General features: G+C 41.3%; 2 protein-coding genes across 3 annotated transcripts in view; one reads left to right on the forward strand and one right to left on the reverse strand.

Moving 5' to 3' along the window:
- Nucleotides 1-8,507: 8,507 nt before the first annotated feature.
- On the forward strand, nt 8,508-87,868 carry LOC139381699 (SH3 and PX domain-containing protein 2A-like). 2 transcript variants are annotated; one of them, XM_071125410.1, is made up of 14 exons: nt 8,508-8,999; nt 14,385-14,465; nt 26,991-27,066; nt 27,915-27,991; nt 29,350-29,441; nt 38,759-38,790; nt 56,759-56,887; nt 70,575-70,688; nt 73,563-73,646; nt 75,593-75,710; nt 75,842-76,203; nt 76,301-76,350; nt 82,204-82,323; nt 82,477-87,868. In XM_071125410.1, the coding sequence occupies exons 1-14, from the start codon at nt 8,928-8,930 to the stop codon at nt 84,376-84,378; spliced, it is 3,309 nt and encodes a 1,102-aa protein (XP_070981511.1). In that variant the 5' UTR covers nt 8,508-8,927; the 3' UTR covers nt 84,379-87,868. The 2 variants fall into 2 exon arrangements, with proteins under 2 accessions (XP_070981511.1, XP_070981512.1); XM_071125411.1 differs by lacking the exons at nt 8,508-8,999; nt 14,385-14,465; nt 26,991-27,066; ... (2 more) ...; nt 38,759-38,790; nt 73,563-73,646 and having other exon boundaries at nt 56,473-56,887.
- Nucleotides 87,869-94,885: 7,017 nt separating this feature from the next.
- LOC139381470 (E3 ubiquitin-protein ligase NEURL1-like) overlaps nt 94,886-144,179 on the reverse strand; it is a 64,735-nt gene continuing 15,441 nt past the window's right edge. The window contains exons 4-6 of the mRNA XM_071125037.1: nt 111,131-111,832; nt 99,080-99,259; nt 94,886-97,640 (exon numbers count right to left, since the gene is read on the reverse strand). Coding sequence (XP_070981138.1) covers nt 97,396-97,640; nt 99,080-99,259; nt 111,131-111,832 — 1,127 coding nt within the window. The 3' untranslated portion in view covers nt 94,886-97,395. The remainder of the gene's footprint in view (nt 97,641-99,079; nt 99,260-111,130; nt 111,833-144,179) is intronic.

Raw genomic sequence — 144,179 nt, forward strand, 5'->3', positions numbered from 1 at the left:
GCTGCCTAGGTACTGTGTCACTTGCTTCCTACCTTCTCCCAAATTAATCTTTCCCATCTCCCACTTATTTAATGTTCATTCTAACAGGTAATTCTAACAGCTAATTAACCATTACTAACACAATCAAGGCCTTACTGTCACGGTCATCCTCCTCTTCATCTGAAGAGGAAAGGCGAAAAGGATCAGAGGACCAATATGCGGCGTGGTAAGTGTCCATGGTAGTGTCCATGGTAGTCCACAGGCTGGAGACTCCGGCAGCAGCGCCGGACAGACAGGACCACCTGCAGGGAGGAGACAGAGAGACAGCCTGGTGCGTGGGGCTGCCACAGGAACCACCAGGCTGGGGAGACCTTCAGGAGGCTTGGTGTTAGGAGGAGGCACCTGAAGGACCGGGCTGTGGGGGAGCACTGGAGCTCTGGTGCGCAACCTTGGCACCACTTCCCTCTCCGTTCAGTATCTCCTCCTATGTCCAGGAGTCCTGTGATACCAGCCGCTGTTGTTGCTGCTGCTGCTGCTGTCGTCGCTGTCTTTTTCCACGCCGCTTGGTCCTTGGTAGGTGGGTGATTCTGTCACGGTCGTCCTCCTCTTCATCTGAAGAGGAGAGGCGAAAAGGATCAGAGGACCAATATGCGGCGTGGTAAGTGTCCATGGTAAATAGAAAGTACTGAACACTGCATACAAAACAATAAACAAATAACGACCGTGAAGCTACAAATTAGACCTGTGCTGACACAAGCCACTAACATAGACAATCACCCACAAACAAACAGTGCAACCCAGGCTACCTAAGTATGATTCTCAATCAGAGACAACTAATGACACCTGCCTCTGATTGAGAACCATACTAGGCAGAAACATAGAAATGCCCCAAAACATAGAAAAACAAACATAGACTGCCCACCCAACTCACGCCCTGACCATACTAAATAAATACAAAACAAAGGAAATAAAGGTCAGAACGTGGCACTTACTCACTCACTGATAAATTGTGAAAACTGTGTGCTGTTTTCTCAATACAAATCCAGTGTGAATTGATGTTGATATTAATTTTCTTGTGCACCCATTGAAACTGACATTCTGGTTACTATATTTCTTCCTTAGTGACAATATCAGAGAGAGAGCTCCGGATGAAATGGTGGGTGGAGTGGTCAACATGAAATATTAATGAATTTGAAATATGGATATGAATATCAATTGAATACCCAATATTAATTAACATTCAATAAATGTACAGTTAAAATGATAAACATGTATTAGACTGGATTGTCCTGGAGGAAAAAGTCATTTGAAGTAAACATATTGTAGAGATGTATTTGAATGTGTTTTCTGTTCCAGACTCTAGAAGCTGAAATAAAGAAGCTACAGACTTCCATATCATAGACGCTATTTGGGGGTTTTATGGAAGAAGGTACTCTGGTTAGATGAGACGAAAATTGAGCTTTTTGGACAACAAGAAAAACGCTATGTCTGGTCAAACCCGAACACCTTTCATCACCCTGAGAACACCATCCCCACAGTGAAGCGTGGTGGTGGCAGCATCGTGCTGTGTGGATGTTTTTCATCGGCAGGGACTAGGAAACGGGTCAGAATTGAAGGAATGATGGATGGCGCTAAATACAGGGAAATTCTTGAGGGAAACCTGTTTCAGTCTTCAGGAGATTTGAGACTGGGACAGAGGTTCACCTTCCAGCAGGACAATAGCCCTAAGCATACTGCTAAAGCAACACTTGAGTGGTTTAAGGGGAAACATTTAAATGTCTTGGAATGGCCTAGTCTTGGAATGGCCTAGGGTTCCGCTGTACACCAGCGGAACCCATCCAACTTGAAGGAGCTGGAGCAGTTTTGCCTTGAAGAATTGGAAAAAGTCCCAGTGGCTAGATGTGCCAAGCTTATAAATAGAGACATACCCCAAGAGACTTGCAGCTGTAATTGCTGCAAAAGGTGGCACTACAAAGTATTGACTTTGTGGGGGTGAATAGTTATGCAAGCTCAAGTTTTCTGTTTTTTTTTGTCTTATTTCTTGTTTGTTTCACACACATTTTTTTTAGCATCTTCAAAGTGGTAGACATGTTGTGTAAATCAAATAATACAATCTATTTTAATTTCAGGTTGTAAGGCAATAAAATAGGAAAAATTCCAAGGGGGGTGAATTATTTCGCAAGCCACTGTATACCTACGTGGGTGATTGAAAGATGTACTGAGGTCCACACTCCAGTCCAGTTGGTAGTGGTAATGCACCTTAAAGTTGGTTGCCAACTGGCATATAAAGTCCAAAGAATAGTAAGAAGCCTGCAGGAAGAGAGATTACTAGAATTTTTTTTTTTTTACCCTTTTATCTTTGGATTAATTGAGTAGATTACATTTATTTTAAAATAACATCCCAATGTTTATATCCCAGGACAAATTAGCTAGCAACAGCAAGCTAGCTAGCAAAATTGCCATGAATGTTTAATGCTTTTCAACCTGTCCCCAAATGAATATAGTTGGTTCAGAGTTTGTTTTGATCTTTCAACCTGCATGTCCTGATCGCGTCTGGTGTGGGTGGACAAAATCAACATGCGTGCAATGGCGCATGCGGACGTACGTGTGCGAGCCATCTGGTCAGCATGTAAGAGCTTTCCACACTTGGATAGTTCAACATTTGCCCATTATTCTTTTTAAAATTCTTCAAGCTCTGTCAGATTGGCTGTTGATCTCTAGCTAGCTAGCTTTACATACTGTATTGCTAGCTAAGTGAATTCAATTATCACCAGCTAGCTAACTTCATATTAGCTAGTTATCTTTATGTATTTATTGTTGTAACTCTAAATGTGTTTGAAGCTAGCTAGCTAACAGCCATGGAAGAGGGTGAAAGGAATAGCTAGCAGTTCTAGCAGAGAAGGGACAGTAGGTTACTCTGAATTGGGCAGGGACCTTTGTGGGTGGACATTATGAAAATATTATCCAGTTCCAGTCCCTAGTGAGATACTGAGGACAGTAAGATATAGTAACATAATATTCAGTGCTGTCTAATTTGAGTATAATGCAGCCTATTTCATTGTGATGCTTTCTGTACTCAGATACAGAGTTGTGAAACCCTGTCTGCAGATGAAGAGTTCCCAATTAATGTCCTAAGAGAATAAGGGTACATCCTTGTATACCCTGGGTTATATGTGTACCTAGGTTTGCAAATTCTGTAAACAAAAATACAGTTAAAAAATATTGGGTATATAGGCTTCTATTCCAACCCAGCACTAACACACCTGACTCAATTGATCAAACCTAATTAGTTGATAATTAAGTGTGCTATTGCTTGGCTGGAATAGAAGTCTGCTCACCTAGTAGATGAAGCAAGGTTGGCCACATCTGGTAGAGTGGAGCAAGGTTGGCCACATCTGGTATGGAATTTTGACTTTTGTTCACCTTAAATTATGCTTTAGTAATAACAGCCTACTTGTCTAACCTTTAAATATGAGTTAGCTTACTTGTACAATTTTAAATTATATGAAATAGTGTTGATTCTTTGAACTTAAATGTTTAAACTTGTTTTCATTGTTAACTATTATTCTAGATTAACTAGTGTTGATTAATCACATAACCCAATCCTGCAATAAAGATGGCAATTTTTCTGTGTTGTATTCTTTAATGAACAATACATATTTGTTCAGTTGTAAGCTTGCCAACTAGTTTTATTTGATTGTCACTCTTTTGTTCTAGATAACAGCCACATGAACCCATTTTGCAGCTGATAATGGCATGCAATGCCATTGCAGCCATAGGCCTACAGCAGTGGTCCCCAACTCCAGTTCTTGAGTACCCCCCAAAGCACAATGTTTTGTTGTAGCCCTGGACAAACATACCTGATTCAACTAATTGAGGGCCTGATGATTAGTTGACAACTTGAATCATGTGTGCTTGTCCGGGGCTACAATAAAAATGTGTTCTGTTGGGGGTACTTGAGGACTGGAGTTGGGAACCACTGGCATACAGTATGATGGCATTTGCCTTATGGATATTTGCAATGCACCCCCTAACATTGTACATCTGAAGCAGATAATAACTTAACTGACACATTGTTTACATATTGTTGAGCTATATGTTCTCTATTTAAAAACGATACCAGCAGACAATGTATATGAGGCTAATCATTCTAGTAGATTTTGCACATGCATTGTGCTGACATTAAATTGTTTAAAGCAAATCCAACCCTTGTAATCTAGGTGATAAATGTATGGAAACTGGAGATGGGATCCTTCGTTGAAAACATACACACAACTACTTCTACCAAGTTCAATGCCAGATACTTTTCTTCCAGAATGTCTGAGTAGCACTTGGAAGTGCCACAGTAACCAGGTTTCTATCCAACCCTTAATGCAAGTAAAGTACATGTCGGATACAATTGGCAGAGTTGCATTGAAAAAGCCATTTCTCAGACTGGTCAATAAAAATAAAAGATTAAGATGGGCAAAAGAACACAGACACTGAACAGAGGAACTCTGCCTAGAAGCCAGCATCTCGGAGTCACCTCTTCACTGTTGACGTTGAGACTGGTGTTCTGCGGGTACTATTTAATGAAGCTGCCAGTTTGAGAACTTGTGAGGTGTCTGTTTCTCAAACTAGACACTATAAAATACTTGTCCTCTTGCTCAGTTGTGCACCGGGGCCTCCCATTCCTCTTTCTATTCTGGTTAGAGCCAGTTTGTGATGTTCTGTGAATGGAGTAGTACACAGCGTTGTACGAGATTTTCAGTTTCTTGGTAATTTCTCACATGGAATAGCCTTCACTTCTCAAAACAAGAATAGACTGACGATTTTCAGAAGAAAGTCCTTTATTTCTGGCCATTTTGAGCCTGTAATCGAACCCACAAATGCTGATTCTCCAGATACTCAATGAGTCTAAAGATGGACTGTTTTATTGCTTCTTTAATCTACAGTTTTCAGAAACTTGGGTCAAACGTTTTGGGTAGCCTTCCACAAGCTTCCCACGAAGAGTTGGGTGAATTTTGGCCCATTCCTCCTGACAGAGCTGGCGTAACTGAGTCAGGTTTGTAGGTCTCCTTGCTCACACACGCTTTTTAAGTTCTGCCAACTAATTTTCTATGGGATTGAGGTCAGGGCTTTGATGGCAACTCCAATACCTTGATTTTGTTGTCCTTAAGCCATTTTGCCACAACTTTGGAAGTATGATTAGGGACGTTGTTCATTTGGAAGACCCATTTGCGACCAAGCTTTAACTTTAACTTGAGATTATGCTTCAATATATCCACATCATTTTCTTACCTCATGATGCCATCTATTTTGTGAAGTGCACCAGTCCCTACTGCAGCAAAGCACCACCACAACATGATGCTGCCACCCCCGTGCTTCACGGTTGGGATGGTGTTCTTCGGCTTGCAAGCCTCCCGCTTTTTCCTCCAAACATAACGATGGTCACTATGGCCAAACAGTTCTATTTTTCTTTCATCAGACCAGAGGACATTTCTCCAAAAAGCACGATCTTTGTCACCATGTGCAGTTGTAAACTGTAGTCTGACTTTTTTATGGCGGTTTTGGAACAGTGGCTTCTTCCTTGCTGAGCGGCCTTTCAGTTTATGTCGTTATAGGGCTCGTTTTACTGTGGATATAGATACTTTTGTATCTGTTTCCTCCAGCATCTTCACAAGGTCCTTTGCTGTTGTTCTGGGATTGATTTGCACTTCACACACCAAAGTACGTTCATCTCTAGGAGACAGAATGCGTCTCCTTCCTGAGCGGTATGACGGCTGCGTGGTCCCATGGTGTTTGTACTATTGTTTGTACAGATGAACATGGTACCTTCAGGCATTTGGAAATTGCTCCCAAGGATGAACCAGACTTGTGGAGGTCTACAATTTATTTTCTGAGGACTTGGCTGATTTCTTTTGATTTTCCCATGATGTCAAGCAGAGGCACAGAGTTTGAAGGTATGCCTTGAAATACATCCACAGGTACACCTCCAATTGACTCAAATTAAGTCAATTAGCCTATCAGAAGCTTCTAAAGCCATGACATAATTTTCTGGAATTTTCCAAGCTGTTTAAAGGCACAGTCAACTTAGTGTACAGTATGTAAACTTCTGACCAACTGGAATTGTGATACAGTAAATTATAAGTGAAACAATCTGTCTGTAAACAATTGTTGGAAAAATTACTTGTGTCATGCACAAAGTAGATGTACTAACCGACTTGCCAAAACTATAGTTTGTTATCAAGAAATTTGTTGAGTGGTTAAAAAAAAAAAGTTTTATTCATATCAAATCAAATCAAATTTATTTATAAAGCCCTTCTTACATCAGCTGATATCTCAAAGTGCTGAACAGGAACCCAGCCTAAAACCCCAAACAGCAAGCAATGCAGGTGTAGAAGCACGGTGGCTAGGAAAAACTCCATAGAATGGCCAGAACCTAGGAAGAAACGTAGAGAGGAACCGGGCTTTGAGTGGTGGCCAGTCCTCTTCTGGCTGTGCCGGGTGGAGATTATAACAGAACACAGTGTTAAGGGATTTTTTATCAATAATGACTAATTATGTATACATTTCAATCAGGACTGACTAATCAGAATACTATTATGTTACTGTATAGATGTATGAATTAACCCTAGTACTGAATATAATGTGTGTAAATATAATCAAGAAGTAGAACAATGACTGTCTGTTCCTTGGTAGAAATGAATGAACTTATAGCCAGACTGGCTAGAATGCTTATCTACACAGGTAGACCTTGGCTTGCGTCGTAAATTATCTTAATAGGGAGAGACGAGGGAAGGCTTGAGAACTATACAGCCTTTGTAATGCTGGTTGATGAGACTGGGTAGTACGAAAACCAATGACGTCATTTTCAGTTTATAATCTGTGGTAAACTGTATCATGTTCAGTACTCTCGAGAATAAACGCTGCTGATAGATTTTGAGACTGGTCTCTGTCCATTTCATGCAAATAAGAGTCTTACAAATTCTTAGGAATTGACAGAGTGTTTAATTTTAATTGGGTATTAAAACATAGAGGAATATAATTCCTGTAACACATAGCCAAGATGTTCAAATGTTCATAGATGACCAGCAGGGTCAAATAATAATAATCACAGAGGTTGTCGAGGGTGCAACAGGTCAGCACCTCAGCAGTAAATGTCAGTTAACTTTTCATAGCCAATCATTCAGAGTATTTCTACCGCTCCTGCTGTCTCTAGAGAGTTGAAAACAGCAGGTCTGGGACAGGTAGCACGTCCGGTGAACAGGTCAGGGTTCCATAGCCTCAGGCAGAACAGTTGAAACTGGAGCAGCAGCACATCCAGGTGGACTGGGGAGAGCAAGGAGTCATCATGCCAGGTAGTCCTGAGGCATGGTCCTAGGGCTCAGGTCCTCCTCCGAGAGAAAGAAAGAATTAGAGAGAGCATACTAAAATTCACACAGGACACCAGATAAGACAGGAGAAATACTCCAGATATAACAGACTGACCCTAGGCCCCCGACACATGAACTACTGCATCATAAATACTGAAGGCCGAGACAGGATGGGTCGGGAGACACAGTGGCCCCGTCCGACGATACCCCCGGACAGGGCCGAACAGGCAGGATATAACCCCACTTTGCCAAAGTACAGCCCCCACACCACTACAGGGATACCTTCAACCACCAATTTACCATCCTATGACAAGCCGGAGTATAGCCCACAAAGATCTCCGCCACGGCACAACCCAAGCAGAACAGTTGAAACTGGAGCAGCAGCACATCCAGGTGGACTGGGGAGAGCAAGTAGTCATCAGGCCAGGTAGTCCTGAGGCATGGTCCTAGGGCTCAGGTCCTCCTCCGGGAGAAAGAAAGAATTAGAGTCAGTGACTCAACCCACTCAAGTAGGGAAGGCATGGAAGAGCACCAGTAAGCCAGTGACTCAGCCCCTGTAATAGGGTTAGAGGCAGAGAATCCCAGTAGAGAGAGGGGAATCGGCCAGGCAGAGACAGCAGAGGCAGTTTGTTGCTCCAGTGCCTTTCCGTTCACCTTCACACTCTTGGGCCAGACTACACTCAATCATAGGACCTACTGAAGAGATGAGTCTTCAATAAAGACTTAAAGGTTGAGACCTAGTCTGCTTCTCTCACATGGGTGGGCAGACCATTCCATAAAAATGGAGCTCTATAGGAGAAAGCCCTGCCTCCAGCTGTTTGCTTCAAAATTCTAGGGACAATTAGGGGTCCCGAGTCATGTGACCATAGCGTAAGTGTAAGTATGTACGGCAGGACATACATAATGACTCCAACTTAAGTGTATGTAAACTTCCCGACTGTAGGTGTATGAGTAGTTGGTTGTGCACCTATTATTATTATTACAATTTTGCATCATCATTTACATTTTTTGTATCACAAAATGTAAGGGGACTGAACACATATTACCGCGTCTTGCACGAACAAAATGCGCTAACACCATGATACCGAAGAAGAACAGAAGGTCCAACCTACTTTTCTTCCAAGGAGGGCTGAAGCTGAGCAGTGCTCTGCATTATGCGCTCGCGAATCCGCCATCCTCCCTCTGTTCAGTGTGTTGTTCACAGTTTTTCTTGCTCAGCAAAAATAACCAGCGACTGGAAGCTGGCAACTTGCATTGATTGTGTGTATGTAGTGGATCTGAGCGGCGACTGGAAGCTGGCAACTTGCATTGATTGTGTGTATGTAGTGGATCTGAGCGGCGACTAGAAGCTGGCAACTTGCATTGATTGTATCTATGTAGTGGATCTGAGCGCTCCAATGCGTGCATTGCTACGTCACATTTTACTTGACAAACATGGAAGTTTATTTTGGCCTACATTGTCTTTATAGGGAGATTTGCGCTTTGATAGATTGACCTGCTGAAACTTTATTTTTGACAATAAGAGGAGCCCCCACATTAGTCATTTTCTGCCAGCTGGATTACAGGATTGTATGATAATTTTTGAAGTTCAAGATGCAGGTCCGAACGGTCCTTGAAGTGAAAGTTATGGATGTGCAGAAGAAGCGGAATCCCTCTAAACATTACGTGAGTACTCTATTTGTCTCTGCCAGTGCCAGACACTTGGCTTGTGCTTCATGATCATAAACAATGCATTGAAGTTTTGTCTGGGCTATTGCTTTCAATACGTGCACAGGTTTATTATTTTATTATACTTTTGTGGTCATTCTTCTGTCAATAAGTAAGAACCTCAGTTATCCATATTGTAGACTTAATGCACTGGGACAAGTGGGAACAATGCTAGTCTCTATGGAGGAAAATAAATTAGTCCACCAGGTCCAATAGGATTAATTAGCTTTAATGGCAGGCGTTTTTGCTTAATATCCTGCATCATGGAGATATTTTGTTGAATTTGATCTTTGACAAAGTCTTGAGAATTTGGTAGTCATGCAGATATTATGCTGACTTGCATGCAGAGTGATGTGGATATGGTCAGATACCATGTTGGATTTTATTGCAAGTTTGCAACCCATTATTATTTTAAAGGAATGTGATTTTTTTTAAAATTATTATTATTATTTTTTTTACAAATGTAGGATCTTAATTTGACCACCCTGTTCCAGGAGAATGTTCCTGAAATGCAGGGAATGTAAAACATGTAGTGTATTTCAGGTTTAAAAAGGCATCTGAAGTTTGGAATTTCCACTTTTAAATTTTGGACTTGATTTTCCCTTATGAAAAATGTAGCTATTATTCACATTTTCTGTTGCTGCAGTATTATTTTCCTACTGTATCAAACTGGCTCAAATTAAAATCCTACATCTGTATTGTACATTTAGCAGTACTATGTTGGGCCCAAAACACTGCCATAATAAATATACAAAATGTATGTCATACGAACAAATGAGGTGTCTGAACTAGAGGTCAACCGATTATGATTTTTCAATACCGATATCGATTATTGGAGGACCAAAAAAAAGCAGATAGCGATTCATCGGCCGATTAAAAAAAATGTATTTGTAATAATGACAATTACAACAATACTGAATGAACACTTATTTTAACTTAATATAATACATCAATAAAATAAATTTAGCCTCAAATAAAATGAAACATGTTCAATTTGGTTTAAATAATGCAAAAACAAAGTGTTGGAGAAGAAAGTAAAAGTGCAATATGTGCCATGTAAAAAAGCTAACGTTTAAGTTCCTTGCTCAGAACATGAGAACGTATGAAAGCTGGTGGTTCATTTCAACAGGAGTCTTCAATATTCCCAGGTAAGAAGTTTTAGGTTGTAGTTATTATAGGAATTATAGGACAATTTCTCTCTATACAATTTGTATTTCATATACCTTTGACTATTGGATGTTCTTATAGGCACTTTAGTATTGCCAGTGTAACAGTATAGCTTCCGTCACTCTCCTCGCCCCTATCTGGGCTCGACCCAGGAACACATCAACAACAGCCACCCTCGAAGCAGCGTTACCCATCGCTCCACAAAAGCCACGGCCCTTGCAGAGCAAGGGGAACAACCACTCCAAGTCTCAGAGCGAGTGACGTTTGAAACGCTATTAGCGCGCACCCCGCTAACTAGCTCGCCATTTCATATCGGTTACATCAGCCTAATCTTGGGAGTTGATAGGCTTGAAGTCATAAACAGCTCAATGCTTGAAGCACAGCGACGAGCTGCTGGCAAAACGCATGAAAGTGCTGTTTGAATGAATGCTTACGAGCCTGCTGTTGCCTACCATTTCTCAATCAGACTGCTCTATGAAATCATAGACTTAATTTTAAAATAATAACACCCAGAAATACGAGCCTTAGGTCATTAATATGGTCGAATCCGGAAACTATCATCTCAAAAACAAGACGTTTATTCTTTCAGTGAAATACGGAACCGTTCCGTATTTTATCTAACGGGTGTCATATCCATAAGTCTAAATATTCCTGTTACATTGCACAACCTTCAATGTTATGTCATAATTAAGTAAAATTCTGGCAAATTAGGCGGCCCAAACTGTTGCATATACACTGCAATGAATGCAAGAGAAGTGACACAATTTCACCTGGTTAATATTGCCTGCTAACCTGGATTTCTTTTAGCTAAATATGCAGGTTTAAAAATATATACTTCTGTGTATTGATTTTAAGAAAGGCATTGATGTTTATGGTTAGGTACAGTCGTGCAACGATTGTGCTTTTTTTCACAAATGCGCTTTTGTTAAATCATCCCCCGTTTGGCGAAGTTGGCTGTCTTTGTTAGGAAGAAATAGTCTTCACAGAGTTCGCAACGAGCCAGGTTAGCAGGCAATATTAACTAAATATGCAGGTTTAAAAATATATACTTGTGTATTGATTTTAAGAAAGGCATTGATGTTTATGGTTAGTTACACATTGGAGCAAGACAGTCCTTTTTTGCGATTACGCACCGCATCGATTATATGCAACGCAGGACACGCTAGATAAACTAGTAATATCATCAACCATGTGTAGTTAACTAGTGATTATGATTGATTGATTGTTTTTTATAAGATAAGTTTAATGATAGCTAGCAACTTACCTTGGCTTCTTACTGTATTCGCGTAACAGGCAGTCTCCTTGTGGAGTGCAATGTAATCAGGTGGTTAGAGAGTTGGACTAGTTAACTTTAACACGGAACCCAAACCGGCTGCGCTCGTGCGCCATCGTGCGCTATCGTGCATACATTTATTATGCCCCCCACACCAAACACGATCACGACACACAGGTTAAAATATCAAAACAAACTCTGAACCAATGACATTAAATTGGGGACAGGTCGAAAATTATTAAACATGTATGGCAATTTAGCTAGTTAGCTTGCACTTGCTAGCTAACGTTAATTTGTCCTATTTAGCTAGCTTGCTGTTGCTAGCTAATTTGTCATGGGATATAAACATTGAGTTGTTATTTTACCTGAAATGCACAAGGACCTCTACTCTGACAATTAATCCACACATAAAATGGCCAACCGAATCGTTTCTAGTCATCTCTCCTCCTTCCAGGCCTTTTCATCGTTTAACTTATATGGTGATCACATCTAATTGTATTACCACAACTACTGGCAAAACAGTTCGTCTTTCAGTCACCCTCGTGGGTATAACCAATGAGGAGATGGCACGTGGGTACCTGCTTCTATAAACCAATGAGGAGATGGGAGAGGCAGGACTTTTAGCACGATCTGCGTCAGAAATAGGAATGAGTTCTATTTTAGCCCTTGGTGTCGCAGACGCTCGTTGGCGCGCATTAGCAGTGTGGGTGCAACAATTGAATAACATGGATTTCTAAATTTAACCTCTCTGATCTACCCATCCCGGATCCGGTATCGTGAATACAGACTCAAGCTCATTACCATTACGCAACGTTAACTATTCATGAAAATCGCAAATGAAATTAAATAAATATGCTAGCTCTCAAGCTTAGCCTTTTGTTAACAACACTGTCATCTCAGATTTTCAAAATATGCTTCTCAACCATAGGAACACAATCATTTGTGTAACAGTAGCTAGCTAGCGTAGCATTTAGCGTTAGCATTATCGTTAGCATTTAGCAGGCAACACTTTCACAAAAACCAGAAAAGCATTCAAATAATCATTTACCTTTGAAGAACTTCAGATGTTTTCAATGAGGAGACTCTGTTAGATAGCAAATGTTCAGTTTTTCCTGAAAGATTATTTGTTTAGGAGAAATTGCTCCATTTGGTGCGTCACGTTTGGCTACCAAAAAAAACCGAAAATCCAGTCATCAATTACACCGAACTTTTTTCCAAATTAACTCCATAATATCGACTGAAACATGGCAAACGTTGTTTAGAACCAATCCTCAAGGTGTTTTTCACATATCTCTTCTATGATATATCTTTCGTGGAAGTGTGCGTTTCGTTCTGAATCCCAGGACAAAATGACCGCAACTGGAGATTACGCACAAATTTAGATAAAGGCCACCGGGCGGACCCCTGGAAAATGTAGTCTCTTATGGCCAATCTTCCAATGATATGCCTACAAATACGTCACAATGCTGCAGACATCTTGAAGAAACCACAGAAAGAACATGGTCGTTCCTGCTGCATTCACAGCCATATAAGGAGATATTTGAAAACAGAGCTTCAGAGATTCTGCTCATTTCCTGTTAGACGTTTCATCTTGGTTTCGCCTGTAGAATGAGTTCTGTGGCACTCACAGATAAAATCTTTGCAGTTTTGGAAACGTTAGACTGTGTTCTTTCCAAAGCTGTCAATTCTATGCATAGTCGAGCATCTTTTCATGACAAAATATTGCGCTTAAAACGGGCACGTTTTTTTTATCCAATAATGAAATAGCGCCCCTATAGGCTTAACAGGTTAATTTGCAACGCTCGCGCACGCGACGTGCCCGGTCTGGTCAGCATGTAAGGTTGCAAGATTGAATCCCCAAGCTGACAAGGTAAAAATCTGTCATTCTGTCCCTGAACAAGGCAGTTAACCCACCGTTCCTAGGACGTCATTGAAAATAAGAATGTGTTCTTAACTGACTTGCCTAGTTAAATAAAGGATAATAAAGGTGTAAAAAAATTTGTCCAAGTCGGTGTCCAAAAATAACGATTTCCGATTGCTATTAAAACTTGAAATCGTCCCTAATTAATCGGCCATTCTGATTAATCGGTCGACCTCTAGTCTGAACTGACATTACATGAACTGCACAGCTCAAAATGTACTCTCTATGCATTCTCGTAGACATGCTGTATTTACCACACTTTAAGACACTGTTTTCTAAACCCATTATCCAAGGCATTTGGTCATGCCGTCAGCACTCAATTAACTGCACAGGAACTTGCTCCACCCTGCAACACATTATTTCTGTAGTGAACTATGATGTAAAATCAAGACTTGATTTCACGTAGGACACTTACATTTTTACAGATTGTAGCCATGTGTAACAACACTCAAAACTCACATGCAAATGCAGAACAATAGCATATGTTTCTGCAGTAGAAGAAAGGGTGTGCCCAAGTGTTTGTGGCACATAGTGAGTGCCAGCTCCCACTCTAGCCATATAGTTATAGCCAACAGCCCCCTGTGGAATCTATGCCATGGCTGTAGACTAGAGTCTGACAAAACAAGATTGTAAAATACTCGGAAATGTAACCTAACTAGCTGGAGTTACTATCAAAGTAAGAGCTAATGAAGTGTAAATATTGGATTATTTCCTTGAGTTGTTTGAATTTCAAACCCAGAATAAAGTGGCAAATGGTTAAAACCTGTTGACCCCCTCTATGACCCCACACAGGATTCAAATGAGGTGTGTGCCGACAGACAGGCCTAATGAGTTAACTTGACCTCTACTGACCTCTTGAAGTTTAGTCTGAAGGGAATGCTCTATGTAAGTTTGGGGACAGTCAAAACTAAGTGATATTATGTGTCTTTGATGAATGGGACTTTGTTGTTAATAAGTCTTCCTTGTGTGTTTTCTTCCGTAGGTGTACCTCATCAATGTCACATACTCTGACTCCACCTCTCATGTCATCTACAGGAGATACAGCACTTTTTTTGATCTCCAGGTAAGTTTCACCATAGAGCAATGATGTAGAACCATTCCCCAGTATCTGTTTGATCATGCACTCAATCATCTTAAACTTATAGTAGGGTGAACTTGCATTAAAAACAGTGAATCTGTATGCTATAGCATCTCACAGAGCTATTTTCCTTACCATGCATACATTTCCTCACTCACCTTTTCTCGACCCTGTCCTGTCCATGGAGGTTCAATGGATTTCCTATCAAACTGACTTGCTGCCCTCTAAATGGATGATAATACTTATGATATATTGCAATATGTTGCAAAAAACATTGCTATGAGATTCTCTATGAGATGAGACCAACATAAATGTTTTTGTGATGGCCATCTGCTGCTCAATGGGGAGTCAAACCTCAATGCCCTCAGTGTATTTCCCACAACATTATGTTTCAATCAGGGGAAGCCCCAACTGAATGGTCCCATTGAAGACCACTGGTTCCTGACTGAAGTAGGGAAAATCCCATTGCACACGTGTCATACGTCCTGCAGACTAGTCGTGAGAGAGGAAAAAATTACCTCAGGCTGAGAGATTGGCTGTGGGGTGAAGTAGCCTCTTAATCGGTTGGAGGGACATAAAGTTGCCCTCGAGGGAAACTTCTTGGGCTTCTGATCCCAAACATTCCAATTGAAACCCATAAAGAGCCCACCACAGCTCTGAACAGGGTGGGCTCTCCGGTCTCTGTAATAGTAGAAAGAAAATGTGGATGTATGTGCATAAATCGGCATCAAGTCTCTGTGAAACCCTGTCTGATACTCTCTCATTACACTTTAATTACATTGCATTTCACAGTTGGAAGAGGCTCTTATCCTTTTTATATTTTACTGGGCAAGTCAGTTAAGAACAAATTCTTATTTACAATGACAGCCTAGGAACAGTGGGTTAACTGCCTTCAGGGGCAGAACAACAGATTTTTTACCTTGTCAGCTCAGGGATTTGAGTCCAACGCGCTAACCACTAGGCTACCTGCCACCACTAGGCTACCTGCCACCACTAGGCTACCTGCTGCTGCCTCAAAAGTGAGGTAGATAGGTCAGACAACCACGTTATGGCCAGTAAAACCTTGTTATGTCCAGCCAGACTGTATTTCAGGTCTCATGACTGTGATGAAGGCCGCAGAGGAAACCCTTTGTTCCAGGGGCACTTGGTAATAGCCAGGAAAATTATGCTGTCCTACTCTGTTTGATGGAAACATAGCTTCTCCCCTGTCTCTGTGTCTGTAAATATTAGTATTGTCCAGAGATCACTGCTGCTGGCTCTGGCTCACTGTCTGTGCTAATCAGTGAGGAGAAACGGTCAACAGCTGTCCACACAAGGAATGGGTGAAGATACTGCCTTTTACAAGTCCCTTATAGGTCTTTGAACATAGTCATACTGTATGGTCCATTAATCAGTTACGGTGTTGTTTAGTCCTCATATTGAATGCACTGACTGAAAGTATATGATAGAGATGTATATGTTATCATTGTGGGACCAGGTACAGCAAGAAGGGCAGAGACAATCCACGAAATGGATTCTCCACTTGTCACTCACAACCATGATTATAACATTACAGCTAACAGGGTTAGTTATCTTCACCAACATCTCCAAATCCTCATCTGAACAATGTTTTGTGTTTTTCTGGAACCAGTTAAGTTTAAAGCTTGATTCTATTGTAGCCCAATTTGAGAATGATACGTTCACACAGGCTTGGTGTTTCGTATTTTATTAGGATCCCCATTAGCTGACGCAATAGCAGCTGCTACTCTTGCTGGTGTGCTTTATAGATCTGTAGATGAAAACACTGAACACTGATGGAGTGATTGAGTCTCCTCTGGAAGTCATTCTTCCAGGCCAGTGACATTTGCAACCTCCATGGGGGTCCAGCTGAGGAGACGGCATGCCCAATCCCAAGTCATGATCAGGAATGAGGGAAGGCCACTGGGGAGTGAAATGAACACCAAATATGATGAAAGAGAGAGATAAGGGCAGCCAAACCCTCCCCTAAACCCAGGCGACGCTGGGCCAATTGTGCTATGGGATTATGGGATTCCTGGTCATGGCCGGTTGTAACATTATGAGATTTTATTGTACTTATTTAGGGCTACTAATGTTGTAGAAATCTAGCAATAGTTAGTGTACATGATCCACTCCTCAAAGCTGGGGCCGAGAGACTGAAAAACAGCTTCTATCTCAAGGCCATCAGACTGTTAAACAGCCACCACTAACATTGAGTGGCTGCTGCCAACACACTGACTCAACTCCAGCCACTTTAATAATGGGAATTGATGGGAAATTATGTAAAATATATCACTAGCCACTTTAAACAATGCTACCTAATATAATGTTTACATACCCTACATTATTCATCTCATATGTATACGTATATACTGTACTCTATATCATCTACTGCATCTTTATGTAATACATGTATCACTAGCCACTTTAACTATGCCACTTTGTTTACATACTCATCTCATATGTATATACTGCACTCAATACCATCTACTGTATCTTGCCTATGCCGTTCTGTACCCTCACTCATTCCTATATCTTTATGTACATATTCTTTATCCCCTTACACTTGTGTCTATAAGGTAGTAGTTTTGGAATTGTTAGCTAGATTACTTGTTGGTTATTACTGCATTGTCGGAACTAGAAGCACAAGCATTTCGCTACACTCGCATTAACATCTGCTAACCATGTGTATGTGACAAATAAAATTGTCCAGTGTCCAGATTTGATTTGATTTGAATTCCTCTCTATTCTATGAAATCTTCTAGTGGCTCATCTGATCACTCTACAATTCTTGTGTTCTGCTAAGTAGAAGCTCATCTCTGTTCTTTGCCCTTTAAGCTCAATCACACTGTTCAGTTAGACGCTTGCAGGGAACAGGAACATGCTTTGCACTCTCTGGCTCGCCAAGGAATCATAATATACTTTATTAAGAAATAATTACATCTCAGCTCAATACTTTGTGGATGGTGTGTAGACAGTTGTAACGTGAAGCCGCACTTTTTCATGTGTTTATGAAATTGCCTGTCATAGTTTGTTGTCTGTTTTCAAGATGCAGTAGCTCCTCACAGCTAGCTGTGTAGTATTGTTAGCCAGTGTTTACTAGTTTAGCTAGTAATTTCTATTTAAGATGAAGTATGGTGATGGTTTACGTACACTTACTCCTAATGTTGCCAAACTCTCTAGCACACTCATCAGAGCTCTTTACTGCTCCTCAGGGATGCAATCATAAATCACTAGAAACCATTTTTCAAATCAGGTTGACTCTTCCCTCATCTTTTGCTGAGTGTAAAACACATAATAATTCAACACATTTCTCACCAGTTCCTGAAATTTAGCTCAATAAAGGCTTTAATATTGTTGGGTGTAAAATGATGCTGAGCATTCCTACAACATAATTTCAGGTGTGTGGCTGAGGGAAATGGTTTGACCCACAAATGTTGAGCTACGCAGAAATGATCGTGAGTCAAACAGAGATTCTACCCTAAATAAACTTTCCCGCTCCACACCCTTGGATCACAGAAGACATAACACAGAGATCATGACATTCCACTGGGGGATTGTTGCATATGCAAGTTGGCCGCTTTCCCTTCACTCTCCACTTGGGTGGAAACTCCTCTACAGGTCCCATAGTTGCCTTATTTTTGGGTTGAGGCATTGGAGCAGAATCAGATCATCTCCTCTGTCTGCACTGTAATTTGTCTGCTGCCATAGTTTCCTCCTGACATACTGTAAGCTGGCTCCATAACAAGTTTCTTCACTTTTTAAAACTTCTATCCAGAATCCCAAGAGCTTTGAGGTCATTTCGAGTGTGAAAGTAGCCTATTAATCATGAAACCCTGATAAAAGTTCAGTACAGGCTCACACCTGAGTTAATTTCTTTATTAACATTTTTTATTTCACCTTTATTTAACCAGGTTGGCTAGTTGAGAACAAGTTCTCATTTGCAACTGAGACCTAGCCAAGATAAAGCGTAGCAATTCGACACATACAACAACACAGAGTTACACATGGAATAAACAAAGCATATAATAAATAGGCCATGGTGGCCGATTTGACACACTGAATTCTATCTGAGAAGTAGTTGGTAAACCAGGCGAGGCAATAATTTGAGAAACCAAGGCTGTCGAGTCTGCCAATAAGAATGTTGTGATTGACAGAGTCGAAAGCCTTGGCCAGGTCGATGAATATGGCTGCACAGTAATGTCTCTTATCGATGGCGGTTATGATGTCGTTTAAAACCTTGAGTGTGGCTGAGGTGCACCCATGACTAGCTCTGAAACCAGATTGCATAGCGGAGAAGGTATGGTGGCATTCGAAGTGTAATCTTCTCAAGTTTGTTAACTTGGCTTTCGAAGACCTTAGAAAGACAGGGTAGGATAGATATAGGTCTGTAGAAGTTTGGGTCTAGAGTGTTACCCCCTTTGAAGAGCTTTAACAATCTTTGGGAATCTCAGACGATACGAAAGAGAGGTTGAACAGGCTAGTAATAGGGGTTGCAACAATTTCGGCAGGTAATTTTAGAAAGAGAGGGTCCAGATTGTCTAGCCCGGCTGATTTGTAGGGGTCCAGATTTTGCAGCTCTTTCAGAACATCAGCTATCTGGATTTGGGTAAAGGAGAAATGGTGGGGGCTTTGGCGGGTTGCTGTGGAGGGTGTCGGGCAGTTGACCTGGGTAGGGGTAGCCATGTGGAAAGCATGGCCAGCCGTAGAGGAATGCTTCTTGAAATTCTCAATTATAGTGGATTTATCGGTGGTGACAGTGTTTCCTAGCCTCAGAGCAGTGGGCAGCTGAGAGGAGGTGCTCTTATTCTCCATGGACTTTACAGTGTCCCAGAACTTTTTAAGCAACGGAAGGCAGGATTAGGGCTGTTGTGGTGACTGTATTACCACCACACCGGCGGTCACGAGTCTTGAAGGCAGTCAAATTCCACGTGACCATTTAGTAACGATAATTAGGCTTCTCCAAGTTCTGATGCTGCTGATGGTCATTAGTAGCCTATCAAACTTGCTAACTGCCTGGTACTCAGCACTCTATTGTCCCTCAAACACTTCATGAGAGCCCATGAGCTCATGTCTCGCAACATTTCAATTGGCATTGCAAATGCACAAGACAACAGAGTGATGGCCTCTACTAAAAAGAGGATAATCAGCTTTCTATAGGCTAGGCCTACTATATTTATTTTTCAACTTTCCTAATATTAAGCACATTGCTTATATTTACAACAGGAGTATAGCCTACCTAGATGGCATGAAAATAAACCATAGGGAAAAGCATCCTCCATTGACTATTTAAGTGCATAGATTACATGTATTTTTCCCGCGGCCCCTGTTTCGATACAGGTGCATGATAATGGTCCATTCTAAATCAAAACAAATTTCACACAGTACCAGTATATACCAATTGCCATCTTACAAACTGAGGCAGCAGAATTTGTGAAAATTAATATTTGTGTCATTCTCAAAACTTTTGGCCACGACTGTACAATAAAGTATTTTTACTTAATAACTTTTGACCACTGCCCAAATGCCTTCCCACCAGTACATTAGCATACTTTATACACTGTTACACACGCACTTATCACACAGTATTCCATACATAAGTTAAGGCCACGCATGAACAAAGGAACCTATATTCGGAGAGCCTGTTTTTGTCCTGCTCTTCACTTTAGTGCAGGGCATGTGATGTCCATAGTCTCTTTGTCGCAAAACCTGATCTTCTTAAAAATATACGTTTGTCTAGCTGTGTCCATTCCAGGTGGTGCTGGTACAGGCAGACCATCTATGGGAGGAAGGATGTCAGCGTTGTGCAGCAGCTGAAACATGGTCTCGACAGTCCAAACACTCCTTGGCAACAACACCAGGCTCCAGAGCATCGAAACTGTAAAACAGGGAATAACAACATTACAACCCTGCACAACATCAATTCGCCTCCCGAGTTTTGATAAGAAGATTGTGGTGGAGCTTGTGCATAGTCCGCCTGGCACAATACTAGAGCACAAACTTGTCCATGTTTTGGCCACTGGTACACCTACTTGAGAGCTCTTTGTCTACACCCAAATTTAGCATTGTTCACACCCTCTTAAGCCAGCCCCACCCATCTCTTTAAGGATTCACATGAGGTCATGTGCTAAACAGTGAGTAGTGTAGTAAGGATTAAGACTAGTGATCTTAAGTGGTAGTAGCCTACAGTAAGGAGAAATTCTGGGTCTTTCACCCATCTCTTTAAGGATTCACGAGGGCATGTGGTAAAAGCATGCTATGTCAAATAAAATCTTTGTTTATTTGTCACATGCACAGGATAAAGTAAGTGTAAATGGTAGTGATAGTACTTGTAAAACAGAAAGTGTCCAGATAAAAATATTTTATACATGTTTTATTGTTATTAGATGACGCTTACCCAACAAACTTGCCTAAATTGATGGGTCCTGTGAAGGAAATACTATAACCACCCCTCACCCACATCTAAGTGGATGGGGCACTATTGTCTAGACATGTGCACATGTTCATGAAATACAATCGATGGCCGTAATCACCCGTAGACACACCTGCTAATTTGATGGGTCATGTAATAATGAGGCCGAAGTGGAGTCTTTTGTTTAGACATGCAGCTAGCTATGTAGATAGCTTGCTAAACGATAAACCGGCATAACCCCAACTCATACTTCTAACAATACAAACATTTTCATAGCTGTAGTCTGAATATGCAGGTAGCTAAAGCTAACAAACTAGCTTCAAATGTTAGCTTGCTAACATTGCCGATGTGACTGCCCGATGTGGTCTCAACAGGCTATTCTGTTACGATGTCGTCGAAGAACCATCTACTATCTCCGGCCCACTAGCTTTTCTGAACGCTGTGTACCCTGCTTGCCTAGCGTAGTATGACTTCCGAACGGCACCCTGACTCACCTATTGCTGCTCTTTTGACCCTATGATCACTCGGCTACAAAGCTGATGCCCCCTGGACTCAGGTCCTGTATGTACCTAACTGACCCGCTCTGCCGATTCATCACCATTTACCTGTTGTTTTCTTAGCTCTCCTTGCTTTTTGCCTCTCTAATGTCAATATGCCTTGTCTACAGCTGTCTTGGCTAGTTCTTATTGTTTTATTTCACTGTAGAGCCCTCAGTCCCGCTCAACATGCCTTAGATAGCTCTTTTGTCCACCCCACACACATGCGGAGACCTCACCTGGCTTAACTGGTGCCTCCAGAGACGAAACCTCTCTCATCATCACTCAACGCCTAGGTTTACCTCCACTGTACTCACATCCTACCATACCATTGCCTCTACATTATGCCCTGAATCTATTCTACCACACCCAGAAATCGGCTCCTTTTGTTCTCTGTTCTCAAAGCACTAGACGACCAGTTCTCATAGCCTTTAGCCGTACCCTTATCCTACTCCTCCTCTGTTCCTCTGATGATGTAGAGGTTAACCCAGGCCCTGTAGCCCCCAGTTAAACTCTTATTCCCCAGGCGCTATTGTTTGTTGACTTCTGTAACCGTAGAAGCCTTAGTTTCATGCATGTTAACATCAGAAACCTCCTCCCTAAGTTTGTTTTATTCACTGCTTTAGCACACTCCGCCAACCCTTTAGTCCTAGCCGTGTTTGAATCCTAGCTTAAGACTCAATGGAAATCTGAAATTTCCATCCCCAACTACAACATTTTCCGCCAAGATAGAACTGCCAAAGGGGGTGGAGTTGCAATCTACTGCAGAGATAGTCGTCAGAGTTCTGTCATGCTATCTAAGTCTGTGCCCAAACAGTTCGAGCTCCTACTTTTAAAAATCCACCTTTCCAGAAATAAGTCTCACCTTTGCCGCTTGTTATAGACCCCCCTCAGCCCCCAGCTGTGCCCTGGACACCATATGTGAATTGATTGCCCCCCATTTATCATCAGAGTTCATACTGTTAGGTGACCTAAACTGGGATATGCTTAACACCCCGACTGTCCTACAATTTGATAGATGCCCCCAATCTCACACAAATGAACCACCAGGCACCCTCATAAATATCATCCCGACCAACCTGCCGTCTAAATACACCTCTGCTGTCTTCAACCAGGATCTCAGTGATCACTGTCCCATTGCCTGCGTTCGTAATGGGTCCGCGGTCAAACAACCACACCTCATCACTGTGAAACGCTCCCTAAAACACTTCTGCGAGCAGGCCTTTGTAATCGACTTGGCCCAGGTATCCTGGAAGGATATTGACCTCATCCCGTCAGTAGAGGATGCCTGGTTGTTCTTTAAAAGTGCTTTCCTCACCATAGTAAATGAGCATGCCCCATTCAAAAAATGTAGAACTAAGAACAGATATAGCCCTTGGTTCACTCCAAACTTGACTGCCCTTGACCAGCACAAAAACATCCTGTGGTGTACTGCATTAGCATCGAATAGCCCCCGCGATAGGCAACTTTTCTGGGAAGTTAGGGACCAATATACACAGGCAGTTAGTAAAGAAAACGCTAGCTTTTTCAAACAGAACTTTGCATCCTGTAGCACAAACTCCAAAAAGTTCTGGGACACTGCAAAGTCCATGGAGAACAAGAGCACCTCCTCCCAGCTGCCCACTTCTCTGAGGCTAGGAAACATTGTCACCACCGATAAATCTACGATAATCGAGAATTTCAATAAGCATTTTTCTATGGCTGGCCATGCTTTCCACCTGACTACCCCAACCCCGGTCAACAGCACTGCGCCCCCCACAGCAACTTACCAAAGCCTCCCCCACTTCTTCTTCACCCATATCCAGATAGCTGATGTTCTGAAAGAGCTACAACATCTGGACCCCTACAAATCAGCCGGGCTAGACAATCTCAAATCAAATCAAATTTTATTTGTCACATACACATGGTTAGCAGATGTTAATGCAAGTATAGCGAAATGCTTGTGCAATCTGGACCCTCTCTTTCTAAAATTATCCGCCACAATTGTTGCAAACCCTATTACTAGCCTGTTCAACCTCTCTTTCATATCGTCTGAGATCCCTAAAGATTGGAAAGCTGCCTCGATTATCCCCCTCTTCAGGGGGAGACACTCTAGATCCAAACTGTTACAGACCTATATCTATCCTACTCTGCCTTTCTAAAGTCTTCGAAAGCCAAGTTAACAAACAGATCACCAACCATTTTGAATCCCACCGTACCTTCTCCACTATGCAATCTTGTTTCCGAGCTGGTCATGGGTGCACCCCAGCCACGCTCAAAGTCCTAAACAATATAATAACCGCCATCGATAAGAGACAATACTGTGCAGCCGTCTTCACTGACTTGGCTAAGGCCTTCAAATCTTACAATCAACGCATTCTTATCGGCAGACTCAACAGGCTTGGTTTCTCAAATGACTGCCTCGCCTGCTTCACCAACTACTTCTCAGACAGAGTTCAGCGTGTCAAATCGGAGGGCCTGTTGTCCGGACCACTGGCAGTCTCTATGGGGGTGCCACAGGGTTCAATTCTCGGGCCGACTCTTTTCTCTGTATACATCAATGACGTCGCTCTGGAACGAATTGCAAAAATCACTGAAGCTGGAGTCTTATATCTCCCTCACAACTAGTAATTTAACAATTGTATTTGTATTTATGGATAACAAGTTTTTTATTAAGGCACATGGAAGTTCACATTTTCCAGATATATTTTCTTCCAAAAAAAACACATTTTGATAAAAATGAAGTTTATGTTCAAATGCTTCTCCTGTGAAGTAGTGATGTGCGGCATACGCCTAGTCACTTATGTTGGACCCTGATATGGCTATGCATAAGGACAACTCAGTGAATGCAATTTTTTCTTCTGAAATAGACTACATTTTCTTCATATATATCTTTAGACGAGTCTAAAATAAATAATGGATTTATTGTGATGGTTTAGACTATATTAAATTGATTTAGACTTTTTTATTTTATTTATTGTTGATGTTCCAAAGGTCTGCATCAGTGGCTTGTATGCTATGAGTGGAAGCCAGGAGATGCTAAATGTATTTATGTTAATTACCAGTCAATTACCATGAGACCGGCAGTTATTTGCTTGACAAATCACTGGCTCACAAAATGTCATGACCGCCTCAGCCCTCAGCTGCCCGAAATCAGAAATATCTTCCTCCATTAGTAAATCCATTAGCTTCTCTCTGTCTGTCACTCGCTCCCTGCACGCTGCTCGCTCTGCATGCGCTCTGCATGCGCTCTGCATGCGCTCTGCTCATGGCGGCTCTGGGTCTTCGAGTATCCATAGTATCAGCTCCATTTGAGCTGCTTAATGACGAGACATGAGAGAGCAGTTAGCTGTTAGCTCCTTTTCATCACTCTAAACTCAGATTTTCTGTTAAATAATCTCTCTCCCCGCCCTAACTCGATGTATAATGTCGGTCTCTGGTCAGGTAGCAGAGCTCTACCTCAAAGGATAAGATTGAGCGCATTCCATTTTCCAAGGAGAGGGAAATACCAAGGTCCAAAAGAAAGTTTCAGCAACAGCAGTAGAGAAAGAGAATTTAAAAAAAAAACTTTAGCTGGAAACTCTCTTATGACCTGATTTTTTGTGCATCTGATTAAATCACCAGTTGCGGACATTTTTCTTTCTTTAGCCCTCTCAAACAACCAAACCAGATATAATGTCTCTGCCCATATTAGCCTGGGACTGTTTATGCACCTGGTTCCTTTGACCACTTTGGCCTTGGCCCAGTCCCCTGGCCTAGATACGCATGTGATTTTGGGCTTACTTTTCACAGCATCAGTCCCTCTCCAGAGCATATCTGGAACAAGGCAGGGCAGGGCAGGACCACATCTGGAGCTGAGCAGGCTTGTTACTGTAGGACTCCAATGTGGATTGGTTTACTTTAGCACACTGCAATGATTTATTAGACCAGGAAACTCGAAAGTCGGTGAGCGGGACGCAAGCAGATACACACTTGACACTTAGGCATGCCCATGTTCGCACACTTACCAATTAATGCGCTCATCTATTCATGCACACGACATGCCAGATGTGGTTATGAACACAGACACAAACAGTACCAGTCAAAAGTTTGGACACACCTGCTCATTCAAGGCGTTTGCTTTATTTTTACTATTTTCTACATTGTATAATGATAGTGAAGACATCAAAACTATTAAATAACACTTATGGAATCATGTAGGAATCAAAAAAGTGTTAAACAAATCAAAATATATTTTATATTTGAGATTATTCAAAGTAGCCACCCTTTGCCTTGATGACAGCTTTGCACACTCTTGGCATTCTCTCAACCAGCTTCACCTGGAATGCTTTTCCAACTGTCTTGAAGGAGTTCCCACATATGCTTAGCATTAGTTGGCTGCTTTTCCTTCACTCTGTGGTCCAACTCATCCCAAACCATCTCAATTGGGTTGAAGTTGGGTGATTGTGGAGGCCAGGTCATCTGATGGAGCACTCCATCAGTCTCCTTCTTGGTAAAATAGCCCTTACACAACCTGGAGGTTTGTTGGGTCATTGTTCTGTTGAAAAATAAATGATAGTCCCACTAAGCGCAGACCAGATGGGATGGCGTATCGCTGCAGAATTCTGTTGTAGCCATGCTGGTTAATTGTGCCTTGAATTCTAAATAGATCACAGACAGTGTCACCAGCAAAGCACCATCACACCTCCTCCTCCATGCTTCATTGCTTTATCCTCTTCAGCAGACTATTCTACTGTGTAGAAAATAGTAAAATTAAGAAAAACCCTTGAATGAGTAGGTATGTCCAAACTTTTGACTCGTACTGTACGTACACACACACACCCAAATACACGTAAGCAAACTTGCAGGCATCCACGCATGTAAAGCAGAATGATTGTTTTTGTGATCTTGTCATAAAATATCACTTGATACAGAATGCCCACTGGGCACAGTCAATTCAACGTCTATTCAATTTCATTGAAATGACGTGGAAACAATGTTGATTCAACCCGTGTGAACCATTGGGTGGACTCTCCTAAATGCACACCTGTTGCCCTAACTCAATTATAATATTGGGTTACTCCATTTTACTCAGTGAAACGACTCAATGATCATGGTTCGAGGACTGTCTCTGAGACTAGGTTTAACATGTCTAGAACTCTTCATGCGATTAGGCTACCTACACTAATAGACACAGATTCAGATGACTGTTGTGAGTGACATAAGAGATCAAAGTGGGCCTGTGTCTGGTGACTGGTACGTAGTAGCTCTTCAGAGTCTGTATATACAGCCCACATTTGTAGTAATTTAATTGGGAGGTTGTCTGTAAGAGGTCAGGACCACCAAGTGCTTCTCTTTCCAATGATCTCATCTTCATTCCTCCACTTTGCGCTCCCTTGGCTTTGTCTGTCACATAACTATCAAATATACTTTATTACCACCAGTAATCGATTTAAGTTTGAAATAACATTGACCATACAAAAAAACAAACATAGCACGTAGGACTGTATTCATTCCAACTGTTATCTTGATGGTTGCCACAAGTGTCCATCCTTTAGTTTTAGAAGACAAAAGTTAAGATATCCATTGCGTTCTTTTTATTTTCAGATGCAGATCCTGGACAAGTTCCCAGTGGAGGGAGGGCAGAAGGACCCCAAAAAGAGAATAATTCCCTTCTTACCAGGTGAGCATGCTGACAAAAACTGGTTTAATCAACGTTGTTTCCACGTCATTTCAACCCAAAAAATGTTTGTGATGACATTTAATCAATGTGAAAAACGGATTTGATTTGCAAAAAGTCATCAACGTCCTGGTCTTTTTTTCTTGAAACTTTTAACCTAAATCCAATGATGTGGTGTTTTTGTTGTTGATTTCACATTCAATCCACGTTAGTAGAAAACTGAAACAAATGTCAATCAAAACTAGATGTTGAACAGCAGCATTTTAGAGGTGGGGGTTTGACACCACATTGAAACAAAATGCAATGAAACGCAAGAACACACAGAAAGGACCTGCTTCTCTATTATTTGGTCTGTTCTAACATAGCACATTTCTAGTTTTTCCATGGTTCCAGCTGGCTGAATAAGGCTGTGGTGTGCTTGTAGCATGGCAGTAAGAGGCTAATTTGATAACCTCAGCATGCCCCAGAGGAGTGAAGAGTGCCATTGTCAGAGAGCTGCACAGCACTCAAACGTCTGGATAGTATTGTTTACACCACCCTGTAAAACCTTGCCAGGGAGTGGGCTCTATGCACTTCCTCACTCTAAAATAAACAGTCGTCTTACTGTTATCATGACAGACAGAGAGACAGAAAGACAGACACACTCACATATTTTACATTTGTATTTTTCATGAAATCTTGTCTCGAGTACCACATACTATTTAGAATAGGCCTACTACATAATATGTCAGACCGTTTCTTAAAAAGTCCACTGCCGAATGCCTGGGTCTGGGCTAGTGTTATGCCACCTGGTGGTACTTTTAGAAACAGCACATTCAATGACAACTTAAAGTTCTATATCTCTTTTACAGGTAAACTCTTATTTCGGCGAAGTCAAGTCAGAGACGTGGCTGTGAAAAGGTTGAAGCATCTTAATGACTACTGCAGAGTAAGAACCAAGTATCTTGTTTTTGTCTTTGCTGTAAATGATGTACTGCTTGCTGCTTTAAAGGCCAACTGCTCTTTAACTCTTCCCACCTGTGAACACACACACGAGACACCCACGTCAAATCACACCCTGAAACCAACCCACGTTTGAATTCAGTCATGGCCGCTAGCATTTCTCAATGAACCAAATCTTGAATTGAGGCCAAATCAGGAAGTGCAGTCACCCTTCAATGAATGGCAAGAAGTCTTTTTAATACTTATAGCCTACTAAGTAGCCACATCTCACACGGTCCAGTCATTTCTTTAATAAATTGTCTAGTTTGAATGTCTTTGGAGCATGTTTTCTACACCAGCAGCATTCACTGGAAAGTCTAGCTCTATTTTTTTTATTGTGGAAAAACCGAAACCTGCCGTGTGAGCTGTGAATGCAGAGCCTTGTGACAGAAAATGCTGAGTCTGAAAGAGTAAAGTTCTAACATGTAATTATCAGATTTACACCAAATATAAAGACTGTATGTCCCTAATTCAGTATCATATGCATCATATTCATTGTGTATGCAAATGGTTTATTTCGAAAGTACTTTTCAAAGCAGACACAGTTGTAGTCCTGTCAGAGAGGGTTCTGGTAGCTATTGTCCTCCATCTGCTTTCCTCTGTCTTATCCCTGCTCCGGGCTCTGATACCTCTTCCTTCCCCTTCTCGTCTTCCTTACCTCCCCTTCATCCTCTGAGCTGCTGAGTAACAGGGCCTTACTGTAAACCAGGGTCCCCCAACTGGTGGTTCGCGGGCCGAATTTGGCCTGTGGGTGATTTTTATTTTCCTCCAGGTTTTCTTAGCAAAATAAATAACTAAATATGTATGTTTTTTAAGAAATGTATTTGTTGGACATAAAAGACTAAACCACCAGAAAAAGTATTCCTAAAGTATTCCCATGCATCATAGAGAGATATACACGCATGTGATCATATTCAAATGTAAGCAAGGTTTGAAATTATTATATTTTAGTCAAATATTATATCTGTTTGGGCTTCTTGCGGTGAATTTGCAGACTACAAATAATTTGTAATTATGTTTCGGTCCCCTGACCATCCTCTCAAGAAATAATCGTCCCTTGGTTGATGATCCTAGTTGATGATCTGGTGATCTCACACACACACACAGTCCTTTTGTGATATAGTGGCTTCCACATATGGAGTCAGTCAGTTGATGAAATTCAGGGTACATGTGACCACATTAGCTGATAGTTATCTTGATGATGTGTTAAGAAGTCTTGTCATTGTGAATAATCATTATACTATTTCACAATTATAATATTTTCCATCACTCTCCTTCTCGCCCTCCTTCCCTCTCTCCTTCTAGGCTGTGATGAGGCTCCCTAACCAGATCTCCCAGAGTGAGGAGGTGCTGAGTTTCTTTGAAACCAAGGCTGAGGACATCAACCCTCCTAAAGAGTGAGTTTCATTTACCTGGCGATCTCTCCCTACAGTATATTGTATATTGTCAGGTTTTAAAGGGCATCTATTTCTCAATTTCTTGCTTTTTACCAGGTTCTTCATGTTGTACTTTTCAGTTGTACTTTAAGGTATCAAACACTGCCCCCAAGTACAACAATAAACATGTTTATTTTAGGTTAATATGATAATACAAAGGATATGTTTTATTTGCTCGTGTGTGTGTGTGCATGTGTCAGAGCACTGGCAGCTGGTGCAGACGTCTCTCACCCACACTGACATGTATTGATCTCCAAGTGACCTCATGTCACATAGATGATGGATGGTCAACCAGGCTCTGAGCTTTTATTAGGCTCTGGTATCGCCGGAGAGGCGGGAGACTCCGGCAGCGCTGGAGAGGAGGGAGCGCCTGTAAGGATGGACCGGAGAGACAGCCTGGTGCGGGGAGCTGCCACCGGAGGGCTGGTGCGTGGAGGTGGTGATGATGCGGCAGCCCTCACTGGGGAGGTGACATACGCGGCGCTGGAATGTACCGCACCGGGCTGTGATGGGGACACCGTGCGCTCCACAGCATAACAGTAACCACGCAGTGCTTATTGTTGAACGAGAGGCGGACCAGCGCATGGAAATGTATTATAGTGGTTAAGTTCAGGTCAGACAAGGCATTACTAGAATTAATTTGATCATCCTCAGATTTATACCAGTAGGGTTTGGTATTTGATGTCAATGGACATTTGATAAGTGGAAACTTACATCTGCATTTAGTAATTTTTTTCTCTGAAGATTTGGCCATGTGTTGTAGGTTATTGTCCTGCTGAAAAGTGAATTCCTCTCCCAGTGTCAAGTGTAAAGCATACTGAAGCAGGTCTAGGATTTTCCATCCCATTCCTTTTTATCATTAAAACATCCTACTCTTTGCCTATGTCAAGCATACCATGATGCAGTCACCACCATGCTTGAAAATAAGGAGACACCCACTGGGCACAGATGTCAATTCAATGTCTATTCCACATTGGTTCAACATAATTTCATTGATTCAACCAGTGTGTGCCCAGTGGGCAAGTGGGCAGTTAAACATTGATGTGTTGTGTTGGATTTTCCCCAAAAGTATATTCCTTTGGTGTGCTTTTAAGCAGTATTACGTTAGTGCCTTGTTGCGTACAGGATTCATGTTTTGGAATATTTGATTCTGTATATTTGTATTCTTCTTTTCACTATGTCATTTAGGTAGGTCATTATTGTGGAGTCACTTCAATGTTGATCCATCCTCAGTTTTATCCCTTTACAGCCATTCAATTCCGTAGCTGTTTTAAAATCACCTTCCTTCCTGTCCTGCAGCTCAGTTCAGAAGGACGACTGTATCTTTGTTGTGTCTGGGTGTTTTACTATAACATCCACAGCATGATTATTAACTTGACCATGCTTAAAGAAATATTACATGTCTGATTTGCGAGAGGTACCAGGATTCTTGACTAAATGTAGTTGCTAAATTGTCCGATATAATTGTCCCAATACAATTTCCATTTGAATCCTTTAGCCTCAATGGAGAGTGGTGAAATGTTCGTCTTGAAGCATAGAAATCCAATGTCCAGTGTTTGATTCAATTAGAAAAATAGTAATACCTTTATTTGTCGTTCTTCTGTATACAAAAATGAATTTTGATCATTAAACTAAAGAAACAAACAGCATGGTTAACATGGTCTGGTATGGTCAAAAGACTTAATTGGAATTGAAAAACTGGATTGTTTGGAAAGATGCATAACCAAGGAACAAAGGACTCACGCGGCCTCAAGACTACAGCGTAGAAAAGACACACTTTGGTATGTAAAAGTAGTCTAACAAGTGCACACACTTTTTGATGGATAAATGGTTACATTTAAGTGTATGCCGACATTCATCATGCATACGTACAAAGTAATGGAAAGTTTTCTATTGGAGTGACTTATTTGGACAATGGATTGAATGCATAGAATCCGATTTCCAATCTCCGCTGCCTAATTCTTTGAATTGTGAATATGAATTATATAGTGGCACTGTTAAAAGGAAAGCAGCGCACCAGCGCGCTTATTGATCCATGTTCATGGTTGCACATTGAAATATAGGTATTATTCTGATAGCCTATTGAGGGAAGATGGTGGAAGAGAATTATACCAGTGCACATGGTGCTAGTGGTGGTGCCTTTATCAGAAAAGGACTTGGAAGGAGAAAGTTTCCCAAATGCGCAAATCCAGAAGGGGTAAACTGGGAAAGCTGACTCACAAAATGGACATATGGTGTTACTGATCTGATGACTGACAATAAGAATATTCAAGTTGTAATAAAGAAATGTTGAATGGATTCAAATAATTTATTGATTCCTATCATCACATGATACCTGAGGATGAAATAAAAAAATGATATGTTGAATTGGTATGAACCCAAATGGCAGCATATTAAGACATTTCTTGTTACTGTGTCCCAATGGATCTCAGGTTCAGCCCCAGTACCAGAGAAACCTGATGAATGCACTGATGAGAAAGATGATATTAAACCTACTGACAGTGTGTCCCAATCCTCCAGCCGCAGGTCTAACAGGAGTTCACGCTCAGGTGTATCCTCCACATCCTCAGCCTGCATCCGACCAGAGGCTGAAAGAGCAGCATTAATAATAATGGCTGCTGCTCTCAAGTTCAAACACAATTTAGAGGATAAGGAGGAAGAATTAAACCAACAAAAGATGGAACTGAGGAAAATAAGGGAGACTCTAGAGCTGCAAACTGAAATAGCAAGAAAGAAAGGCCAACTCGACAACAACAGATAGCATGAATGACTGCTTTAAGCAAATTGTAGAGAGATACAGGATCTTAGACCTTGCATTTCACATAGGGCAGAGGGGCACATCTGCCAGACATGTATTAAGTGTGCGTCCCAAAGAAGGACCCCAATTCATTGAGCACATTGACATTCAAACAGCCCAGGCTCACAGTGTTTCAGCTCAATCAGAACAGTCAGGACACAGTGTGATTCAGACAGCAGCTCATAGAGAGCACACTGCTGCACAAGACTCTAACCCAAGTCTGCAGGCCTATACAGGACAAGGCACCTCTGTGCTGACCAACTCAGGGCCACGGGGAGAACAGGCAAGACTTTCCAATTCACAGGACGGTGCTCAGGACATTTCACAGGAAAAAATAGAAAAAATATAGGAAAAATTGGAAAACCCTCTCATCACCGTTCTCCAAACCTCCAGATGAGCTTCAATGCCATACAACTCTGCTTTTGTGGCCTCCAGCTGCTCTTAAATGCAAGTAAAACTAAATGCATGCTCTTCAACCGATCGCTGCCTGCACCTGCCCGCCCGTCCAGCATCACTACTCTGGACGGTTCTGACTTAGAATATGTGGACAACTACAAATACATAGGTGTCTGGTTAGACTGTAAACTCTCCTTCCAGACTCACATTAAGCATCTCTAATCCAAAATTAAATCTAGAATCGGCTTCCTATTTCGCAAAACAAAGCATCCTTCACTCATGCTGCCAAACATACACTCGTAAAACGGACTATTCTACCGATCCTTGACTTCGGCAATGTCATTTATAAAATAACCTTCAACTCTCTACTCAGCAGATTGGATGCAGTCTATCACAGTGCCATCCTTTTTGTCACCATAGCCCCATATACTACCCACCACTGTGACCTGTATGCTCTCGTTGGCTGGACCTCTCTTCATATTCGTCGCCAAACCCACTGGCTCCAGTTCATCTATAAGTCTTTGCTAGGTAAAGCCCCGCCTTATCTCAGCTCACTGGTCACCATAGCAGCACCCACCCATAGCACACGCTCTAGCAGGTATATTTCACTGGTCACCCCCAAAGCCTATTCCTCCTTTGGCTGCCAATGACCTTTTCTTCCAGTTCTCTGCTGCCAATGACTGGAACAAATGGCAAAAATCACTGAAGCTGGAGACTCATATCTCCCTCACTAACTTTAAGCATCATCTGTCAGAGCAGCTCACAGATCACTGCACCTGTACATAGCCCATCTGTAAATAGCCTTTCCAACTACCTCATCCCCATATTTTTTATTTTTTATTTTTTTAAATGCTCCTCTGCACCCCAGTATCTCTACTTGCACATTCATTTTCTGCACATCTATCACTGCAGTGTTTAATTGCTAAATTGTAATTACTTCACCACTACGGCCTATTTATTGCCTTACCTCCCTAATCTTACCTCATTTGCACACGCTGTATATAGATTTTTTTCCTATTTTTTTATTGACTATAAGTTTGTTTATTCCATGTGTAACTCTGTGTTGTTGTTTGTGTCGCACTGCTTTGCTTTATCTTGGCCAGGTCGCAGTTGTAAATGAGAACTTGTTCTCAACTGGCCTACCTGGTTAAATAAAGGGGAAATAAAAAATATATAATCATTTAAAAAAACGACAGCATCAAGTTACTGCTATGTTAGTCAAACAGCAACATCATTCCTTTCTGCCACCCAGAGACATAGAATGTATTTTAGTCATACTTTGTAACGCAACAAAATGTGAACAAATCCAAAGGGTGCCCACTGTATTTGTTGTAGTCATATCAGTTACTGCTATGTTAGTCAAACAGCAACATCATTCCTTTCTGCCACCCAGAGACATAGAATGTATTTTAATCATACTTTGTAACGCAACAAAATGTGAACAAATCCAAAGGGTGCCCACTGTATTTGTTGTAGTCATATGCTAATTTCTAAGACTGAAAGCAACTGGACTGTTGCAATTGCCTTCCCCCCACTGCCCTCTATTGGTTTAGTAACCTTAATGCACCACTCAAGCAGTATACAGAAACCAGAAATACAGGAGCTTTACTACCACAAGAGGGAGCCACCTAATATGTTTCTGAACAAGGGTTTTACAGTAACACAATACATTGAGTGACGCACAGAACATACAATAAGTTAGAGTTTGAGTAAATGTAGGCCAAAAAGCAGATATGCTGACTTCTGACATTGAGCTAACAAACTCATCTAACCATAGTACTATACTGAAGAAAAGTATAAACGCAACATGTAAAGTGTTCGTCCCATGTTTCATGAGCTGAAATAAAAGATCTTCCATACACACAAAAAGCTTATTTCTCTCATATTTTGCGCACACATTTGTTTACATCCTTTGCCAAGATAATCCATCCACCTGGCAGGTGTGGCATATCAAGAAGCCGATTAAACAGCATGATCATTACACAGGTACACCTTGTGCTGGGGACAATAAAAGGCCACTAAAATGTGCGGTTTTGTCACACAACACAATGCCACAGATGTCTCAAGTTGATGGAGTGTGCCACTGGCATGCTGACTATAGGAATATCCACCAGAGCTATTACCAGAGAATTGAGTCTTAATTTCTCTACCATAAGCCGCCTCAAATGTTGTTTTAGCGAATTTGGCAGTACATCCAACCAGCCTGACAATCGCAGACCACGTGTAACCACGCCAGCACAGGACCTTCACATCTGGCTTCTTCACCTGCGGGATCATCTGAGACCAGCCACCCGGACAGCTGATGAACCTGAGGAGTATTTCTGTCTGCAATAAAGCCCTTTTGTGGGGACAAACTCATTCTGATTGGCTGGGCCTGGCTCCCCAGTGAGTAGTCCTGTCTCCCAAGTGGGTGGTTCTATGCCCTCCCAGGCCCACCATGGCTGCGCCCCTGCCCAGTCATGGGAAATTGATAGACTAGGGCCTAATTAATTTATTCCAATTGACTGATTTCAGTAAAATAGTTGAAATTATTGCATGTTGAGTGTTTATTTTTGTTCAGTGTATTTACCTTCACTGACATGGATTCAGTAACTCCATTGTCTAGGGCAGGGTTCCCCAATAGGTGGCCCGCGGGTGATTTATTTGACACCCACAAGATTTCTGAGCAAAAATAAATAAATACAATTAATTGTTGGACATAAAATATTGTAAAATCACCAGGAAATCAGCTCAAATTGATTTCAATGTAGGAAATCTGTTCCCAAATATTCCCATGGATAATTAAATATGCTTTTCTGATCGTACCCCAATGTAATCAAAGTTTGAAATGATTCCGTTTGTGTCAAATACTATATATTTTTGCGATTCTTGCGGTCAATTTGAGGAGTACAAATGATTTATAACTACCTTCCGACCATTCGCTCATGGAAAAATAGGCCCACAGCTGAATGTAACTGGGGACCCCTTGTCTAGGGGCTTTTGCTTAATTGGAAATGAAGGTGTCATTGACTCTATACCTCATTGACTCTGTAATGCATGCTTGTCTTCACTTATCAACCCCCTCGTCCCTCAACCGCACACACTGCATGATTCTGTGGGTAGGTCAACTCTCCATTGATTATAATGACTTCCTGTCCAATTACTTTTGACCTCGAACCAGGGGTTACTCATGCAGGGGGCAGACTATGGTTACGGACAGCAGTATTTGTTTACCATATACCTCGAGTGGACTCAGTCTCTTGGCTGAAACCCAACTGGCTGAAAACTGTGTGCAAAATACTAATATCTCACACATTCCATGTCTAATGGGCCCACCAACAAAGACTGAGCTGCAGTCAGATACAAACAGCTGGTTATTCTCAGCTCAGGATGGGCCCATACAGATTCAGATTTAATTATACGTTTAAAACCTCCACCCATACATTGAATGTTTGTGTGTGTGAGGGTGTGCATGAGGGAGAGAGTGATGAGAGACGATTGTTTCGAGCTTGTATATGTGTGTGTGTGTGTGTGTGTGTGTACTATATGTCTATGCCCTTTCCAGTCAGCAAAAGGTTCACTTCACTGCAGAAAGCACTAGCACACTGTCTTAACATGTTAATAGTGTTTGGACATATTTCTCCCCTCAACTTCCCCACATCTATTCGATTTTACTGTTGGTAGGAGTGTGTTGAGCCAGAGAGTGTGCACACATTCCTCTCCTGGGAAGTGTATTATTCCAGCTCTGAGGTACGGGTTACTCGCAAGCCTGGCCGATCCAGCATCCCCCGGTCCCCCCACCCCAACTTTCTACCCCCAAAGCTCCCCAGCCCCTCTACCCCACCCTCAGACCTCCATGGTAATGCGTTTCATATGCCACTACGGCCCAGAACCATAAACAGCTAGCTCCAGAGGCCAGCAGCCCAACCGTCCAACAGAACAGCTCTATTCTCCTGAGTGGCCCTCAGGAAAGAATTGGCTGAAGTGGTGTAGTGATTCTTGATGTGTACAGTATGTTAGGGAGAGGGGTTGCGTTTAAAATAGGTGTACAACTGGAACTTATACTGTAGCTGCATACTGTAACCTTAACTACATCAACTACCTCAACATACAAATTATGAATCAACTATAAATTAGCTACTTATTAGTACTTAGCTTGTTCCATATCAGTAAAATGTGTCCTCTTTAGGTCACTATGTCAGGATAAACTTTAATAAAGTGTTTCCAAAAAGCTATTGTTTGCTATTTGTGATAGGGTACAAGTCGTCTTGCTTAGAATGTTTGTGGGTTGTTTTTTTTTTGCAACACAAACATACTATGTCGGCTGGGAATCAAAACAAGCTGGATATACGATTATTTCATCTCTCACCCTTGATAATCTAAAATTATAAAATGTTTACAGTAGGAGTGTTATAGTTGTTATTCAGTAGTGTACAGGCATCTCATCTGGATCTAATGTTTAGAATATGCTTGCATGTATGTAGATTCCATGTAACAGTTAGTGGCAATTTGTAACTTTTTGGGCAACCTGACCAAATTCACATAGAAATGTGAGTTATAGATTTAGGTAGATCTGTTGTTCTATGTGTGCTATTTCTATGATTCCCGTTCTTAAGTCTTTTACTTTCGGTTTTGTACAGCTGAAACAACACATTTTTGGGGTTATGGAAAATACACTATATTTCACAGAGGTTTAGATGGTACAATGATTATCTACACTATAATAGCTTATTTTGTAACAGACTGAAATTAGGCGAACTATTCGAGTTTTAGCAACCAGGAAATGGCAGAGCAATTTCTGCATAGTGCAACTTTAAATGGAAGTGTCTTTTCAACTGATTGTGTTGTTATTTCAAAATTACGTAAGATTTAATGAGTGCCAAGGTAACTATTTACATGTCTCTTAAGGCACCATATAAAATATGACTGCCTAGTTGTGTGTTTCAGAAAATTACTCTGAATATTCAGGACTCCTGAGTGGCGCAGCGGTCTAATGCTAGAGGTGCCACTACAGACCCTGGTTCGATTCCAGGCAGTATCATAACCAGCCGTGTTTGGGAGTCTCCGGGAGGTGCACAATTGGTCCAGCGTTGTTAGGGTTTGGACGGGGTATGCTGTCATTGTAAATAATAATGTATTATTAATTGACTTGCCTAGTTAAATTATAAATACAAAATATTGCGAGGTACCCCAGCAGGTACATTTGGTTGTGGGAATGTACGTTTTTGGTTTCCCATTGGTTCTGAGAACGAGGCCATAAGTTTCCTGACTGGTAAAACTGAAGGTTTTTTTAAACGTTCTGAGAACGGTAGTGAACATTTTGCCTGTTCTGGGAACGTACATTTTTAGATTGCAGGCAGGTTCTGAGAATGTCTTACTATGGACCCTGAAAGCTTTCATGGGAGGCTAAATTAACATTCTGAGATCAGACATCATAGGTTATTTGAGAACGGACATAGGTTATTTGAGAAAATGTTTCAATAACTCATAGCTTAGTTTAACTGTTTTGAAATCCAAGCACAGATATAACACATGGAAATTAATTAGCTTAGGCATTAATCATGCATACACATTTCTTTTTTCTAGTGGCACCGCGTCAGTGAAATTTGAGCCTATTATTTTCTGTTCTTTATCTATGAAATTAGTCCACTGCGCTACCAGGATGGAGCTAGCATACCATGTTTTTTTAACTGTCCGTTTTAGTCTATTCAAACACCCTATTTCAAAGGAAACGAGCACTCATTAAGATCAGGCGTGTCCATTTCATTGCAGTGTTCTCTCTCACTGACACACGCACATTGCACACACAAACACATACCCAACATTCACCAATAAACATACTCAAATCAAAAAACACTCACTTTCTCTCACTCTTTCTTACACATACTGTACACACAGCAATCTCCCTCTATCTATTTCCCTCATTCTCCCTCTCTCTCTCTGGCTTGCTCTGTGTGGGGTGCCTGTCTGTGTGTGTGCATTCTTAATCAGGGTTAGGCTGGTAGCTGGTAGGGTACAGAGTCCTGTGTGGGACAACATGCTCCTGCTTTGCCCTGGCTCCCTGTCACACACTTACCATGACTCTCTGGTGTTGCTTCTTTTTCAGGGACTATGGGGGATCCACCAAACACAAATCAGGTAAGACAAATCACCTCCCAGCTAGCACATAACGTTCTGAGAACCATCCCATCTAGCACATACTGTTCTGAGAACCATATGTTTCTTAGAGCTTGGTGAGAGCATGTTTGTGCTATGGCTATTTTGCATGCAACGTTCCCACGAAGTTCTGTGAATGGTTCAGGACAGCCAGCACATAACGTTCTGATAACCGTATGTTTCTTAGGTGGGAATTTCAGTACTTCAGTATAGCATTTTCTGCAGGTTTAAAGTCATGTTCTCAGAACACAATGAAACATTTCCATAAAACCACAAGAAACCATTAGTAACGTTCAAAGATCATTCTAAGCATGTTATTTAAAAACAGCATCAACAAAACTCTCTCTATCTTCTATCTCAGGGGTTCCTAAACTTTTTTTGGCCCACCACCCCATTTTGATATTAAATACAAATTAAGACTCCAACATGTAAAAACAATTATGGAATCAACGGCGGATGTTTTCTTTTTTAAAATTGGGGCTATGAACGTCTATTACAAATCATTCTGACAGGACTTTGAAAGTATATCAATCTGAAGGAAGTATGGTTTGAAATGAAATGCATCAAACTTATTGGTAAATTCAGAAAATCATCAGGCAATAATTTTGTATGATCTTCTGTGTAGAAAATAACTATTTCTTGTCCACTCTGTTCTAATGAGTCCTGCGTGGCTTGTGGGCATTTTAGAGTAAAACATATTATACGTGTTCCTGAGAGTCTTATCTGTCATTGATGGAGTCGTAATATTTTGCAGCTCAAATGGTTCCAAGGATAGAGCCACACCAAAACTCACGTACCAGGCAAGGAGGGCCCTAATTAGAGAGGCAACAAAGAGACCAAAGATAACCCTGAAGGAGCTGCAAAAGCTCCACAGTGAAGATTGGACTATCTGTCCAGAGGACCACTTTAAACCGTACACTCCACAGAGTTGGGCTTAACGGAAGAGTGTCCAGAAAAAAAGCCATTGTTAAATAAAAAATAAGCAAAAGGCATGTGGAAGACTCCCCAAACATATGGCAGAAGGTACTCTGGTCAGATGAGACTAAAATTGAGCTTTTTGGCCATCAAGGAAATTATATTTCTGGCGCAAACCCAACACCTCATTGGCAGGGACTGGGAAACTGGTCAGGATTAAAGGAATGATGGATGGCGCTAAATACAGGGAAATTATTGAGGGGAAACCTGTTTCAGTCTTCAAGAGATTTGAGACTGGGACGGAGATTCACCTTCCAGCAGGACAATGACCCTAAGCATACTGCTAAAACAACACTGAAATGGTTTAAGGGGAAACATTTAAATGTCTTGGAATGGCCTAGTCAAAGCCCAGACCTCAATGCAATTGAGAATCTTGGTATGACTTAAAGATTGCTGTTCACCAGCAGAACCCATCCAACGTGGAGCTGGAGCAGTTTTGCCTTAAAGAATGCGCAAAAATCCCAGTGGCTAGATGTGCAAAGCTTATAGAGACATACCCTAAGAAACTTGCAGCTGTAATTTCTGCAAAAGTTGTATCTACAAAGTATTGACTTTGGGGGTGGTGAATAGTTATGCACCATCAAGTTCATTTTTTTGTCTTATTTCTTGTTTGTTTCACAATAAAACCTATTTTGCATCTTCAAAGTGGTAGGCATGTTGTGTAAATCAAATGATACAAACCCCCCCAAAAATCTATTTCAATTCCAGGTTGTAAGGCAACAAAAAGGAAAAATGCCAAGGGGGGTAAATACTTTCACAAGCCACTGTATGAGTTTAAAAACAACATGATATGCCAGCTCCACCCTGTGGCGCAGTGGACTACTTCCATGGATTGAGAACAGAAGATCATATGTTTGAATGTCACTGATGCTGTGCCACAATTACAAATAAATCTGTTTACATGACTTATGCCTATCTGTGCTTGGAGTTAAAAACAGTTAACCTAGATTAGCAGTGTTATTAAAAGTGTTACTGAAACATGTTCTCAGAACATTATTTAATTAGCTTCAAATAACCTAGCATTTCCATTTTCAGAACATAAAACCTCCCAGGCAGGGCCAGACTAGCGCTTTTGGGGCCCCGTGGCACCGACTTAATTGTGTGGGGGGGGGGATTCAGATGACTTACTGCATTTTAACACGTTTTGCCATGGTGCAGAGAGAAAAAGTTGCAGTTTTGTAATGCTATGACACAACATTTGTCAAGTTTTTGTTGTTGCAGTTTTAAAGATAATTTCCTGGAATTCTACACATTTTGCTGTCATCTGCTATCTGAGGGCCCCCTGACCAAATCAGGAAACTTGTGGCTTCGTTTACCAGAGCCAATGGGACACCAAAAATGTACGTTCCCACAATTTCCAAGGAACCAAATGTGCTAGCTGGGCTAATTTCTCTCTATATTGAACAGCATTAAAAATAGAGGTGCATTATTCTGCTCCGGTCTGTTACATTGCAAGGTGTCCTGTTTGTAATATTTGTTTTCAGTGGTAGTATGTTCTATTTCGATTAAGTTATTACAGTATTGTATTACTTTGGCTAGTTATCGAGTTAGCTGCAACAGGTCTTGTAGCCTATGTGATGATGTATGTAAGTCCATTATTGAAATTAGTCTGGTAGGTGCGTGTGTCTGTGTCTCGTATCCCTGTTGGCGTGTATGTGTGTAGGCATATACTGTATGTCTTTGTACCAAATAGGCAGACAGTAGTAAAGCATTTCTTGGGAGTCCATAGCCTTTGCACATGCTGCAGAAATCACAGGCTATCTTATACTCTGACGTAGACAATCAGTCATTCATAGCATCGTCCTCACCCACCCGTCAGCTATCTTGAATGTCTTTCTTCAATATCAGTTTATCCAGGGTTCGATAGTTTCAAGTTCTGTTATTTAATTATGAACTGGTTAATTTTCTCAGAGGTAAACCACTGGGTACCTGATTAGGACCCAAAAAATGTACTCCGTTGATTATGATGTTAAGATAAAGAATAGATGTCCCTGAAAACCACTGTTTAGTTACGAATATATTACTTGCCCAATGATTTGCTCCTTCATGTGGTTTCAGTAAGGTTTTGGCTTGTACCTCAGTAATTGTTCTCCAACTGTGACCTCCCCTACAATAAAATAAAATGCAAATGTATTTGTCACATGCGCCGAATACAACAGGTGTCGACCTTGACGTGAAATGGTCACTTACAAACCCTTAACCAACAATGCAGAGTTTTTTTTTATTTTTAAGTATGAACAATTTGCTCAACTAAAGAAAAAATAGTAACAGACAGCTGAACAAAGCTGTATAATGTCATAAGTGTATAACAAGACCAACTCAGCTCACGATAACATATCAAGTCTCTGTTTAAGACACACAGCCATGTTTACATTACAAATGTATGTCTCGCATTGTCTAACCCTAGAAAATGCTATTATAAGATGGTAGTTACACTCAAGTAAGACTGACATACATTTGCACCATTCTTACATTTTATTTTTAATAAAGATATTGTATGGATATTTGGCTAAACTAACTCTAAAATACACACAGCAGTAGCAGAACTGCATTATAAACTGACAAGTCTCTTCAACCACAAAGTCAGTGTGTGCACTGATAGCTTCAGTTACCTTCTGCAGAAGTAGATGACTCCATCGGGAGTTCTACTCAGGGGTCAGCGTAAAGCCAAGCCTCCCAGTTTCTGACAGTGACAATTTGTCACATTGGCCTCCGACATGGAACCAACCCCTCCTAACCCCGCAGCAGGCAGCTAGCTGGAACACACAAAAAAAAGCAATGGAGTCTTCGTCTCATAATAACCAGTGTGTGCCAGAAAATATGATAGGAAACCAACAGACACTAAATAAGGAAAAGGGACTGGCTGATGAGTTTCAATGCTCACAACAGCTGTTGAGTGTCAACTCAGCTAACAATTCTAGGGAGAGAACATTTTTGCACTGTTACATGTAATGTTCCCCTAATGTTTGAGTGTCCAATTTTTTGAATGTTCTCTTAACTATCTAAGTTAGCAAATTCCTTCTGAGAACCTTTTTAGCATGTTTTGGTGTTTAAAGTTAATGTCAAGCAGAACATTCACTATATATACAAAATTATGTGGACACCTCTTCAAAGTATTGGATTCGGCCACACCGTTGCTGACTGGTGTATAAAATCGAGCTCACAGCCATGGAATCTTCATAGACAAACATTGGCAGTAGAATGGCCTTACAGAAGAGCTGAGTGACTTTCAACATGGTACCATCATAGGATCCAACAAGTCATTTCATAAAATATCTGCCCTGCTACAGCTGCCCCGGTCAACTGTAAGTGCTGTTATTGTGAAGTGGAAACGTCTAGGAGCAACAACGGTTCAGCCATGAAGTGGTAGGCCACATAAGCTCACAGAACGGGACCGCCGAGTGCATATAAATCGTCTGTCCTCGGTTGCAAAACTCACTATAGAGTTTCAAACTGCCTCTGGAAGCAACCTCAGCACAAGAACTGTTCATCGGGAGCTTCATGATATGGGTTTTCATGGCCGAGCAGCCACACACAAGCCATATCACACTTTCACAAAATGCTTGAAGACATGGCTAAAGGTCAATCAGATTTGTGAACATGGTCCCTAGCTGTGTGTTGCCGCTTTCCATGTTGTCTGTTGTCTGTAGCTTGTGAGGTGTGGAAACACTTTGTTGCTTTTATGAATTTTGTCTTGCTGCTTTTTGTTTTATGTTGATGCTATGTCTTGCTTGTCCTATGTTGCTCTGTCTGTATGCTATGTCTTGCTTGTCCTATGTTGCTATGTCTTGCTTGGTCTATGTTGCTATTGTCTATATTGTAATTGTTTTTAATAACCTGCCCAAGGACTGCGGTTGAAAATTAGCCGGCTGGCTAAAACCGGCACTTTTACTGAAACGTTGATTAATGTGCACTGTCCCTGTAAAAATAAAAAATAAACTCAAACTCAAACTCAAGTTCACCAAGTGTCGGCTGGAGTGAGGTTAAACTCACCGCTATTGGACTCTGGAGCAGCGGAAACGCGATGGAAAAATCTGAGTTTGGCAGATGCCAGGAGAACACTACCTGCCCCAATGCATAGTGCCAACTGTAAAGTTTGGTGGAGGAGGATTAATTGTCTGGGGCTGTTTTTCATGATTCGGGCTAGGCCCCTTTGTTCCAGTGAAGGGAAATCTTAACACTACAGCATACATTCTATACAGTTCTGTCATTCCAACTTTGTGTCAACAGTTTGGGGATTTACAAAAAAACTTTTATTTAAGCTTTATTTAACTAGGCAAGTCAGTTAAGAACAAATTCTTATTTACAATGACGGCCTACCAAAAGGTAAAAGGCCTCCTGCGGAGACGGGGGATGGGAAAAAAAAAAAGGTCCCCTCCTGTAATCCCTGTTCAAACATGACTGCACGGCTAGGCACGACTCAAACACCATCATTAAGTTTGCCAATGACACAACAGTGGTAGGCCAGATCACCGACAACTACGAGACAACCTCTCCCTCAACGTGATCAAGACAAAGGAGATGATACAGGAAAAGGACGATTGAGCACGCCCCCATTCTCATCGACGGGGCTGTAGTGGAGTAGGTTGAGAGCTTCAAGTTCCTTGAGCGTCCACTTCACCAACAAACTAACATGGTCCAAACACACCAGGACAGTTGTGAAGAGGGCACGACAAATCCTATTCCCCCTCAGGAAATGAAAAAGTTTTGGCATGAGTCCTGAGATCCTCAAAAGGTTCTACAGCTGCAACATCGAGAGCATTGGTTGTGTCACTGCCTGGTATGGCAATTGCTCAGCTTCCGACTGCAAGGCACTAGAGAGGGTAGTGCGTACGGCCCAGTACATCACTGGGGCTAAGCTGTCTGCCATCCAGGACCTCTACACCAGGCGGGGTCAGAGGAAGGCCCTAAAAATTGTCAAAGACCCCAGCCACCCCAGTCATAGACTGTTCTCTCTACTACCGCATGGCAAGCGGTACCGGAGTGCCAAGTCTAGGACAAAAAGGCTTCTCAACAGTTTTTACCGCCAAGCCATAAGACTCCTGAACAGTTAATCAAATGGTTACCCAGACTATTTGCATTGTATCCCGCCACCCGCTAACTCCTCTTTTACGCCGCTGCTACTCTCTGTTTATGATATATGCATAGTCACTTTAACTATACATTCATGTACATACTACCTCAATTGGGCCGACCAACCAGTGCTCCCGCACATTGGCTAACCGGGCTATCTGCATTGTGTTCCGCCACCCGCCACCCACCACTTGCCAACCCCTCTTTTACACTACTGCTACTCTCTGTTCATCATATATGCATAGTCACTTTAACCATGTCTACATGTACATACTACCTCAATCAGTCTGACTAACCGGTGTCTGTATGTAGCCTGGCTACTTTTATAGCCGCGCTACTGTTATTTTTCACTGTCTTTTTACTGTTGTTTTATTTCTTTACTTACCTATTGTTCACCTAATACCTTTTTTGCACTATTGGTTAGAGCTTGTAAGTAAGCATTTCACTGTACAGTCTACACCTGTTGTATTCGGTGCACATGACAAATAAACTTTGATTTGATTTGAAATTTGACCAGATTTGCTGGTAGATTAGCAGTCAAAATGCTTTATATGCTGAAACATATAATCCAGAGTGGGTGTCCTCTATTCCTGGCAGGCTGATGAGATTCAATAGCAGCCTCAGAGGCTGATAAATCAGAGGCTGTCTGCAATGAGTAAGCTGGTTCATATGTAAGGCTCCTTAAAGACAGCGTTCAAGGCAAGTTGGTGGAATCCCTCAATGGTGCTGCCCATGCTAAAACAAGCTTTTGGCCACTAGAGGCCTCTATCGTTCTCTATGGTTGTTACCCCACTTGTGGAAATGCTTCCATTTATGTTTTGTTAATCAAGGAGAAAGATAACATTTTAGTAAAATGATAACTCTGCAAAGGCGGCATTGATCTCCTTGTCCAGAAACACTACTTCAAACATGAACCAGGCCAACAGCACCAGTGATGAATGTCCTAACTACTGTCCCAATAAGGTACATCTCTAGGGCAGTGGTCACCAACTTTTTCTGAGTCAAGATCCATTTCACAGTCAAAAAGCAAGTGACTTACAAAATGTTAATTAACCTAATCATTTTTTTTTGTAAGAATGAGGTTTGTGCAGTAGGCCTAGTACATTATCAGATCATATTGGCTATAATGCCTTTCCTGCCAATTATGTTCTTCTCAGACCATATTATATTTCAAAACTTGAGCTTTGATTACAATTTAGATCAGTTGGTGTAGCACTTGCAAGGCACAGGTGAGCATTCATTTTCAAATAATTAGCTTTTTTTTATTTTACTGGACTGATGGTAACTGCATCAGATGACCATGGTGCTTTCAAGACAACTGGGAATGTCAAATCATGATGTCAGTGATCTTCAGTTCGGAAAATCAGAGGTCTAGAAAGATGCCAGAGTTTCTGATTTGGAATTCTGAGTTGGATGACCGTTCAGGTTGTTCCTATGACCAGAGATAAATATTCCTCGATTTTAAAAGAGACAAGACAATCTGCTAGTAATAATAAAAATGCTGGGCTATCTATACACTTGGCTACTCATTCATTGCAGCTGCAGCGGGAATGGAAGTAGGGAGATGCGTGTTTTATGTTTTGTAATAGTGTTGAGTAAGAACAGGGTTGATAGTGCTGAATAAACAATTAAATATGAACTCATAAAAACAGCAGCTCTTTGCTGTATTCTTTGACAGTCTCTCTCTGGTCATGGTTTTAAAAGTTATTCAACCTTACGTAGGCTAGTATCAAACTTTGCTGTGGCCGGTGTCATGGAAGCTTTGTATGCATGGTGATTTGAGCTTTCCGATTGGCCAGCGCAGTAGGCACACTCGATTTAGCCACAGATCTACTGGTCAGCCGGGTAAGCAGAGTTTGTCTTTTCAGACAATGGTTCAAAATGGGAATACTTTGCTTACCCGGTGCTCTGGGCTCCTGAATCAAGTGCACCTACTGCAACAGCACAACAGGAATTTTAAAAAAGGAGTGCAAGCCTTTTATCACATCTTTTATCGTTGGCTTTTCTACATAAATGTTTGGTGATTGACTAGGCATGCCATGAAGATTGACCATGGTCGACCAGTTTGTGACCACTGCTGTAGGGCATGTGCTTATTGGGCCATTATAATTAGACCCTGTCCAGAAGAAAACATAAAACCTCCTCTCTAGGCATTTGTGTAGATCTGAAACAACTTGATAGGTTTAAGCAATAGGGTGAATGCGCTTGGAAGTAAATATCAGCTCTGTTAAAAATGCACTCAAGAAATATTTTATTGATCCAAGAAAATATTATATTGATCATAGTGATTCAGGACTATCATTAAAATAGGTTAATATGCCCCACCAACATTAGACAACTAAATACAATCATTAATGAGAATAGTCAGATTAATTGATACCTGTCACGGACATGGTGGCATAGCAGGAAGATTGCCGTTGCATGAACCACGATGTTGTTGTGAGTTCAAATCCCAGGTGAGGAAATGTTGCATAATAAATACTGATCATGCATAATGTAATCATGTAAACATAATGTACAAAATATTATGAACATCTGCTATTTCCATGACATAGACTGACCAGGTAAAAGATGTGATACTTTATTTATGTCAATTCAGTCAGTGTAGAGCAGGGATCTCCAAACCTGTCCCTGGAGAGCTACTGTCCTGTAGGTTTTCCTCTCCTACCCTAATCTAGCACTCCTGATTCTAATAATTAGCTGGTTGATAAACTGAATCAGGTTAGTTAGAACCGGTTAGTTAGAGCTCCCCAGGAACAGGGTTGGAGACGACAGGTTAAAGAAGGATTTTTTTTAGCCTTGAGACAATTGAGACATGGATTGTGTATGTGTGCCATTCAGAGGATGAATGGGCAAAACAAAATACGCAAATGTTTTTGAACGAGGTATGTTAGTAGGTGCCAGGTGCACCGGTTTGAGTGTGTCAAGAACTGCAACGCTGCTGGGTTTTTCACGCTCAACAGTGTCCTTTGTGTATCAAGAATGGTCCACCACCCAAAGAACATCTAGCCAACTTGGCAACTGCGGGAAACATTGGAGTTAACATGGGCCAGCATCCCTGTGGAAGGCTTTTGAAACCTTGTAGAGTCCATGCCCTGACCATTTTTTACATTTATTTAACCGTTATTTAACTAGTCAAGTCAGTAAAGAACAAATTCTTATTTACAATGACGGCCTACACCGGCCAAAACTGGACGACACTGGGCCAATTGTGTGCTGCTCTATGGGACTCTCAATCCGGGACCATTGTGGAACAGCCTGAATTCAAACCAGGGTGTCTGTAGTGACACCTGTAGCACTGAGATGCAGTGCCTTAGACCGCTGCGCCACTCAGGAGCCCAAATTGAGGCTGTTCTGAGGGCAAAAGGGGGTGCAACTCAATATTAGGAAGGTGTTCCTAATGTTTTGTACACTCAGTGTAAATCTGTGTGAGGAGAGATGTAAACAGAAAGTGGCTAATAGGGCTATTTAATTGAGGTATGCAAGCAGGAAGGCACGCAGGCACCTTAGCAGGCAGGCGCACACACACAAACACATACTGTACCACATGTAAACACAGTAGTCTAGAGTCTAGACACTAAAGTTGTTGAGATTCTGAGATTCAAGGAAGGGTGGGGAAACTAATATCAATCATACACTACATGACCAAAAGCATGTGGACACCTGCTCATCAAACATCTTATTCCAAAATCATGGGCATTAATATGAAGTTGGTCCACCCTTTGCTGCTACAATAGCCTCCACTCTTCTGGGAAGGCTTTCCACCAGATGTTGGAGCATTGCTGCGAGGACTTGTTTCTATTTAGCCACAAGACCATTAGTGAGGTTGGGCACTAATTTGGGTGATTAGGCCTGGCTCACAGTCTGCGTTCCAATTCAACCCAAATGTGTTCGATGGGGTTGAGGTCAGGTATCTGTGCAGGCCAGTAAAGTTCTTCCACACCGACCTTGACAAACCATTTTTGTATGGACCTTGCTTTCTGCACATTGTCATGCTGAAACAGGAAAGGATCTTCCCCAAACTGTTGCCACAAAGTTGGAGGCACCAAATTGTCTAGAATGTCATTGTATGCTGTTGCATTTAAAGTTGGAACTATGAATTTGGGCAGGTAGCGTTCTCCTGGCACTGGCCTAACCCAGATTAGTCCGTCGGACTGCCAGATGGTGAAGCATGATTCATCACTCCAGACAACTTGGCACTTGACATTGCGTATGGTGAATTTTGGCTTGTGTGCAGCTGCTCGGGCATGCAAACCCATTTTTTTTAACCTTCCGATGAACAGTTCTTGTGCTGACGTTGCTTCCAGAGACAGTTTGGAACTCAGTCGTGAGTGTTGCAACCAAGGAAAGATTATTTTTATCAGCACTCGTGGTCCCGTTCTGTGAGCTTGTGTGGCCTAACACGTCGCGGCTGAACCGTTGTTGCTCCTAGAAGTTTCCACTTCACAATAACATCACTGAATTTTGATTGGAGCAGCTCTAGCAGGACAGAAATTTGATGAACTGACATGTTGGAAAGGTGGCATCCTAAGATGGTGCCACGTTGAAAGTCACTGAGCTCTGCACTAAGGCCATTCTACTACCAATGTTTGTCTACGGAGATTGCATGGCGACGTGCTCGATTTTATACACTTGTCAGCAACGGGTTTGGTTGAAATAGCCGAATCCAGCTTCTCGGGTGGCGCAGTGGTTAAGGGCGCTGTATTGCAGCGCCAGCTGTGCCACCAGAGACTCCGGGTTCGTGCCCAGGCTCTGTCGTAACCGGCCGCGACCGGGTGGTCCGTGGGGCGACGCACAATTGGCCTAGCGTCGTCCGGGTTAGGGAGGGGTTGGCCGGTAGGGATATCCTTGTCTCATCGGTCACCTGGCGGGCAGTGCACGCTAACCAAGGTTGCCAGGTGCACAGTGTTTCCTCCGACACATTTGTGCGGCTGGCTTCCGGGTTGGACGCTCGCTGTGTTAAGAAGCAGTGCGGCTTGGTTGGGTTGTGTATCGGAGGACGCATGACTTTCAACCTTCGTCTCTCCCGAGCCCGTACGGGAGTTGTAGCGATGAGACAAGATAGTAGCTAATAACAATTGGATACCACAAAATTGGGGAGAAAAAGGGGTAAAATATAAAAAAGAAATAGCCGAATCCACTAATTTGAAGGAGTGTCCACATACTTTTGTATATATTGTGTAAAAGCAACATTTATCTCAGTTTGTTGACCCTAGTGTGGCTACTACTTCCAGCACACTAAAACATACTCCTTCAATCTATCAAATACATTTTAGCTACTGCATCTAATTTGAATTACTTCAGATGATGGAGTTGGAGAATACACACCCACTGTAAGTCACATGTGTGTACTAAAGCTACAGAGCTAGGAGAGACAATATACACACACACACAATAACATACAGGTGAAGTGGGAAGTTTACATACACCTTAGCCAAATACATTTAAACTCAGTTTTTCACAATTCCTGACATTTAATCCAAGTATCCAGCTTTTATTTATTTCATCACATTCCTAGTGGGTCAGAAGTTTACATACACTAAATTAGTATTTGGTAGCATTGCCTTTAAACTGTTTAACTTGGGTCAAACTTATTTGGTAGCCTTCCACCAGCTTTCCACAATAAGTTGGGTGAATTTTGGCCCATTCCTCCTGACACAGCTGGTGTAACTGAGTCAGGTTTGTAGGCCTCCTTGTTTGCGCACACTTTTTCAGTTCCGCCCACACATTTTCGATAAGATTGAGGTCAGGGCTTTGTGATGGCCACTCCAATACCTTGACTTTGTTGTCCTTAAGCCATTTTGCCACAACGTTGGAAGTATGCTTGGGGTCATTGTCCATTTGGAAGAACCATTTGCGACCAAGCTTTAACTTCCTGACTGATATATTGAGATGTTGCTTCAATATATCCACATCATTTTCCTACATCATGATGCCATCTATTTTGTGAAGTGCACCAGTCCCTCCTGCAGCAAAGCACCCCCACAACATGATGCTGCCACCCCTGTGCTTCACGGTTGGGGTGGTGTTCTTCGGCTTGCAAGCCTCCCCCTTTTTCCTCCAAAATAATGATGGTCATTATAGCCAAACAGTTCTATTTTTGTTTCATCAGACCAGAGGATATTTCTCCAAAAAGTACATTCGTTGTCCCCATGTGCAGATGCAAACCGTAGTCTGGCTTTTATGGTGGTTTTAGAGCAGTGTCGTCTTCCTTGCTGAGTAGCCTTTCAGGTTATGTCGGTATAGGACTCGTTTTACTAAGTATATAATACCTTTGTACCTGTTTCCTCCAGCATCTTCACAAGGTCCTAAGCTGTTGTTCTGGGATTGATTTGCACTTTTCACACCAAAGTACGTTCATCTCTAGGAGGCAGAACGCGTCTCCTTCCTGAGCGGCATGACGGCTGCTGCATGGTGTTAATACTTGCATACTTTTGTTTGTACAGATGAACGTGGTGCCTTCAGACATTTGGAAATTGCTCCCAAGGATGAACCAGACTTGTGGAGGTCTGCAATTTTCTTTCTGAGATCTTGGCTGATTTATTTTGATTTTCCCATGATGTCAAGCAAAGAGGCACTGAGTTTGAAGGTAGGCCTTGAAATACATCCACAGGTACACCTCCATTTGACTCAAATGATGTCAATTAGCCTATCAGAAGCTTCTAAAGCCATGGCATCATTTTCTGTTGTTTAAAGGCACAGTCAACTTAGTGTATGTAAACTTCTGACCCACTGGAATTGTGATACAGTGAATTATAAGTGAAATAATCTGTCTGTAAACAATTGTTGTAAAAATGACTTGTGTCATGCACAAAGTAGATGTCCTAACCGACTTGCCAAAACTATAGTTTGTTAACAAGAAATTTGTGGATTGGTTGAAAAACGAGTTGTAATGGCTCCAACCTAAGTGTATGTAAACTTCCGACTTCAAATGTACCTTTATGATATTAAGTATATTTCACTCAATGTACTGTACATTATCATATGAACCTATTCTTGTCTTTGTGAAGAGTTACACTGGCCGTGTCTGAATACCCATATTTGCATCCTAAATAGTAGGACGTTTGAGTATGCATTTTTTTTTATAGTATGTAACATTTCGACAATTGAGTATACTTAAAAATGCCTGGACGTCATACTCATTTCGTCATTGATAGCAGCTTTCGATTAGATATGGGAATGTGCTTCCAAAATCAACCAGTAGCAGAAAAAATGCAATATGCATGACACCTTTTCAGTATGTGAAAATGGAAAGTTTTAAACTACAATGAACGAAAATATAAAATCAACATTCGGCAATTTCAACAATTTTACTGAGTTAAAGTTCATATAAGGAAATCAGTCAATTTAAATAAATTCATTAGTCCCTAATCTATGGATTTCACATAACTGGGAATACAGATATGTACAGTTGACGTCGGAAGTTTACATACACTTAAAGTAAGGTGGTGATCCTAATTGACCTAAGACAGGGAATTTTTACTTGGATTAAATGTCAGGAATTGTGAAAAACTGAGTTTAAATGTAATTGGGCCAAGGTGTATGTAAACTTCCGACTTCAACTGTATGTTATCGTGTGTGTGTGTGTGTGTGTGTGTGCATTTGTTGTCTGTGCCTATGTTTGTTTCTTCACAGTTCTTGCTGTTCCATAAGGTGTATTTGATCTGTTTTTTTTAAATATAATTCATCAGTTTGTATTTATTATGGATCCCCATTAGCTGCCGCTAAGGCAACATTAGGCAACATTAAGTTAGTTATATAATTTAAAAAAACATTACAATACATTCATTTCAGAATTCAAAACACACTAAGTGTTTGCCCTCAGGCCCATACTTCACTACCATATATCTACAACGCAAATCCATGTGTACGTGTGTGTATAGTGTGTATGTTATCATGTGTGTGTATGAATGTGTCCATTCCTATGTTTGTGTTGCGTCACAGTCCCCTCTGTTCCATAAGGTGTATTTTTACCTGCTTTTTAAATCTGATTCTACTGCTTGCATCAGTTACCTGATGTGGAATAGAGTTCCATGTAGTCATGGCTCTATGTAGTACTGTGTGCCTCCCATGGTCTGTTCTGGACTTGGGGACTGTGAAGAGAACTCTGGTTGTATGTCTCGTGGGGTTTCCATGTGTGTATTTTAATTTACTGCTCGGTACATTCAGCTTGTCAACACCTCAGAAAAATAAGTAATGATGAAGTCAATCTCTCTTCCACTTTGAGCCATGAGAGATTGACATGCATGTCATTAATGTTAGCTCTCCGTGTTCATCCAATGGCCAGCAGTGCTGTCCTGTCCGGTTCTGTTGTCTTTCCTACAGTAAGTCCCTTTTTGTGGCATCTGACCACACGACTGAACAGTAGTTCAGGTGCGACAAAACTAGGACCTGTAGGACCTGCCTTGTTGATAGGGCTGTTAAGTAGATAAAGCAGCGCTTTATTATGGGCATACTTCTCGCCATCTTAGCTGCTGTTGTATCAGTATGTTTTGACCATGACAGTTTACAATCCAGGGTTACTCCAAGCAGTTTAGTCACCTCAACTTGCTCAATTTCCACATTAGTTATTACAATATTTAGTTGAGGTTTAGGGTTTAGTGAATGTTTTATTCCCAAATACAATGCTTTTAGTTTTAGAAATATTTAGGGCTAACTTATTCCTTGCCACCCACTCTGAAACTAACTGCAGCTCTTTGTTAAGTGTTGCAGTCATTTCAGTCGCTGTAGTAGCTGACGTGTATAATGTTGAGTCATCCGCATACAAAGACACTCTGGCTTCACTCAAAGCCAGTGGCATCTCATTTGTAAAGATTGAAAAAAGTAATGGGCCTAGACAGCTGCCCTGGGGAATTCCTGATTCTGCCTGGATTATGTTGGAGAGGCTTCCATTAAAGAACATCCTCTGCGTTCTGTTAGACAGGTAACTCTATAACCACAATATACCAGATTCATTTTCACTCAACATTCTAACAGTCTAATAAATACATTTTATTTTTGCTCTCGGAAAAATAATACTTTGATTGTGTTTATGAAGGTCTTGGGTAACATTAGAATACAAAAATATATATTTTTAAATAACACAATATCATTTTTATTTGTTTGTTGCTGTAGGCTAGCTGTTGCCGCGTGCTCAAGCATGGGGCACATGTAACAGTTGAAAAGTGATATTTTTAAATATCAATTTTGATAGTTATTTGGCAATGGTAAGTGTTTTGGAAACGCCAGGATCGTCTCTTGTCCTCTTAGAACTGCTTGTAACATATTATGTTTGTCATATCAATTCTAACAACATACTGTATGTGTGTTAAATAGACTTATTTAAGAAAAGTAAGGACTGAGGGGGGCAATTTTACATTCATATTGGGTCAAAATGATCTCCTTGTCATTTCTAGTGCTAAGCGATGGGATTCATCTGTCTCTGTGGTCCACCATCGTTCTGACCATTCCCAACAGGTTATAAAAATGCATTGGATGAGTTTTGGCCTCAGCATCATTGAATGTATAATCTTGAGCATTCATCTATGGCAGCTATGCTGAAAGGAAAACCAAAGCCTTGCATTTCTAAAGCAGGCTTCACATTACTTTATGTGTAGCACAAGTCATTGTTTTCCACCCGTAAGTGGATCACACTGCAAGGGGTTGCACTCCTGCACTCAAAGTTCAACTAATATTAACTTTCCAATGCTTCTGCACACAACCTCGCGGTGAGCAAAGAACCCTGTGCAAATAATGAGAAAGCAGCATAAACCACAGAAGGAACCACACTGGTTCAACTTTACTAGTTGGCAGATTTAGTATTTTGGATGCTATTGAAGCTGAGCTCATCCGGATGAGTTATTAGTACTTTGACATTTGTGATACCTGCCCCTCAGCATATAGTGGGAACATAATCCTAATTTACGTAAATGTTCATCTTTAGTCTGACAGTTGTCATCAGGTCCTCTCTTTTTACTCAATCTCTTCTTATCTAATAGCATTTATTGGACTGGAATCATGCTATTTTCCATCGTGTGAGATAGAGCTCTCTGTACAATGTTCCAGACACTGAGTTTACCACAGGTTGAATAATGTTTTCATTTGGACATGGTTGGCTTCATCTAGTTTATAACATTTGTTTTGTAGACATTTCTCTTGATTATGTGATACAGGAACTCAGCTAACTCATTTATTTTTCACTAAATACTGTAATTTATCTCAGCTAACAGAGAAACAGTACATTGACAATGAGTACTACAGAGCATTTGTGCTGTATCCTCCATCTTAGTATCCATATACTTGAACTCTCTGTTGGCAGTTATACTATAAATTATTACTCAGGCAAGCCTTGAAGCAGCTTGGAATTTAGACCAAAGGATATCCTGGTTTTGACTCTGGATACATAGTATGTATATACTGTGTTCTTATGTGATCTGTGAATCATTTCTCTCCTCTCCGTTTTACGAAACTCTGTGGCCAGTCTGAGCTATCAGTAATGTGTGAAATCCATCTCAGCAGTGTCTGATTCTAGGTTACAGCTGACATGTGTTAGTTCTGCTGCTAAACTGGGTTGTCTCAGTTCATTCTAGGCTGCAGCTGTAGATGTTTTGGAGTGACTTTTTAAGGTTTAGTGTGTAGTGGTAGGTGGTTGAATTTGTTTTGAAGATGTAGTTTATTTACTGTTTTAAATTCATGCAACAGGTGCTTTGTTTTGAAAATGAGAAACATCCCCAATGACCTTTGTGTTTTTTCCTTTTGATGTTGAGGTTATGGCTTGGCTTTTTGTACAATACCAGTCCATGTATATTTAAGTGTGCTTCACTCTTTGCTAACTGGTTTATGTTCTGAAATTCATATCATAAACATCACTACCATGTAATGCAACATGGACTGCACAGTTTGTATAAAAGACAGATACAGTAGATATATGAAAAAAAAATAAAGCAATGTTTGTGATCACAGCTTAATAAGAGCCACCTCATCTATAATACTGACACATTCTTGGATGTTTGATCAATGTACCCCACTGGACAAAAACGGGTTAAATCAACGTTGTTTCCACATAAAAAAAAGCCATTAACGTAAGTGAACTTCATAACTCTAACTTTTAACCTAATCCAATTACATTATTATTATTTTTTATTTCACGTTGAATTCACGTGACTAAACAAAATGTAAGTCAAGACTCGATGTTGAACTGACGTCTGTGCCCAGTGGAATGGTCCTCCTGAATAACATTGTCAAAACTAAGTCATTGCTGGTGCTAATATGGTTAACCCAGCGAGGCCAGGAAAGAAGCTTTCCATTGGCAATACTAAATGAAAGTCCTGTGCTCTAGTGTTTCACAGCAGCCGAGGCCCGGCCTCCTGAGCTCAACTCCAGCCCACTCATCTGGTTCTATTTAAGGCCTTCAGTGTCGACTCTTATGATTGGCGTACACAACCCCCCCTACTCTTCCTCCAGCTCCAGCCCCAACAAGGAGAAGGAGGCTTTTTAACAGACTGTTTATTTTCCAGGGGAAACCGTTCCTTTCTCCCGCTGCACTGTTCTATCGACAACCGGCCGCTGCTCCTGCTCTTTCTTTCCCTTTCTCTCTATTGCTTTCCTCTTTTTCTCTCCATCCATTCCTATTTTTCTATCTCAAGTTTAGACTATGGATGAGGCCCCCTGACAGCTTAGAATGGATTCTCTTCAGCAAACTGCTTGATGTATTTTGGGAGACTTTCAGTTTAATAGGCATTCCTTTTTGACTCTCCAGCTATATGGCCAGACTCTTGGGAAAATGCACAGAGCCCAGCGTGTGTTCCCATTGGCTGAGGTCTACTGACAAATTGGCCTATGGCGCAGAGGGTGCCCGGCGGTCGCTCTCGCGGACCCATGACCGGGAGCTGGCTGACAGCGTGTTTTTTCCCATCAACCCCAGGTTTGGATGGTGCCGATCCTATGCTACTGGAGCAGTACATGGTGGTGGCCAACTATGAGAAGCAGGAGCCGGCGGAAATCAGCCTGCAGGCCGGCAAACTGGTAGACGTCATCGATAAGAGCGAGGGTGGTGAGTGACCAACCTACACATACACGCATGCATGCAGGCACACACGCACGCACACACACAGTGATGCACACCTATTCATGCATACTTTCCAGCCAGCATCCACATGAGAATTCCCATGTTCACCTCTCAGTCTGGGGTCACGGTCTTTTCTTCATCCCCAATAGTTCCCCTTCTTCCTCCCTTCTTCCCCCCCCCCCCCCTCTCCTCTCCCTTTATGTCCACAGCCTTCAAACTGTGCTTTAGCCCTGGAGGCTCACTTTGGCCTGCAGAGAGGCCTGTTTTTTTTTTTTACCCTTGTTGGTTTAGGCCGGGGCCAGAATGTTGCCTTCTGTAGGAGGAATGTCTCCCAGACTCCTATATTAATTATCCAGCTCACTTTAATGGAAAGACAGAGAGACATGCTCGATTTACATATGCCAGCTGCACGGCGTCCTGAGTCAGCTGTTTAACCTCTGAAAATGGAGTGCTAGGAGCTGATCCTCAAAAGGAACTGAAAATAATCTTCATCTGGCCCTTGTTGAGATTGATTCAATGTGGCTTTTTCACAGTGAAAGGTGATAAATGTTACGCAGAGCTTAGTCTGTTGACTGTTATGCATATGATGCCCTCCAGTAGAGTCAATGAAATGGTCTACTCTTTATAAAGTCCTGTTGATGGTCTTACTTGATATGCCCGTGTTTACTTTTGCCTATACACTTTGACCCAGTTAAGACTCACTAACTCTTGCGCTATAACATACAAACACACCTCACCATTAACTGAACCACAGTTTTAGCCGACGCAGCATAAGGAAACCTGTCTGGTTTTCCTTTCCCTTAAGTAGAATGAAATAAGACGTTTTGTCATCTCCATCTCCAAAGCCTCTAGAGCAAGAGACAGGCTCAGTAACAGAGGTTGACGTCCTGGCTTAAATGGTGTTCCCAGACAGTGAAGCAGTAATGTGACTCATGTGTTCTTCAAAGGGGAGGGAAACAGTGATCAGAAAAGCAATTTGACTTAGGTTTCACATTGGGTGTGAGTAAAACCCCATGCCATAGAGGCCTAAAGGAAGAGAGTCAATTGACTCAGACTGCTTTGAAGTGTCTGTACCCACCCGTTGAGTTCTTCCGTTTATTTTTCCTTCTTGGTCCAGTTGGATTTGAGCCCACTAGGGAGTCACTTTGAGGCAGATTTCCAAACACCTTGAAGTCCTTCTGCCCGAGGCCTTGACTTGAGTCCTTTCCTCCATAATAAGCATAGAGCTTGATGGATGATACTGGTGACTGGGCTATTGAAGGCTGCAGTACATTTAGATGACTACAGAGTAAATATGTCACTGGTCAGAGAGTTCACCCACCTGCAAGTCTAACTGAATCACTGTCTGATTCATAGGTGTACAACCAGTACTGTATAGATGGCATTTGGCATCAACAACTCAAGCACTGTAGGCAGGGGACTCCCAAGTATTGCAGAGGTAGCTAAATCAAAACCCATCAGAGCACTGTCTGAAGCCTGTAGTGTTCAACATAACAGTTAGCATTAGCTGAAGCCTGTAGTGTTTATCAGAATGGTTAGCATTAGCTGAAGCCTGTGGTGTTCATCAGAATGGTTAGCATTAGCTGAAGCCTGGTGTGTTCAACAGAACGGTTAGCATTAGCTGAAGCCTGTTGTGTTCAACAGCATGGTTAGCATTAGCTGAAGCCATGACACCTCCTGGACAGAATGGAAGAAGGCTAAGCTGCAATGTGGGTGACATCAGTCCTAAGCCTCATGCCAATTCTAAGAATTACAGGTGCGCGTAAAATACTTCAGTCCATTTAGTTCAGCATCCATCTCTCCCAGAATAAGTTCATGTATTTTATGGCATCTGAGGTTGATTTCTGAATCCCAGACTTTCAGTGCTGAAGAAGTTAGATATGTACTTTTTATGAACCCAGAGCTGCTTAAATGTCTCCAGTACTTTGCTGTGAAATGACAAAAGGTGCTCAGGTATTTATAGAGTCTTGGGGAATTCTTTAAATGGTGTGAATATGGTGTTGATATGGTACTATGCTTCTCTTACAGAGCTCTCATTTGTCCAATGATGAAGATGGCTTAGAATGGAATTTGTCCTTATGTCTGTGTAGTGTCTGCATGGTGTAAGAGCTATTATTTTGTGCTCTACTTACCATGATGGTTCTCTAATTTGAACGTAGAAAGCATTTTGGTAAGTAACTCTATGTACTTTTCTTGTACAATGTAAATATCTAACTGATTTCACTGTTACCATACCCAAGGATAATGCAATTTTAATGCAAAAGATTGCCCATTGCACTAAAGGAACAGCACATTTCCTTACCTTGGATTAGATAAAATACTTCTGACAGGGGCTTTGAATCTAAGTCAGTTCATTTAGGCACGTTCAGCTTTCTCAGCTTTCCATGTCCCTTTCCAGGCCAAACCATTATTTTCATTTGCACTGGTTTGTTGATACTGCTTTTGCATATTGGCCTTCAGTCAGTGTCATAGCTGATGATAATTCATGTTTTGGTGAGAGGTTGTTCCTGGTTATTAGATCAGGTACTGTACCTTGTAAATAAACATAACTCAGAATGACAACGTGTATTTTTATTTTGATATTTATATTATACAATTATTGTAAAAGACCAGGAATGCTGCTCTGCCAGGACTCATCAAAGGCAGAGAAATTGGGCAAGATCTATATTTTTGGTTATGTCATTTTCACAGAGTTGCATAAAAATCAGCTGCCACTTTTTAGGATACTCAAAGGCAGTGTTCCATAAATGTTTTATCCCTGATGCCTGATTGCAATCCCTCTGCATATTTTCACTACTGAGTTAGGTCAGAGCTTGCCAGAGAGAGACACTGACTTTGGAGAGGAGAGGAGTGTGGGGCAGGGAGAGAGTCAGGGGGAATATGGAAAAAGCCCTTTCCTGCCAAAGTTAGCGGTTCAGAGAGGTTGGTTCATTATAATGGCTTAATGGATCCTCCAGGATGCCTCCTCAACTTACAGTGTGTTAAAGAGATGATAACCAGGGCTAAGCTAAGATAGCACACCACTTTTTAACCTTTACTTAACCAGGTGGGTCAATTAAGAACAATCTTTTTATTTGTCTACAGTTGAACTTTTCTTGTTATCGAAATGCATAGGAAAAGTAAAACATTTGCCATCACATTTCCCTCTAGAGGTATGCTACCTACTCTACACCTCAAGGGCAATGTTAGGCTAGCCTTGCCCAGTCCAACCCAAATAATATCCCTCTAAATCTCTTCTGACCAGTGTACGTTTACACTGCTCAAATCCTAGATCAGCTTTTTAAATTGTAATTTGACAAATTAACTCCAGGAATGTCTGTGTCGGAGAGGGAAGCAGCTTGGGTCTGTCTGCCCCTCAGGCTCCCCATAGCTCCCCTGTACCACCCTGCATGTGCGTTCGTCTATAAACCAATAGCCTGCGTCAGTCAGTGGTGAATTCTGGGAACACTTTGTACGGTATTTTAGGCTTAAATCTTAAGGCTCTGTCCCAATTATTTTCCTTGTCTCTCTTTTCTTGTCTCCCTTCATTCTTGATGGACCATGGATACGTTGAGGAGGTACTCGATGGGTTTCCAACATGTATTTCTCTCTGTGGTTAAATCCTCTCAGATACTGTAGATCAGTGTTCATGAGGAAGAGGAGATGTGAATAAGGAGCTGTTTAACACCATTGGGAACAAGCTTATGCTAGACGATGGACATGAAGCAACAGATTCGTGAGGTGCCTCTCATTTAGGAATAACAATTCAAGTTAAAAAGCATTTATGGGCGCCCCACACACGCCATCTGTGCTGCCTAGAGCATAGGGCTGCAGAAGTACGTAGCTTTAGAAAGGTCAGCACACATTCTAGAGGGGATCCTTTCACTTTCTAGGGGGCTGCATTGGCTGTTCCTTAGGTCAACATTAGTACTTTTTCGCCTCCCAATCTTAACAGAGCCATCGCTGGAAATTGGTCCCCGTATTTTATGAAAATTGGAAGTGAATGAATTGAACTTTATATATTTTGTACTCTATACAGTGTTTATAAATACAGAAACTTGAAATGAATGGGGTTTTCTCCTGCAGTGCTTTCCAGTGGGATCAGATATCTCCAGTAGTGCTGAGGCTCAGCATTCCACATCATCTCAAGCCCAGAGAAATGCTTGTCACGCTAAAGGTTGTAATCTTCATATCACATCTGTAGCATGAGATAATATTTCAAAGACTGACCCCAAAACACAAAAACTTGTTTTAGTAAGTAACACTTGTGTTTTAGTAGCAGTTAAAGACAGGCTATTTGATTCAATGTGAGACTTTGGATATCTATAAATAAAATACATGCGGCACAGTAGAGCCTGAGGCACCTCAATCCTGTGTTAAAACATTTCATATTGTAGTATAGATGAGTACATATGGTATACATTCACAGTAAGAAAATCGAAAGTTGCTGGCCTGTTCGCATTTTTGTCTTGAGCAATAAATGTGTTGTTGATTACAGTAATATGGAGGCTGCGGATTGTTGAACCTGATATAGTGTTTCCAGACATCAGGTACTGCAGGGGAGACAAATAGGGCTCAGGCCCTCCTCAACAGATAGGTTCCTCTATTTTGCCCTCCCTCTTAGAAAGAGACAGGGGCAGAGGGGATATGAGTAAAGCTTTATCACTTTGAAGTCTGAGCCAAACATCTGTTCACTTGCTCCACTTTTTCCTTTCAAGGAATATCCATCTTTACTGTAGCAGTACCACTTTCCTTTTCACCCTAGAGCCAAATTACAACACACATGGCTTACATAATTATCGTCGTTTTTTTTATGATTCATTTTCTCTGTAAACAAAACAAAGAAACGTTTTTTTCAAAAGTGTTTGTTAGTGTTTTTGGCTGTGTAAATGAGACTGACGTCAACATTTCATCCAGGCGAAAGCCTAATTAGATAGTTGGCAACCACATCCTTTAATTTAGTACATCCAGTGTAAACTCTGTTTACAACATTTATTTGTCCTGTCCTGAGTTGTATCATGGTTTCTTTGCAGTGCAATCACATATGTTGTTTTGTATTGTTAACTCAGTGATTAGATGAGGAGAAAAGCACTGCATGGACCTGAACATAAACATTATGAAATTGCTCCTAATTCAAGTGAATGTTGTTTGTTATGTTTATCTGTCAGTGAATCAATGGATCCTTGCAATTTCTCTTAAAAGCTCGTTCTTGAGAACTACAGTATAGAAAGGAAATAATATTTACTTGATCCATTACTTCCTCAGCACAGCTAGTAACGCAGACTTGAGACACAGATGATAAAGATTCGTACAGCTGCAGAAGACACAGACACAGACACAGATGAGGATGTTAATGGAGATGACAGACATATGGTAGATAGACAGACACAGATAAAGACACAGATGTAGGTGTAGTCGTATAATATGTCTCCACTTCCTCCGCGTTGGGTCCAGTCCCAGCCCTGCTGGTCAATGTATCAAATTATACATAATACACACAAAAATGCACATGCATATACACACACACACACATCCTGGGAGACGGAAAATGTGCATATCTCACCTTTCAACAGCTGTATGTCTACTCAGTTCCACATTTTCATACATGTCACCAAATCATTTTCAGGGGGTTCATCTTTAAATGTATGTTTCTGTGTGATGGTATGTTGCCAAAACACCTTTAATTTGGTCAAGAAAATGCAACAAAAACAGTTGTAGCACTGATATATTAACATTTATTCATTACTGAAAGACCAGAGACAATTTTCAGGTTCTCTGTAATTCACGCCTGTGTGTTATAAACCTGCATTGGCAAGGAAATATACTTGTGTTGCCTCTTTTGAGGTGCAGTGAACTCAGCCTAAGCCCCTACCATATGAGAACAAGGTTGAAAAATAAAGTAGAGGCAGTCATAGCCATCAATAACAGAGTGTATTTACTCAAACGTCTTAAGGGACAGACACGCAGGCATGTACATTTTAGTCATTTAGCAACTGCTCTTATTCAAAGTGACTTACAGGAGCAATTAGGGTTAAGTGCCATGCTCAAGGGCATATTGGCAGAATTTTCTACTAGTCGGCTCAGGGTTTCAAACCAGCAACCTTTTGGTTCCTGGCCCAATGCTCTTAACTGCTCTTAACCGCTCTTAACCGCTTAGCACCTCTGAACTGTACTTAGCACCTCTGAACTGTACTTAGCACCTCTGAACTGTACTTAGCACCCCTGAACTGTACTTAGCACCTCTGAACAGATTGCCAGCTATAATTTGCAAACCAATTCTACGTGTAGAATTGCATGAAAATGTGGTCCCTAAAACACACCTCAGCGAACGAATGGTAGATGAACAGCAGATCGACATTCGGTGGGTTGTGTGGCTGCCTTATTAAAGTGGCCATAATGTATATTCATATGTCTAACTTTCAAATGTGCTTTCAAATTAAGGTACCACATTCCTATACCTTATTCCCATTTTCCCATATTAGCTAGCAAGACCTCAATTATCTCGTACCCCTCTACATCAGCTTGGTACTGATACCCCATGTATATAGCCAAGTTATTATTATTTATTGTGTATTTATTACTTGTATTATTACATGTTATTACTTTTCTATTATTTATCTATTTTCTCTCTCTCTGCATTGTTGGGAAGGGCCCGTAAGTAAGCATTTCACTGTTAGTCTACGCCTGTTGTTTACGAAGTGAAGTGACAATAACTTTAGCCAGCCAACAGAGAGGAAGAGGCAAAGCCATTACATTTTTCCTACTACTATAGCTGGCTAGCCAGGTGGGTAGCAGACTGAGGCTAATATTATAGTTCTGTCATCATCGGCATTATGGGAATACTTGTTCTATGTGGCTTAGTGACACGGCAACAGTCAGAGGAGTGGTGGGGGTTACGTTAATGTCAAAAGTTAACCGCACTCTCGTGTCCAAAGAATGCTAGCTAACTTTTTTTTGAATTTTTTTTTACATTTGAGAGGGAATTCTCACAAATAAAATGTTGCAATCCATTTAATAAGCGCGTTAACACAGTCCAGACTCTGCATTGTCAGGGAGATACTGCACACCTCAGCAGTTGAAAGGCTCCAGTCCAAAGTACTGTAGACATTTATTTTAGCTCTCCGTTCTCCATTTAATTTCTTGGCACCGGGTTTGTATGAAGCCACAGCCTTGGTGTAAAAATGTAACACATTACATGGCTTGTTAGGGCCTTGAGCCTTTGCCAATGCGGGGGCGCAGGGCCAGATCCAAACAGCAAGGCCTTCTAGTATGTAGACCCACACAATGTCAATCTAAAGTAACATTTAAAACTGCTGCTGAAGCATGTGTGATTGCATTTCCAGTGAACACTCCAGTCTTCATTCTGCTTTCCACAACAAATAGAGCATTTGTGGTGCGCCACATCACAGAGAAGGTTTGCCTTGGTTTATTTGTAATACATTTTTTGTGATATCCAATTGTTAGTTACAGTCTTGTCCCATCCCTGCAACTCCAGTACGGACTCGGGAGAGGCGAAGGTCGAGAGCCATGCATCCTCCGAAAGACAACACTGCCAAGCCGCACTGCTTCTTGACAAACCACTTGCTTAACCCAGAAGCCAGCCACACCAATGTGTCGGAGGAAACTCCGTACAACTGGTGACCGTGTCAGTATGCACGCGCCCGGCCAGACACAGGAGTTGCTAGAGCGCGATGGGACAAGGACATCCCGTCCGGCCAAACCCTCCCATAATTCGGACATCGCTGGGCCAGTTGTGCGCCGCCTCATGGGTCTGTGCCCCAGGCCGGGATCAAACCTGTGTCTGTAGTGACACCTCAAGTACTGCGATGTAGTGCCTGAGACTGCTGCTCCATTCAGAAGGCCCATTTTCGAGGGGTTTTGTCATTTCACTCTCCTGCAGAGAACAGCCATGACCTCTCCAGAGCTAGGCGACCTAGAAATGGTGTTGAAAAGCCTATGTGGCAGCAGCCAAGGGGCTGGTTTTTCAAAAAGTTATCTGATCGGATTACCCCTATCGGATAGGATTTAATTTTAGAATTGAGTTTTTGTGCCCGTCTACGGAGCCTGACCAGAAGACCGCTCCGTCTGCCCCGTCTGCCCCCGCCGTTGTTTTAGGTCGCCTGCTGGCATCCAATCTATTGTCCTGGGTTGTGGACCAAACAGAGGATCATCTTCGGGAAAGTCATATTCCTGGTCGTAATGTTGGTGAGTTGACGTTGCTCTTTTATCCAATAGTTCCTCCCAACTGTATGTAATAAAACCTAAAATTTCCTGGGGTAACAATGTAAGAAATAACACATAAAAAACAAAATACTGCATAGTTTCCTAGGAACACGAGGCGAGGCGGCTATCTCTGTCGGCCCCGGAAGTCTTAGGGAATCTACATAATTATAAGTGATATGCAGGCTCAATTTTTTTCAAGGTACCTTTATTCATGTATAGTGAACAAAAATATAAATGCAATATACAATAATGTCAATGATTTTACTGAGTTACAGTTCATATAAGGAAATCGGTCAATTGAAAGAAATTCATTAGGCCTTAATCTATGGATTTCACATGACTGGGCAGGGTTGCAGCCATGGGTGGGCTTGGGAGGGCATAGGCCCACCCAAACACGCAGCCAAGCCCACCCACTCGGGGAGCAAGGCCCAGCCAATCAGAAGGAATATTCCCCCATAAAAAGGGCTTTATTACAGACAGAAATATTCCTCAGCAACCCCCCCACCAACCCTCTTCAGACGATCCCACAAGTTAAAAAGCCGGATGTGGTTGTCCTGGGCTGTCGTGGTCTGCAGTTATGAGGCCGATGGAAGTACTGCCAAGTTCACTAAAACAACGTTGGAGGCAGCTTATGGTTCTCAGGCAACAGCTCTGGTGGACATTCCTGCAGTCATCATGCCAATTGCACACTCCCTCAAAACTTGTGACATTGTGTGACAAAACTGCACATTTTAAAGTGGCCTTTTATTGTCCCCCCCACAAGGTGCACCTGTGTAATGATCATGCTGTTTAATCAGCTTCTTTATATTCCACACCTGTCAGGTGTATGGATTTTCTGGTCAAGGAGAAAATCTCACTAACAAGGATGTAAACAAAGTTGTGCACAAAATCTGAGAGAGATATTATTTTTGTGCACGTGGAAAATTGCTGGGATATTTTCTTCAGCTCATGAAACATGTGACCAACCCTTTACATGTTGCGTTTATATTTTTGTTCAGTGTAGTTACTCATTTCTGTTTCCCCAGGTTGAAATAGTACCACAACCTGTCCAGTAGATGGCATGGTGTAGGCCTGTTTAAAGCACTGAAAAACTGGATTCTGTGATCTTGATTTTGTGGTATCTGGATCAGAATGATCCTATATGATTATTTTCTGGGGAAAAAACGGCTTATAAACAGCCAGATTTATCTGATCCTGGATAGCATGAAATAGGATTACAGAATCCGGATCATTCTGAACCCCCCCAAAAAAGTTTTGAAAAACTAGCCCTTGGGGTTGGTGCAACGATCAAGGTGTTAGGTTACTGTCTGTAGCCATTCAGGCACTGAAAACACTGGTCTGTGTATTATTTCACATCCACTGAGTGACTGAAATTGACTAAAATGTGCCAAGTGAAGCATGAAATTACTCACAAGGCCTTGGAACGTACATCTCACTGTTAATCTAATACTAATTTATTCCCATGCACTTCAAACTTCAATATTTTCTTTATTTTTCAGATGAAGCTGTCCTGTGTATGCTCAATACTGTATCTTTCACCCAGACCTTTGTCTAGAATCCAATTGACTGAATAATGCAGTCAATAATGCAATCATATCAAGCAAGACAATGATAATGGAGATTTGAGCTACTGTACCAGTTACGTCCCACCGATTTCAGGGGTAACGAGGCTAAATCGAGATTTAAATCATCACAAGGACATCCAAAACCACACTGTCCTCCCTTTGATGCTGTTGGCTTTAAGGCTAGGATGGCGCTGCAGAGCTGTATAGCTGCCGTCTAACGAGTTCGTGACCAATTCTGCTGTTTTGTGTGATTTCCTATGACCGAAAACAGCTTCTGGACATCAGAACAGTGATCACTAACCTCGATTTGGATAAAGATTTCTACTTCAACGAGTCAACAGCTGTGGATGTACTGCTCATTCCAGACCAGGCCCTAATCCCCGGGATTCTAAAGCGGAAACGGCGACGCCAGAGAGGCAAACGAGCGAGCTCCCTGACGAGACTAAGACGGCGAGTAAGTAAACACTCCCCCCACCCTCCATTATTTTGGCGAACGTACAATCTCTAGAGAACAAGCTGGACGAGCACTGTTCGAGACTATCCTATCAACGGGACCTGAAGAATTTTAATATTCTATGTTTCTCAGAGTCGTGGCTGAACATGGTTAATATACATTTAGCAGTTTTGTTATGTATTGTCAAGACCAAACGGCAGTTTCGGTTAAGGTTAAGGGGGAGGTGTGTGTCTCTTTGTTAACAACATCTAGTGTGCAAACTTTAATGTTAAGAAAGTCTCAAGGTTTTGCTCATCTGAGTTAGAATACCTCATGATAAGCTGCAGACCATACTATTTACCAAGAGAGTTTTGATCTATATTTTGTAGTTGTCTATTTACCACCACAAACCGATGTTGGCACTAAGGCTGTATAGGGCCAAAAGCAAACAAGAAAATGCACTTCCAGAGGCAGTGCTTCTAGTGGCCAGTGTTTTCAATGCAGGGAAACTGAAATCCGTCTTAGCTCATTTTTTTATCAGTATGTCACCTGTGGAAAGAGAGGTGAAAAAACTCTAGGTCACCTTAACTCCACACACCGAAATGCATACAAAGCTCTCCCTCACCCTCCATTTGACAAATCTGACCATAATTCTATCCTTCTCATTCCTGCTTACAAGAAAATACTTAAACAGAAAGTACCCGTTCCGTTCAATACGGAAGGGGTCTGATGAAGCTGCAGGACTGTTTCGCTAGCACAGATTGGAATATGTTCTGGAATTTATCCGATGACGTTTAGAAGTTTAGAACATCAGTCACCTTCTTCATTAATAAGTGCATCGATGATGTCGTCCCCACAGTGACCATACATACATATCTCAACCAGAAGCTATGGATTATAAGCAACATTCGCACTGAGCTAAAGGCTAGAGCTGCAGCTTTCAAGGAGCGTGACACTAATCCGGATGCTTAAAAGTAATCTCTGACGAGCCATCAAACAATCAAAACCTCAATACAGGATTGAATCCTACTACACCGGCTCTGATGCTTGTCTGATGTGGCAGGGCTTGCAAACTATCCCAGGTTACAAAGGGAAACCCATCCGCAAGCTGCCCAGTGACGCGATCCTGCCAGATGAGCTAAATTCCTTCTACGCTTGCTTCGAGGCAAGCAACACTGAACCAAGACCTTTAAACAGGTTAACATTCACAAGGCCGCAGGGCCAGATGGTTTACCAGGATGCGTACTCAAGTTGGCAAGTGTCTTCACTGACATTTTCAACCTGTCCCTGACCAAATCTGTAATACCTACATGTTTGAAGCAGACCATTATAGTCCCTGTGCCCAAGAATGCCAAGTTATCCTGTCTAAATGACAGCACTCACATCTGGAGCCATGAAATGCTTTCAAAAGCTGGTCATGGCTCACATCAACAAAATCATTCCAGACACCCTGGACCCAATCCAATTCACATTCTGCCCCAACAGATCCACATGTGACACAATCTCTATTACATTTCACACTGCCCTCTTCCACCTGTACAAGAGGAACGCTGTTCAGCACCAGCGGGGACAGACAGCTCAGCATTCAACACCATTGGCCTCCAAGCTCACTAAGCTCAGGACCCTGGGACTGAACACCTCCCGTTTTCAACTGGATCCTAGACTTTCTGACTGACCTTCCACAGGTGGTGAGGGCAACAACACATCCACCACTCTGACCCTCAACCCGGCGGCCCCTCAGGGGCATGCTTAGTCTCCTCCTGCACTCCCTGTTCACCTACGTCTGTGTGGCCTCGCTTGACTCACACACCATCATTAAGTTTGCTGATGACACCACAGTGGTTAGCCTGATCACAGACGATGAGACAGTCTATAGGGAGGAAGTCAGTGTGGTCCTGGCAGTGTGCTGGCAGTGTGGTGCCAGGACAACAACGTCTCCCTGAACGTCAGCAAGACAAAGGAGCTGATTGTGGACTTCAAGAGATGGAGGGTCAAATATTCCCCCATCCACATTAATGGGCTGTAGTGGAGCAGTTTGAGAGCTTCAAGTTCCTCTGTGTCCACATCACTAAGAAATGTTCATGGTCCACACACACCAACACAGTTGTGAAGAATGCACCACAATGCCTATTTCCTCTCACGAGGCTGAAAAGGTTTGGCATGGGTCCTCAGATCCTCAAAAGGTTCTACAGCTGCACCATTGAGAGAATGTTGACTGGTTGCATCACCTCTTGGTATGGCAACTGCTTGGCAGTAAGGCGCAATAGAGGGTAGTGTATACTAGAGATTGACACAGGAGTGAAAAGTCATTCCTGTCCCCTCTTGTCCTGTCAATTTGTTTCCTGTGCTGTCCCGATCCCGCAACATTTATATAACCCTGTAAATTTCCTGTCCCATCCCGATAAAATCACTCCCTTCCCATTCTAACTTTTAAGCGCAGAAATCATAAATAACTTCCTCTGTTAGCTGCTCGTCTGTCTTGTCCCCGCTCTGTGGCACCATCGCATTAGTGGAAACCAAGACTGTTCGCAGGGCAAGCTAGGTTGTAGCTAGATGTTCGAGTCGCATCAGGGACTATTTTAGCTAACCCCTAACCCTTTTCCTAACCTTAACCTAATTATCCTAACCTGATACGTTACTTATCCTAACCTGCTGTGAAAAGTCACTTATGCAAGTCAAAACCGGCAGTTATGCCTTGATTTCCATTAATGCGATACAGCCCCTCTGTGTGTGAATATCCTAGCAACTGCTGCCTTTGGCTCAGCGCTCACGAGACAGTTGCTTGTACAAAGCTGATAACAACCATCTTACCTACGCCTACTTACTTACCTAGAGTCTGATGAATTCATGGATATAGACATGTGTAATTATGTACGTCTACTCGTGCATCTGATTTAAGTAGTAACTGGAGCGAGAGTGAGCCGACGGAAGGGCGAGGGGGGTAATTGCCTTTTTATTTTGTATACATTTTTATTAAGTTAACTACTCTATATTAGGCCTATACTGTTTTCTTTATGAAATGCTCCACACATGACATATTTATAACCCTTGCGTTATTATTATTATATCCACATGTTATAATTGTTCTATTATTTATATTTTCTCTCTGCATTGTTGGGAAGGGCCCATTAGTAAGCATTTCACTGTTAGTTTACAAAGCTGTTTACACCTTTTGTTTACAAAGCATGTGACTAATAACATTAGGTTTTATTTGATTTTGATTAGAGAACCTGTCGGTGATAAAGAATAGTTCATGTTTTCTCTATATCCATTAGTCTTTCAACCACCCCAGTCATCCAAGTAACATTTTGGAATCAGGGTCTATTAACTAGAACAAACATTATTCCTGAAATGGAGGAGGAACACTTCTCTAAAGTCATTTATACGATTATAAACCATACTGAAAGATGCTGTCCTAGTCGACAAGCACCCCACAAAATCTCAATTGACATCCCTCTCTCTGTGCCCCCAGGCTGGTGGTTTGTCAGTACAGCGGAGGAGCAGGGCTGGGTCCCTGCCACATACCTGAATACCCACAGCAACACACGAGATGACCTGGAGCTGGGCGCCTCCAAGTCCAGGGAAGGTAAGAGCTCCACACCGCTGTGAATACAGGAAGAAAACCTCAACATCCAGAATACGGTATACAAGCTGCACCACAAAACAGACCAGCTTTCGTCACTTCCAGCAACTGGGTGAAATTTGTGGATGTGCAATATCCCACAACCTACAAGACCGCTGTACCCCCTCTACCCCATCTCTAAATGGGTACAGTAGTTTGACTACCACCCCCGACCCACCACCGACTGACGTTAACATCCGACTTTCCCCCAGTGTGAACAACCTTCTTTGTGCTGCTGCCACTATAAACACCCCTGAACAAGCTCCAGAGTCAGCCCTGAATAAATACCCTGGAGAAGGAGTGTCAGGGCCTAAGCCACAACTCCGGGTTGAGGTGCACTGAGTGACGTACTGTACTCTACAGTATCAGTGTAGAAAGTCAATGCAATACTAAAACGAGGTTACCTCCTTGGAGTTTATGATGGTAAACGAATGAAAGAGGTGCATGTTTGGTAAACTGTAGGGATTGAGCTGTGAGGAGTTTGTTTATGTGAGTCAGTCACTAGCCAAGTCATGTCTGAAGATAATTATTCCGGGCCCTGAGATAAATCATGTCAGTTTATACAGACTGATTATGAAACAAAACTAGAAGATATTGATGAATGTTGCTCTGTCTGTGCAATGGTCGAATGCTGCTATATTATGCATTAAAACCTACGAATCTGACAAGAAACACACCTAAGCAAGAGGGTTGTTTGCCAAATGATCAGGCTGATATAAAATTGGGATCCACTCATACAGTCATTAGACCACCCTTTCCCAAAACACACAGCATGGGTAAGACTATAATGTCGTTGTGTGGCAGTCCAAGCTATGTCATAATCTAGCCATTCCCAATATCGAGAGTTGCTTTACCGTTAGTGCCTTAACATTTTCACTCTCCTGTCGCTCACACTCAGAGTGCTAATATTGTGGAAAAGGTCACGACTGTATTGGTCATTATTTTTACAGTAGGCATAATTACATACCTGCAGTACCTCCCTAATGCATTTCATGTAGTTTGGAAAGAATACACTTTAAGGACTGAAATCATTTACTTCCAAACAAACATTAACATTTTCTAGCACTCTGGTTAAAACAGCATTATAGTACTGAGTGTCGACTCCAAAACACTGTGACCCACATTACCCCTGGCACTGTAGATCTTCTGACTGAAGGAGAGAGGAGAGAGCACATGCTGCATTGAATGAACCTCTATAGCCCAATAGTTACACAGTAATCCCAACAGGCTTCTTCCTCCCTAGGCCTGCATACAGAATGCATATTCATTCTGTATAAAACATTTTTGGAGAGTAATTAAGATGTCTGTTAGCGTGATAGCTTTCTGGATTTTCACATTTACACAAACCCCACAAGTGCCAGTCCTGTCTGTTCCAGCGACGGTGGGTTTGTGCCCATAGGCGACGTTGTTGCCAGTGACGTCTGGTGAGGACCTGCCTTACAACAGGCCTACAAGCCCTCAGTCCAGCCTCTATCAGCCTATTGTGGACAGTCTGAGCACTGATGGAGGGATTGTGCGTTCCTGGTGTAACTCGGACAGTTGTTGTTGCCATCCTGTACCTGTCCCGCAGGTGTGATGTTCGGATGTACTGATCCTGTGCAGATGTTGTTACACGTGGTCTGCCACTGCGAGGATGATCAGCTGTCCGTCCTGTCTCTCTGTAGCGCTGTCTTAGGTTTCTTACAGTAAGGACATTGCAATTTATTGCCCTGGCCACATCTGCAGTCCTCATGTCTCTTTGCAGCATGCCTGAGGCACGTTCACGCAGATGAGCAGGGACCCTGGACATCGTTCTTTTGGTGTTTTTCAGAGTCAGTAGAAAGGCCTCTTTGGTGTCCTAAATTTTCATAACTGTGACCTTAATTGCCCACTGTCTGTAAGCTGTTAGTGTCTTAACGACTGTTCCACAGGTGCATGTTCATTAATTGTTTATGGTTCATTGAACAAGCATGGGAAACAGTGTTTAAACCCTTTACAATGAAGATCTGTGAAGTTATTTGGATTTTTACAAATTATCTTTGAAAGACAGGGTCCTGAAAAAGGGACGTTTCTTTTTTTTTGCTGTGTTGAATATGGCTTTAGCTGAAGATGTTGATGTTTGGAGGCTATGACAGTCTAATGGTGAATCTGTCCCTCATTGGGAAGACTGTCACATTAATGAATAACACTGGGACATGTTCCTACTTAGGGTGGTCATATTTCATCATGACATTCGTGTTCTGGAGGAGTATGCGGGTCAGTTGTTGTATATTTTTGAACCGGGACTTCTTTTATTTCCTTTTTTTTCAATAAATGTACATTTGCCCTGAAATCTGAACTGCCTGTTCATCTTCGAGATTAGTGCTCTGGTTGAGTGATGGGAAGCTTTTTTTGAATTAGATATTTTTATAAGCCCTGCCGTTTATAGTGTTGGCATGTGACAAAAGATCATTCCCATCTCCTGCATTTAACTAACAAAAACAATCAACAATTATAGACCTGGCATAGAGCTGCTGGCAAAGGAATTCAGCTGGTCTATTAATTGGATGGCATTCCCAAGCAGCAATGTGTGCCCCAGATGCTCGTGCACTACAGGATGGGAAAACCATGATAATAACCACACTAATTACAAGCCACAGAGAATCTGTCCATAGTTGGCATTTCCTGTATAACGTGCATTCACCCGCTTCATCCACCAGTCCTTCTAATGTAATGTGGTGTTGTTGTTTCCATGTTCGCCATGTAAGTAACTCAAGTCGGTTCTTTAGTTGATTCCATGTTGTTTGTGCAGTGTGTCTTTTCTGTTTATCTGCCAATTTGTGTGTGTGTATGTGTCTCGTCACCATGTGCGTGGGTCAGTCACTAAGCACCGTAAGGCCCATCTGAAGAGGCTGGACCGGAGATGGACCCTGGGGGGAATGGTCAGCAGGCAGCAGAGCCGAGGTGATCAGAGACAGGGCGCCGAACTCCTCCTCCTCCTTCACTGCTCATCCTTCTATTCTCTGAAGTCCCATTTTCCTGAACCCACTGTACCTTGTCCTGTCTTATCTTTCATACCTGATGCCTAATGTCTTGGTTTGTGTCGTATGCAGTCTTCTACGCCATCATGATCCACACCCAATAACCACTAACATCGTTATAAACCAGCTAGTTAACAGTAGAGATATGTCATTACAATGCTAAATTGTTTTTTACATCCACAATGGTGGCTTTCAGCAGTTACAGGTTTGACCTTTTGCTAGAAGATAAACATCGGAAAACATTGACCATCTTGTTGTTACTCAGTTTCTGCACTTGAATGCGGTAGTGTTGGAAGAGATTGTGTCATGTAAGCGGTTTATTTTAATTAACGGCTATGTGCAACTCCAAACTTTTCTGAATTACAGCTATAGAATCACAGCAATCTACAAGTTGGTAGGCCGCATTCAATATTTTGCCACTTTAGTTGGCTTTGTTATGAGCCAAATTAAACATGTACACAATACTGTATGTACTTTTCAAAAGAGCTAAAAAGCCAGACGTTTATCAACTAGAGGTGTTTAGAGCAAGCAGGTCTACCGACGGATCAGGCTAATGAAGAATTGTATTCATCTGTTGGAGTAAGAGTGAAAGTGTTTGTGCTTGCAGTGAAAAGTGTTTGTGCTTGCACACATTACACTTGCCTCGAGACAGGTTTTTTTGACAAGGGATGCGGGTTGGATTGCTGACAGCGGAGTGAGGATAGGCTATTTGAGTCCAGCCCAAGGTTTGTGCTTGGCAACAGTGTCCACAGCGCGCATAAAAACGACCAGCCTCTGGAGTAAAAATAACTTTTTCAACTGCAGGAACTAAATCTTGCCTGTGGGGAAAAAAGCAGTAATAGCGCTGACTGCAGGAAAATTGTTTCTAAAAGTTATGCAGGCGATGCATGTTGTGGTTAACATAATATCTTATTCAGAGGTTCCCCCCACTGTAGGCCCCTGTAGGGAGTGCCCTACCAAGTCTTAAACAGAGAGACTGGAAGTCCCATAAGTCAGTGCAGGGGAAAACAAAGCATTCAGGAAGTGGCCTTTTCAGTTTTATTTACAAGGCCCTACATCGTCTTATTTCTTTGCAAGTAAAATACATTTTTACTGTATCCTTATTCAGTCCTTATAAATCCCTGATTGAGACTCAACAGGAGTTGAGGAAAGGAGAGAGTTATTAGATATCAGATAGGAATCCAGTCATTCCAGTCTTAGCATGCAAATAGGACATCTCCTCTCTACACCATTGGGCTGTGTTCCCTCCGCTTGTCTGTGTTTTACGGTGTGATGAGATGAGACCTCTGGTCTTTAATGACAGGAAGTACTCTGGCCTTTTGGGAAATTACAAATCAAGATGGCATCTCTGTTCTCTATCATCTGCTAAGTTTACAGAGGCTGACCGCTACCACACCATTAGTCAACTCTGTCATTAGAACTGTTTTCACCATTTCAAGAGATCTGTGTTTGAGTTTATTTTGTCCCATATTTACACTTAGTAATTAGCAATCATGACATAAAGGCAATGTAATTATCAGTTGCTGCAGGAAGACATTTACAGTATGAAGTGAGGGACATCATATTGTTAATTAGAGTTTCCCCGATTATTTAAAGCCTTTGATGGTAAAATGCTGGATATCTTTGTGGATCTGACAGAATCAATCACATCAGAACTGCACACAGAATTCTATGCTTCAAGCCTATATGCAGTATCTCTTTATTTACTTTCACTCACGCAGAGGTGTTTCTACAATCGTTACAGTTCCTCCTATAAAACGTTGACATATTTTTCATTTCTTTGAGTAATGTTTTGTTTTTGAAGCAGTATAGGACATTTGAAACTGACGTGAGTCTCTGTGTTCCCACGTCCTCTCTGTGGCCCGACAGAGGAGAAGTATATGACGGTGCAGCCATACACCAGCGAGGGAAAGGATGAGATCGCCTTTGAGAAAGGAGTCATCGTGGAGGTCATCCAGAAGAACCTGGAGGGTTGGTGGTTCATCAGGTAAGGCCATGATTTGTGCTCCAACCACAATATAAACTGTTGCCTGTTTATACTGTCTCTCAGTTATGGTTATTCTCACTCATGACCACCCCTCTCTCCCCTTTCGTTTCATTCTCTCATCCTCTCCCCAGGTACCAGGATAAGGAGGGCTGGGCCCCGGCCTCCTACCTGAAGAAGGTGATGGAGGACTTCTCTCCCCGTAGTAGTAATACGAAGACCCCTTTGACTGGCCCAGTGGAGATAATCAGCAACATCATGGAGATCAGCAACCTGCTGAACAAGAAGGCCCTGAGTGAGAAGGACGTGCAGACAGACGGCCAGCCAGAGGACAACCCCCTAACCACCCCCTCCCTGGTCAAGAGGCAGATCAGCCTGCCCATACCCTGCTCTAGCTCGGACTTCAGCCCTGGTGCCGCACTGGTGGATGTTAAGGGCAAAGTAGAACCAGCCTCTCCAGTCATAGCCCGCATCGCTCCTCACAGAATAGAGATCGGTGAGTTGTCATTCAGAGACTGAATTGGAAGTTATAACGGTTTGTTAAACTAATACACTCACAAAATGTTATATCTATCAAATTTTGTTCTCTCTAGGCTCCCCAATTCTCAGACAAAAGCCACCTCCTCGCAGAGATGCAACTCTGGTCAGTATGAAACAAAATTATGCCAATTTTGTACTCTCACTAAATATGATAATTTCTATTTTACAGTTATGAGGAAGGTGGAATATTGTAGTTAGTCATTTATAATTTGATTGTTACTATATGAAAAACAGCGCCACCAACTGGTGATGGACTCCGAAAATGAAGGTGCCGGTTTAGATAAGGGATAATCACTCTTGGTACCCGGTTAGAGGCACAGTGACAATCAGGACATGGACTCAAGTTCAACCCTTTTATTGCCTCAGACACACACAGCTTTATGGTGTAGTTAAATTAATGGTATACTGAGAAATGCAAAAAAACGGGAAATAAAAGGTTTATGGCTAGGTGTAAATACTATGTAATAGCAGATGATGAGTAATAATGACATAAGCAGCAATATGGCATATTATACAGTAGCATAATGACAATAACAACTAGCAGCAATGGTTTAACACTAGTACAAACTAGGATGTATTAGCATAGCCTAACGTGAAATAGCATAGCATAAATCAATTAGCATGAGGGAGCAGGTAATAGTAACAGAGTAGCATAGCTTAGCAGTAATGGCAAATGACTACCAGTACTAATCAAGCAATTAGCATTAACCTCTTGGTGTAAGGGGGCGCTATTTTAATTTTTGGATGAAAACGTTCCCGTTTTAAACAAAATATTTTGTCACGAAAAGATGCTCGACTATGCATATAATTATGCATATAATTGACAGCTTTGGAAAGAAAACACTCTGACGTTTCCAAAACTGCAAAGATATTGTCTGTGAGTGCCACAGAACTGATGTTACAGAAACCCAGATAAAAATCCAACCAGGAAGTGCCGCATTTTTTGAAATAGTGTCTCCCGCAGAAAATCTTGCGTAAAATACTGAGGTAGCCATTTTTCCAATCGCTTCTTATGAGAAACCAATTGCCTCGACAGATATATTATCGAATATATATGTTAAAAACACCTTGAGGGATGATCCTAAACAACGTTTGCTGTGTTTCTGTCGATATTATGGAGCTAATTTGGAAAAAAGTTCGCCGTTGTAGTGGTAGCATTTTCCGGTCGATTTCTCAGCCAAGCATGATGAACAAACGGGAGCTATTTCGCCTACAAAAATAATATTTTGGGAAAAAAGGAACATTTGCTATCTAACTGGGAGTCTCCTGAGTGAAAACATCCAAAGTTCTTCAAAGGTAAATTATTTAATTTGGTTGCTTTTCTTATTTTCATGAAAATGTTGCCTGCTGCCAGCATTATGCCATGATAAACTTACACAAATGCTTGTCTAGCGTTGGCTGTAACTCATATTTTGAACATCTGAGATGACAGTGTGATTAACAAAAGGCTAAGCTTGTGTTTGAATATATTTCATTTGCGATTTTCATGAATAGAAAAGTTTCTAGGGGTATTTATGTCCTCTGCGTTATGCTAATTCGTTTGAGGCTATGATTACGCTCCCGGATCCGAGATTGCTAGTAGCCTTAGCAATTAGCTAACAGTGGTAAACAGTGTATAATTGTCTTATAAAGTGCAAAGGTAATAACTATAAACCAGCAATAATAACTTATAAATAGCAGGAAACATGATATAAATTGTGCATAGAGTGCAATGATAATGGCTATAAACCCCAGCAACAATAGCAGCAGTAACAGTAAAATAACAGCCAGGCTGTTAGACAACTGCCATTTTAGGCCATAGAGGCCCATTCTAAGGGAATTTGCACATGACCTCAACTAAACAAACAAGTGCAGGAGTTATTAGCGTGTTTTAACCACTACTATGTAAATGGTAGATTATTGGACACTCAACAAGAAGGTCTGACGCTCTTACACTTCAGTGTTGTGATGCCAAAATTCTAGCAAAATGTATAGCGCATAGAATTAAAAAGGTATTGTCGGATATGAATTCTAATCAGACAGGTTTTTTACATGGTCGATAAATTAAGATAATATAAGACAAGTACTGGAAACAATAGAACACTTTGAAAAATCTGGGAAACCAGGCCTGCTATTCATAGCTGACTTTGAAAAGGCTTTAGAGAAAGTACGACTGCAGTTTATATATAAATGCCTGGAACATTTCAATTTTGGAGAATCTCTTATATAATGGGTTAAAATCATGTATAATAACCCACGATGTAAAACAGTATATAATTGTAAGGGGTGCGTAACTGGTGGAAGTGAAGTCAAACGCAGGAGAGCAGAACTTGGTAAATAGCCAGAGCCGTTTAATAAACATAACTACCGGCATACAAAAAACAACAAACACATGGACACCAAACCCGTATCGCACCAGTCACACAATGCAAACGTACTTACAATAAACAATTCCCAACAAGGACATGGGGGAAACAGAGGGAACATATACAACACGTAATTAGGGAATTGAAACCAGGTGTGAAAGTGTGTGAAAACAAGCTAAAACAAATGGAAAATGGATCGGCGATGGCTAGAAGACCGGTTACGTCGACCGCCGAACACCGCCCAAACAAGGAGAGGAACCGACTTCGGCAGAAGTCGTGACAATAATGGCTACTTCTGAAAGTTTGAAACTGTTGAGGAGTAAAACAAGGTTGTCCACTATCGGCATATGTATTTATTATGGCCCTCGAAAGGTTAGCTATTAAAATCAGATCCAACAATAATATCAAGGGGTTAGAAATCCAGGGTTTAAAAACAAAAGTGTCATTGTACGCTGATCATTCATGGTTTCTTTTAAATCCACAATTTGGATCCCTCCACAGCCTCATAGAGGATTTAGATACGTTTTCTAACCTCTCTGGATTACAACCAAATTATGATAAATGTACTAAATTATGTATTGGATAACTAAAAATACAACTTTTACATTACCGTGTAGTTTACCAATTAAATGGTCTAATGGTGAAGTAGACATGCTCGGTATACATATCCCCAAATAAATACATGATCTTCCTCCAATATATTTTAATAGAAAGTTAGCAAAAATAGATAATATCTTGCTACCATGGAAAGGAAAATGCCTGTCTATTTGTGGAAAAATCACCCTGATTAACTCTTTAGTCATATCCCAGTTTACCTATTTGCTTATGGTCTTGCCTACACCTAGCGAACCGTTCAAATTAAATGGGCCTATTTATATAATGAATATGAATTCGGAGGGCAGAAATTATTAAATATTGAAGCATTAGACTTTAAAGGCTTCAGTCAAACAAAAGTTATACTTAAATCCAAACTGGTTCTCTAGCAAATTAATAAAAATGTCTCACCCAATGTTCAAGAATGGCCTTTTTCCCTTTATTCAGATTACAACCTCGCACATTCAGTTATTTGAAAAGGAAATAATCTCCCAAATATCGACTATTTTTAAAACAAGTGTCACGTCCTGACCATAGAAAGCCTTTATTTTCTATGGTAGAGTAGGTCAGGGCATGACTAGGGGTTTAGTCTAGTTTATATTTTCTATGTGGGGTTTTGGTTTGTTTTTTCTATGTTGGTGTTTTGGTATGATTCCCAATTAGAGGCAGCTGGCTATCGTTGTCTCTAATTGGGGATCATACTTAAGTAGCATTTTTTCCACCTGTGTGTTATGGGATATTGTTTTGAGTTAGTGCACATAGCATCTCGTTAGTCACGGTTCGTTGTTTGTTTCTTAATTTTTTTGGTTCTAAGTTTTTCACTTTAATAAATTATGTGTAAACCATATCGCGCTGCAGCTTGGTCCGACCATTATTACGACGAACGTGACAACAAGCCATAGAAAGTTGGTTGGAATTTCAATTTAATCCACCAGAAAAAAACTGAACATATAATACAACAAATATTGTTGTTAAACTCAAATATAGTAATAGATAAAAGAAATTATAAAAAATGTGAAAAATTGTATAATCTTTGTCAATTATATCATAAATAGGACTGGTGGAGTTATGTCACACATGCAGCTAACTTAAATGTATGGAAATGTCTCCTCTACCCAAACTTAGGAAAGTGTAAGGGGGGAAAAGTAGGAAACTTGTCTGTCGGCCCTGCATTAAAGACCATACTTGGTTAAAGAAAATTGTGATAAATAAAAAAGTATACAAGTTTCATTTAAGGACCAAATAATTTAAAGCTGTGCCATATAGATTGCAAAATAGTTGGGAAGAGTTTTTCGACGTACGGATTCCATGGTACGTGTTTATGAACTGATACACAAAACGACATCAGATTGAAATCTTAGAATTGTTCATTTTAAATTGTTATACAAAATTATTGCAACCAGTAGAATGTTATATATATGGGGGATACAATCTTCCCAGCTCTGCAGATTTTGCTGTGAAGAGACAGAATCAACCATTTTTTACTGTCCATATGTAGCTTGTTTTTGGTCATAGATGTAGGAATGGCTGAAGAATTGCAACATTTACCTGGAGCTAACTCTGCAGATAGCACTACTGGGTGATCTGAAAAGTCATAGTCAATCGATCAATAATATAACACTTTTAGCAAAAGTGTATATTTTGTATTTACAATCTGTAAAAAATTATGAGAAAGGTTCAGAACTTTTGTGAAACATCAATGCAAAGTTGAAAAATAAATGGCAAACATGAATCCAATATGGATGGTGTTAAAAGATAGATGGGAGGGGTCGAATGAAGCTGAAGGTTGGGAATAATAACAACTAATAACAACAAGATAACTAATGTAAAAAATAGTGTTTCCGTAAAACAAGTATAGGTTTAGAACTCTTGTGAAAGAAAAAGATGGAGATGTTGGTTTTATACACCTGTCAACTACTGGTGTGGCTGTAATAGGTGAATCCACTATTTGAAGGGGTGTCCACATACTTTTGCATGGCTATTGCTGGAATTCGCTAATAACCTACAAACCACACAGAAGAACAATGTAAACGTTCTACCATTTAAATAACAATAATAACATGTAAAGTAGAAGTACAAAGTAATAGCCATTTAATAACCATTGTAAAAAGCTAATTACCCTCCACAACATTATGTACATGACCTGGTGGGTGAAGAGAATCACTTTACTCATCATCGACGCATTCACATGACACCAGGGAGGTTCAGAGTTTAGAATCCTTTGCAGAAAAGAGCCGATAGAAATGTCCAGTTGTGGTAGAGTAGCCTACCTCTTTCACTGGAAAAATGAAACTGACTTTTGCCCTCCCGGAATGGGCCTGATTCTTATCATTTTTAAAAACTTTTTTTTGTGTGTTTAGCAGATGCTCTTAACCAGAGCGATTTACAGGAGCAATTAGGGTTAAGTGCTTTCTTAAAGTTCCTATTGGCTCATGGTCAAGGTGGGCCAGGTCAAGGGTCCCATGAAAGGTCAGAGGTGTGACCTGTAAACAGACACTTCACACCTCCAAGGCAGAGGGGGAGAGCATCCTTCCCACTGCAGCAGACTTTCAGTAAATGTAAGCAACTCTATACATAGGGGGAGAGGATTTTTAACACTACGTATATTTAGAAAGCATTTGAGTCATTTCAAGGCCTATTCCTCAACTTTTGTTGACCTAGTCCTATTCCCATTGAGTCATTTCAAGACATATCCTCAATTTCATATTTTAATATTTTGATCATATTTTTACTATGTACTTGTGCTTTTGTCCTAAAAAGTGAGTACATTAGGCAATTTATAAAAACATTTACAAGAAAGATGAGATTGTAATCTTTCTTGCAGCATTACTAGTTATAGTTTATTGCCTTTTCATGATAAATAATTACTTGTGGTTATGTCTATTTAGGGGGAAATCGACATCTAACAGGATCGTTATTTAAATTGGAAGTTGAACTCTATGGCCAATTATTATTGTTTCCTTTTAATAGTATCAGCTGTGCAATACACATAATGCTGTAACATTTTTTCCACTCAGGGATTCAATTTACCCTCGCCACCAGAGCCCCCTACTGTCGAAGCAGAGTACTACACCATTGCAGAGTTCCAGTCCGTCATTTCAGATGGCATCAGTTTTAATGGAGGGCAGAAAGCAGATGTAAGCTTCTTTTATGTATATTTTGGAGTGCATGCATGTCCAATGTGTTATTGTTTTTGACCTTGTTCAGGTAAATTACTGAAATTAACAGATACTGCATGTAGTTGATGAGGCCTATTCTTACCCATACATTCTCTCTGTTCTGTCTTGTAGGTGATCGAGAAGAACTCTGGTGGCTGGTGGTATATCCAGATTGGTGAGAAAGAGGGCTGGGCTCCCTGCTCCTACATCGACAAACGAAAGAAGCCCAACCTAAACCGCAGAACCAGCACTCTGAGCCGGCCCAAAGTCCCGCCCCCAGCCCCGCCCGTCAAGAAGCAGGACTCTGAGGAGACTGTCCCTACCAGCAGTCCTGGTTCCGAGGCTCATGAGTCCCCTGCATCTCCCGGAAGGCCTGTGTACGAGGAGCCAGAATATGATATTCCTGCCATTGGGTTTGATCTGGAGTCAGAGTTTGAGTTCCTCAGAACAGATGGGTCCTCAGCGGATGGGAAGAACGAGGATAGCTCCTCAGAGAAGGGCTCTCACCTTTCCTCCAAGCCATCTCCGTCCTCTTCTCTCCATAGCGCCTCCTTCAAGATGGGCGAGTCGTCCGAGGACGTGGGGCAGGAAGAGGAGGAGCCTGAGGGAGAGGAGTGTATCTATGAGAATGACTGCTTCATGCCTTTCAGAGAGATGCCTTATACACAATCCAGTGGTGACTCAGACTTCCTGAAGATTAGTGCCCCGTTGGAGACTAGCAAAGCTGAAAACTCTCACTCCATGTTTGGGGCAAGGAGAAAAGGGAAGACGATCCAGCTGAACGGCAACCAGTCCCTGTCTCAAACGAAAGCAGAGGCCGGGGCATCCAGCTCCAAACCTGCCTCTACAGAGTCCAACCCAGATCTCTCCAAGCAGTCCAGGCCCAAGAAGGACAAAGAGGAGCACAAGATGGGCTCCACCAAGTCCTCCACCAAACCTAAGCCATTGGTCAGGCCTAAGCCCCAGCTGGCCAAGGCCTCCAGTGCAGAGAAAATGGACATCGGCAGCCTCCGGAGACAACTTAGGCCTACAGGCAAGCTGAAGAAGGGCTCCAGAGGAGAAGACTTTGAAACAGCCTCTGTCATCTCCTCTGAGGACTCTGTGTCCTCCCACAGCACCTCTGACATCTCCTCCATCTATTCTAAAGGCAGCCGGGGAGACTCAGATGAGGGCTGCAGTCTCTACCGCACCACAGAGGCCTATGAGAAGGTCCAGGACTCAGAGATGAGCTTCCCTCCCGGGGTGGAAGTGGAGGTGCTGGAGAAGCAGGAGAGCGGCTGGTGGTATGTCCGCTTGGGCGACACTGAGGGCTGGGCTCCAACCTACTACCTGGAGCCTGTCAGGCAGCTAGACGACAAAGCTGGGTCAGAGTCCGATGGCACCCCTACCAGACTGGGCAGCCTGAGCAAGTCCAACAGCCTGGAGAAGAATGAGCAGAGAGTCCAGGCCCTGAACAACATCAACCAGAGCCTAAAGAGGAGCATACCACCCATCCCCTCCAAGCCCTTTGGCCTGTACAATGGCTCGCAGAAGAATGTTTTGAAACAGCAGCAGGTGGTCAGGCCTCAGTCTGTCTTCATCTCCAAGCCAATCATCGACGGGCCAAACCCAGTAGGCTCCCTTAGGAGGGGTGAGTCACTCAACTCCACTGACCACCCACGCTCTAGTCCCACCTTGCGCCGCAATGCTTCCTTTGGTACTACCCCGCGGTGCCCAGTGCCGAATGGTAACATGGCAAACCGGAACAGACCCGGAACGGGAAGCTCCGAATCACTGGGCCGGGGGACTCAGAGGTACGGTCTACCTATTTCCACGGTGAAACCCAAAACCCACGTCATCCACAACAACCTCCGTGAGGTGTATGTCTCCATAGCGGATTACCATGGTGATGAGGAGACCATGGGGTTCCCCGAAGGAACGACTCTGGAGGTTCTGGAGAGGAACCCTAATGGGTGGTGGTACTGCCAGATCCTGGACGGAGGTCGACCTCGAAAAGGCTGGGTCCCCTCAAATTACCTGGAAAGGAAGAGCTAGTGACACACTAATATTCAGTGCATGTGCAATCAGGTCAGAGACCATGGAAGACAGTGGAAATGGAAATGGAAAGACACTGTTTTTTTTACAGTGTAAAGATGGAAATCAGAAGAGACCATTTACAGTATCATTGAAGGGGTGTAGTTTGTGTTTTCTAAACTGAGGGTGGCCAACCAATCCTGCATATAATTACTTGACATTGTATTATTCTAATCTGAAGTGACAAAGAAAATACTTCAAAGTATACTTTTTTGACAGGATTTTATCTATTCACAGACAGCCGGGGGTTGGAACAAATACATTTGGCATTAAAATCAGCAAAAGGTCAATCAAATATTTAACAAAATAATTAAACAAAGTGGTTGATTTGATGAAATGTGCTTTTTAATCCAAAATGGAAGAATAATGGGATTTGGACACCAGTGGAGGCGCTTTGGACAGCTTTGGCTGATCATGGTGAGATTTTGTGATATGATAACATTACTTAACGATCTCCAATGGGCTACAAATTATTCACTTCTAATGATATTTGATCATATAATGTTTTTTTATGATTTCTTCTTTAAAGGTCCAACGCAGCCATTTTATCTCAATATCAAATCATTTCTGGGTAAAAATTAAGTAGCTTACTGTGATTGTTTTCAATTAAAATAGTCAAAAATAAACAAAAATAGCTTGTTAGAAAATAGCAATTGATGTATTAACTAATTCACTCAAATAGCATTAACTCTAAAAGAGCATTATCATATTTTTTTTACATTTTCACAGAATTATTCCAACATCATAGAGTGTAAATAAATATACAGTGCATTTGCAAAGTATTCAGACCCCTTCCCCTTTTCCACATTTTGTTACATTACAGCCTTATTCTAAAATGGAGGAAATCCTCAGCAATCTACACACAATACCCCATTACGACAAAGCAAAAACAGATTTTTAAAACCTTATTTACATAAGAATTCAGACACTATGCTATGAGAATCGAAATTAAGCTCACGTGCATCCTGTTTCCATTGATCAACCTTGAGATGTTTCTACAACTTGATTGGAGTCCCTTGATTGGAGAAACTTCCAGAAGGACAACCATCTCTGCAGCACTCTACCAATCAGGCCTTTATGGTAGAGTGGCCAGACGGAAGCCACTTCTCAGTAAAAGGCACATGACAGCCCGCTTGAAATTTGACAAAATGCACCTCGATGTCTCTCAGACCATGAGAAACAAGATTCTCTGGTCTGATGAAACCAAGATTGAACTCTTTGGCCTGAATGCCTAGCGAAGCGTAATGTCTGTAGGAAACCTGTGACCATCCCTACGGTGAAGCATGGGGGTGGAAGCAGCATGCTGTGAGGTTGTTTTTCAGTGGCAGGTACTGGGGGACTAGTCAGGATTGAGGGAAAGATGAACAGAGAAAAGTACAGAGAGATCCTTGATAAAATCCTGCTCCAGAGCGCTCAGGACCTCAGACTGGGATTAAGGTTCACCTTCCCACAGGACAACAACCCTAAGTACACAGCCAAGACAACGCAGGAGTGGCTTCGGGACAAGTCTCTGAATGTCCTTGAGTGGTCCAGCCAGAGCCCGGACTTGAACGAAATCGAACATCTCTGGAGATACCTGAAAATAGCTGTGCAGCAACACTCCCCTTCCAACTGGACAGAGTTTAAGAGGATCTGCAGGGAAGAATGGAATAAACTCCCCAAATACAGGTGTGCCAAGCTTGTAGCGTCATACCCAAGAAGACTCAAGGCTGTAATCCCTGCCAAAAGGTTTTCAACAAAGTACTGACTAAAGGATCTGAATACTTATGGAAATGTAATATTTCATTTTTTTATTTTTTTATTTTTTATTTGCAAAAATATCTTAAAACCTTTTTTTGCTTTGTCACTATGGGGTATAATTTGTAGATTGACAAGGATTTTTTTTTTTTTAGAATAAGGCTATAATGCAACGAAATGTTGAAAAAGTCAAGGGGTCTGAATACTTTCCGAATGCATTGTATATATAACACAGAAAAATGTAGTTTTTGGCTGCACTGGACCTTTAAAGCTTTTTGCATGTTTAAAAGGTTTTGTTTAAGTAAACATTTATCTTGAAATGCTTTGTATGTTGTATTTAAAAGGTCTGTTGCTACACCTTCTCATATGTTAAATGTCATCTGCAGAATGTCATGTTTTTAAGTCACTTTGTTATGAAGCTTAATGTATATTTCATGTCGTATTGTTTCATATGGCTATGTGTGTATGGCATGTTGTTGTAGAGCTTTGTGAATGTGTTTTATCATTACAGCATGTAAGTCATTTGAAACCTCTTAAAAGCTACAGTCTGAGATTTGAAAAACAAAAATAAACAAAACTGTGTCCCTGCCACTTGTTTTGGGTGCAGCTGAGGGATGGGGCTAGGACAATTTTGGTTTATGACAAAGACAGACAGTTGTGCTGAAGGCATTTATAAGAATTTTCTTCCAGATTCTATGGGTAAATATGAAGAATTGAAATAACTATTAAACAGCTTCCCAAGTTGCTGACTGTAGCTTTAATGTAATTCTTTATCAATGTTTCATGATTTTCTTGATGACACTCTACCTAATGTCTTATACGTACAGTATGTATCATTCGCCACCTTAGAAGTGTATTTCTGCTCTGGTCTTGTGACAAAATAAGTCAGCCTACTGTATATTTGAAGGAGTGGTAAATCAGCATTTTTTTTCACTCTTCAGAATTTTCTTCTTCTACTAAGTACATTTTAATTAACTAAACCAAACCTCAGCGATGTGTTGAATAGCAATTCTAATTCCAATAACTTAAATTGTGATCTTATCCGAGAGGGAACAAATCAATTACATTTAAAATCCTTTATTTATACCACAAGGGGCTTGCAGGCAGCAGCGCAAATGCATAAAACAATGACCCACCTGGTGCTACTCATAACTCATATCGGGAAAGACTTGATACTATTGCCCCTTTGAAAAGGAGGCACATACAGTATTTAAAAAGGTGTACTCTTAATAATGCTGTGTAGTATAAATGTTTATGTTTGAACATATATTCTAGCCACATAACTTTTTAAATAAAGTATTTCAAGTAATTAATTCCCTATTTTGAACTTACATCTAGTTACATTGAGTTAATCTTTCCCTGTTTTACATAAAATGGAATAGAACTGATTTATCAATGGATAGGTCACATTACATACTTTCTTGTCCAAGCACAACATTCTCAATTTATTTTAATGAAGCTGGCCCTCTTATGGCTGATGTTCAAGACTGCTGAAATATGGTTCCATTGAATGATCCTATTCTGCCAGTTTTATTTTACATACAAGTGTCCTTTGTCATTGTCTGCTGGACAGTATGGAATCTAACTTTAGTTTTAGAGCTTGCTACATTACAGAAATGTTATTTATATTATTCAGCAGAGAGAACGTTCATTTTATGATTACATGTGAACAATAATAATGAATTCATTGTGAATAAATGCACTTTCTGCATTACCTCAGTCTGCATTTTGTTTAAAGATGTCATTCTTTTACAGAATGAATTATGATTATTTCTTCATCTTGTATGTTTCAAGGTTATGAGACACCTTGGGGGTAATGCAAACTAAAGTGCCTCAAACCTTAATGCATCATACTATTCAAAGCAGTGAAGAAAAGAGATGCAACAGATTGAGTGGCTGTCTTCATTTTAGGTAATGAGGCTGTTATAGTAGTTAAGTGGATTTTTCTGCAAGAATCTGATCTTGTGCATTACTCTCTGAGCTGAACTTTTGTTGCTTACTCCATAATATTGCATTGCTGTTGACTAGCCGAAGCTCACTATAGTTTCGTATTGACCCTACTGGATTGGCTGTTGATACTTAGCGCAACCTAACCTGCCTGCTAGCACCAACATGACAGCATTTTGGTATTTGTTTCATTAGTCCATTGTTGATATAGTCCCAAAATGTCAGCAATCAAGTTTTGAAGATATACAGTGCAATCAAAAAGTTCAGACCCCTTCCCTTTTACATATTTTGTTACCTTACAGCTTTATTCTAAAATGGATTAAATTAAATTTTATTGATCAGCCTTGAGATGTTTCTTCAACTTGATTGGAGTCCACCTGTGGTAAATTCAATTGATTGGGCATTATTTGGCAGGGTACCTAAACATTTATGCAGCATTGAATGTCCCCAAGAACACAGTGGGCTCCATTTCTTAAAATTAAGAAGTTTGGAATCACCAAGACTCATCCTTGAGCTGGCTGCCCGGCCAAATTGAGCAATCGGGAGAGAACGGCCTTAGTCAGGGAGGTGACCAAGAACCCGATGGTCACTCTGACAGAGCTCCAAAGTTCCTCTGTGGAGATGGGAGAACCTTGCAGAAGGACAACCATTTCTGCAACCCTCCACCAATCAGGCCTTTATGATAGAGTGGCCAGACGGAAGCCACTCCTCAGTAAAAGTCAACAAGATTCTCTGGTCTGATGAAACCAAGATTGAACTTTTGGCCTGAATTCCAAGCGTCATGTCTGGAGGAAACCTGGGACCATCCCTACGGTGAAGCATGGTGTTGACAGCATGATGTGGGGATGTTTTTATATGGAAGGGACTGGGAGACTAGTCCGGATCGAAGGAAAAATGAATGCCGCTAAGTACAGAGAGATCCTTGATGAAAACCTGCTCCAGAGTGCTCAGGACCTCAGACTGGGGCAGAGGTTCAACTTCCAACAGGACAATAACACTAAGCACACAGCCAAGACAATGCAGGAATGGCTTCGGGACAAGTCTCTGAATGTCCTTGAGTGGCCCAGCCAGAGCCTGGACTTGAACCGGATCAAACATCTCTGGTGAGACCTGAAAATAGTTGTGCAGCGATGCTCCCATCCAACCTGACAGCGCTTGAGAGGATCTGCAGAGAATAATGGGATAAACTCCCCAAATACAGTTGTGCCAAGCTTGCAGCGTCATACCCAAGAAGACTCAAGGCTGTAACCGCTAACAAAGGTGTCTCAACAAAGTACTGAGTAAAGGGTCTGAATACTTATGTAAATGTCATTTCAGTTTTTTTATTTTAATTATTTTAATTTACTAAAATTGTAAAAAATGCTTTGGCATTATGGGGTATTGTGTATAGATTGATGAGGCAAAAAATTATTTAATACATTTTAGAATAAGTATGTAACATAAAAAAATGTGGAAAAAGTCAAGGAGCCTGAATGCTTTCCGAAGACACTGATAAGTTTTGCCGATTTCAATGTTCAAAACTTTTGCTCAATCTGCAGTATGTCTGCTGCATAGAGATGAGAGCGAGCCATGAGAAAATACGTTTTGATCAGTCATGGAAATAGAAGTGCTGAAAACATGTTGGCTCACTATTTAAAAAGAAGATTGAGCACAAGCTAAGAAATACAGGAGTTTTGGCGCAGGTGCAGCCAACTAGCGCTACAAAATATGTTTTCCCCCGATCACTAGCTGTAAACTGAGAACATTTTTACTGAGGTTATCAGAATCGTACCTAATAGGATACCTAATGCCTCCACAGACCAAGTAAACCATGTGGAGCCTCCCACCATTAGCTCTGACAAATTGAAAACCCTAGTCATTGGTGACTCCATTACCCGCAGTATTAGACTTAAAACAAATCATCCAGTAATCATACACTGTTTACCAGGGGGCAGGGCTACCGACGTTAAGGCTAATCTGAAGATGGTGCTGGCTAAAGCTAAAACTGGCGAGTGTAGAGAGTATAGGGATATTGTTATCCACATCGGCTCCAACGGTGTTAGGATGAAACAGTCAGAGGTCACCAAGCGCAAAATAGTTTCAGCGTGTAAATCAGCTAAAAAGATGTGTCGGTATCAAGTAATTGTCTCTGGCCCCCTCCCAGTTAGGGGGAGTGATGAGCTCTACAGCAGTCTGACAACTCAATCGTTGGTTGGAAACTGTTTTCTGCCCCTCCCAAAAAATAGAATTTGTAGATAATTGTCCCTCTTTCTGGGACTCACCCACAAACAGGACCAAGCCTGGCCTGTTGAGGAGTGACAGACTCCATCCTAGCTGGAGGGGTGCTCTCATCTTTTCTACAAACATAGACAGGGCTCTAACTCCCATAGCTCCACAATGAGATAGGGTGCAGGCCAGGCAGCAGGCTGTTAGCTAGCCGGCCAGCTTAGTGGAGTCTGCCACTAGCATAGTCAGTGTAGTCAGCTCAGCTATCCCAATTGAGTCCGTGTCTGTGCCTTGACCTAGGTTGGGCAAAACTAAACATGGCGGTGTTCGCCTTAGCAATCTAACTGGAATAAAGACCTCCTCTATTCCTGCCATTATTGAAAGAGATTGTGATATCTCACAATAGGGCTACTTAATGTTAGATCCCTCACTTCCAAGGCAGTTATAGTCAATGAACAAATCACTGATCACAATCTTGATGTGATTGGCCTGGCTGCAACATGGCTTAAGCCTGATGAATTTACTGTGTTAAATGAGGCCTCTCCTCCTGGTTACACTAGTGACCATATCCCCTGCGCATCCCGCAAAGGGGGAGGTGTTGCTAACAATTATGATAGCAAATTTCAATTTACAAAAAAAATGACGTTTATGTCTTGTCTTCTAGTCATAAAATCTATGAAGCCTACTCAATCACTTTTTATAGCTACTGTTTACTAGTCTCCTGGGCCATATACAGCGTTCCTCAATGTATCCCTGAATTCCTATTGGACCTTGTAGTCATGGCAGATAATATTCACATTTTTGGTGACTTTAATATTCACATGGAAAAGTCCACAGACCCTCTCAAAAAGGTTTTTGGAACCATCATTGACTCAGTGGCTTTTGTCCAGCATGTCTCCCGACCTACTCACTGCCACAGTCATACTCTGGACGTAGTTTTGTCCTGTGGAATAAATGTTGTGGATCTTAATGTTTTTCCTCATAATCCTTGACTATTGAACCATCATTTTATTACGTTTTCAATAATCTGCTCAGACCCCAACCAAGGATCATCAAAAGTCGTGCTATAAATTCTCGGACAACGCAAGATGCCCTTCCAGACTCTCTCCTCCTACCCAAGGATGTCAGAGTACAAAAATCAGTTAACCACCTAACCGAGGTACTCAATTTAACCTTACGCCATACCCTAGATGCAGTCGGCGTTACTCTGGACCCTGCCCTCTCTTTTGACGAACATTGCACAAATCAGAAACTTTCTGCCCAAAAAGGATGCAGGAAAATGAATCCATGCTTTTGTCACTTCTAGGTTAGACTACTGCAATGCTCTACTTTCCGGCTACCCGGATAAAGCACTAAATAAACTTCAGTTCATGCTAAACACGGCTGCTAGAATCTTGACTAGAACCAAAAAATGTGATCATATTACTCCAGTGCTAGCCTCTCTACACTGGCTTCCTGTTAAGGCAAGGGCTGATTTCAAGGTTTTACTGCTAACCTACAAAGCATTACATGGGCTTGCTCCTACCTATCTTTCCGATTTGGTCCTGCCGTACATACCTACACGTACGCTACGGTCACAAGATGCAGGCCTCCTAATTGTCCCTAGAATATCTAAGCAAACAGCTGGAGGCAGGGCTTTCTCCTATAGAGCTCCATTTTTATGGAATGGTCTGCCTACCCATGTGAGAAACGTAGACTCGGTCTCAACCTTTGTCTTTATTGAATACTAATCTCTTCAGTAGGTCCTATGATTGAGTGTAGTCTGGCCCAAGAGTGTGAAGGTGAAAGGAAAGGCACTGGAGCAACCCTTCCTGTCTCTGCCTGGCCGGTTCCCCTATTGGGATTCTTTGACTCTAAACCTATTACAGGGGCTGAGTCACTGGCTTACTGGTACTCTTCCATGCTGTCCCTCGGAGGGGTGCGTCACTTGAGTGGGTTGAGTCACTGACGTGATCTTCCTGTCCGGGTTGGCGTGGCGGATCTTCCTGTCCGGGTTGGCGTGGCGGGTTGTACCATGGCAGAGACATTTGTGGGCTATGATCGGCCTTGTCTCAGGATGGTAAGTTGGTGGTTGAAGATATCCCTCTAGTGCTATGGGGGCTGTGCTTTGGAAAAATGGGTGGGGTTATATTGTGCCTGGGTGGCCCTGTTCGGGGGTATCGTCGGACGGGACCACAGCGTCTCCCGACCCCCCGTCTCAGCCTCCAGTATTTATGCTGCAGTAGTTTATGTGTCGTAGTCTAGGGTCAGTCTGTTATATCTGGAATATTTCTCCTGTATTATCCGGTGTCCTGTGTGAATTTAAGTATGCTCTCTCTAATTCTCTCTCACTCTTTCTTTCTCTCAGAGGACCTGAGCCCTTGGACCATGCCTCAGGACTACCTGGCCTGATGACTCCTTGCTGTCCCCAGGCAGTGCTGCTGCTCCAGTTTCAGCTGTTCTGCCTGCGGCTATGGAACCCTCCTGACCTGTTCACTGGACATTCTTCCTGCCCCAGACCTGCTGTTTTCAACTCTCTAGAGACAGCAAGAACGGTAGAGATACTCTGAATGATCGGCTATGAAAAGCCAACTGACATTTAATCCTGAGGTGCTGACCTGTTGCACCCTCGACTACCACTGTGATTATTATTATTTGACCCTGCTGGTCATCTATGAACATTTGAACATCTTGGCCATGTTCTGTTATAATCTCCACCCGGCACAGCCAGAAGAGGACTGGCCACCACTCATAGCCTGGTTCCTTTCTAGGTTTCTTCCTAGGTCCTGGCCTTTCTAGGGAGTTTTTTCTAGCCCCGTGCTTCTACACCTGCATTGCTTGCTGTTTGAGGTTGTAGTCTGGGTTTCTGTACAGCACTTTGTGACATCAGCTGATGTAAGAAGGGCTTTATAAATACATTTGATTGATTGTTACAATCCTATATCCTCAAGGGGGCAGCATAAGCACTCCAGAACAGCTCAGTCCAAATGTAACTCTCAAATCCTTGCTTCAACACTATACCATTAGATTATGGCTTACTTGTTTGATACAGAATTTTGATATCAACATAATTATTTTATGAGAGCTATGAACCTGGAATTGACAACAGCTTTACATACCGGACAAGGACATGCTGATGAAATGCACCTTTGGAGACTACTAGATTTTTTTTAGCTCAAATGTCCAACAATTACACTGAACCAACAGCGAGTGTTTGATAGTGAGAAAATATCAATTCAGTTTACTTTAATTCACCAACAACCGCACCCAAAGGGTGGGTTAAAAAAATCGGAATAATACTCAGATGTCTGCCACCAAAACCCTTAACTTACCGGCATGTTTGAATGAGGCCCAGGTTCATTCAGAGGTCTAAATGGAAAGTCTGTATGTAGAAAAGAGAGCTATACTGTGTCCATGTCAGTTTTACACACGGTGGCTGTGTCTCCCCTCACTTTTGAGAAACTTGGTCCATGAAAAATGGTTGCCGCTGCTTGTTTCATGTCTAGCCATCACAGGCTTTATTTATGCATATTAGACTGCAGTATAAAACACTAGTGCAGCAACCTAGCTAAGGCATGGTAGTAAATAACAGATGATGTTCACTCTGGCCAGGTCTACATGCCTCCGCTCTAAACAGTCTCTGTGTGAGTTATGACTGTTTACTGTAGCGCTCTGCTTTGTATTTCACATGCACAGACTGAAGACCAGAATACTACTGTGCAGCATGATTGTGTATGGATGTTATTTATATTTTTGGAGCATTGCCCTAATGTTGCGGATCTATTTTAATGTTTAAAAGCAAGGAAGGTGTAGATATTAATCACTATTAACAAAACTCTACATTGTAGATTGCACTCAACACATTACATTAGAGATGTAACCAGCAGTTATGGAAACTCAGCTTTGGTACAATCATATCTAACTTGTCTACTAATGGATTAGCAAACCTCAGCATCCCTGCAAGTGTAATAACCATGACAAGTAAGTTGACAAACTGACATTGCTAATATACAGTGGGGCAAAAATGTATTTAGTCAGCCACCAATTGTGCAAGTTCTCCCACTTAAAAAGATGAGAGAGGCCTGTAATTTTCATCATAGGTACAATTCAACTATGACAGACAAAATGAGAAAAAAAATCCATAAAATCACATTGTACGATTTTTAATGAATTTATTTGCAAATTATGGTGGAAAATAAGTATTTGGTCACCTACAAACAAGCAAGATTACTGGCTCGCACAGATCTGTAACTTCTTCTTTAAGAGGCTCCTCTGTCCTCCACTCATTACCTGTATTAATGGCACCTGTTTGAACTTGTTATCAGTATAAAAGACACCTGTCTACAACCTCAAACAGTCACACTCCAAACTCCACTATGGCCTCTCTCATCTTTTTAAGTGGGAGAACTTGCACAATTGGTGGCTGACTAAATACTTTTTTGCCCCACTGTAGCTATAGCGGCTTATGATATTATTTATATTATTTCATGCGTACTGTATGTGTAATGTGTAGGCAAATTAGAAGTTGCTTGGAACTACTTTAACTTAAAGTTTGAGGTGTTAAAGTCATGTCCATCTGACTCACACAGTGAACATAATGTTGCAAGTCAGAAAATTAATATTTTATTATTCATTATTTTACACAGAGTGATGTTTTGACAAAATGATAACAAATCAAAAGTAGTAAAGACCAATGACCTGATTTTTGCTTCAAAAAGCAATACTTCTACCCTGTCTCATGTGTCTGTACCTTTAAATATTTGGTCCCATTTTATGATTATAGATATTGAAAATAAAAGAATGGGATGAAGCGAGGTGCGTTATGTCCGTGTTTCAGTAAAACAACACAATGTTGCAATATAAGATTGAACATTTCTAAAGTTGGAGAGGATGAAAAATTGATATTTAAGTGTCTTTGGGTGCGACTTGGATAAAAAGTAATGTTCGGCTATGGAAAATCCTATTTCAACCCACACTAGTAGGTCAGTGGAAATTAAACAATAGAAAAAGACTTGTACACTTTGTATTGTGCTGTACAGGATGTCGAAATAACAAACACAGTGATAATTCATATGATTGAAAAAATAAATTATTATAATTGTCTCTGTTAACATGTAGCATGGTTGATCTCTGTATGTCCTAATTTGGTCAGAAAAACTGAACCAGTAGAAAAGTCAAGGCAAACCACTTCTCAAGCGCAAGATTAATCCAGTATTATACAATACAATGACAGAGGCTTGTGTTAAACAGTTTCTATTAATAGCGCTGAATAACTTCATACATAGAGTACATATTACACATACTCAAATGTTGGCTTGAAAACACCATATTTTTTTTACATCAATAGATGGGATGTGTGATTGGACGCAAGTCTTCATTCCTATGTAAAAGTGAACTGGGATAAATATGCACCTGAATATTCATTTGCCTGAACATTTCAGTGTTGTAACTGATCAAAGTTCTCTTCTCCAAAAGGCACACACGAATACTCTTCTATAATATTCAAACTAACATAGTTCCCTTGAGCAGTTTCCGTAACAGAGGGATGAGATGGCACATTTTGACACCATGAAAAAACACATTTAAGAAAATGTACATATAATTCAACCTTGTTTTATGAACCTGAAAAGTGGCTTGTACCTGACCATTGTTGTCATTTAAACATTATAGATTAAAAACACTGTATTAGTATGAAAACTTAATGATTAGATAAATAGTTTGTTTTAAATGATTGCAATGCAAGTCTAAAGCTCACATACTGTGCAACAATAACCAGCTACTGTAGCTAGATCCTTGACCTCCACATGTGTGAATACAGTTTCCTGTGTAAACAGCAAAAACACAGTATGAAGGCAAAATATCAGAGAGACTTTCTAACTAAAGAGACAAAATGTGACAAAGATATCCTGTTTCCTTTACCATAATCTCCTCCAACAGCTGGCTCTCTAGCAATTATCCTGGGGACAAGGTTACCTTTACAAGGTTACCTTTAAGTGTTAAGAAACATTATATTATTTTTTACAATAAAATTTACTCCAAAATGACACAAATTATTTACCATTCATTTATATTGGGCACACAATAATCTGAAACAACCTGAACAAAGAGAAAATGCATCCAACAAATGTGTAGAGTCACAAGCTTGATGTAGTCATTGCTTGCTATGAATATGGCACCGAATACTTAACTTTTTGCTACTTCAATACACATAAGTGAATTTGTCCCCATACTTACTGGTCCCCTAAAATGGGGGGACTATGTGCAAAAAGTGTTGCAATTTCTAAACAGTTCACCCGATATGGATGAAAATACCCTCAAATTAAAGCTGACAAGTCTACGCCAGAAACCTAACAGTCAGTGTATCATTTAAAATCCTGGAGTACAGAGCCAAAACAACAAAGCATGCATCACTGTCCACCACCAGTGGGGTAGAAGATGATTGTTTTGCAGTGAGTGAGCCAGATCCCTCCTGGTTAAGTCCACTTCCATGGTTGCGGAGTCCAATCCAGTATCTGGGATATAGTGACACAGTGGAAGCCAGCATGGCCTCTTCCTGTGTATCGTTATAATATCTTTAATGGTCTATCACATACCTGGTACAGTAGAACAGGAGGTTGATGGTAACTTAATAATTGGGGAGGACAGGATGGTGGTAATGGCTGGAGCAGAATAGGTGGAGTGGTATCAAATACATCATACAAATGGTTTCCATAACATTACCACAAGCCCAAGCTCCCCAATTGATGTCATTCCATTTACTCCATTCCAGCCATTAGTATAAGCAGTCTGCCTCTCAGCAGCCTCCACTGTACAGTAGACAGGTCATGGTGAAATGCCAGCCCTTTATGCCCCAACATGTTTTTCTGATATCTTTGACGGGCCAACTGGATGATGCTGAATCTCAGTGTTGCTGAGCCATACTGAGACCGGCCAAACCTACATGCTCCAATAAGACCGAATTACAGTAGGTCTCTGGTGGTCTTTGATGAAAAACCTCCTGTAGCTGAGCCATAGGTGACACAGACAGGTCAGCCCTACATGCACTGATAGGCCTCAATGTTTTCTTTGATCTCGGTGAATAAGCCACCGTGTTACACAGCCAGGCCGATCCTACGTGCTCCGGTAGGTCTTTATAATGTCTTTGATAGTCCTCCTGCAGATCGGACAGCAGGCGTTGGCCATCTTCTTCAGTTTGAGGCCACAGGCGTAGCAGAGACACATGTGACCACAGGCGTACAGCACCGTGTCCACTACGTTCTCATAACAGATGGTGCACTCGTCACTCCAAGAGCCCGAGCACACTTGGAAAGTGGAGGATTCTGGGTGGCTGGAGAATGGAGAGCTGCGAGTTGTACCTGGGAGACAATGGAATAGGTTTTAGTGTTAGATGGATAATTGTCATACCGTATAGCTTGGAAACTGTTATTCTCCTAGTAGGCGTTTTTCAATTTCGGACATTTAAAATGAAGCCCTCAATGTGAACATACCATAGAACTACAAAACACTCCCAATCTATACAGAGAATGAGTTTGTATTGCACCATTGTGTAACACAGCACTTTTAGAGTTAACGTTAATGTACGTATCATTACTGTCAAAGTTAAACTATGCAAGTGTTCAATATAGCTATTGTAATAATAGGCGTTTTGTCTTATTTCTAACCTGTTCTAAGCCGGAGAGAATCAACGCTTGTTGTTTCTCGTATGGGGCAGTGTAGAAACTGTTGAACAGATGCCGCTTGCGCTCATCAGTCACTTTCCACACTCCTTTCTGCACGTCGTGGAACACGCTCTTCCCTGCAGGATACAGTGTAACTAGCTACTGTAGCCATGTCGAATCATCCGGTGGACGGAGAAAAAGTAGCTAGCTATGTTTCTTCTATAATCTAGCAATAACATTTGTAACGATAATGAATGAGTTAGTAGCCAACGAACTTTAGCTAATATGTTTTCTCTATAGTTACAAATTAGACAACCCACAACATACATGTTAGTTACTGTACTCTATAGCTAGCTAGCTTGATTGTTTGATATACGGTTCTTCCACATACCTTTTTTGGACAGCTTTTCCCAGTTTTTTTCTTGACCCTTACGATTTGTATAGGGTTTTCCCGCATCCCGTAAGATCTTCCTTTGCCTGTCTTTCCATTCTTTTAGTTTTGTTTTACGTTTCTTTCCCACATTTCTGCGATTTTCATCAGCAACAGAAAGGTTGTGCGCTTGTCCGTCCATTCTGAGTGGTGCACATAAACGGTTATTCCACGAGAGCCTATCTTTAAATTTAAAATTATTGTTAATTAGCGCGTGGAAAGCTTGTGAAACCGGTTCACTATAGAAAAAGGGTGTCCAATAATGATTGTTCATGTATATCTCATTTTTTTTGTAAATGTCACATATATGGTTCTTCGTCTGTAGGATTCAATTATACTGCATCTTCTCTGAAAAGATATCTTCTATGTTTACACTTTGCAGGATATTGAGTCAATATAACTCATGTTGTTCCTTTTGAGAGGGACTAAACTATAATAACAGGTATCAGGTTGCTGTGTGACCTTTTGTGTATTATACATATCACATTTCCAGCCTATCGCGGTCAAAAGAAACTCAACAAATACGTTAAATGCAGCTAATGTTGCCCTTCTTGGTCACATTGCTGCCATAAACAAAGGTGGGAAATGATATACAGCAAGAGATAGAGAGGAGGAAGAAGAGAAAATAAAAAAATAGAGAGAGATAAAACACCGGGATAACATCTAACCTGGTGAGTGAGAAGGTAGTAATGGAAAGAGGGTTCACCTGTGGAGCTGCTAAAGGCAGGTGGGAAGCTGGCATTGAGAATGGTGTTGAGGTTGATGTTCAGGTTGGAGTTGAGGTTGGGCTCGGAGCTGTCGCTGCAGCGCAGTGTTGGGGTGTTAGGGGTGCAGGATGGAGAGCTGGGAATTGATGGCACCTGAGGGTCTGCATTCAAAGACGAGCCTGAGGGCACAGAGAAGCACTGTGTCACATACAAACTGCTCTGAACTCATGTACAGTGCATTCAGAAAGTATTCACCCCCTTCCCTTTTCCACATTTTGTTACGTTACAGGCTTGTAAAATGTTTTATTCAATAAATAAAAATATTAAATCTATACACAATACCCCATAATGACAAAGTAAAAATAGGTTTATACTTTTTTGCATACTTATAAAACAAAAACAGTATATATATATATTTGTTTTAGTATTCCGGCCCTTTCCTATGAGACTCAACATTTAGCTCAGGTGCACTGTTTCCATTAATCAACCTTGAGCTGTTTCTACAACTTGATTGGAGTCCATCTGTGGTAAGTTCCATTGATGGGACATGATTTGGAAAGGCACACAACTATCTAAATAAGGTCCCACAGTTGACAGCGCATGTCAGAGGATACATGGATAAATGGATAGCATACGATCTATGATTGTGTGCTATCCATTTATGTTTTTTTATATGTTCTATTTACAGTTGAAGACGGAAGTTTACATACACCTAAGCCAAATACATTTAAACTCAGTATTTTACAACTCTTGACATTTAATCAGAGTAAAAATTCATTTTTTAGGTCAGTTAGGATCACCAGTTTATTTTAAGTCTGTGAAATGTCAAAATAATAGAAGAGAGAATGATTTATTTCAGAGTTGATTTCTTTCATCACATTCCTAGTGGGTCAGAAGTTTACATACAATTAGTATTGGTAGCATTGCCTTAAATTGTTTAACTTGGGTCAAATGTTTTGGGTAGCCTTCCACAAGCTTCCCACAATAAGTTGGGTGAATTTTGGCCTATTCCAGAGCTGGTGTAACAGAGTCAGGTTTGTAGGCCTCCTTGCTGCACAAATTTTTTCAGTTCCGTCCACAACTGTTCTACATGATTGAGGTCAGGGCTTTGTGATGGCCACTCCAATACCTTGACTTTTTGTCCTTAAGGCATTTTGCCACAAGTTTGAAAGTATGCTTGCGGTCATTGTCCATTTGGAAGACCCATTCGCGACCAAGCTTTAACTTCCTGACTGATGTCTTGAGATGTTGCTTCAATATATCCACATAATTTCCTGCCTCATGATATCATCTATTTTGTGAAATGCACAATCCTCTCCTGCAGCAAAGCACCCCCATAACATGATGCTGCCACCCCTGTGCTGCACGGTTGGAATGGTGCTCTTCAGCTTGCAAGCCTCCCTCTTTTTCCTCCAAAACATAACGATGGTCAATTATTGCCAAACAGTTCTATTTTTGTTTCATCAGAGCAGGGGACATTTCTCCAAAAAGTACAATATTTGTCCCTATGTGCAGTTGCAAACCGTAGTATGGCTTTTTTATGACGGTTTTGGAGCAGTGGCTTCTTCCTTGCTGAGCCTCCTTTCAGGTTATGTTGATATAGGGCTCGTTTTACTGTGGATATAGATACTTTTCTACCGGTTTCCTCTAGCATCTTCACAAGGTCCTTTGCTGTTGTTCTGGGATTGATTTGCACTTTTCGCACAAAAAAAACATTAATCTCCAGGAGACAGAACCTCCTCATTCCTGAGCGGTATGACAGCTGCGTGGTCCCATGGTGTTTATACTTGCAAACTATTGTTTGTACAGATGAACGTGGTACCTTCAGGCGTCCTGACTAGTCTCCTACTAGGGATGGTGCCAGGTTTCCTCCAGACGTGACGCTAGGCATTCAGGCCAAAGAGTTTAATCTTGGTTTAATCAGACCAGAGAATCGTGTTTCTCATGGTATTAGAGTCCTTAAGGTGCCTTTACAGATAGATATACAGTTGAAGTCGGAAGTTCACATACACTTAGGTAGGAGTCATTAAAACTAGTTTTTCAACCACTCCACACATTCTTTGTTTGGAGAAAAAGGGGGGAGGCTTGCAAGCCGAAGAACACCGTCCCAACCGTGATGTACGGGGGTGGCAGCATCATGTTGTGGGGGAGAGACAGATGCACTTCACAAAATAGATGGCTCATGAGGAAGGAAAATTATGTGGATATATTGAAGCAACATCTCAAGGCATCAATCAGGAAGTTAAAGCTCGGTTGCAAATGAGTCTTCCAAATGAACAATGACCCCAAGCATACTTCCAAAGTTGTACACAAAATGGCTTAATAAGGACAACAAAGTCAAGGTATTGGAGTGGCCATCACAAAGCCCTGACCTCAATCCTATAGAAAATGTGTGGGCAGAACTGAAAAAGCGTGTGCGAGCAAGGAGGCCTACAAACCTGACTCAGTTACACCAGCTCTGTCAGGAGGAATGGGCCAAAATTCACCCAACTATTGTGGGAAGCTTGTGGACGGCTACCCAAAACGTTTTACCCAAGTTAAACAATTTAAAGGCAATGCTACCAAATAATAATTGAGTGTATGTACACTTCTGACCCACTGGGAATGTGATGAAAGAAATAACAGCTGAAATAAATCATTCTCTCTACTATTATTCTGACATTTCACATTCTTAAAATGAAGTGGCGATCCTAACTGACCTAAGACAGGGAATTTTCACTAGGATTACATGTCAGGAATTGTGAAAAACTGAGATTAAATGTATTTGGCTAAGGTGTATAGAAACTTCCGAGATCAACTGTATATCTCCATAAGTCAGACTGACCCCTGACTCTCATACAGAACTTTAACCCCTAACCTTAACCCCTAGCCTAGCTAACATTAACCACCTAGCTAACGCTAGCCACATCAAGAAAGTCGTGTACTGGACACAAATGTGTTATGAAGAAATTTTGTGGTAGACACAAATTGGAATAAGTAATTTGTGTCTATTTCATGATAATCTCTGATAGTATGTTGGCTATATTGCAGATGAATTATATCACATTGCATTGTATGGCCCCCTCTAAAGTTGTTTGTTTATATATACAGTACCTGTCAAATATGTTTTTTCTTTATTCACTATTTTCTACATTTTAGAATAACAGTGAAGACATCAAAACAATGAAATAACACACATGGAATCATGTAGTAACCACAAAAGTGTTTAACAAATCAAAATACATTTTATATTTGAGATTCTTCAAAGTAGCCACCCTTTGCCTTGATGATAGCTTTGCACTCTTGGCTTTCTCCCAACCAGCTTCATGAGGTAGTCACCTGGAATGCATTTCAATGAACAGATGTGCCTTGTTAAAAGTTACTTACATTTTTTTCCTTCTTTATGCGTTTGAGCCAATCAGTTGTGTCCCCGGACCCCAGTCTACAGTATGTATGGTTGCATTTGCGTGCATCTATAAGTGAATCAGGAGCCCTTGAGGTATTGTAGTCTCACCAAGAAGTGCCCCCCCCCACCACCACCACCACATTTACAATCCCACTGGCCATGGCAGTGTCTGTCCTGTGCCATATCCATCCATTCTGAACAGCAGCACCGGCAGCCCTATTTGGCATCAGCCCTCCTATTGGCATCAGAGGAGAATAGCTATGACATTTCCAAATCCACAGACCTAGTGGACTATATCTTAATGGCACAATTGTTTTTGGTTTACACACAGGGCTCTAAAGTGCAACCATTTTGGTTGTCTATGCTACGAAATACTATACTGTCCGACCTGATATTTTATTTTGGGATCACCGTGCATCTACAAAAATAATCAATCAGGTAATAATTTTTGTAATGAGTAGGCTTCATTGTACTATTGTTTTTGAGTGACCTATAAAGATAAAAAATATAAAAGTGAAGTACAGATTCATTACTGTCATGGTTGCACCATTAATACAGCGAAAACTGATTGTTTCTAGCACAAACTGTTGAAATGTTTTTCTTCTTTCTTACATTCATAAACCATTTCACGGGCTGTTCCAAAACCACTCACAGGCATTTGTTTACACCTTGTTCAGTCATGTAACATTATTCGCTAACTAACAACCTGGTTACTCGAGTACCAGTATAACCAAATGTTTAGGGGAAAAGAAAGAAAGGAAAAGGGATAGCAAAGACAGTACAGAATGAACAGTGTGGGGATAGCTTCTTCAGGAAATCAATGACCTTATCATAGCAATGAACTGAACTCTCTTAAGGAGACAGTGTACAATTTTCAATGTAATGCATCTAAATAGGTAGTGCTTTTACACAATGTAGAAACTTAATATTCCACAAACGACTGTAATTTCAATGACATGTTTTTGTATCAACATTTTAGCCTTTTATAATAAACAAAGATTTTATAGGACACAAAATGAGCTAGAAATCCATATAGGCCCAATATGGACTCAATCACTTTTTTAAAAATTATATAATTTTATGGTGGTCCTAACCTTTACGGTGAGAGGAACAGTACCACCAATAAGATGTTTTAATTTAGAAACCTGTTTAAACATAATGTCTGCCATAAAACTCCTCTTACACTGGTATCACTTATGTGCCAAATGAAACAACACCGTCAGTTTGCAAGCAGTAAGCATACACAACCCACACATTACCCCATTTGTTCCCTATTTTTATATCCCGTACCCTAAGTCTCCCTGAAATGGAATAGATACCTGACCTCACTCCCGAAGGTGAAAAAGAACCGCAACAGCTGTACTTCACTCAATGAGACCGTCCATTTTTTTAAAAGAAAGTTTGAAACACATTCTCGTAAACCCTATTGCTATGACAATAATGTACATAATCTAGTCTAAAACTGAGTGACTCTGATACAATAGAGCCTTGACAAGGGGGCGCCCTTATACGTTCCCATCTCTATCTAGTTGGACCACCCTTACTGGCGGGGTCTCAGTTTCAATCCACATAGAATATTATATCAAAATTATTGTGGAGCTCCTGCACCTAAATACAAACAGTACAGGCACCCAACAAGAATGTCGGCACCTATTTCAGTTCAAGTCAAGCACTTGTTTATTGTTATGTATCAACCAAGGTTACACTCAAACATGTTTGGTTTCAAGTGGATCAATGTAAAGTTTGCAGATATACAGTATCTTCTTTAAAACGTGTGAACCACATACATCACTAGCATTACTAGCAACAAGTTCAGTGACATTGTGGTAGAGTACTATAATTACACAAGTATGCTTGCAAGCGTCCTCATATGATCATTATCTACTTAACGTGACCTGTGTGACAGACCGGCTGCACAGTTGTCTGGTACCATCCTGGTCACCTCTAATAGGAGATCATACAGAAAGATACCCTTCATGTGTATTCCTAAACCCTTTCATCCAGGACAGGGTTCAGATCCTGCCATCGTATGAATGCATTCCTGGCCCCTCTATCTGGAATGGACAACATCTGAAGGCCTAGGAGTATGCAATGCAGCCTGGGATGTCTGCATGTGGCCCCAGGTAAATCTACTGTGGTTCAGTGTTTCCCAACTCCAGTCCTTGAGTACCCCCAACAGTACAGTTTTGTTGTAGCCCTGGGAAAGCACACCTTTTTTAACTGGTTAAGAACAAATTCTTATTTTCAATGACGGCCTGGGAACAGTGGGTTAACTGCCTGTTCAGGGGCAGAACGACAGATTTGTACCTTGTCAGCTCGGGGGTTTCAACTAATCCTCAAGCCCTCAATGAGTTGAGTCAGGTCAGTTTGTTTAGGGCAACAACAAAAATGTGCTTTTGGGGGTACTCAAGGACTGGAGTTGGGTAACAATGATGTAGTGTATGCACAGCGACTTTCACCACCACCTTATCAGACCTCAGTTGGTAGAGCAGGGTTCTTACAATGCCAGGATAATAGGTTAGATTCCCGGGACCACCCATATGTAAACCATTTATACGCGCATGACTAAGTCAATTTGATAATAGTGTGTGCTAAATGGCATTATATCTTATCTGAAGTTTGCCACTGTACTTACAGTACACCATGATTTTATTATCATGAATGTATAGTAGTAGTATGTGTGTGTGGAGCTGCAATGGGAATGAAGATAAATAAGTACTCTTTTGGAGCTCATACAAACAAGAAGAAATTAAGGTATTCACACGCCATGATCATGCAAAAGTGATGAACTCCCATCTGCTTCATTTCACAGATCCAACAACACACAACCATGGACAAGAGCCACTTTCAGAGGTGGTGATGTCAGAGTCATAAGAGTGGAGAGAGAAAGAAAGAAAGAAAGAAGAGGTAGAGAAAGGAGATAGAGAGTGGCAGCCACCGTTAGGAGAGTAAGACGTGGTTGAAAACCGTGATGTCTGAATGCGAGATGCAATTATATTTTCATAATGCATATGGAAGGAATCATAAGCAGCTAGCGGAGCCCCCCCCCCCCCCTGATGGATGATGACACTGTCTGACGCTGCTGCTGGGCCCACGCAGAACAGAAATAACCCACTCAACCCAGGAGAGGAGAGTGGAAAAGATAGGAGACAAATTACCTCGCAATATCAAAGCAGTTCCATTAGTTCCTTCACATTTCTTGTTTAATTTGTCTTTGAAGACCTGTTCTCAAACACTATGCTAACATAGTTAAACAAATTGAAACACAATCATTCTCAACAACAAGTTGGTCAGAAAACAAAGCCTACCAGGGGAACAGGTTGTTCAGGACATTATGACAAATAATCTGGCCTCAACAGAGCTTATTAACAAAACAATAGAGCACACACACACACATCTGTGCTTACAAGCTGTTTTCTGCAATATAGAAATGTTCATATCAAAATAATAAATTGCCTAAAGGCTCTGTAAAAAAAAGTATTCCTACAGAGTATCAAAGCCATGAACATCTAGTACTAAACATGCTTGCAAACCAGAAAAATATGTAGGCCTACATTTTAAGAGTTCTGATTTGTTTCAACCTGTAAAACATCTTCAAAGTAATAATTTTCCCCCCTAATTTCTCTGTGTAGAACATTGTAGTTTACTTAAATTCCAGGCCCTAGAATCCACTTACAAACAGGAGAATCACTGCAAATATGAGCGCAAATCTCCACATGCATCTTGTCATTAATTCCCCATTTGCAACAGCACCCTTCCCTGCCAGCCATTATTTACGACATGTTATTCTAGTGTTTATTTATCATGGGTTGGTTCTATAATCACCCTGTTGCCTCTGATACATGGGACTGGCACCTCAATACCAAAAAGTGGGAGTTGTATTCAGGTTTTCTCCCCTAAGGCCTCCTCATCTATCTAAGCTTGTCATGGTGTGTAAAGACTGGGCATGATGTGTTAGTCTGCACCTGAGAGGACTTACAGCTAGGGAATGAGTGTGTACGGTCATTTGTGGTGTGTGTGTGTGCCTGTGTATTCCTGCATGCACACAGACATATTCACAGTTCAAGCAGGCAGAAATACAGCCAGTATGAAGATTTCGCATCAGTCTGATGAGTTTTGCAGAGGGCAAGGGAGGCATATATTAATTCCGCTGTACCAAACCAAATGCTTGGCTAGAAGCAAGGGGAAATAATGTGCGAGTTGAGATAAGAGATTATTTGGTAGTGTACCTGTGACGGCCAATACAATACGGCTTGGAACACTGCTTGTCCAATCAGCATCCATGATGTAAAATTATCACATATGCCTTTACAATATTTTATGTCCAACAATGAAGATTCAAATACACATTTTTGTGCTCAGAAAACAGAATAAAACCACCCGTGGTTCAAATTCAACCCACAGGCCACCAGTTGGGGAACCCTGATACACAGTTAAGTTAGTTCCTACAGCACGACCGGGAGAAGTACAGTAGATGAGGGCAAATGTAAGATTAAAGTCGTTATGATAAACGTGTGGCAGAAGAGGTGGGACAGCAAGACCAAGGGTCGGCATTTCAATGTTGTTTGGTTGCGCCTAGGACATTGAACATTGAACTGGTCATTACATTTGGTTGGCAAGCATGTGAATGGTTTGTGTGCGGAGTATATGGTTGATGAAACAGTAAAGCATGTGTTGAAAGTGCCGATATGTGGAAGAGAAAGAAATATTGTTGTGTAGGGTTATTTAGGTTGGACAGGGATGGGAGGGTGGAAGGGATTTGGAGGATGGGGGAGGATTTGTTAGACGTAAGTAGGGCTCTTTTATTTTCTTAGTAGAACAGGATTAGGTCGGAGGGTTTCTTTTTTCATAATGTTTGTTTCTTTTTTGATTCATCTGTACGCTGTGATTGACTGCACACTCCAGTACAGTAGGTGCCGGCAAGCACCTCTAACGTTTGTTTGAGGACCGCCATAATACCATAGAAGACAACGACCTGGAAAACTTTTGCGTTGTGACATCATCGTAAGAGATTGAATTATTGTACCAGTGTTGAATGTCTGAACTGAAATTGCTAACAAGCTATTATGTTAAGGTATAAATTATTTAAAAGTTTTTGCTTTGTTTGTTGAAACTGTCACTGGGCAGTGACGCTGTTAGCTAGCTAACCTCAAACAGACCAAAGGGGCCCTTGTTTTTTTTGCAGATCATTCTATGCAACGTTCTGTTTGAGTCTAACAACGTTAGACATTGAACATACCTAGCTAACTAGCTAGCTTGTACCTAACATTTGAACATTGATAGCTAGCTAGCTCCCGGACCGAAGGGGATATCCTGTTAGCTGACATTACCAATAATAGTTTATCCTGTCAGCGAACTCTTCTAGGTCCTAAAAGTTATAACGCTTGATACCTACCTAGTTAATTAGCTAGCTATTTATGACTATGCCAGAAATAGTCATATCTGGCTATACATTGCTTTGACCTAGCTAGCTAGTTGATGTTATCATTCAGAGAGACATTCAAGGTCTTACCCTAGCTACGATTCATAGCTAGTTATCTAACGCTAGCTGTAAACAGCCGAGTTGACATCCTATTTTAAAAGTCCTTGATGAGTAGATTTAGTATTTGAAACCATTCAGTCTTATGATTAAATGTCTATAATTTACAAAACATTATTTTGTTTCTGTCAGTCATACAATTTGACATATATATATATATATATATATATACACACACACATCCTTTGAAAATACAGTACAACACCAATCAAAGTAAGTACAGAATAACCATCTATTTTTGTACATTTACGCTTTTCTCAATATTGTAAAAACATGATGTTCTATGGGAAACTTGTATTTATGTACGTGGGTGTGTGTAATAATGTGTACATCTCCCACCAATGTAACACCCCCATGTGTGATCCCCGCTTTGAGAAGGAGGTGACCCGCTACACCCCTTGCTACATGGAGGAGTTTGGGTATCTGACCAATCACAAGAGGAGAGTTCAGTCAGACTGTTACCAGGAGTGTGTGTGGATGTTTTTTTTTTAGCTCATCTCTCACTGATAATTTCTGTCATGCCCTGATCTCTCATTCCCCCACCCTTTTCTAGCTTTCTATCTCCCCCTTTTTTCCTCTCTCCTTCTCTCTCCCAGTGTGAAGGCTGTGTATAATGAGTTCCACAGCACTCATGGCCATCAATGAACAGGACCACCTGCACTGGTGGAAGAACACTCACAGACCGGGCATACCCACTGACTGGCATCAGTTCCAGGTGCAACACACAGCGGGCTAATGGAAGTTAATGGGGCCTAATGGAGTGTACTGTAATATGGGATGATGTAAAATTGTGCCCCTTTGTTATTGTCCGAGTTTGTCGAATGTAGTGAACAGTGTTACAAGCTAATGTAGCTAATGTAACCATTATTTGAGACTGCTAGAGGGTAATATACTGGACCGGTCTGCCTTGTTGTGGGCACCAGAAAATAAAATACATAAAATTGAAAACTGTCAAGGCACAGAAAGGCGAGCATGTCTCCATCTGTTTTTGACATCATGCTACAGTACAACTATGTCAGTGATGCTAAAGGCCTTTGCCTGTACGTCACATTCAGTGTTTTACCATGATCACGTCACACTTATCATCCTGGCTAAATCATGCAGTCTGCAAAGGCCTGAAGAACTTAAGAGTCATTCAGTTCTCACCATCTCATTATGATGAATCATCAATTCCTAATTGCTGATTGGTTTATTAATTGTTTGTAGATAGCGTTATGTCTCCTCTGTGTCTGTATGTGTGTGAATGAATGACACAGAGATAAGCTTGTTGGGGGTGACTGGGTGCACAGTGCTGTAGCGGTGGGACTGAGAAGACGGCTACAGAGAGCAGACCTGCCAACATGCACGCATTTTGCGTAACAACTACGCAATTCTCTACCCATGTACGCAGGTACAAGATCTGAGTTAAAGTACGCAGAAATTAATAGGGCCTGATTTTTTAATCAAAAATAAATCCACTGAGCAATCTAACATCCCAATTCTCGAGCTGCAACACAGACATGTACGGAGTTTGTGTCAATGGACATGGAGATTAATACATCATAATTCGACGTAGCTACCCCCTGTCTGCCCCTCCTCCTGTTTGTTGTGATGCTGAGTTTACCTACTGTCAGCTGTACGCAAACACATGGACAAATCCCTTTTCGACTCTGTGTTGTGGAAAGGTAAACACTAATTGTTTCAAGCTAACGTTAGCGAACATAAGATGGACATTCAGTGGGCTCTAAAGTACCTGCAGTTCACTCGCATTTGCTAGTGAAAGAAATGAAATGCAAATACGAAAAATAACTGGTTTTGTGTGAGTATGATATACATTTAATTCTGTGTCCCATTAGTTGGATTTTCCACGTAACATTACGAGGATCAAGCAACCTGATAGACTAATTATGATCCACGGCACAAAAAGCATTACAAAAGTATAATACAAAATAAATAAACATCTTGGCATTAAATGGAGTCAGGAGTTTAGGAGACTGCAGATTGAAGAATGAATGTGTGTCCGGTATTGGCTATAGAGGCAATGCTTCTATAGACTCACAGTTCAACTTGGGTTAACCAGTACCATGAAAGTAGCTCACCTTTTAGCCAGGTACATTTCTATGGCAACAAATCCTTCAGAACTAACCTGCTCTTGGACAGGCTAACTCAAGGCTAACTCCACTTACCCTGAATGAAATGACTGAGCCAAGAGTTGAAGACCAATTAAATCAGATACCCTTCCTCTCACAAAGATTGTGTCATCATCCCCTTCATTTGAGGAAGGCTGATTAAATATTTTATTCATCAAATGTTAATATTACACATTTAGTAAGGACAGCATTTTACTTTCCAAACTGTAAATTTTTTCACGTGATTGTATTTTGAAATTTGCAAAAGCCAAACTTACAGCCGCAACCAACCATAGCAGTTCCCATTCAAGTGAAGACCTTCAGCCATTGCTAACGTGTACGCCTTTGGGTCCACAGGACAAGGATTAAGAAATACCGTTCTATCCAGACTAATCGGATTCCCCATTTCTCAGGGGCCATTTCAAAAAGTGCCTATTGGATGATGCAAATAAATGCAACCCCCTTTTTTTAGCAAAAAAACTAGCTGACCGATCTCGGTGCCATCTGGTGACAAAATGGGAATGGAGTTCTCAGCGGTGGTCCAAAATGACGTTCCGGAATATGGATATTGAACGAGAAAAGAGGGGGGAAAAAATTCCCTTTTAAAATGCATTGGCCAATCAAAACCTAAACTATCGTCTTTCCTATAATTGAATTACTTTGGTACATAGGCATCTATCCTCCACAGGCCATTCAAGGATCAACCACTGAAGTTGTTTCTTAAATGGGGAAAAAATACTTTATCTGAAAAGTCTCACCATTTTCAGTTAAACAACAAAGATGAATATGATGTATTTGCTAGAGTCGATTACATGAGGCTGACTTTATGAAAACAGATTAGCATTGTATTAACACATATTAACACATACACGTATTAACACATAATGAAGTTTATACTGGAATTTCACTTGATGCACTAATCCCTTAACTCTGACATGAGTTTAACATAATTATGTATTGTATTATCATAACAATTGTACAAAACCGTTCAGTGTCACAAACCCTCCAATGAACTCACCTAGGATCCTGAGTTGTGTAACGTCTTCATGCAGACCAAAGAACATCCATAGAGGTCTGGAGTTGTCCACACACACCTGCATCCCCGCGTTGATCCCATTGAGGCTCAGAAATACCTCCCCCTCCACGTTCACCACGAAACACAGGATATCACTGTTATGCAGGGGCGTCCCTACCCGACACACCGCCCAGAATTCCTTGCGGTCGACCAGAGACTCCGGGCTGTATGGCAGGTCATTGGGCCGAAGCCCGGCCGGGTCGCACGACGTCACGCCGTAGGAGAGTGACCCGAGACGAGTGCCACCCGCCTTGGTCACTTTTACAAACACACTCTCTCCACAACACAGTGGCCGGCTGGTGAACACCAAGGTCCTCTCGTCACCGCTGCGGTGCTCCACGCCCCGGGTCACCGTGTTCTCATCGAGGGCTTTGACGTTGGCACCTCGGAGTGGGTGGAAGTGGAGATCGCTGTCAAGGAGCGAGGGGAGCAGGGAGCACTGCTGGGAGTTGAGGGAGTTCTGGGGGATGGAACAGGAGGTGGAGCTAAGGGGGTGCAGGCGCTCCTCTTCCCCCTTGTGCTGGTGGCGAAGGTCACACAGTCTGATAGAAAGGCGAGGGTCGTCTGGGTCCCGCCATAAGGACGCCTGGTGGGCCACGGTGAAGGAGTGAGGATGCAGGCAGTCGAGAGGCACCATCTCACTGTCTGTCGGGATAGAGAGACACAAAAGCAGAATGGTTAATCATCTGATTAACACTTTTCTTATAAATTCCATGAATCAAATGGTCAAAAACTTTCTATGTTAGTACAATGCACAAATTTGTACACTGAATTGTCTTTTTTATTTTTACATTGGAATATACGTATTATGAGCTGTTTGCCTAAAGCTTTTCAGTTGTCTTTCTTATGCATTCAAGATCTACTTTACTCACTGTTATGAAACATAGTCACAAATGCACAAATAGCTAAATGTGCATGTTTATGTGTTTAGAAATAGAAGCGTTAAAGTGGGAAGGGACATTGCTGGGGGGTAATGTCCATATCAGAATTAAATAGACATAATAGCGTTACATAACATTGACTGAATGAGCAGTTCACTTGTCCCTACTACAAAGACCAAAAAGCTCAGCTGTGCCCTGGACGGGACAGTTCTACACAATATCAGAGACCAAACATTCCAGCTGTTCCACACACTACACAGATAACATTAACTAGGCTTTCAGACTCCATATAGCTCACCATTCTGTTGAAAGCATTTATCAGCCTCAAACAGTTCTCATCGAATGTTAGTGCACCCAGAATTAAGTATGGGAACTAAAATGCTTTAATGTGCAAGTCTTTGGGTTAGTACAGTATCTTCTCATGCCACTACAAGTTAAGCAACATGCATAAACATGTTTCAAAAAGCTATACACCCAGTGGAAAGTTTATTAGGTACACTCATCTAGTACAGAGTCAGACCCTCCTTTGCCCCCTAGAACAGCCTGAATTCTCTGGGGGCATGGACACATTGCTCAATTGGTATCAAGGGACCTATTATATGCCAGAAAAACATTACCCACACCGATACACCCTCAGCCTGTATAGTTGCCACCAGGGAGGATGTGTTTATGGCCTCATGTTGCTTACGCTAAATCCTGACTCTGCCATCAGCATGGCGCAACAGGAACCGGGATTCGACGGATTAGATAATGTTTTTCCACTCCTTAATTATCCAGTGTTGTTGATCATGTGCCCATTGGAGCAAATTCTTGTTTTTAGCTGATAGGAGTGGAACCCGCTGTGGTTGTCTGCTGCAATAGCTCATCCGTGAGAAGGACTGACGAGTTGTGTGTTCCAAAATGTCGTTCCGCACACCACTGTTGTACTGCACCGTTATCCTTTGACCAAATCAACAAACTGTTTTTGCCCACTGGATGTTTTTTGTTTGTTGCACCATTCTCACTAAACCCTAGACACTGTCGTGCAAGAAAAGCCCAGGATGCTGGGTGTTTCTGAGATACAGGAACCGGCACAACTAGCACTAACGATCATACCACCCTCAAAGTGGATTAGGTCATTCACTTTGCCCATTCTAACATTCAATCGAACAGTAACTGAATGCCTTGATGCCTGCTTTATATGGCAAGCCATGGTCACGTGACTCACTGTCTGTAGGAGCAAACAGGCTGGTGTACCTTATAAACTGGCCACTGAGTGTGTTTATGCATGTGCAGTGACGTGTATAAACATGATCCGACTTTACATAAGTCACAATAACATTGACCTTAAGTACAGTATGTCCTCTGTAGCCATTTGAACTATCCCATATAAAAATACTATATTATAGTGTGGTCTAAATACTATAGCATTCACTGTAGTATTTTTGCAGACTTTAATGTAGTGCTAAGGACTGAAGTCCGCAAAAACAGTAGTGAATATTGTAGTATTTACTGTCGTGTTTTTGCAGACATGACAGTAGTATATTGTAGTAACACCTGCCGACTAGGGTTAGCCAAAATGTCACAACTACCAGACTACGCCTACTGTTTAATGAGGAGAACACCTCAATCACATCAGGTTCGTGACAGGCCACTGATTGAGTTGGGTCAACAGTTTGAGCAATGCAACAGACCAGACAACATCTTACGAAATTCTATATTTTTTATTCTAATTTTGAATGTTATACACAGGTTCATGATAGCTTTCTGAGAAAAAAAATTGGTTTCACAGAGATTCAGCTGACCAAGTTCACAAGATGCCCAAAAACACTGACAAATACTGTACTTCTGATGGTATTCTAGATCCACTTTATTAACTTATGAAACATACTGTCACATAAATGCATCTAAATGTGCATGTTTATGTGTTAAATTTGGAAAGGAGATTGCTGGGGGGGGGGGGGGGGGTAATGTACATATCAGACAATCATAAATATAGTATTTGAAATGACCCTCTTTGATCATATATGTGACTTCAAGTCATAAGTATTTATGATTGTCTGAATACTGTAGCATATGCCACTATATGGGTATGTACACTGCTCAAAAAATAAAGGGAACAGTTAAACAACACAATGTAACTCCAAGTCAATCACATTTCTGTGAAATCAAACTGTCCACTTAGGAAGCAACACTTAGCAAGACACCCCCAATAAAGGAGTGGTTCTGCAGTTGGTGACCACAGACCACTTCTCAGTTCCTATGCTTCCTGGCTGATGTTTTGGTCACTTTTGAATGCTGGCAGTGCTTTAACTCTAGTGGTAGCATGAGACGGAGTCTACAACCCACACAAGTGGCTCAGGTAGTGCAGCTCATCCAGGATCGCACATGAATGCGAGCTGTGGCAAGAAGGTTTGCTGTGTCTGTCAGGGTAGTGTCCAGAGCATGGAGGCGCTACCAGGAGACAGGCCAGTACATCAGGAGACGTGGAGGAGGCCGTAGGGGGGCAACAACCCAGCAGCAGGACCGCTACCTCCGCCTTTGTGCAAGGAGGAGCAGGAGGAGCACTGCCAGAGCCCTGCAAAATGACCTCCAGCAGGCCACAAATGTGCATGTGTCTGCTCAAATATGTCAGAAACAGACTCCATGAGGGTGGTATGAGGGCCCGACGTCCACAGATGGGGGTTGTGCTTACAGCCCAACACCGTGCAGGACGTCTGGCATTTGCCAGAGAACACCAAGATTGGCGAATTTGCCACTGGCGCCCTGTGCTCTTCACAGATGAAAGCAGGTTCACACTGAGCACATGTGACAGACGTGACAGAGTCTGGAGACGCCGTGGAGAACGTTCTGCTGCCTGCAACATCCTCCAGCTTGACCGGTTTGGCGGTGGGTCAGTCATGGTGTGGGGTGGGTCAGTCATGGTGTGGGGTGGCATTTCTTTGGGGGGGTCGCACAGCCCTCCATGTGCTCGCCAGCCTGACTGCCATTAGGTACCGAGATGAGATCCTCAGACCCCTTGTGAGACCATATGCTGGTGCGGTTGGCCCTGGGTTCCTCCTAATGCAAGACAATGCTAGACCTCATGTGGCTGGAGTGTGTCAGCAGTTCCTGCAAAAGGAAGGCATTGATGCTATGATTGGCCCGCCCGTTCCCCAGACCTGAATCCAATTGAGCACATCTGGGACATCATGTCTCGCTCCATCCATCAACGCCACATTGCACCACAGACTGTATTATTGGTTGTCTGATGATATACAGTGCATTCTGAAAGCATTCTGAAATCCCTCAATTTACACACAATACCCCATAATGACAAAGCAAAAACTGTTTTGTAGAAATGTATTATCTACTTAAGTTGATTGGAGTCCACCTGTGGTAAATTCAATTGATTGGACATGATTTGGAAAGGCACACACCTGTCTATATAAAGTCCCAAAGTTGACAGTTCATGTCAGGGCAAAAACCAAGCCATTGAGGTCGAAGGAATCTTCCATAGAGCTCCGAGACAGGATTATGTCAAGTTACAGAACTGGGGAAGGGTACCAAAACATTTCTGCAGCATTGAAGGTCTAAGAACACAGTGACCTCCATCTTTCTTAAATGGAAGAAGTTTGGAACCACCAAGACTCTTCCTAGAGCTGGCCGCCCAGCCAAACTGGGCAATTGGGGGAGAAGGGCCTTAGTCAGGGAGGTGACCAAGAACCTGATGGTCACTCTGACAGAGCTCCAGAGTATGTCTGTGGAGATGGGAAAACCTTCCAGAAGGACAACAATCTATGCAGCACTCCACCAATCAGGCCTTTATGGTATATTGGACAGACGGGAGCCACTCCGAGGGTAAAAAGGTACATGACAGCCCGCTTGGGGTTTGCCAAAAGAAACCTAAAGGACTCTCAGATAATTTTTGGCCTGAATAACAAGTGTCATGTCTGGAGGAAACCTGGCACCATCTCTACGGTGAAGCATGCTGTGGGAATGTTTTTCAGTGGCAGGGACTGGGAAACTAGTCGGGATCGAAGGAAAGATGAACGGCGCAAAGAGAAAGAGAGATCCTTGATGAAAACCTGCTCCAGAGCGCTCAGGACCTCAGACTGAGGTAAAGGTTCACCTTCCAACAGGACAACAAGCCTAAGTACACAGCCAAAACAATGCAAGAGTAACTACAGGACAAGTCTCAATGTCTGAGTGGCCCAGCCAGAGCCTGGACTTGAACCCGATCTAATATCTCTGGAGAGACCTGAAAATAGCTGTGCAGCAATGCTCCCCATCCAACCTGACAGAGCTTGAGAGGATCTGCAGAGAAGAATGGGATAAACTCACCAAATACAGGTGTGCCAAGCTTGTAGCTTAATACCCCGAAAGACTAAGCTTTATACAGAATTCCCTGCTACAGTAGGTGACGTGGATGTGGGGGAGGGTAATTATGGCAGGTGTACCCTCTATATAACTCTATGGCAGGGTATTTATACGGACAGGTTCGAGGGTGCCTCCTTTCAATGCAGGTTCTTCATCAGGACAGAGTTGAATAGTTGAGCACGACAAACGACTCACAAACAACAACCAGTTGAGTCATTGAAATGTGAGTACAAGCCTTTTACCTTATCAAAGAGGATAAGAAGAGCATTCTCTCAACATTGTTTTGTATATTGTTGATATCAAAATTCTAACGGCTTATTCAAACAGACATGGAGTCTCCTGAGCTGTTCTCTTTGGTACGTGTTGTGTTAATTGAACATGTTAATAAGTGTTGCACTTTTTGTGCTTTGCCTTAGTTACGCTAACTAGGCCTGTTTTATGACTATGTTTGTTACTTTTGTTAGCTTTATATTGTTTGTTTGCTCGCCATACTATGCCATGTAACGATTGATAAATTAGCCTGCTATAGCTTAGGCCTACCATGCCACATGATATTGCACCCCTTTCTGGCCATTCATTAACTGCTGCTATATTTATGCATAGCTTTGCCAAGTTATATGCTTACTGCATATTGTCATTGATTATTTATTTTAACTTCTTATGGCTGGGGCAGTATTGAGTAGCTTGGATGAATAAGGTGCCCAGAGTAAACTGCCTGCTACCTGGTCCCAGAAGCTAATATTTGCATATTATTAATATATTTTGAAAGAAAACACTCTGAAGTTTCTAAAACTGTTTGAATGATGTCTTTGAGTATAACAGAACTTATATGGCAGGCAAAAACCTGATAAAAAAATCCAACCAGGAAGTGGGAAATCTGTGGTTGGTCATTGTTCAACTCATTCCCTATTGATTATACAGTGGGATATTGGTCATGTTGCACTTCCTAAGGCTTCCACTAGACGCCAACAGTCTTTAGAACCTTGTTTGATGCTTCTACTGTGTGGGGGCGATTGAGAGGTCTGCCAGAATGCCTTGAGCTCGTGACGCTCATTCACGTGAGAGCGGGCTCTGTTCCATTGCATTTCTACAGACAAAGGAATTCTCCGGTTGGAATATTATTGAAGATTTATGTTAAAAACATGCTAAAGATTGATTCTATATTTCGTTTGACATGTTTCTACGGACTGTAATGGGAACTTTTTGACTTTTCGTCTGTTCCTAGTGAACGCGCGTCATAAATTTTGATTTGTGAACTGAACGCGCTAACAAAAGGAGCTATTTGGACATAAATGATGGACATTATCAAACAAAACAAACATTTATTGTGGAACTGGGATTCCTGGGAGTGCATTCTGATGAAGATCATCAAAGGTAAGTTAATATTTATAATGTTATTTCTGACTTCTGTTGACTCCAATGGTGGATATCTGCTTGGGTTGTTATGGTCTCTGAACGTCGTACTCAGATTATTGCATGGTTTGTTTTACCCATAACGTTTTTTTGAAATCTGACACAGCAGTTGCATTAAGGAGAAGTGTATCTAAAGTTCCATGTATAACACTTGTATTTTCATCAACATTTATGATGAGTATTTCTGTAAATTGATGTGGCTCTCTGCAAAATCACCGGATGTTTTTGGAAGTACTGAACATAACGCGCCAATGTATACTGGGATTTAAAAAAATATAAATATGAACTTTATCGAACAAAACATACATGTATTGTGTAACATGAAGTCCTATGAGTGTCATCTGATGAAGATCATGAAAGGTTAGTGATTAATTCTCTCTCTATTTCTGATTATTGTGACTCCACTCTTCGGCTGGAAAAATGGCTGTGTTTTTCTGTGACTTGGCTCTGACCTGACAATCGTTTGTGGTGCGTTCGTTGTAAAGCCTATTTGAAATCGGACACTGTGGTGGGATTAACAAGAAGTGTATCTTTAAAATGGTGTGAAATACTTGTATGTTTGAGGAATTTTTATTATGAGATTTCTGTTTGAATTTGGCGCCCTGCACTTTCACTGGCTGTTGTCATATTGATCCCCTTAGCGGGATCTCAGCCATAAGAAGTTTAAACAATCAATTAATTATATATGTTCATTGCTGTTATTCCCACCTTTCCTTTTAGATCAACCATACTCCAAACAAAGCCGACCAACTGTCAATCATTTGCTGCATCTATAAAGACTCTTAAACTGAACTGCATTTCTGCCTCAGCCTGCTCTTTACCTGGAATTCCATAGTAGATGGGCATCACCATAACCCTCACCTCAATCAGTTACAATCTTGTTATTTAAGAATATTGTGACAAGCTAGGAACCAATATTTTGGTCAGTGTTTCTCTGGACACGCTTATTTGGGGAGGACATGCATGAAATGTATAAAATGACCCCGCGGTCATGTTCAGGTGAGAGCTTTGTACCTGGAAGGTCCTTTGTGTGTGTATAGGCTGTACGGCGCCGTTGCCGTTGGCTTATTTCTGTAAGCAACCACTTCTGGCCACCGTGCTGTCTTGAAATAATATTTGGGGCGTTGTCGATTGTTCTGAATGGGATGTGTTGTTCGACCATCAGTAGGCAGGTTTCCATTGATCCAGGGTGATTCCACAAAAGCAATGTCGCAACAACAACAAAAAAATGCGACATATCTAATGGAGACAGTAGATGTAGGGGACATTTTAATAGCTCAAAAACATTTTTATCCATTCGACAGGGATGGATTTTGTCAAAATGTATTGCAACAAATGGCAGAATGATTTTTTTTTTCAAATAAATGATTTCCGAATACTTCTGAAGTTATGCCGGGCACGTAATGTAGGCTAATCACGCAACTATATGCGCTATTCTAAATGCCAACTGCCTGCAAAACCAAGAAAATAAAAAAATAAGTGTTTTCATTGCAGGGCAACGATTGTTCTAACTTTCAATGCCCGAATTGCTTCGCCTTGCTTTTCAAGTTGGCTGGCAAGTTTCACCATCCGATTACTTCAGATCTACAGGAACACAAGTTTCACCATGGCACAGACCGTGGTGATACGGTGGCGCATGAGAATATGAATATATTAGAGAATGGCAAATATTAGTCTATTGCATTCTATCCATGCTGGCTTTCGCAGTCTACATGACATATTTGGACAGGCATATAGTCGGTCACCAATTTATTAATGTGCAATGGAAACACTACATTTTTATTGAACACTACATTATCATTTTTTTGTTGGTGTGACATTACCTCCAGTTGTTTCCATTGACACAAGATGGTTCAATGGAAACTAACCCTAGCAGACAATTGTTGCATCTATATCAACTTTCTAAAATGCAACAAAAATCACTGGACAAGTTAATGAAAACATAGCTACTGAGTTTATTAAATGTGACAATATTCAAGATGTCATTGTATAAAGCCACTGTAATAATGCCCTTTTGTTTTCAGTTGGTTTGTTTGGAGATGTTTTGCTGGTATGAGGTCCAGGTAGTTTTTTGGCAGAGCCCTTTTCCAATAAGGTGTCTAAGTGAAGTCATTTGTATTTCTAAAATATCTGTTTATGTAAATACAGTGGTTAACTTATTTTTTTTAACCATCAGTAGAACAGTATTGTTTATCACAGTTTTTGGTCATCTTGTGAACTTGGTCAGCTAAAGCTCTGTGAAAGCACTGTTGTATATCAGAAAGCCATCTATTGGAAGAAACAGATCTAAGTAATTTTGGTGTACTTTTGTTAATGTGTTATTTATGTGTGTCAAACAAGTCAACCTAATCCTCTAAGCTTAAATAAAATGTAGCTTGTTCTTTATATCTTTTATATATCTTTTATTTATATATCTTTTACCTCTAATAAACATTTGATATTCTTTCTAAAGGTGTTGTCTGGTCGTTGCATTTCTCAGAACTGTTGACCCAACTCAATAGTTGGTCTGTCAAGAACCTGTGTCGGCTTGAGGTGTTCCCCTCATTAAACAGTAACTGGGGTTGTCTGGTAGTTGAGACATTTTAGCAAACCCTAGTTGACAGGTGTTACTACAGTATACTAGTCATGTCCACAAAACACTACAGTGGATACTAAAGTATACTACAGTAATATCTGCAATACACTAGTGAATACTATCGTATACTAGTAATTTCTGTAAAAACACTAAATATTGTGGTATTTAGAACATAGTATATAATAGTATTGCTTCATGTGCGTTAGCTGTAAATGGGTAACATGTTTGAACTAAGACCACAAAGGAAATACATTAACTTTGTATTATTCTTGAAACATTTCTAAATTAATTGTATTCACGTGTGGTTGTATTCTTTTTAAACAGTCAATCAAGGGATATTACAGTGTGGAGTATAATATTATACAGTATACTACAACATTCTATATTAAGGACTACTCGATCGAGGGTGAAACTCAGAGGTAATCCCCAGCATGAGCTCCCCAATGACAGCACTTTCGAATCAAATCAGCATAAATAAAGCTAGCAGTCAAATCGATCTTAAAATCCTAAAGTAAGCACTATGTGGCCGAGGGATAGTACAGTGTGTAGTATACTATTCTACACAGTATACTACAAAAGTGTATAGTTAGCACTACAAGTTTGAGGGATACAATATACTGTATAGTATACTATTCTCCAGTATACTACAACATTCCAAAGTAAGAATTACATGACTGTCATGCCCTGGTCTTAGTATTTTGTGTTTTCTTTATTAATTTGGTCAGGCCAGGGTGTGACATGGGTTTTGTATGTGGTGTGTTTTGTCTTGTTTTTTTTTGTTAGGTATTGGGTTTGTATTATAGTAGGGGTTTCTAGCATAGTCTATGGCTGTCTGGAGTGGTTCTCAATCAGAGGCAGGTGTTTATCGTTGTCTCTGATTGGGAACCATATTTAGGCAGCCATATTCTTTGAGTGTTTGGTGGGTGATTGTTCCTGTCTCTGTGTTTGTTGTCACCAGATAGGCTGTATAGGTTTTCACGTTACGTTTGTTCTTTTTGTATTGTTTTCTTCTTTATATAAATATGTATCAAGAATACCACGCTGCATTTTGGTCCGACTCTCCTTCGCCTAAAGAAAACCGTTACAATGACTAGTACAGTATTTTACAGTATTCCACAAATGTCTATAGGAAGCACTACACGATCGAGGGATACTAGAGTATAGAGTATATGATAAACATATTTGTTTATGTGGGATGTTTTTGGGTGGTATAGAGATGGCCAATGCTGCAACTGAAGGAACAGACATTCTGAAGCACCAACCATTTCCCCTTTCCTTTGGCTGTGCTCAACACCAATACATAGTCTCCCTTAGGGATGAAACGGTTACCGTTCCATGGGAAAATTCCCAATGGTTACTATTACCGTTACTATTGATTACCTTGGTTAGAAAAACTCACGGTTTGTCTGTCTAACTTTCTAATAGCTTGTCAATAATGTAAACTGAAGCTTTCAGTGTTACCTACTCTTGAAAAAACACTACACGTTGTTCTGCTGCTGTATGCGTCATGTGTCTGCAGACTCTATTCATCCATTGCACACGATAACACGTTATGCAGTTTAGTCACCCAACCAACATATTTTGTTCATTTAAAATCCGTCAGTCGTCGACTTGGTTGTAAAAGTGTTCCAACAGGAGAAACACTATAGAGTCCTATAGAAGGCTCCTACATTTATGTCAATTGTTGGGCTCATTGCTATCACTGCCTTAAGACTCATTTGTATTTATGTAAATTGTGCATGGGGTCATTGCATACACTCAAATGCAACACAGAAGATAGACTGTGTGTCTGTGTGAATAATACTTATAACACCAATAATAATAATACATTTGCAATTCCCTTGTTTACAGAGTGGGCGTGCAGCAGGCAAACCCAGTGATGCTATGGGTCCCTCATCTAGCAAGTATTTAAAAAGGCAGGACTGCAGCCCTTTCATATTGACATGATGCCATTTCAAATTGTTGAGAGGCCTGGCTTTCTGAGGCTGCCGTGCCTCACTACAAAGTGCCATTATGAACATTATTTTCCAAGACAAATCCCAAACCTGTACAACCAGGTTAAAGCTGATGTTGGAAAAAGTTTGGCTCAAGGTGGTTTGCTGCATCTACTGACCTCTGGACCAGTGAAAGTGGGGGTGGTCAACGCTACATCAGCTTCACTATCCATTAACTCACTCCAGACAAGCAACTGGAATCAAACTGCCTGGAAACAGTTCTTCCCAGATCACTCGGCTCACAACAGAGTTTTTTGAGAATATGCTGGAAGAGTGGGGGATCAACAAGAAAGACCTGGTCTGCATAACCACAGACAATGCAACAAACATGATCAAGGCTTTTGAAGAGTTCCCAGATCTGTGACTTGTGTGCTTCGGTCATATTTTGAACCTGGCCATCTCAAAGGCCCTGAAAATTCAGAGAGTTGACACAGCACTTAAGGCCTGCCGTCATCTGGTCCAAGGCTTCTCACGGAGCTGGAAGAGAAGGAGAGAACTGAGAGAAAAGCAAGGTGCCCTCAACATGCCACAGAACGCTCTGTTCCATGATGTGGTGACCCGATGGGATGCTTGAGCGTTTCCTCAGCCAACAGCAGCCAGTCTGTGTGACACTGGCTGGAGAAAGAGGAACATGGCATCTGATGCCGACATAAGTGTCACGGAGCAACTGTGCCAGCTCCTTGAACCTCTGAGCAAGTTTACAGATGCACTTGCTTCAGACACACAAGCGACACTGTCAGCCATCAAGCCTGTCCTGGACCACACCACCTGTGATGTTCTGGTAGAAAAGGATACAGAGCCATCCCTGACCAAGGAGATGAAAAGGGACAGATAAAGGGACAGATAAGGGAAAGATAGTCATGCACATGGCTTGTTTCATCGACCCCCGCTTCAAAAATTAGCTTTTTAGATGAGCCTGAGGCTGCAAAAGTTGACACTGACAGCTGTGTCCAGGAAGCCTTGAAGCTGGCAGCTGCACAAGTCAGGGAAGAACCACAAAGCACCAGAGGCACCTCCACCACCACAGCGGCATCGGAGGGGAAGGCCTGGCTGGGTTGCTGAGAAAGATCACCTCTCTGCTGCATTGTTGAGGTAAAGATTCAGATTCCGACCACCCCAAAAGACAAAGTGGAATGCCTCTGCCACCCATTCCAGCAGAATAGGATCCACTGGTGTGGTGGAGGGGCCATGCATCAGAGCTGCCTCACCTTGCCAGGGTTGCCAGTAAGCTTTTGTGCATCCCAGCAACCAGCATGCCATCAGAGAGAGTGTTCAGTGCCAGTGGGCACATTTGTCTCCCCTCGCAGATCACTACTTTAACTGGACAAAGTAAATATGATGACATTTTTAGATTTCAATCTCAAGTGAACAAAGACGCAAACATACAGGATGTTAGGCCAGCAGCACCTTATTTCTTTATGAAGGAGAGAACGGAAATACAATCAGTGCTGTTCATTTGATTTGTTTACATATTTTGTGTTATTTTAATGTCAACACCTGCACATTGGATTTGTTTACATATGGTTGTATTGTTCTTACATGCACATTGCTTACTTGTGTTGCCTTTATATGCACATTTGATTTGCTTACTTAAGGTTGTATTCATTAAAACCTGCACTAGGGAAACTTTTACCTCATGGCCACATGGTGCCATCTTTAATGTTAATGTTATTATTTTAATATTTATGCACACAAAAAGTACATAGTGCTGAAAATTGTATTTGTTGTTTTCAAAATAAAACTTGGTGAAATGATTTCAGTGTGTGTATCAGTACTTTTTGAACATTTCCAGCACATTTTAACAATACTGCGATAATACTGATAATAGTGACATGACATTTTCATACCATTTCATCTCTAGTCTCCCTTGAGCTAAATTTGCAAACTTGAGTGAGACAGCCTCATAGACAGCCTTAGCAGCGAAAACAAACCTTGGGTTAATACAAAAATATCTGCATCATAGCATGCTTAGGGACAGGCAGCAGAACAAAATGAACCTGCCCCTCTAAACCTGGGCTAAAATTAGCCATATTGGATATGTGAGAAGAGCGGAAAGGGGCACAGGCCAGGGGTTGACTGACATAAGAGGCAGAGCCCATTCATTGTACAAAAGAGAGCGTGTGAAGGAAATGTGTTTGTGAACTGTACGTATGTATGACTCAAGGTTCTCGGCTCCGTCCAGAGTGAGATCATTTATTTATTTTATTTAACCCTTATTTTACCAGGTCGGTTGACTGAGAACACATTCTCAATTACAGTAACAACCTGGGGAATAGTTACAGGAGAGGGGATGAATGAGCCAATTGGAAGTTGGGGATGATTAGGTGGCCATGATTGTATGAGATTGGGAATTTAGCTAGGACACTGGGGTTAACACACCTACTCTTACGATATAAGTGCCATGGGATTTTATTGCGACCACAGATTCAATTTAACGTCCCATCTGAAAGACTGCACCCTACACATGGCTGTGTCTCCAATCACATATTTTTTTTAGACCAGAGACTACTGGCTGTCCAACAACACTTCCAGCAGAACTCTTTCAAATGCTCCGACTTTCCGACCTGAAATCATCACTGACGTCATGACTTCAAGTATTTGTCTGAGTTCCCAGTTGTTTTGAATGCAGCAATACTACCATACAGGAATCTGCAGGTAGCTAAAGCAAACTAATTAGGTTCAATGTTAGCTAACATTAGGTTATAACTAGCAATGCAAATACATTTCTGATACCAATAATATTACTACACAGATCATACACGTATTGTTAGCTAGCTTGCTAACCGTACGCTTTAACTTACATTTGAGTCATTTAGCAGACACTCTTATCCAGAGCGACTTACAGTAGTGAGTCCATACATTTCCATACTTTTTTCCCCATACTGGTCCCACGTGGGAACCGAACCCACAACCCTGGCGTTGCAAGCGCAATGCTCTACCATCAAAATGTAGCTAGACTTACCCTTATACATGGATGAATGCTTCTCCCTCTGTCAAGGATGGTTTGAAGATGTAATCCTGAGACAGGTGTTTTATACAACAGCCTTCTGCGTTTTCTTTTGGACTCTCTCCGCATTTGACAATCTCTGCTTTCACCGAGCATTCCACTGATTTCAAAACTCTTGTCAACGACACTGTTGATCACCGTTTTTTCCCTACCACTGTCATCAGAAGACTCTACAATGTCTGGTTCAATTAAAATGTTTTTACCTAAATCACGGATTACCTCATTGTCTGATTAATTTTCAGACAAGTCAGAGAGCGTCAGCATGGCACGATCGTCTTCCACAACTTTATCCCACTGATCTTTGTCGATTGCTGCCCTGAAGTTAATAGCGCTATGTTGAGAGCAGTAGCAAAACTTTTTTCAGTTCTTCATATCTTTCAAAAAAAGTTGTGGTAGAAAGGATGATCCACACATACTGAGCAGCTCATGTTATAGTCAGAAGCATGCTACATGGCAGACCAATCCGAACTCATCTCTCAGCATGTCCAGCCCATCAATTATCTCAGCCAATAATGGCTAGCAGGAAGGTTGTATTTCTTATTTACAGATGGCATACAAGTTATTAAGGCATGTGACTTTCAAATTACAGAAGGCATTTCTGCCCCCCAAAAATATAATAATCAAATTCAAATGCCTCTCCTGTGAACTAGTGATGTGCAACATACACCTAGCTTCTTGAAACAGGTCAAATATAAAATCTCTCATCCCATATACAATAACATGAAAAAGCTTGTATCCCGGTTATGAGAAACCCAGATAAAATGCCTGGGATATGCAGATCTTAGACAGGATACTGTGGCATGTAAACATCTTATCCCATAAACTGTTGTTTTCACGGTCTGTGGATGCTCTATTTCACGCATCATGGGTGTTGCGTGAGGTTTTCATCCGATTGTCAAATGACTTCAAAAAGTAGGCTACCTGTGCAGTTCGATCAAGCATAATTCATTTTGCTGATAGGCCTACTCCATACTGGACCGTATAGACTACTGGCTACTTTCACCCCCAAATTATATAAGTTTCTACTTAGAATTTCCAACATTTGTTTGTCAACTATAGTTAGATACAAGCAGCTTCTCTTCGGTCATAACTTGTTGCACAAGAAGACTAAATAAAGTAGCGCTCAACAGAATAATATCTTACATCGATAGAATGAATGCATCAGTAATCTAGTTAGACAAATTTACTGGTGTTGTTTCATTTAGGGACCGGGGAGAAAACAGAATAACTACAAAATAGTGGAAAGATTGGTCCATTCAAACATTCAATCAAACAGTAACTGAATGCCTCAATGCCGGTCTGCCTGCTTTAAATAGCAAGCTATGGGCACGTGACTGTCTCTATAGGAGCAATCCATTTATGAACGGGCTGGTGAGTGTATGTTTCAATGAACTCTGACTTTGAGATGTCAAATGTAAGAGGAGCTGCGTACGTATCATTCTTGGGGCATCAAGTTGGATTCTCTGGCCCAAAGCCAGATGTTTCAGATTCTTGGAACTCCTTCCATATTGGAAAGAAGACCACTATACTGACCCACACCTTCCGCTAATCATTTAATTACCAAGGAGGACAAAAAAAACAAGGTTATTTGATTACTCCAACATTACTCATATTGTGTGAGCAAAATGTGACTTAGTCATGTCACTGCACTTCTACAGCTAACAAGAAATGTAAAAAAAAAATGTTATTGTGAATCGAGAATATTTTGGTTTGGTTCTAGTATATGTTCTAAAGACTGTAGTATTACTATACGATAGTTTTCACTGTAGTGTCTTTGCTGACATGAAAAGTATATTACATTATTCAGTGTTTATGAAGACGACTGTAGTATTTACTGTAGTATTTTTGTGGACATGACCTTAGTATATTGAAGTAACACCTGCCGGCTAGGGTTCGCCAAAATGTCCACTACCAGGCTACGTCAGTTACTGTTTAAAGAGGGGAACAACTCAACCAGAACACAGGTTCGTGACAGGTCACCTATTGCGTTGGGTCAACAGTTGAGTAATGCAACAGAACAGACAACACCCGGGTCAAAAGTTCCAAATTCTTAACGTCTAAATGAACATCTAAATGTTATATACGTTCTAGGCCCATTAAAAGGAAACAATACAGAGTAAGATATAAAGAACAAGTAAAGTTTATTAAAGCGTGTTTGACACATAAATAACACATTAACAAGAGTACACCAAAATTACTTGGATCTGTTACTTCCACTAGCTAGCTGTGACGACCCTCCCACTCTGTCTGCCGTATTCTCTCTTTGTTCTTGTTTCCTTATTAGGAGGGCAGAGTTGGGAGGGTCGTCAGCTACATGGGAAACACCTGGGCCAGGTGTGTCGCAGGATAAATAGACCTCTTCCACATTCATGGAAGAGACTCTCTCCATGCAGACACATTTCTAGATTTTGTTGTGTTTCTTGGTGGCCTTTTGGTTGTTTACTTTGGCACCTTTCAACACCCTGCATTATCACATTCATGCATGCAAAATACTCGCTTACACTACTGATTACCGATTACATACACCATTGTATATTATACTTAGTTACTTATTTAATAAATATATATTTTGTTACTCCTTATCTCCATGTCGTCTCCCTTTTGTTACGGGCATTGAGCCGGTTCGTGACAAGTGGGGGCTCACACACACACACACGGCCTTAGTGCTATTAGCCCATAGAAACACATTTAAATACAGATTCACTGCATAGAACAGATAGTCCCACCAAAAAGTATAAATGAAGTTTGTTCTGAAGTGTCTGTCCTATATCTGAGAGATAAGATATTTAACCTCTTATTTCCATTCATTTTTTCAACTGGTACAGGGGGACCTTCAGACAAGTCCTGTGAGGCCTGTCTGCATCCTAGAACTAAAGAGTCTCACCTTTCCACAGAGGGGTAATATTCCTAAACAATATCATAACCACCACCGATAAAAGACAGTACTGTGTAGCCGTCTTCATCAACCTGGCCAAGGATTTTTTTCTGTCAATCACCGCATTCTTTTCGGTAGACTCAATAGCCTTGGTTTCTCAAATGACTGCCTCGCCTGGTTCACAAAATACTTCTCCGATAGAGTTCAGCGTGTCAAATCAGAGGGTCTGTTGTCTGGACCTCTGGCAGTCTCTATAGGGGTGCCATAGGGTTCAATTCTCGGGCCGACTCTTTTCTCTGTATATATCAATGATGTCGCTCTGGCTGCTGGTGATTCTCTGATCCACCTCTACGCAGACGACACCATTCTGTATACAACTGGCCCTTCTTTGGACACTGTGTTAACATCCAAATGAGCTTCAATGCCATATGAAACTCCTTCCGTGGCCTCCAACTGCTTTTAAATGCTAGTAAAACTAAATGCATGCTCTTCAACTGATTGCTGCCCGCACCCGCCCGCCTGACTAGCAACACTACTCTGGATGGTTCTGACTTAGAATATTTGGACAACTACAAATACCTAGGTGTCTGGTTAGACTGTAAACTCTCCTTCCAGACTGACATTAAGCATGTCCAATCCAAAATTAAATCTAGAGTTGGCTTCCTATTTCACAACAAAGCCTCCTTCACTCATGCTGCCAAACATACCCTCGTAAAACTGACTATCCTACCGATCCTTGACTTTGGCGATGTCATTTAAAAAATAGCCTCCAACACTCTACTCAGCATACTGGATGCAGTCTATCGCAGTGCCATCCGTTTTGTCACCAAAGTCTCATATACTACCCACCACTGCGACCTGTAAGCTCTCATTGGCTGGACCTCGCTACATATTCGTCGCCAAACCCACTGACTCCAGGTCATCTATAAGTCTTTGCTAGGTAAACTCCCGCCTTATCTCAGCTCACTGGTCACCATAGCAACACCCACCCGTAGCACGCATTCCAGCAGGTATATTTCACTGGTCCCCCCCGAAGCCAACTCCTCCTTTGTTTGCCTCTCCTTCCAGTTTTCTGCTGCCAATGACTGGAATGAATTAAAAAAATTATATATATTTTTTGCATCACTGAAGCTGGAGACATATCTTCAAGCATCAGCGGTCAGAGCAGCTTACCGATCACTATACCTGTACACAGCCAATCTGTAAATAGCACACCCAACTACCTCATCCCCATATTGTTTTTATATTTTTGCTCTTTTGCACCCCAGTATCTCGCAGGGGTGTGCACATCAACTCTAGGGAAAAAAAAATACCTTGCCATGGAGTTAAATATAGAAGGCACACATGCCACAAGTGCCCGCCTACCTCACATGACCATAGATATGGGTAGAGGGCACATCTGCCACGAGTGCCTTCTCCCGCATCCACATCACCAAGCAGGGAATTCTGTACAAACATTGAAAACCAACTGACAGTTTCTTTTAGCTTTACCAGTATAAATCATCAATAAATCAGACTACTGATTTTACATACCAAGCCACTATCTGGCTCAACTCAGACAATCGTGTAACTGGAGAATATTCTGTGAAAGGCTAGGAACCAAAGTTTCCCTGGTAGACATGGTTATGGATGGCGAGAAAGAAGGAGAAGAGCAGAGTGAAGAGGGAAGATGTGTGTTGAGGAAGAACGGTACCAAGTACAAACCGTATTCTGCCTTCTCTGATGGCTCAGAAATTGAACCTGATGAGAGTGAAGATGAATTACCTGTAGTGGCAGGGGTGGTTAAGACCTTCGAGCCTCTCTCTGATGGTCATGCAAAGGATGGTGATTTGGGCCCAGTGGGAGTGACATTTTTGGACAAAGTGGATCCTTGCCTTTTGGCTGATCCATACGTAGCTAACCTTGACTTGGAAGAGTTCGAGTTTTGATTATACATTGCCAGATAGCTAACATAGCATCCCTCTGTTATAGTAGGCTAAACTAGCTAGCTGCATTCGCTAGCTAAATGAAAAAAATAGCTACAGTCGCTCACCATTTTAAAATAAATTAAATTGTTAAAAACTGTTCAACTATTGTATCAGAGTCAAATACTAACCACATTTTATTCACTGTAGTGCTAGCTAGCTGTAGCTTATACTTCCAGTACTATATTCATTCTCTGATCCTTAGATTGGGGGGGAACAACATGTCAGTTCAAGAGCTCTGATAGGTTAGAGGACGTCCTCAGGAAGGTGTCATAATTACTGTAGAAGTCCATGGAACGGGGTGAGAACCATGAGCCTCCTAGGTTTTGTATTGAAGTCAATACCCAGAGGAGGACAGAAACCAGCTGTCCTCTGGCTACTCTATGGTGCTAACCTACAGAGTGCTGTTGAGGCTACTGTAGCCCTTCATTGCAAAACAGTGTGTTTTAATCAAATATTTGGTGATGTGAATATATTTAGTATAGTTTTACCTAAAATGGATCATTTTAATGTTTCACTATAATTATGAAATTCACTGAGGATGGTCCTCCCCTTCCTCCTCTGAGGAGCCTCCACTGGTTGCTGGGGATCAGAAATGCCCAGTGCAAGAGAGACAGGTTGTGGAGTAGAACAGAAGCTGTCGTATGCTGAGGCAGTGAAGGGAGCAGAGGATGATGGGTCAAGAGTGAGAAGTAGGTCTAGGCCAAAAGAGTGATACGAATTTGTGCTTCAGTAGATTCAGGTTATTTCACTGTACTTGTGCATGTGACTAACTTTCTCGCTAACTCAAAACCTAACAATGCAATAATGAATGACAATGATTATGAAATAAGAAATGACAAACAAGTAAATAAGCATACTATATACAGGAAATATTTCAGTTCCAATATATTTACATTGTAAAATAATAGAGAATACTTTTAGATTAGATTCAACGTTGTCAAGTACAGTACAACCAAATATAGTTAGCACCTGACCAGAAGCGCAAATAAAAGAGTACAAAAAATTTACAAGTGAAACAATTAAATACAATGTATATTATTAAGTGGGATGTATGAATGTGCAAGGCAGGGCAGGATAGATCTAGATCTGTAACAGTTTGGGTCTAGAGTGTCTCCCCCTTTGAAGAGGGGGATGACCGCGGCAGCTTTCCAATCTTTGGGGATCTCAGACGATATGAAAGACGTTGAACAACAGTGGCGGTGGATCATTTTAGAAAGAGGGACCAGATCGTCTAGCCCGGCTGATTTGTAGGGGTCCAGATTTTGCAGGTCTTTAAGAACATCAGCTATCGGAATTTGGGTGAAGAAAAGAAAAAGGGGGACACTTGGGCAAGTTGCTGTGGGGGGTGCAGGGCTGTTGACCGGGGTAGGGGTAGCCAGGTGGAAAGCATGGCCAGCTGTAGAAAAATGCTTATTGAAATTCTCAATTATCGTGGATTTATAAGGTGGTGGCAGCTGGGAGGGGGTGCTCTTATTCTCCATAGACTTTAGTGTCCCAGAACATTTGGTAGTTTGTGCTACAGGATGTGCTACAGGATGCACATTTCTGTTTGAAAAAGCTATTCTTTGCTTTCCTAACTGCCTGTGTATATTGGTTCCTGACTTCCCTGAAAAGTTGCATATTGCAGGGGCTATTCAATGCTAATGCAGTACGCCACAGGATGTTTTTGTGCTGGTCAAGGGCAGTCAGGTCTGGAGTGAACCAAGGGCTATATCTGTCCTGGTTGTAAATTGTTTGAATGGAGCATGCTTACTTAAGATGGTGAGGAAAGCACTTTTAAAAGAATAACCAGGCATCCTCTACTGACGGAATGAGGTCAATATCCTTCCAGGATACCCGGGCCAGGTCGATTAGAAAGTGTTTTAGGGAGCATTTGACATTGATGAGGGGTGGTCATTTGACCGTAGACCCATTATGGATAAAGGCAAAGAGGCAGTGATCGCTGAGATCCTGGTTGAAAAAGCAGAGGTGTATTTGGAGGGCAGGTTGATCAGGATAATATCTATGAGGGTGCCCGTGTTTACGGATTTGGGGTGGTACCTGGTAGGTTCATTGATAATTTGTGTGAGATTGAGGGAATCTTGCTTAGATTGTAGGACGGCCGGGGTGTTAACTTGTTGGATCTACCCATCCCAGATCTGGGAGAATTGCCATCAACTGACACTAAGTAGCATAACGCAACGGACAAAAAATCTTACTCGAAAATATTCATATTCATGAAATCACAAGTGAAATATATTCAAACACAGCTTAGCCCTGTCATCTCAGATTTTGAAAATATGCTTTACAGCCAAAGCAAGACAAGCATTTGTGTAAGTTTATCGATAGCCAAGCATAGCATTATCCCTAGCTAGCAGCAGGCAATCAATCTGGTCACGAAAATCAGAAAAGCAATCAAATTAAATCGTTTACCTTTGATGAGCTTTGGATGTTTTCACTCACGAGACTCCCAGTTAGATAGCAAATGTTCCTTTTTTCCAGAAAAGTTATTTTTGTAGCCAAACGTTAGTTCTTCACGTTTGGCTGAGAAAACGACCGGAAATTACCGGAAATTGCGGTCACAACAACACCGAAAAATATTCCAAATTAGCTCCATAATATCGACAGAAACATGGCAAACGTTGTTTATAATCAAACCTCAAGGTGTTTTTCAAATATCTATTCGATAATATATCAACCAGGACAGAGCTTTTTTCAGTAAGACCGGATGGAAAAATGGCTACCTCTGTCTTTGCGCGAGAAATACACAAAGAGCCATCAGGTGGACACTGACGCAATGTAGTTGTACACGCTCATTTTTCAAAATAAAAGCCTGAAACTATGTCTTGTGATACTAGACACATTAAGGACGCCATAGAAAAATGAATCTCGTTGATATCCCATTCACTGCTCAATAGGGAAGCATAGGAAGGGACTCTTATTTAGAAACCGCTGCGTTCCTGATTGGATTTTTGTCATTCTTTTGCCTGCAATATCAGTTCTGTTATACTCACACTATATAAAGCCTTGACGAAAATGTATCCTCCTGTTCCGAGGATGTGAGGACGACGGTCCATACGTTAAAAGGATTAACATGTCAACTACAGAACTAAGCCAACCTCAGCGTGAGCTGTGGTTGCGAATTGTATGAACTTTGAACTCTTATTCACTACAGAAGTGATACCTCCTAGCCGTTGAGTTAGCAACATCAGCTGCAAACGTGGGCTAGGAAAGAACAGACAGAGTATCCCGTCTACCACACAACGACATTACTACAACATACCCAATTTAGCACCTGAGACATTCTTCAAAGGACTCGGTTGGGCAACACGGCCTTCCATCTACCACCAACCTACCGAAGCGCAGCTCAGAGTAAATTTTATTGCATTTTCCTTTTCCAAATGGGCGGTAATTTAGAATGCATAAGATACTGTATTTACGATATAGACACCGCTTCTCTCTTTGTTCCTCAGTCTTCCTGCTCTTTCACTCAAACCCAGCCCTTTTTCTTTGTGTAACCAGCTGTCATATAAGTTCCCTCCTCTAGGGACGTTTTCCTTCGTGATATAATTTGTAATCAAGGTATGATTCATTCTGTGTATATGTAATTCTGTGTGATTAGTTAGGTACTTAGTAAATAAATAATTAACCCAATTTTGTATTGCTGATTCAAATTGTTAGCCAGGGTTCGTGAAGATAACCAAGAATTTACAACTTTTAGATGAGATTGAAATAAAGGTGACAATTAATATTGACTGCTATTGATGTAAAATATTACTAGTTCTTTAAGAGTTTATTCGGAAGATAAAAGCACTATAAATCTTATTTCGTGGTGCCCCAACTTTCTAGTTAATTACATTTACATGATTAGCTCAATCAGGTAATATTAATTACAGAGAAAGGATTTTATAGAATAGCATGTCAGATCACTTAATCCGGCAGAGCCAAAGACACGACAACATGTTCCTGGTTCGAGCCCAGGTAGGAGCGAGGAGAGGGATGGAAGCTATACTGTTACACTGGCAATACTAAAGTGCCTATAAGAACATCCAATAGTCAAAAGGTACAGTGGGGAGAACAAGTATTTGATACACTGCCGATTTTGCAGGTTTTCCTACTTACAAAGCATGTAGAGGTCTGTAATGTTTTATCATATGTACACTTCAACTGTGAGAGACGGAATCTAAAACAAAAATCCAGAAAATCACATTGTATGATTTTTAGGTAATTAATTAGCATTTTATTGCATGACATAAGTATTTTTTCATGTTAAATAAAATCACCAGCGGGATGCCAGTTAGGGATCCCTGGTGTATAGTATGATGTTGATGAAAGGCCATACCACATTCTACTTGTCCTCTTAGTCCAGTTGGAGGTCCAGTGTGAAATGTAGCATCCCAGAAGCATAGGCAAAAAACTGTGCCAAAATGATTGATCTCGTTACAACGTCAGATTATCCTGGGCAACAATGTCATGGGGACTAGAGCATTTCTAAGGGAGTGCACTTATACTGTACTCTAGTCTATGGTTTATCAAGCTTTGATATTTGAATAATGGACTATATTATTCACAGGAATCAACACACTCCATTTTATTAAAAAAATCCTGAACAAAGAACACATTTACCACAAAAAGGCAACAACATCTTCCCAAATACACATCTTAACCTCGAGAGGTCTAAGAACAAAATTGTAATTGCTGATGGGATTGCTGATCACACTAATACATAATGTGCAAATGTCCTGCTGTTTCAGTGATTGACCATTTAAAATGTGATTAGAGACTGAGTGTGTAGAGGGGCTGTACAACAATTCATGATTTTAATATGGCAAAAATTGAAGCGCAGTGAATTAGTTAAATGTTAATGTGGAGACACTTAGCAAAGGAGCTTAGTTCTGCGGAACATACAGTATTTCGCCTCACGAAGAGTGACGAGAAGCTAATGTATCTGGATATAGTATGAAACACTCAAGTTGGTATCGGTGAATATACATAAGCAGTTCCACTCAAAACACACAGTTAGCCATTCACTTTGTTTAGTATAATTCAGAAAGGTTACACCACGTGTACATTTATACCGGCTGTATAACATTCTTGTCATTTGCTAGCTAGCCAACTTCAGCAAACTCAGTCACGTCACACATTGAACCTGCAGCATTTTCATTTTAGCTTTTTTTTCTACTGGGATATGTCATGATAATGTTGTTGATGGGTGATTTCGACTGGCTCAGAAAAAGTTGTCTTGTCTGGGCACCACTTATATGGTACAACACTGTTTCCGAGGTCAGACAGGCTGTAACAGACAAAATGCCAGGCAAAAGGAAATAATGTGCGACTTCAGATAAATACAAGAGATGATTCAACAACATGAACATGATAATCTTATGGAAGTGCAGTGATAACCGTTCTATCTGAAAATTAGCAGCCATAGGTGTGTCTGTGACGGCCAATACAACACGGCTTGGAACACTGCTCGTCCAAGCAGCATCCAGGGTCCAAACCACCAGTTTTGTAATGTACTGTATTAGAGGATACCTTTTCTTAATCTTTCTATAGGGCTTTGGATTAGCCTTAGCTAAGTGTATCCTTAACGTCACTGGCTTATAACGGTATAATAACCAAGCCTTTCTGTATTGATATTTGTGAGTAGGAAGAGAGCCTAGTGATGTAACAGATCTTACTTAAATTGCAGGGGCAGCATTGTTGGTCTAGAAGACCCCGAGGCTCAGTTTGATTCCGGCAGATTCATTTAGCTTCCTTGGTTATGCAACACCATCTCGGCTTTCAAGCAGTCGCATCAGCCTCTGGATCACCTTTGACTCCTCACATGGGTGGCTATAGCTACTGAGCTACACTCCCCTGATACTGTAGCAGCTTGAGATGAAACAGAGCAAGAGATCCTCAGAGATCTGAGTAATAACACCCCAGGAATGCAAACATTACCACCACCATTGGTAATACAAACAAGATAACAGATCTTGTTAAGTTATGAAATGAAAAGTCTGAAATCATTGGTTAATTCAACATAAATGTATTCTCAGGATATTTTATCAATCACTACTGTGCTGTACATTTGACCAGAAATGTTTCTCTATGTGACATGTTAAAGCAAAGTCACAGATCACCACATGTCCCTAGAGGGAATGGTGACCGAATATGTGGAATTAAACTGAATTGAACAGGCAGTGATTTAAACTCTACATTCCACCCCTTCTCTACTGTGCTGCATTTACTTACACATACTATCTTAATATAATACTGTATATAGCATTGTGCCACTAGCTACTATTTATTATCCACATCACTCAAGTCTTGCCTCACAACACATATGAGGGGAAATGAATGTATAGCACAGAGCAGTCTCCTTACAGCTGGTACTGAGGAACTGCTTCAGTTACACTAATGTAACTGACATAAAATCAAACCATCAAACATGAAAGACTAGGCACCAGATTATTCAAAGAGAAGACACATGCAGCTACATTTACAGTTGAAGTCAGAAGTTTACATACACCTTAGCCAAATACATTTTAACTCAGTTTTTCCACAATTCCTGACATTTAAATCAGAGTAGCAATTCCCTGTCATAGGTCAATTAGGATCACCACTTTATTTTAAGAAGGTGAAATGTCAGAATAATAGGAGAGAGAATGATTTACTTCAGCTGTTATTTATTTCATCACATTCCCAGTGGGTCAGAAGTTTACATACACTCAATTAGTATTTGGTAGCATTGCCTTTAAAATGTTTAACTTGGGTCAAACGTTTAGTGTAGCCTTCCACAAGCTTCCCACAATAAATTGGGTGAATTTTGGCCCATTCCTCCTAACAGAGCTGGTGTAACTGAGTCAGGTTTGTAGGCCTCCTTAGTCGCACACGCTTTTTCAGTTCTGCCCACAAATTTTTTATGGGATTGAGGTCAGGACTTGATGGCCACTCCAATACCTTGACTATGTTGTGCTTAAGCCATTTGCCACAACTTTGGAAGTATGCTTGGGGTCATTGTCCATTTGGAAGACCAATTTTCGACCAAGCTTGAACTTCCTGACTGATGTTTTGAGATGTTGCGTCATGATGCCATCTATTTTGTGAAGTGCACCAGTCCCTCCTGCAGCAAAGCACCCCCACAACATGATGCTGCCACCCCCGTGCTTCGAAGTTGGGATGGTGTTCCTTGGCTTGCAAGCCTCCCCCTTTTTCCTCCAAAACATAACGAGGGTCATTATGGCCAAACAGTTCTAGTTTTTGTTTCCTCAGACCAGAGGACATTTCTCCAAAAAGTATGATCTTTGTCCCCATGTGCAGTTGCAAACAGTATTCCGCTACTTTATGGCAGTTTTGGAGCAGTGGCTTCTTCCTTGTTGAGCGGCCTTTCAGGTTATGTTGATATGGAACTCGTGTTACTGTGGATAAAGATAATTTTGTACCGGTTTCCTCCAGCATCTTCACAAGGTCCTTTGCTGTTGTTCTGGGATTGATTTGCACTTTTCGCACCAATGTACGTTCATCTCTAGAAGACAGAACGCGCCTCCTTCCTGAGCGGTATGGCGGCTGCGTGGTCCCATGGTATACTTGCGTACTATTGTTTGTACAGATGAACGTGGTAACTTCAGGCATTTGGAAGTTGCTCCCAAGGATGAGCCAGACTTGTGGAGGTCTACAATTTGTTTGAGGTCTTGGCTGATTTCTTTTGATTTTCCCATGATGTCAAGTAAAGAGGCACTGAGTTTGAAGGTAGGCATTGAAATACATCCACAGATACATCTGCAATTGACGCAAATGATGTAAATTAGCCTGTCAGAAGCTTCTAAAGCCATGACATCATTTTCTGGAATTTTCCAAGCTGTTTAAACGCATAGTAAACTTAGGGCATGTAAACGTCTGACCCAATGGAATTGTGATACAGTGAATTATAAGTGAAATAATCTGTCTGTAAACAATTGTTGGACAAATGACTTGTGTCATGCACAAAGTAGATGTCCTAACCGACTTGCCAAAACTATAGTTTGTAAACAAGAAATCTGTTGAGTGGTTGAGTTTTAATGACTCCAACCTAAGTGCATGTAAACTTCCGACTTTCAGCTGTATGCACTAAGACTGCACACATCTCTGACAGGAACACAGAGTGAAAGTTGGATTGAAGTTCAGTTGAAAACTAGTCAATATATTGTCACGCACATGGAAGACAGTTAAGCCTCAGTGGTGGACAAGATTTAGGATATTGAACTGGTCACACTAGTTCAAATTACACACCATGTCACACAAAAGTTTTACATTTCCTGATTTAGATCCCTTACAGTCACCATAAACTATAAACCTTGAGATCAATGTGAAAATGGTCCTCATTCTTTTCTCAAATTTTCCATTTCTTTCACGTTTACTTAAACAACCAAATAAAGGTCATCTCTCAAAATTACGTACTCCAAAGCATTGTTTTTACACTAAACTCACCCCTATCCTACAGGACCAACCTCCTGACAGATTGTATGATAATAGCTTGACGCACAACAGGTGAAATTTGGCATCATTAAGTATTAAAATGTCCCCTTTGTTAGGAAACTGAGCACGTGCCAGATCACTGGGGCAGACTTTGATATGGCCGACCTATATCTAAGGGACTATGGGTTCCTTGAACTGTGGCCAACTGCCGGGGCAATACTAACACTTTGGTATATATCATGCTCTTCAATGGTGATGTTTAGGCTATAGACGAAGACGGATAGAGAAGTGACCCTTAAGTTGACTTAGGGCTAAGGCGGCTGTGAAAGGGCAGCAGGGTAGTCAGTGTAGACAAGTATGAGAGTATCTAGGCTTAAAGGGATACTTTATTTGGGGTATTTTCCTACTGTACTTACCCAGAGTCAGGCAAACTCATGGATACCATTTTTATATTTGCGTGCAGTTTGAAGGAAGTTAAAAGGTAACAGATCGTTAGCTTAGCGCAACTGCTGGAGGTCTCGGGGTATCTACTAGCCAGCTCCTCTCAAAGCAGGGAAATAGACCTAACTACTCCAAAGCTGGGCACTTTGTAAAGTATTCTTCACAATTCATATTTTGATTATAGTTGTTTGAAAAACATTTCCTTTTTAAAAAAATTCTCTGAACTATGCATTTAATTAATCCGCTGAGACGGTGCAAACAAGGATAGGCTGTGCATGAGTGTCTACACAGCTGGCCAGTTTTGAACATGTTTGCTAGATATTAAGTAAGCAAAGTGTGAGAACAGTACATCAACGGCAATCCCAACAGAAGACGGCGTACATCAACAGACTGACATTGCTCATCAATGGCAATATTTTTACCTTGCAGCCGTGACTGAAGATTGTTGACACTATTGGAAGTATTTTCAAGCTATTAGCTAGCTTACATTAGCAAGTAGCTAAGTGTGGTGAAACTTGTGTTAAATCGACGTTCTACCATCACTACAAAATTTGCAATAACAAACCAAGTTACTGGTCGGCTATAATCTTCCAAACTTCAATTGAATGATCCGGACCAATTGAAACAAAGGCTAGTTCCCTGAATATAGAAAACATTTCAACCAAGGACCTCAGAAAGTTAGTAGTTTGATCTGATTATTTTTTATAGAGGGACTGTTGAGAGGATGGAACTGACAAGCCAAGATGAGACGTTTCCTGAGGGATATACAGAAGTCCCATCAGTGGAGACTGTACGCACGCCAGAACAAAGTGGAATGTGGTTAAATGTGATGATCTTACATTTTTTGATTGAATTGTAGTTAGCTGTTCTCATGATAAAATTAGATAGGCCTGTTAATTTTGTTGTGGATAGGCTGTCCATTTAGGGTGACCACATGAAATATACCCAAATGTGGGACAAGAGGATGATATTTTAAAGACATTTGCAGTTTTGGCCACAAAAGTTTGGTGGACTATTCAGCTGACCAACCAAAAATGTGACAGTAACGTTATACTATGCTATTTTATATTTGGTTCTGTTATGCAGAACATTAATTAATCAATGTGATCTTCTAAGACATTGATTCAGCTTTGATGTAACTTCACTAAACGTGACCGACCGATTCGGTCTTTTGCAGCAACATTTTAAATTATGTTTTTTCCATGGGATAAAAGTAGAGACTCAGAGCTAGAAAATTGTATATCATACACTACAGTTAAGGAACAATGGGAAAGTAATTCTGCTTTGAAAGTTGATAAACTTTTAACCTCACTTTTGAGAAAATGTCCCTTTAATTTTTTGGTACACCTACTGGAGAGCTCTTCTTTGTCCACACCCATTCAGCATCGTTCACACCCTCTCTCCCACCCATCTCTGTAAGGATTCACATGGGAGGCCATGACCTAAATAACCAAAGCTTTCAAGACTAAAGGCTGGTTTATACTACGGGGTGAGTTTGGAAATTTAATCTGGAGTGCCAGAGTGTGCTATGGGCGTTTGTAAAACTCAGCGCTGTCAGATTGCTCTGAATTTACGAACGGACGTTTCGCTCTGTACGCTCTGGTCGAGGAGTAGGGTTGGGCAGTCAAGCACCCAAGCTAACTGGCTAACATTGGCTAGCTACTTCCAGACACAAATGAGAGAACATCTCACTCTGACCATTTTACTCGCCCTAGCAGAGCTGGTTAGGCTGTTTTTATGTTATCCAGAGTGTTGGTGACTACTACGTACAGCACAAATAAAGCAACGCAATCTGTGTCTTACAGCCTCTCTCCACCAGGTGTAGCACTTCTCTTGCCATTTAAAAATAAGAAAGGGACAGGGTAAGGGGGGATAGCTAGTAATTTTTTGCGTCATCACTGCAAGCCATCATGACTCTCAAAAGCAGCGACAGCCGCTGTTTACTCCTGAAGATAACTTTAGCGTTGCCCGAACAACATGATTCAAATAGGTATGTAATGACATTATATAAACTCTTTATTTTATTTACATTTTAGAGGTGATAAATTGGACAGATTGGGTGAAAAAAGCTGTTTCCCCACACGACATCTCTCCCTTTCACTATCACGCAATAGGTTTCGCTTCCCCACCCGCCATTTGTTTTAAACCAGACAGAGCTCATTGCCTTCTTGAATCATACAGAGATGGGCAACATGAAGGTCTCGTCATTGATTTTGTTGTGCTTTACAATGGTATTGATACTACAGTTGATCTGGAAGTATTATGTTTTTTGGGCGCTAAAATAAGGTAAATTGTACAGACCAGAGCGATGTACACAAGTGAGTTAGTAACCGTTACATGGGTGGACCCTTCTCCATCTCTGTCACGGATGCCATGGTTGCCCAAGACGTAATCTGGAGACAGGTGTTTTATACAACAACTCTTTTCGACCCCATTTGCAACCAAAATGCCAGAAATCACTCCATCTCCTTAGCTATCATACTATAATTGCACTGATTTCAAAACTTGGCCCCCCAGAATGCAGTGATTTCCACAATACAAACACAACCTACACTTTCGTAGCCCAGGGAAAACTTTCCATGTTTTTCACGTCGGGGAAAATGGCTTCAGTCACGCCATTTTCCTGACATCACCTCTACTCAACGTCTGTTGAGGAACAAGAGCTTTGTGCCTTGTGTCATCACAGCTCACCGCAAGGCCACTGAACTCCAGAGAGTCACACTCTAGCGCTGGATACCAAACAGACCAAAATAAGATAGCACACTTCTTGTTGTCATCTTAAAGCAACCAGAAATTAGGTTAAATGGTACTAATCTACACTATATGGGAGCTTGTTTTATTTTTATTAAGGGTAACGATTCTTGAAAACGACCCCATGTTGATTAAAGTTTTGGGGAATTTGAAAGGTGTTTTCTTTCCATCTTAACTTTGAATTTTCTCAAGAGGTGAATGACAGAGTTGTACTCTAACAAGAGCAATTTAGGATTAAGCTAAATCTAGGAAGGTATACTAGCACTATTTGACAGTAATATGGCTATTTTCAGCTCCAAATATCAGACTGCACTCCTATCAATGTTAACCCCTTAGACTCATTTCCATTAGTGTATATGGATAGGGCCAAAGTGAAATGTTTCTAACAGAAGAACTAAATGCATGCCCATAGTAGCAATTAAGAAAATAACACTTTGGAAATGGTGAAATTATCAGACCAAAAGGTGAGGACACAACAGTTCACCTGACACAAGACTGAATCCAAACATTACACTGTTGATTTTATGTGCATTTTACATTAATTGTGACTCGTTTCAGGAAACTAGGCATATGGGTCACTACTTCACAGGAGAGCTGTTTGAACATAATGCTTTTAAAATCAAAATGAGTTTTTGGGCAGAAATGCCTTCTGGAACATGTGAACTTTCACATGCCTTAATAACTAACTTGTATGCCATTTGCAAATACTAATAAAATTGTTAAATTACGAGCCTAGTTGGTTTGTCCACAGAAAGACAGCAACCTTCCCGCTAGCCATGATTGGCTGAGATAATGGGTGGGCTGGACATGCCGAGAGAGGAGTGTGGATTGGTCTGCCATATTGCACGCTTCCGTCTAGTTGAGCTGGTCAGTATGTGTAGTTAATCCTGTTTAGCGCAGCTTTTTGTGTGTGTGTGTGTATTAAAATTGCATAAGTGTTGTTCTCCACTTTGTGGAGGACTGAGTTGAGTATGATAGCTAAGGAGATGGAGAAAACACCAATCTCCAGATTACATTTTCAAACTAAGGGCAACCATGGCATCTGACGCGTCCAACCACGAATTATGTATACGGGTAAAATAGTCTAGCAAGCTACATTTTCTGATATTACACGTTTCTAATTTTGACTGAAAGAGCCATTTGATTGACTAGCTATAACCTAATGTTAACTGACTAACATTGATCTTGGTTGGTTAGCTACCTGCAGATTCATGCAGGGAATTAACGTCATGACTTTTCAGTGCTTTCTTAAATTTAGTCTGGCCACCTACCCCAATTTCAGAGCACTCTCAGAGGGTGCCAGAGAGCGCAGAATAACTGATGAATTTACAAAAACACCTGTTTAATATGGCCGGTGTCAGTAAATGGTCGGCAAAAAAGCGTAATTAAATTGTTGCCAGCAGTTAGTCACCAACGCTCTAGATAACCAGCTCTGCTAGGGCGAGTAAAATGGTCAGAGTGAGGTGTTCTCTCATTATGTGTATGGAAGTATCTAACAAGCTAGCCAATATTAGCCAGTTACAAAATATTGAAATGTGAACATTTGGACCCCCGGGTGTGTGATTTGCTTGAATGACATCAAAGCAGTATTTATTATAATCCTCAATGTCTCAATATTCAGAAAAATAATAATAATACTCCTCTCGATTTACAGCAAAAGTAGCCCAATTAGTGGGAGGGATGGGGGCATCTTTTTGTCGCGTGCGGGGCTCAGGTTTTTAACGGCTGTCAGTCAAAACCCATACAGCATTTCGAAGTGGAGAACCAGAGCTCTGACGTCATGTATAGCATGTTACTGTACAGCCACTGCGTTCCAATTTAGGTGCATATCATTGAAAAAAAATCTTCCATTTATAAACCGTATACGGGATGACAAGAGCTGTGAGTAGAAAGGGCTACTCAGACACTCAGTTTGAGAGCTGGTTAAAACTTCAGATACTGGTAATAACATTAACTACAAGTCTCTTTTTTAATGGTACCTTTAACCCCTTTTCCTCCCCAATTTCATGATATCCAATTGATAGTTACAGTCTTGTCCCATCGCTGCAACTCCTGTAAGGACTTAGGGGAGGTGAAGATCGAGAGCCATGCGTCCTCCGAAACACAACCCTGCCAAGCCATACTGCTCGCTTAACCCGGAAGCCAGCCTCACCAATGTGTCAGAGGAAACTTAACAAATATCTCTTCAACTTGAAATATTTATTTTTATAGTTTCTACTTTGCAAAATCTGTTGGCTGGGAAACGTTTTCTTGAAATTAGTTTAAACTGTTTGCGGTAAACCCATCAAACAGAATGGTTAACATTTCGGAATAGATGCCTTGTTTCCCAGGT

This window comes from Oncorhynchus clarkii, chromosome 23 (assembly GCF_045791955.1).
Source record: "Oncorhynchus clarkii lewisi isolate Uvic-CL-2024 chromosome 23, UVic_Ocla_1.0, whole genome shotgun sequence".
Taxonomy (NCBI): Eukaryota; Metazoa; Chordata; class Actinopteri; order Salmoniformes; family Salmonidae; genus Oncorhynchus; species Oncorhynchus clarkii.

Coding starts and splice junctions, on each gene's coding strand:
- LOC139381699 (XM_071125410.1), top strand. CDS start 8,928: ATGCAGGTCCGAACGGTCCTTGAAGTGAAAGTTATGGATGTGCAGAAG. Junction 14,466..26,990: donor GCACTTTTTTTGATCTCCAG/GTAAGTTTCACC, acceptor TTTTATTTTCAG/ATGCAGATCCTGGACAAGTT. Junction 75,711..75,841: donor GAGGGTTGGTGGTTCATCAG/GTAAGGCCATGA, acceptor TCCTCTCCCCAG/GTACCAGGATAAGGAGGGCT.